The sequence below is a fragment of the Pongo abelii genome, chromosome 13, assembly GCF_028885655.2.
Source record: "Pongo abelii isolate AG06213 chromosome 13, NHGRI_mPonAbe1-v2.0_pri, whole genome shotgun sequence".
In the NCBI taxonomy this organism is placed as follows: Eukaryota; Metazoa; Chordata; class Mammalia; order Primates; family Hominidae; genus Pongo; species Pongo abelii.
In genome coordinates, this window is record NC_071998.2 from 74,730,835 (window position 1) to 74,875,013 (window position 144,179).

At 42.6% G+C, this 144,179-nt stretch overlaps 1 protein-coding gene, 1 long non-coding RNA gene and 1 pseudogene across 2 annotated transcripts; 2 read left to right on the forward strand and 1 right to left on the reverse strand.

Annotated features, from left to right (window-relative positions):
- Positions 1-19,151: 19,151 nt before the first annotated feature.
- On the reverse strand, positions 19,152-84,126 carry SLC28A3 (solute carrier family 28 member 3). The gene is made up of 18 exons (XM_002819907.5): positions 83,942-84,126; positions 56,696-56,794; positions 52,959-53,044; positions 48,594-48,685; positions 45,545-45,734; positions 42,913-43,057; positions 41,243-41,356; positions 40,559-40,636; positions 37,546-37,626; positions 36,018-36,098; positions 33,489-33,614; positions 31,366-31,496; positions 29,237-29,405; positions 28,632-28,829; positions 24,070-24,151; positions 23,243-23,341; positions 22,550-22,670; positions 19,152-21,636 (listed from the first exon to the last, which is right to left on the reverse strand). The coding sequence occupies exons 1-18, from the start codon at positions 83,999-84,001 to the stop codon at positions 21,510-21,512; spliced, it is 2,079 nt and encodes a 692-aa protein (XP_002819953.4). The 5' UTR covers positions 84,002-84,126; the 3' UTR covers positions 19,152-21,509.
- On the forward strand, positions 33,359-57,888 carry LOC134759782 (uncharacterized). Its single transcript, XR_010136540.1, has 3 exons — positions 33,359-33,580; positions 45,631-45,815; positions 57,635-57,888. It is a non-coding gene; the product is annotated as an uncharacterized LOC134759782 (long non-coding RNA).
- Positions 84,127-87,913: 3,787 nt separating the features above from the next.
- On the forward strand, positions 87,914-92,320 carry LOC129047760 (uncharacterized; annotated as a pseudogene).
- The last annotated feature ends 51,859 nt before the right edge of the window (positions 92,321-144,179 follow it).

Here is a 144,179-nt window from a genome sequence, read left to right on the forward strand (position 1 = left end):
GAAAAAAAACAAAACAAACAGAAAACCTGTCTCAAAACAAAACAAACAACACCCCCCACCCCAAAAAACTGAACATCTAAGGAAGCAACAAGGCAAATAAATCCAGAGGCTGGGTCTTTAACTAGACAACTGGCCTGCACTCTTCAATCAGTGATGAGCAGTAAGAGACGAGTGTTCTAGATTTAAAGAGATTTTAAAAACATTACAACCAGATACAGCAAGTGGTCCTGGATTGGATGTGGTTTAGCTAAACTCCTAAAATAACAGATGTTTTGGGGACAATGGAGAAAATTGGAAAGGTATTAAATAAGAAAATTGATCGACATGGAAAGATGACTGATTTTATATATGTATACATATATATACATATAAGCGTATACCTGTATATGTATATATAAAATACATATATATGTACAGAGAGAAAGTGTGGGAGGATTTGCACATAGGGGTTAACTGGGTAATCTTGGGGGAATAAGAATATGATGGTTTGATTTTCCTTTTTTTCTTATCAACACTTTCTAATTTTTTGTTTGTTTTTTGAGACAGAGTCTCGCTCTGTCACTTAGGCTGGAGTGCGGTGGTGCAATCATGTCTTACTGTAGCCTCAACTTCCTGGGCTCAAGCAATCCTGAGTAGCTGGGACTACAGATGTGTGCCACCATGTCTGGCTAATTTTTAAATTTTTTGTAGAGACGGGATCTCACTATATTGCCCAGGCTGATCTCAAACTCCTGGGCTTAAGTGATCCTCCCCACTTCACCTCCCAAAGTGCTGGGATTGTAAGCATGAGCCACTGGGCCCAGTTAACATTTTCAAATTTTCTGATATTGAAAAGAGATTGCTTTCGTGATCACAAAAGATTCATTAAAAAAATATTTTTTAAAAGATTGGTTTAAAAAAAAAAAACCCAAAAAACAAGAAATACCTTTCCAGGCAGCAATAATGAAAAGGAGCCTTGAAGCGAGGTCAGCCCAGCTGCTAAGAAAAGACGTGCAAACACCTCCTGCCAGGCCTGGGACTTACTAGGAAGACCCCAGCAGAGACCATAATTCCATAGCCTTGTAGCCCCACTTTTTTTCATTTTGAGGCGCAGGTGAACAATTTAAGATTTGTCACAATGTAATTGAATGTGCAGAGTGACTTCCCACTGATGGTGATTGCTGAAAAAGAGTGGGGGAGGGGATTGGGATGGAGGCGCAGGTTTTCTGCTCAGGCCGATGCTGAGTCCTGGGTGGGAAGCATGGAGCAGGCCTCTTCTACGCGGGGTCTTGATAGCTCTGCTGATCACCGGGTAAACCCCATGGGGCCAGATTTTATCAGTGATGTATTTTCTTCACTGAGAAGAGTATCATGTAAGAGGCAAATAAATGGCACACAGTTTTTGCAGACCCACCCAAACATAAAATGACATTTGTATGCTGAAATAATAACCAGAAATTTCTATGCTCTAACCAATGAGTCCTTTCTCCCAGGCAGATTAGAGACACTGGAGGATGAATTTGGATATTCAAATGAATGTCCACCCTGGTGTGTAGCAAGGGGGGGAGGGGCAGAACTCGCCAGGGGCTTCTCTGATCACATTTTGATGATAAATGCAGGATAATGAAGAAATGAAAAGCAAAGAGAAGAACCAGAGGGGGAAAGAAGGCTCACTGCACAGTAACTTCAACCGTGATCGGCCGGGTCACATCTGCCCTGCAGAAGGGAGGTGAAAAGGCAGAGGGTACACTCTGTTCCTTAGTGAAATCGCTTAGGCACAAATCAGATCAGCTGGCCTGTCTGGCTGAGACCCAGGACCTAGAGGGACCAAATTGGCAAACCTGCTTTCCAATATGTAGGTAATCACATTATCATCATTGCTTGGGGTAAGACGGATGGTTTTTACATAATAGCCCTGATTGTGAAAGGCTGTTTGTGGGTGTGTTTGGCAGAATATTTTATACCCTCAAGATGTGCAGTTTAAATTAGATGGTGAGAAAAACCTAAATGCATAAAAAATAGGACTATTAAGAGAGAAAACTGATGTTTGTCTCTTGTGAGGCTGTTTAGCATCACATGCTCTAGGATCTCAGTATCGATGTTCAGTATTGTCCATCTCAGCAGGGTGATGTTAGATAACACGTTTGAACTGCTTTTTACCACTCTACTAAGTTTTTTTTTTTTTTTTTTTTTTTTGAGACAGTTTCACTCTTGTTGCCCAGGTTGGAGTGCAGTGGCGTGATCTTGGCTCACTGCAACCTCCGCCTCCCAGATTCAAGCGATTCTCCTGCCTCAGCCTCCTGAGTAGCTGGGATTACAGGCGCCTACCACCATGCCTGGCTAATTTTTTGTATTTTTAGTGGAGACGGGGTTTCCCCATGGTGGCCAGGCTGGTCTCGAACTCCTGACCTTGTGATCCACCTGCCTTGGCCTCCCAAGGTGCTGGGATTACAGTCATGAGCCACCGCACCTGGCCTCTATTAAGATATTAAGCTGTTAAATGAATTACCTTGAAAGACATGATTTTTGTACATTAAATATGGTCAAATAGCAGTAATTTCATATGATTTGATCTAATAATTGACCTTTCCTTTAGAAGAGCTTAGATGTGGGTTGAGAGACAGAAGAGTAACTTATCAACAGACACAAAATGATTAAGAACTAGAATTAAGAGGCCTTGCTTTGAAGTCAGTAACACAAAGATTTGTTCATGCTACTTAAGGTTTTTCCTTGACTGACTCCATGTGGGTGAATCTTGTTCTCTAGATGAAGCACACCGTCCAATGTTTAAGCCACAAGGGAAAATGAATCCAGTTACTATTTAATACATGCAACTCAGATTTATCCCAAAATATGATGATCTACCTTGACCAACCACCTTTTTCCAAGAGTTGACACTGTAAGTTTTCTAGAAGAAACTCCACTCTCACATGACCAAGATTTGTGTGCGTGATCAATATTTAGAAGAACGTGCTAACGAAGACACTGAAGACAATTCCCAAACAAGAGTTAATATCTGAGCTGCTGCAGCATCCTTGCCACAAAAACGCAGCTCCCCAAGCGACTGCTCCGGAAGACACAGGGCTCACTTAGATGTGTAAGCTCTGGTTGTGTTTCTTTTAAAATCAGTCGCATTACTTTATAGTCACACCTTGTGAGAGAGGGCTCAGGGTCTCCAGCATCCCTGGAGAGGCATCTTCTTCCTTCTGCTTGAATTTTCCTCAATCTTCTATCCCGTTTGAATGGCTGTGACCTGTTAGGGATTTTATTTGATTTTTAGGGCTTTACTATTGTATTCATCATGATGCTCCTCAGATAGTGTTTGTCCTAATCATCGTTTCTAGTACAGAGCCAAGTTGAACTACTGGAATTATGGAGCAAAATACTGAACCGGTATTTTCTTCCTTGTTACTGGCTTGCTGTTCTACAGGCTAAAGGAAAGTCATGACTTTCCAGGCACAGTTAAATAAATGGTCATAGTTAGTCCAAACTGTCTTGAGAGATGACCAAAGTTTGGGTCTCAGTTCTGACCTAACTTGCTGTGTCATATTTGGCAAATTTATTAACCTCTGGCAACACCAGTTTCTTTCTTAAGAAAATGAAAGATTGAAATAGATAATCTCCCAGTTATTGTCTGATTCTAAAATAATACAAGTCTATATAAAACCTTGTATAAGTTAGGCTGTTATTTAAATTATTGTATCATCCTTTAAACATTCACTTTTATGGAGAGGAAAAGAGAGAAGGTAGCTCAGAAATAGGTTGGTAGGAAAATTCAGGTTTTAAAAATGGTTGGTGGCATTTGAGTTGTGTAGAAATAATTTAGATTTGAGTATTTTTTGAATATATAGTCTTTTTTTTTTTAAAGACAGGGTCTTACTGTGTCACCCAGGCTGGACAGCAGTGGTGAGATCATAGCTCACTGCAGCCTAAACCTCCTAGGCTCAAGTGATCCTCCTGCACCAGCCTCCTGAGTCACTAGAACTATAGGCACATGCCACCATGCTCAGCTATTTTTTTTTATTTTTTGTAGAGACGAGGTCTCACTATGTTGCCCAGGCTGGTCTCGAACTCCTGGGCTCAAGTGATCCTCCTGTCTTGGCCTCCCAAAGTGCTGAGATTATAGGCATGAACCACTGTGCCTGGCTGGATATATTCATCTTTGTAGGAAAACATTATAATAGGAGAGCTCCAGGAATTCTGGAGGATTGCTTCTGACACCTAAATCTTCTCATTTTTTTTAATACATTTGAAAATTGGAATTCATGCAAAAAGAGTTAGTCATTTATATTGGAATAAGTTCACGGTCACCTTGAAGTTTCTTTTTGTACGTGGAGGATGACGTGCCTGTTTTACTGTCTTGTCTAAGAGCTGAGCAATCAGGCAGAAGAATGGCATTTACGGAATTTTTGGCATTAGATTTCGGGCTGATATTGATTGGAATCTTTCAGGTTGTCATCTTGAGCTTCAGGTGTCAATCAGTGCCCTAGCCTGGGCGGGAACAAGGAGATTGCTCCAGGAAGTTTGGGCTTGAGCATACTCGCTGGTGACATCCTGCCACCTTGTGGCCAGCTCTGGACTTCAGCATTAGGCCTCGTCCCCTAAGTGGCCAGGCTGCTTTCCTCTGTGCCCAAGCTGCAAAAGCAATCTGTGACAATCATTTCCAGGCTTCTGGATTGACAGCACGATTCTATGGGTTCTATTCATTATTTATAGATTCTTCTATTGATCATAAAATATTTGTGTTGCACCCCTGTCCCAAAGGAGTTTCCATATTGCTTTTATTCTTTAAGAGCGCTCACGTAGCTGATAGGACAGCAGAAATGGAAAAAGGTTAAGTGTTGGAAATGTCAATCTTGGTTCTGCTCTGAAATCGATTCTTGCTTCAGGCAAGCCCCAGATCTGGATCCCAGGCTCTTCCTGGTTCTGCAGATTAAACTACTCATCCCTGGGAAGAGCACTGAACCCATCCTCCACTAATTTTACTAGTGTGACTGCATTTCACAGCATCTGTCTGTGGTAGACATTTTTGTCTTCATTTTGTAAGTTTACTGAGGTTCAGAGACACTGAGTAACTTGTCCAAGGCCACGCAGGTGATAAACAGTAGAACTGAGACCCAAACCTAAGTAAGCTGACACACTCTTAACCCCTTTGCCCTGTGTCTGTGAAATGAAGTAAAAACACCTTCCTACACACACAAGGCAGGTGTAAGATCAAAGGAGATAAAAATGCAAATGAAAGCATTTCATAATGAAAAATATCTATCCACATGTTGGTTGACTTTTAAAATGTCCATTATTACTATTGTAATGCATGCTGTTGAGATATTGTTAATGGCAGGCCAAAATTTTCTGTTTCATAAATGGAAGAGTGAGTCCTCAGAGGGAAATATTCCAAATTGATTAAAAGCTTATTTGCAGTTGCTATTAATGATGTTCTCTAATCCTCTTATTTTCCCATTTGCTGCCCAGTTTCTAATGAAGCTGATCCTAATTAGAGATTCCATTTGTAGGAAAAATAACTTGTGTGTGCATTCAGCATGTAAATTAAAAGGTGGCTTTTAGTAGTTAGGGAGATAATAACTAAACCTGTGTGATAAACTTCTGAGATTTTAGCCTGTGGCTGCCCAGGTGAATTGAGCAGTTAATTTAGATTAAAGGTGAGAAAAGATGCTCAGCCATTCTTACTGGGGGATAAAGAGGACTTCATTTTGTGTTCTGTTCAGGTGGGACTAGAATTATTCGGAATGACTGGCTATCCTGAAGATATCCACACACCCCTCTGCTTCACCAATGTAAGTACAGTATTTGCGTCATGAAAATAGGTAATGCTTAAGGTAAAAGAAACAAAAATTAGCATAGACGTCTTTTCTCAAAGCCAGTGTTGGGTTATAGGAAAGAATATATTAGCAAAACCTAGTCATAAGTTATAAAGGAACCATGTTGGATGCAAAGTGTGTAATTGTCTGCCATAGGTGGTGCAAATTCACCACTCACTCCCCACACAGTATGTTCATATATCATCCCTTTAACAGGTTAAGGCAAGAAAGAGACCCAGGTTTGACCAGCAAATCTTTGTGGCAGGATCCTGCTTGAAATGCCCTAGAATCGATGGAGCAAATATGAGGATGTATATCAGCAAGCATCTCACTTAAGTGCTCAAATTTGCTGAAGATGTATCCCGTGGCTTCAGGGTTGCCTGTCACTGCCTCTGGGTTGGAATCCATTCTGGTTTCCTTTATGAGACATAAATTGCTGATGCATGCCACTTTGTATTCACAGTTGAGGTGCATGAATCCTAAGTTAAATATTTATATTTTTTGTTTCCTATGCCTTATGTATCTGAGTTTTGTTCATATCTACCTATATTTTATATTTAGAAATATGCAGACAGTAGAAGTAAAATATCACACATTGAGTTTCTCCTCCTCCTACTTGCATGTGTGTGCAAAGACACATGCTTTTATTTTTATTTATTTATTTTTTTGAGGCAGAGTCTCACTTTCTTGCCTAGACTGGAGTGCAGTGGCAGGATCTCAGCTCATTCCAACCTCCACCTTCTGGGTTCAAGTGATTCTCCTGCCTCAGCCTCCTGAGTAGGTGGGATTACAGGCGCCCACCACCATGCCTAGCTAATTATTGTATTTTTAGTAGAGAAGAGGTTTCACCATGTTGGCCAGGCTGGTCTCGAACTCCCAACCTCAGGTGATTTGCTCGCCTCGGCCTCCCAAAGTGCTGGGATTACAGGCATGAGCCACTGTGCCTAGCCTACATGGCTTTTAATACGTTTAAAATAACCTAGAAAATTTAAATGTAAGTAACATTGAATGTATTAAAGGAGAAAATAGCCAAAAATGGAAAAGTTGAATGGGGTACCCTTTGTGGAAGGGAGGACATGGCTATTCTATCCTTTTCTCGTTGGTGATGCTGGTACTGGAGCTGGTGGTAGGCAACACTGATGTGGGTTGATTCTATAACAATTTGGCTTCTTAAGCCACTTTCTTATCCTCCCACCAGTTACCTCTGTAAGTCACTGCCTAGCTAGTGTTTGCAAGGGATGAAGAAAGAAAGCATTCAATTTAGTGTAGCATGTCAACAGCTACACGGGACAATTTCAAATCATCTACACTTTGATTCTCCTGACCTATACTGAAGAACATCATGAAACACGTTGTTTCTACTATAAGGAAGTAGTTTCAGTTGTTGTTAATTACATTAAATGATAGATGCCCTCTTTATAAAAATTCAGAATAAATTTGTTTGTTTTTAACATCAGGAACAGTAGTATTTCTTTTGAGAAATTTAAAAAGTAAGCATATGATCCCAAGAGCTGTGTTCTTAAAAGTTTTAAGCCACGTCAACCACTAGAAGGCTTGAATCTAAATTTGTGACTCTTTAATAGCAAATATATATGGTTTTTATGGTATATATTTTTGTGTTGTTTATTTCTTTCTCTATTATATGTTGTCATTTTCTTTTTTTGTCTCGCTTGCATTAGTAGTGAGGATTAAGCTTGGCTGTGGGGAATGGAAAACACAAAATACCAGTAGCTTAAATAAGAGAGAAGCTTCTTTTTCTCTCGGGTAAAATTCTGAGTAGATGGTCCAAGTTTAGAATGGCAGCTCCAGGATTATTAGGAACCCAGACCTGTTATGTGTTGCATTGCCATCCTCAACACCCAGCTTTCAACTCATGGTACAAGATGGGCTGCTGTGGCTCCAGCTATCATGTCCAACATCCAGCCAGTAGGAAGGAGAATGGGAGAGAAGATGGACACAATTAATCCTTCTTTTAAGGGATGCTCTCTAGAAGTTGCACATGCAACTGACATTTACATCCCATTGACCAGACCTTAGTCACCTGAGTACACCTAGCTATGAGAACAGCTGGGAAAGGTGGGCAACCATGTATTTTGGCTGAAAATGAGCAGTCTCAATACTGCAGAGGAAATGGAGATGGGCTATTAGGAGACAAGAGCAGGCTGTGCTACATCAATTTGTGATTCAGATTATTTTATGGATCTTTGCAAATCACTTTAAGTTCTGTCCACACTGGGGGAAGGGTGGTTATAAGTAAATGAACGAATAAATAAGTTTAAATTCCTTAGGAGGAGGATGGATCCTGTTACTCCTTCTGTTTAACGTGAGTCTGCAGAATCTCAGAACAGGCTCTCTGACGCAATGATTCCATTTAACAGTTTCTGTAGATCACAATTTGAGATGCCCAGATCACTTGCTCTCCAAAAAGACAGTAGCAGTGAGCTTGAGCTACTTTCTTTATCTCTGAAAGTGCCAGTGAGCTTGAGGTACTTTCTTTAGCTCTGAAACTCTAATGAGCAATATACATCCACCTGAGCTGAATCTGCAGGTGAAGATAAACTGTCCTTGGTTTGAAGTAAATTTTTGTCAATATAATATTTTAACACTGCCTCTCTCATCCAATCAGGCTGGCAGTTATGTAAGTCTTTGACTTAAAAGAGGGAAAATGATTTCTTTTTTCTTTTTTTTTTTTGAGATGGAGTTTCCCTCTTGTTGCCCAGGCTGGAGTGCAATGGCATGATCTCGGCTCACTGCAACCTTTGCCTCCCGGGTTCAAGCGATTCTCCTGCCTCAGCCTCCCGAGTAGCTGGGATTACAGTCATGCACCACCACACCCGGCTAATTTTGTATTTTTAGTAGAGATGGAGTTTCTCCACGTTGGTCAGGTTGGTCTCGAACTCCCGACCTCAGGTGATCCGCCTGCCGCAGCCTCCCAAAGTACTGGGATTACAGGCTTGAGCCACCATGCCCGGCTGATCTCTTCAATACACATATTTTGTTTGACAGACAAACACCTCTCAAAGAATGGGACTCTTAAGGTGCCTTGGGGATGGAGGGACATGACAAAAAGGATATGGGGCAGTGAAAAGTTTGGGTGCTACTGGCTAGAGTTGTTTTGTTCTGAGATTTTATAGTTAGATAGCTAGACTAGAGCAGTACTTGTCAAACATCAGTTTGCCTTGGGATGTAGTTAAAACTGCAGATGCCTGGGCTCCACACCCCAGATATTCTGATTTAATAGATGGCTTGGGAACAGTGTTTTGACAAATGTTGAACTAGCGGATGCTGATTGCCCAAAGTTGAACAACATTTCAAAATGGAGTAAATTAAACCTTCCTTTGAAAAAGAATATGAGCAAGTCATTTAAAAATACAGGGTTTGGTTTAGATACTTTATTTGTCTAGGATGCTGAAATGTCGGGCATTTCTGTTCTCCCCCCACAATGTCTTATGAAGCTGGGCTCACAGACCCATTGCACACAACTGAATGTGAACTTACAGGTTAATAATTTGATGAGGGGCTCTTAGCACTCTCTGGCAGCTCTGGTCACCTGATATGCCAGGCACCAATGGGCATGGAGAAAACATCCTTAGTTTTCTTCTCACCATGGCAACCAGTGCATCCTGATCCCTGTCTGTCAGTTTTCAGGCTAGCGACTCTACTGTCACCTGTGTCCTAGCAACAGGAGACAACTGCAGTTGACTTTCGCTTTCCAAATGTCTTGGAAACAGGGCTTTCAATTCTAAACCCCAACTTCCACTTTACGGTTTCCTGGTATGAAGCTGTTTGGACTCTGGGAGTTGGTGGCTTGAGAGAAACAGGAAGGGAGGGGAGATTCTGGGACATTAGTATATTCATGGCAGGTGTGTGTAAATTGGAGCTGTCAGTTTGACCAGCAGGAAATAAGAAGTATGAATCTTAGGGGAAGGGAGTGAATCACATTCACAAAGACAGCTTGAAAAATTGGCCAGGAGGCAAATGACAAGTTCTCCACTCTATATGAAATACCAAGATTAAAGGAAAATCAATTATCCTTTACCTTTGAGCGTTTTGGGGGTTATGGTGAAATTAGGACTAGAGGGAGTAAGCAATGGTAGCCTTTAATTTTTCCTAATATTTTACTATAACAAATTTCAAACATATGGCAAATTCGAAGGAGTTTTACAGTGTAAATTTAGATTCTATCATTAACATTTTACCTGATTTATCACTTATTGTTTATCGTTGTTGTGTATTCCTCTATCCTTCTATCAATACACCTTAGTTTTGGAAGTAGTTTTGATTTTAATATTCTGATTATTCTTTCTTTCTTTCCTGTTTTAGTGTTTATTACCCTCCTTTTGTCTTCATCCACCCAAAGCCATCATCTTTAATGATTACAACAAAGAACATGATAATGATAACAAAAATTTGTTAAAGCTACATTTGCTGAACATGTACTATATGACAAGCACAGTACTAGCTACTTTTCTTATATTATTATCTCAATATTTTTCAGAATAGGAGGAGATATAATTATCCCTCTTTTGATAATAAGGAAACAGAATCTCAGAGATGAGTGGCTAAACCAGGATTCAAACCCAGTCTTGTCTGGTAATTTGCTTTGGCAAACAAGTTTCAGGGGATTAATGGCCCTAGGAATTTCATTTCAAAGTAGGTTAGTGAAAAACTCACTAAAACCACCTCAAACATATTATGGAGATCATTGATAAAATCATTTTCTGCCTTTAGTTTATGTAAAGGAGCCTTTAGTTCAGAGTGGAATGAAAAAGCTAATCTTTGAACCATGATTATCTGTGAACAATCTGGGTTCCTGCATTTCTTTGTATGAGAGTGAAGTGGCAAAATTTTCCTTCTCTTTGTCTTCATTGCAGAAACTTATTGAACTCTTCTATGGGCCAAACATTACATATTCATTTAATTCTTTTTTTTTTTTTTGGAGACAGAGTTTTGCTTTTGTTGCCCAGGCTGGAGTGCAATGATGCGATCTTAGCTCACCGCAACCTCCACCTCCTGGGTTTGAGCAGTTCTCCTGCCTCAGCCTCCCAAGTAGCTGGGATTACAGGCATGCACCACCACGGCTGGCTACTTTTTGTATTTTTAGTAGAGACAGGGTTTCTCCATGTTGGTCAGGCTGGTCTCGAACTCCCGACCTCAGGTGATCTGTCCACCACAGCCTCCCAAAGTGCTGGGATTACAGGCATAAGCCACCATGCTTGGCCTCATTTAATTCTTAAGGCCAGTTCTCTCAGGCAGATATTATAATCTTCATTTTAAAGATAAAACAGTTAATGTTCACTGGAGCAAACAAACAGACCAATAGAACAGAGCAGAAAGTCCACATAATCCCAATACAGGGGACTTTATGATAAAAGGGATGACAGTCATCCCTTGGTATTCCTGGGGGATTGGTTCCAGGATCCCCTCAGATACCAAAACCCCAGGATGCCATAAAATGGCATAGTATTTGCATATAATGTAGGCACATCCTCCGGTAAATCATCTCTAGATTACTTACAATACCTAATGCAATGTAAATGCTATGTAAATAGTTGTTGTACTGTATCGTTTAGGGAACAATGACAAGAAAAAAAGTCTGTACATGTTCAGTACAGACATAACCATTACAGACCTAGCTACATTTTCTATTCAAGGTTGGATCCAAGGATGCAGAACCTATGGTTACTGAGGCCAGCTGTACCAGTATTCAATAAGTGATATTGGGACAACCATCTAGAAAAAAATGTAAAAAATATATATATATCTGAAGCCATATCTCACACCATTTAGGAGGACAAATCCCAAATGGATCAAAGACAAATATGAAAAGTGAAACCACAAAAGTTCTACTAGAAAAGATGAGAAAATTTCTTTATAACTTTAGAGTGGGGATGGCTTTCCTATGACACAAAATCTAGAAGCCATAATAAAAGAGATTGATATATTTAAGTATGGAAATTTTTTTTGTTTGTTTGAGACAGAGTCTTGCTGTGTCTCGCAGGCTAGAGTGCAGTGGCGGGGTCATGTCTCACTGCAACCTCCACCTCTGGGGCTCAAGCCGTCCTCCCACCTCAGCCTCCTGAGTAGCTGGCACTACAGGCGCTTGCCACCAAGCCCGGATTTTTTTTTTTTTTTTTTTTTTTTTGTAGAGATGGGGTTTCACCATGCTGGTCTCAAACTCCTGGGCTCAAGCAATCCTCCTGCCTCTGCCTCCCAAATTGCTAGGATTATAGGTGTGAGCCACTGCTCCTAGTCTAAACATATAAATTTACTTTACATGTGGAACCTTCTACATGGCAAAAAAGAACTACAAAAAAGTAAACATACAGATGGCAATATGGAGAAAATATTTGCAATTCATGCCACAGATAAAGTGTTGTGCTTCCTAACAGATAAATAGCACCTATTAATGTCTGAGGAAAAGACAACCTTACCAATACAGAAATGAATAAGGGTGGGAATAGACTGTTCAAAGAATAGGACAGGCAAATGGCTCTTAAACATGCAAAAAGATGTCCAACCTCATTAAACAAGAGAAATGTAAATTAAAACAACACTGAGGTATCATTTCCTTTGCATTTTATAAACTAAAAGTTTAGTTAAATACTGCACTGTGTATGGTTGGTGGAAATATCAATTAGTCAAATCTTCATGGAGGAAAAGTTGTCAATCTATTTCAAAATTACAAATGTACATGCACTAAGTTTCAGCAGTTCCATTTCTAGCAATTTCTCCCTTATAGGAGAAAATTTTGCCTACTTCACTCTTGTGCAATATACTCGTATAGTTACACCTGTGGGAAGCGACATAGGTAGAGGCTATTCACTGCAGCATTTTTTTTTTTTTTTTTTTTTTTTGAGACGGAGTCTCGCCCTGTCACCCAGGCTGGAGTGCAGTGGCGCGATCTCGGCTCACTGCAAGCTCCACTTCCCGGGTTCACGTCTCAGCCTCCCCTGTAGCTGGGACTACAGGCACCCGCCATCACGCCTGGCTAATTTTTTGTATTTTTTAGTAGAGACGGGATTTCACCGTGTTAGCCAGGATGGTCTCGATCTCCTGACCTCGTGATCCGCCTGCCTCGGCCTCCCAAAGTGCTGGGATTACAGGCATGAGCCACCGCGCCTGGCCACTGCAGCATTTTTTTTGTTTTGTTTTTGTTTTTTGTAAAATATGGGACACTAAATAAATAGAAGACTATGAAATAAATTATAGTAGAGGCATGTGATATATACAAAAGAATGAAGAAAGTTTTTATGTAGTGATTTGGAAAAAGCCCTAGGATATGTTAAGCAAAAAAAAAAAAAAAAAAAAAAAAAAAAAAAAAAAAAAAAAAAAAAAGAGCAAGGAACAGAACCATGTATAGAGTATTCAATTGCTGTCTGTGAACCATGAGTACAGGGAGTTTACCCTCCTCCCCACAAAGGAGAATCTATGGTTGCCCCTGTGGGTAAGCCGATGGTGTAGGACACACAGTTCTGGATTCAGCTTTTGCTGGTAAAATTGCTGGCTATCCCCTGATTGGGTAAACAAACCTAATTCCTCAGAGATCTACACAGTGCTCACCCCTCCCCAGCTGTCAGCCTTGTATCCAACTGTACTGGTACCATAATTTTTGATTCTCTGAGGGCTAGGACTCCTCTTTTCTTCCTGGACTCAGGGCAAGGATGGTCGGGCAAACTTGCTTTTGTCTTATTCATACCCAAAGCATCTGTGTTGTCAGTGTAAAAGGCCACTGAAGACATAAACCGTTTATAGTTCCAACACTGCAACTAGAAAATTCATCTTTAATCTGATGAGAATAACCTGGTATGTCATTTGCCAAAGGTTGTTATTAATACAAAGTGGGTGCCAGTGGTTAGTGTATGAAATCACACATAAGCCCAGGCTTGCTGACTTGTTTCAACTACCTTCTTTTTATTTAAGTGGACAGATATAACTGGATGTCTTTGTTGTGTACAATGTCAATGACTTTCTTCCTTGCTAGCAGAATCTGAGCTTTTGATTACTGGAAGTAGTCTGACTTTGTATTGGAAATATGTTATCTATTCCACGATTGATCATTTGGTTTTATCCAGAGGCCTGGCATAAGATAGGAAACATGCTGTTGGCAGACAAATCTCTATGTGTCTCTGCACTTTTTGTATGTCTTGCAAGAAAAAAAATCATCGCTAGTCATGAATTTGTGCAAATATTTGACTACAACATTTATTGCTCGTTTGTTAATAGTCATAAAATATAGGAAATATCCATGATGTCCAACCATAGGGGATAAGTTAAATTATGGTGCCTCATATAATGGAATGCCCTTCAGTGATTTTAAAATGATGATGTAAAAGAATATTTAATGTGGGAAAATGTTCTTGACATATTAAAGGGGAGAGGGGAAAAGCTTCCTCAAAATAAATCACAATAGTGTGGTCTCATTTAAAAAGTGTTACACATACACACGCACACACACACAGACATTGAAAGGCGATACATCATGGAGTATTAGCACTCGATATATTTTCGTAATGGGACATGGGTAAAGTTCTTATTTTCTTAAGATTATGAATTTTTCTACAACAAATATGATTACGTTTGCAATGAAGCATTTTGCAAAAGCTATTATAAAAAGAGGAAGAAATAAAATGCCTTCCTGAGTGCCTCTCCTAATCTAGTTAGCGAGACAACACAGGATATTCTGGAGCCACCTCCAGACTCCAAATCTCTGCCTTTGTCCTCTCAGGCCCATACATATCCCCAGCCAGTTGCTGGGGAGACTATCGGGATCTGTGCGTTTCCTTGCTATTCATTTCTGGTCGCTGTCTGTGCTATACACCTCAGCAGAGGCACAGGTAAAAACCTTTAACCTGGTTAAAATTCCCCTCAAGCATATTCCTGGTATTACTGGTAAGAGGAAGGAGAACGCATTTCAGAAATTAATTTCATCCTCATGTCATCAGAAAGGCCAGAAAAGAACAACCCCCACCCCCACCACCCATTTTAAATGCAATTTTGATTGGATTCTTTCTGAATACTTCAGTAGCTTTTGAGAAACAAAACAAAACAGCGTTCCTGAGCGTCCAGCTGCAGCCTCCTGCGAGCACATCATGTTCCGCACCATCTCGCTGGTTCGAGGACGCCTCGTCTGTTGCTATGGAAACAGAGTAGTCAAATCAGTCTGCGACGGAGGACTCTACTGAGTCCCCGAGAACAAATTGTTTCCTCTGTTTGGTTCCATTTGGTTTAAGTAGCGGCGGAGACCCTCGCTTTCTGGATAAACTATTTTCCCGGGCCGGACACTGATAAATGGACGGTTAAAGACAGCAAATAATCCTCAACTCGAGATGTCCTTGTCAGAACGGGCTGCGGCATTGAGCTTTGATGGGTGAATTCTAATGAGAATTAGGGTCTTTGTTTCGCACAAGTGCTTTCAAGAACCGGCCAGCCTTTCCCATAAATGAGATTACTTTTATTGTAGCCACTGAATAACAAAATTTTCAGCCGAATTTTCAGCCAACGGACGCTTCTGTAACTTGCAAGCTGCTTGAGGCAAAATCGGTTTCAGAGCGAGCAGAGCTCAACGCTCACGTATGTCAGGCTTTCTTGCACTACTTTCAAACTTTCAAGTGTTTTTCACATTTCTTGTTTCTTATGTTTTCATCCATGTTCCTGTACTATAAACATATGAAGTCAAATGCGCATGTAACCTTTACTTTTATTGGAGACTAAGAAAAGCCAAGTGATTTTTCTCAAAATGCAGCAACGGGCTGTTATGTGGCACAGGGCCCGGCTAATCAAATCCTATTCAACCACCAGTGACCTCATGGTGTTCTGGTTGCCCTGTTATTCCCTTTTGAGACTCAGTCATCACCAGTCTCCCATTTTGTGGCCTGAAGCCCACAATTTTCTAAATCCCTGTGAAGAACAACAGATAAGTAAAGAGGCTCTGAAGATTAGCAGGGAGAGAAAGGGCCGTAGGAAACAAACTACCGTGTGGGTAAATCACACCTGCACATCCCAATTCATATTTCCAGAGTGTAACATATTCTGAAACACCTAAAGAATGTGTGGAAAATAGAAGTTCTTCAAAAACAAATATTCTGTAAAAACTAAAAGCAAACTAAATGTCCATCAAGAGCAGAATGGATATAAAAATTGTGGTATACAGTGAACTACTACTCAGCAATAAAGACAGAACGACCTACTGGATAAAACATATACATTATGTTGTGTGAGGAAAACAAAGAACAAAAGAGCATGCATTGTATAATTCCATCTATATGAAATTGTCTCCAATCTATAGGGGAAAGAAAAGTAATCAGGCTTGCCTGGAGGGATAGGGGTGAGATTGGGGTACTAGGGAACTTTCTAAGAAAGTCAGTGAGCTACATTTGACTGGGGTGATTGTCATGTGAGTCATTTGTCAATGTGAGTGATGCACATTTGTCAAGATGCATCAAACTGTTTACATAGAATCTGTGCATTTACATACATAAATTATATCTCAATGAAGAAAAAGAAAGTATTTTATAGCCTTTCTCTGTGGGGTATTCTTTTAAGTGCTTTACATGCAAAGCATGTAATCCTTAATCCTCACAAAAATATGAGGGAGAAGTATGTTTATTTGCATTTTACAGATGGGGAAACTGAGACAGAGTGGTTACATACATTTCCAAGGTAATGGATCTAGTGACTGGTGGGGCCAAGATTTGAGCCCTGGCAGTCCAGCTCCAGAGCTGGCTGGGCTCCTGGCTGCTGGATCGCATTTCCATACCTGCTAGAAGTAGCAACCAGCTTGTTCTCTGTTTCCTAGAAGAGCTTTTCCAAATATGATAGCAGAACAATTGCTCATATAGAGAGAATCCAGCTACACTTATTTATGCATTTATTTATGTTGGCTTTTGGGATGCTTCTAATAATTCCATTTAGCGTCAACATAGTCAACACTACTAAACTGTAGGCTTGCATTGCACATGATCAAGAAGGCCCATCTCCTGAACTTTGTTTGCTAATCATTGTACAACACAGTTGATATTATAAGACAAGCAAAATTATTTACCTGATTTTGCTAAGAGGAAGGGGGAAATGTGAAAGTGATTCAGGCATTGGGCTAGAAAGAAGACTCATCCACTCTGATATTATAACTTATTGTATTGTTTATCATATATAGAGAAAAATTCACAGGGACATCAAAATATTAACCGACTGACTATAGGAAATGAGATTAAGTTGAGAGGAAGATTTTCAATTTCTCAATTTGCAACGTTTAAGACAAGTATGCATTTTTAATGAGATTCTGTAAGTTAGCCAGTCAACTGTTCTTGCTTGTGTGAAGGTTAGCTATTTTGCAGTCCTCATTCATTCACTCATTCATTGGTTAAACAAATATTTACTGAATGTCTACTGAATGCCAGGTACCAGGTACTGAAGATACATAAGAACTAGTATTCTAGAGGTTAGACATATGGACAAATAATCATGGAATGAGATAGGCACCCTGCAGTTGAAAGGATTTCGTTTAGACCAGAGAATACTGCTCCAACTCTGCTCTTGGCCATAGTGATCTGTGGGTTTGCCAGTTCTGCATGACCAGAAGGTGGAAGGAGAGATGAAGCATTTCTGAATGACCTAAGGTTTTCCTATCCTCTTATTTTATGAATATTATTGGAAGCATGGCCAGTACTTGGAAGAGGTAGGCTCTAATTCTTCGTGTTCATATGGCTTATAAGACTTCAGTTTTTTCCTAATCCTGGTTTCTCATGGCAAAGTGGTTGGTTGTCAGTGGCCAGAGGACTAAATTTCAAGGTTGTCACTTGAGTGCTTTTCTCTGTTCTGTGGCTATAGGCTATATCCCTAATACCAGCCACTGTCGTTCCATTTTGCAAAATGCATAATGGTTAAGAAGAGCTGACTTGATGTAGGTTCACTGCTTAATCTCCAAAGTTTCCTGGAATGAAAATGCAAAGTAGCCCACTAATAAACAGGTTGAAAGTACTCATTCTGTAACCAAGGAGCAGTCACATTGCCTTTGTGATATAAAGGAAAATATCATTGTTATCACAAGGTTGTGTAGTTTTTAGAGCCAGAAAAAGAAAAGTCTACGCTTTTCTTCCTGCTTGAGCTTAAAACAAAATTAAGTAACAGGCTGTAAAGAGCAGCCTTTCTTAGGACCATATAGTTCATTAGCACCACATGGTGTACCTGTACCAGAGACAGTTATTGAGTCCTGTGCTCCTACCTGTTTAAAATGTGAGTGATTGCCTCCCCTTGCCCCACTCCAGTACAGTCAGGGTAGCTTAATCCTTCCTGGCACACTCTGTCCTTGTTGGCTTATAATACCTTCTTTATAAGCATACTTGATTTTTGGAATTGTTCTGTAACTGGAAATCAGTCTTATTGGACAAGTGCATGTCTTAAGCTCTTCACAATGCCCTACCAGCTTAATTAAACTACAGAAATATGAAAGCAATCAAGTGGGAGCATTTGCAAAATGAATGCCTGTTAGTAATCTGCATAGTTACAGAGACTGTCACTTAGACCTAATTGCTGGGATATGTTGACTTTACCAATGGGGAAAAAAAAAATCAGACAATGCTCCGTATCCCATGACTCCAATCTATTTTTGGCTGAGACCGTAAGGCCTCTCCAGGGTCAGAGAATTTGTTTATAACCAGTTTCTGGATTGCGAAGAGAAATATCATTTCTGACCCTCTCCCCTTTTTTTGCAAACCAATAGAAAACAACACGGAGAATAAGCAGCAGTAAACTTCCATCTTCATTGAAATGAGGAAACACTTATATCTGGAACCATAATACTGTATACCAAAAGGGGCTTTCAAGTTAGGTAAAACTACCAGTGGGAAGACACACACACACACAGAGGCAGCTAGGGGCTTTGGATTTCATGGGTGGACTGGACAGAGTACGAAGTTCTCCCAAGGAGATGTTGCAGCCCTGGCTTGAGGCAAAGTCGGGGAGCACAGACCAACAGCAACAATCTGTCAGCAGTGAGCGGGCTCAAACAGCTGAAAAACATAGGCATGCCATCTTTGCCCACTATATGTACGTGGGTGAAGGAGAAACTGGGGAAAACAAGCAGCCTCCAGCTTCTATGTCTGTTAAAGAGGAATAAAAACACCACCATGCACCAAAAACCTCCATTAGGTTGTTTCACCGGGAGAAGGGCCACTTACAATGTTCACAGGATATTGGTGAGGTTTCTGGAGGTAACAAGCTGAAGAGGCTTAACCAGCTCATTTTCCTGGTCCTTGGCCTTTACTATCCTCTTATAATATAGCTCAGGAATAATACCCCCTTTCTCAGTTCAAGGATGCACAGCATTAATAAGGAATCAGCGTAGGAACTATGTGAACATGTTGCATTTATAAAGGAATGTCACACGTATACACAGAAAGGTCATATCAAAGCAGGTAAAAATTAAGACAACATATTTCTCCAAAAACCAGTCTGATATCTTATAATACCAGAAATATACACACACTTCAAACCTGGGAAATCATCCTATGAAACTGCTCTGACCAATATGGTAGCCACTAATACCTGAAATATGGAGTAACCAAGTAACAAATTTTTAAATTTAAAACTGATACTCATTTCAGTTATTGGAAAACTTTTAAGCACATTTAGACCAACATGGGTATGTAAATTTACTTTGCAAATTTAGATTTTATGAACTCTAAACATGGATTAAGTATTATCAGTAAAACTTCGGTATCTCAACTGAGATATGCAAACCAGACAGACTTAGTTTCATAAGAATGAAAAATATCTTACTGAAATAATATCTCCAATGTATTGCGTTAAATATATTAAAATTAATTTTACCTGTTTTTTAGTGTGGCTACTAGATCTTAAATTACATGTGACTTGCATATGTCTATCAGACACCATTGCTATAGAAAAAAAAGCACCAGCATGCAATGTAAATGTACATGCACTGTCCAGAGTAGGAAAAAGAGAACCCCCAAACCAAAACCTGTAAACAAAGTAAATGCATGTCCACAGAGGAATGGTATGATACATATACATAACATTCTGTGGGGTATGATGAACCAGGACACCAAACATTGAGAATGGGGGGAAAACATGCAAATATGTTTTCCTAAAATAAAGTCTGAAGACTGCAAGGGCACATTGAGCTCCAAGGAAAATTGATACAAACAATGAGAAATATTTTAGTATATCATACTTCAGGGATAAACAGTCCTCTGGACGTTTGGCCTCCTCCTTCACCACCACAAAAAACAAAACACCAAAAAACCCCAACTATTTACACATAGATTTTTCTTTTAAATTACTCTTGTACACAAACAGAAGGAAAAATAGAAACAAAATAAATTACTTAAGGTATTTCAAAACCCTTTTCACATTCAGTGTCTGTTTCTTGACTTGGTAATTGATGTTTGTGTTTTCTCACAGCATGTGGTCTTCATGCTATTAAGAGCAGTGGTGATGGGCATTTCATTAAAGAGCACACCACCATTGTCTCTGGAATCTTTTTCTTAGACACTGACACCCATTCTTCAAGTTTGATACTGATGCCATCCTGGTCAATGAAATTACCAATGCAAGGTTTTCAGAGCTCAACCAGGACTTTTTTTCCTCAACTGCTTCTTACACGGCTTTTGATTGAAGAGTAGCTGCTTTGTCACCAGGAATACATTACCAAATGTGCACATGAATAGGCCTACCGTTATGGCCTACAACAGGATGACTCCTTGAAGGGAGACATGGATATTATATACCCTTATGGTGTATCATATTACTTCTGCAAAATATTCACTATCCCTCCCTATGACAGGATAATTTAACTGTGGTGACTGACATCATGCCTGTCACAGGACTTGTTTTGGCTAATGGAATGTCATGGAAGTAAAGGGTATCATTTCCTAGCGGAAGATGAAAGAGCCATCATGTGGTTCCCACCTTTCTTTTCCCTCTTAAGACCAACATGCCCTCCTTAGAGGCTGCTCCTTTAGACTGGGTCCTGAAGCAATATGGATTACAATTAACATGGATCATTACAAACATGTGAGTGAAAAATAAATCTGTAAGCCACTGAGGTTTTTGGGTTGTTTGTTTCTGTGGCGTAATTTATGGTTAAACTGACTGATAGAACTTTTAAGCAGAATGGATTTAAACCCTGTCTTTGGTATGGTCCACGTGTTCTCCTCAAGGACTCTTGATTTCTGCAGGACTTCCTGAGGGTAGTCAATGAGTTGGTGATTGATGACTAGTTTTCCCTTATGTGAGATTCAAGTTCAGGCTATTTCAGGTAAGCCAAGGTATATGCAGACTGACCTCATCTGAGATGTGCTTAAACTGAGTCACCCTGGACTACTTGGTGGACACTAAGTGGGTGTGGGTGAGTCAGCCCAGTTGTTGGGAGCTGCCATTTATAGCTGTATTCTGGTGAAATGCCTTGCAAACATTAAAGTCAGAAAATCCCATTGAGACTGGAATCAACAACACCTCACTTTGGGACACCATAGCGGTTCTTGGTGGGGAAGGGGCTGGTGGGGAGGGAGGGGAGGAGGAAAATGTAGCTTTGAAGGTCCAGTCTTGTTTTTCTTCATTCCTTGCAAATAAAGCTGATTCCATTATGGAAGCATCAATCTGTGGACAATAGCTTTTTTTTTTTTTTTCTTTCCAAAGTAGAAAATTCAGCATCTGTACTTCAGAGTTCCACTGGAGAAGTGGCTGACTTCAAAATGTATTAGGGATCCCACTGCAGTTAAAGGTCGATGGATTCAACAATGTGCAGCAGCCCTTCAAAGAATACAGACTGTAGTTTCCTCCTGGTATGACTTCACCAGGACCCTTGGCAACAGTGCTGGTGGAAAGTGGAAAGAAACAGTTACATGAGCCATAGATGGCAGAAACAGTAGGTGAGCAGACAATGACATTAAAAATAGTTCAGGGCAGGAAGCTGATTTTCTTGCTCACATTCTGGTTAGGGTGGATTAAAGGACAGAGACACTGGGGAATTTGTTTTGGCTCCTAAATTCTGGGTGTCCTCAAGAACTTTCCCTATTTCCTCCATAACAAGCAATGATAGGATAGGATCAATCCTTATAAAACACGTGCACATTAAGGATGGCACCTTGTGTGGGAACATTGATTTTGCAAATTAAAACTGTACAGGGTGGGGGTGGCTGGCATGGGTCACTGGTAGTTTCTTGTTCACCATAGATGATCATCGTGTTGTCTGGACAGCCTGGATCCCCTTGAAGGGGAGCCAGCAGAGGGTAGCAGTTAAGGGCATAGGCTTAGCAGGCAGATCAACCTGAATTTTGTATCTCACTTGTGCTTGTGCTAATTTTGCTGGAGTAGACATAGCTTCCCTAAGCCTTAATTTTGTGGAGTGAAGAAAAAAAATAGTGCCCAACTTATACAGTGGTTGCAAGGTTTAAGTGAGCTAATTCATACAAAGTGCCTAACACAAAGCTGGGTGCATATTAAATGCTTGAGTAGCACTAGCTAGTGTTATAGTTGCTAGCCTTATCTGAGAAAAGTCAGAGTGAAAGGTGGTTAGAATCACTGCATAAGTTCTTACTTTTAAATAGAGTCATAAAGTTATAAAATTAAGTCGATGAGTGAGCGGAGATCGCGCCACTGCACTCCAGCCTGGGTGACAGAGTGAGACTCCGTCTCAAAAAAAAAAAAAAAAAAAAAATTAAGTGGATATTTAGGTGTGATTTGATTATTAATGGAGTATAAAGAAATTATAATCAAGAATACAATACCTGCTCAACAGACTTTGGCAACAAGCTATCACCTTGGTTGTGTTTCCAGGGAAAGTGGAGTTGAAGGCATTCTCTAAAACGTGATGGCAGTTGATGTCCACAGGAGTGCTGGAGAGTATGCCTAGAAGCGCAACAGAGTCCCATTTATTTATTATTTATTTTTTAGTTTTATTTATGTATTTATATATTTGTTTATTTAGCGACAGAGTCTTGCTCTTTTGCTCAGGCTAGAGTGCAGTGGCATGATCTTGGCTCACTGCAACCTCCGCCTCCCGGGTTCAAGTGATTCAAGTGCCTCAGCCTCCCAAGTAGCTGGGATTACAGGCACGCGCCCAGCTAATTTTTGTATTTTTAGTAGAGAGGCGGTTTTGCCATGTTGGTCAGGCTGGTCTCAAACTCCTGACATCAGGTGACCCGCCCGCCTTGGCCTCCCAGTGTGCTGGGATTACAGGCGTAAGCCACTGCACCTGGCCCCATTTATTTTATTAATTAAGGAAGTCACTGAACCCTCATTCTGTTCTTAGCTTCTCCACCACAGTGCACACATTTAACTTTACAATATGCTTAAGAGCAGCTCTAACTCTCAGCTTTCTGTGGCAGTGTGTGCTGCACATGCAAGCTGGAGGCACTGCCTGTCCTGAAAGCCGCCATTCATCCTGTGGGCAATGGGACACAAAGGACAGGATGCAGTACCTGCGATGCAGGCTGTCATGAAGCAGGCCATGGTCCCCGCAATCAGAGCTCTCACTGCCCCCGAGGCGATATCATGCTTTCTGGAAGGAGCCATGGATGCTGGGAAACATGGAAGGAGGGATGTGAGATCAATGTTGAAGTATTGATTAAAACTCTTAGCCTCTGAAAATTGTTCTGGGGCTGGGCTCATGTCAGCTGACTTTTTTTTTTTTGTTCTTTAACTTAGCTGGGAAATTCAAGATTCAAGAACTTAGTAATAAACTCCACATACAGAGAAATTCTCTGCTGTGGGAAGAAGGAAAGAGGCTTATTTGCCAAAAGGCTCAAAGGCTCATTCTCCACAGAAGAAACACCTCCTAAGTTTCATCCAAAGGGCTGTTTATTGAGGTCGTGGCAAGGCAAAAGAGTGGCAGGAGGCATAGACTAAGGAGATGATGTGCAACTCAACTGTCACCATCTACTTCTATGCCCATGGCAGACACCACTGAGAAATCACAGCATTCTCCCACTGGACTTCCAATGGCGCTCAGAATCCTTCTCCAGGTGCCCATCATAAACCTATCAGCATTGGCATGCAAAGTGAAGCCTACAGGTCACCCCTGGGCTGGGAGAAGCATCTGTATGTTTGAGAAAATTTTTCCTGAGGTCAGCTTGGGTGTGCAAGGGAAAACGATATTGCAGACTAGAGATTAAAAAAATAGACCCCAGAGGACTCATGACTGTTGCAAAGGCCTTTGTTTTTTCTGACATAACAGTACAGAGCAAAATGGAGATCCAAGTATGTCTATGGGACATCTGTGTTGTTGAAGAATGTTCTTTTCACTTACTGAGTCCGCCGATCACGATTCCTAGGGACCCGATATTGGCAAAACCACAGAGAGCATAAGTGGCGATTATCTCAGAACGAATCTGTAAGCAAGCATAAACACGTATGTATACACAATCTGATCTGGCTTAATAAATCTGACATCCAACTGGGCTTCATTTTGACCATAAATTCAATATTGACAAATAAATGCACAGTCCATGGTATCAAATACCCATTACTTCCTACACCTCTTTTACCATCTCCACTTGAATTTTGTGGGAAGATGGAAGGGGGCTGTGTGGACTCAGTGACTCTCTACAAAGGGCTTACAATTGGTAGCCTTGGCTTCTGCAAATGCTGCTTCCTGGTCAATAATACCTTCTAATATTCCATATGACCTGGCCATCTGCTACAGTGTGCCAGGGACAGGACTAGTTGCTGGAGATACAAAATTGGTCCCAGAAAATATTCACATTACATTTACTTGAAAAAGGACTTATTCAGACTATATAAAGAACTGTTATAACTCAATAAGATGACCAACAGCCAAGGAAAAATGGATAGAGATTTGGATACTTCACAAAAGCTATGTAAATAAGCAAAAAGTACATGAAAAGATGTTCAACATCATTGATCACCAGGGAAATGCAAAATAAAGCCACAATGAGATACTACTATACCTCCACTAAAATTAAAAAATACAAAGTGTTGACAAGGATGTGAAGTGACTAGAACTTTTATACATTGCTGGTGGGAATGTAAAATGACACAGTCTGTTTGTGAAACAGTATGGAAGTTTCTTCTTAAGTTTACTTGCTCTGCCTGAATGACCCAGCAATTTTTCTAGGAGAAACAAAAACACATGCCACAAAAAGATTGTACATAAATATTTACGGCAGCTTTATTAAATAGCCTCATGCTGGAAACAACTTGAATGTCATTCAGTAGGCAAATGGATAAACAATTGTGGATACCCATAAAATGAAATGCTGCTTTGCAATAAAAAGGAAATACATACAAAAACATGAATGCTAAGTGAGCACATGTATATGAAATTCTGGGGCTGGGTGCGGTGGCTCACGCCTGTAATCCCAGCACTTTGGGAGGCTGAGGCGGGTAGATCACTTGAGGTGAGGAGTTCAAGACCATCCTGGACAACATGGTGAAACACTGCCTCTACTAAAAATACAAAACAACAACAACAACAACAACAAAAAACATTAGCCAGGCATGATGGTGTGTGCCTGTAATCCCAGCTACTTGGGAGGCTGAGGCAGGAGAATCACTTGAACCCAGGAGGCAGAGGTTGCAGTGAGCTGAGATCGCACCGTTGCCCTACAGCCTGGGTGACAGAGTGAGACTCCATTTCAAAAATAATAATAATAAAAATAAAAGAAATTCTAGAATATGCAAACATAATTTACAGTGAAAGAATGGCTATTGGTTACCTGGGACTAGGTCTTTGGATGGGGACGGGAGTGGAGTTGTTGACTACAAATGGCCATGAGGAAAACTTTTTTTTTTTTTAAAGGTGTGATGGAGATAGTCTATATGTTGATTATAGTTGTGGTTACACAGGTGACATCAAAACTGAGCCCTTAAGTTGGTATATAATTATAATTCAGTGAAAAGGATATAATTTAAAAATAATCATGTTAGTAAAAATGAAATTCTCAGCTATCACAGGAGCTTCCTTATCGTCCGGCCATGGTATGTGTACCACAACTCTGACCACTCCGTGGGAATGTTAGGATGCCCAGTTGGAAGTAGGAGAAGGAACATCCCTTTTATGGGGCAGTCAGAGGATGGAAGATGAATTCGTGAAAGCATGGGTGTGGCCCTGTGACTCAACAGATGCTGCTTAGGCCAGACAATTTTTCCTCAGTTTGAGGACTGACTATAGGAGGCTCGGAAGATTCCGTGTACTCGATTGTTCACCAGAGGCACACCCAGTCTGACAAAGGTACCCAAGTGACTGAAGCAATACCTTTCCAATATTCTCAAAACCCTATGATTTTGTTCAAAGAACAAACCGAGCAATGCTACACTCATTCAAGACTCAAGTGGCCATGGTAAGATTTTTGTTGATTCCAAGGCCCCTCTTCTCTCTCATGGTTTCTGAGAACTCTCCTTTGTTGATATTTTCCATCAGCGTGCATATAGCTGGCAGGAAAAAAATATTTCAAGTAGGTATGCAGTCTACCCTTCCTGGAAAAGCTGTCCTTATTCCCCACTTTTATTCTAGTGCTTTTCATTTAGTTCAGCTGGCTTCAAAACCAGGCATGCTTATTAAGAGATTGTGGGGAGAAAGATGACATAAAGATCTTGAAACTCCTCTTTCCCCTTTCCAGGAATAAGTGAGAAGGGGATACACAGATGTGGACACGATGGGTTTTAGAAGAGAAAAAAGAGGCTGGGATAATTCCAGGTTGACTTTGCCCACAAATGTGCAAGATGATGTGATGAAAAGAGATGCAGTGTACTAGGAAAATATTAATAACGCACCTCACAGCTCTCCTTGTGTCTGCACAGGCAAAGATGCCATACGTACAGGATGGTCATTTTAACACTATCTCTGATAGTGAAAAAACAGATAACTGCTTATCAGCATGGGACTGGTTAAGATGAATTACGGTGTGCTATACAATAGAATTCTGTGTCATAGGCACTGATATGGAAAGGTACCTGAGACACATTATTAAGTGCAAAGGACAAGGTTAAAAACAGTGAGTATATGTTCCAGGGAGAAGAGCTCCAGAGAAATAAGAAGGATGCCTTACTTTTTCCTTTATCTTTTTTTGGACCTTTTGAATTCTATACTGTGGTATGTGTTACATGTAAACAAATGAATAAAAACAGGCAAAGTATTATCTTTAGGAAAGAGAAAGTGATGGAATAAAGGGCTCATCCTAGGGGCATGGGGGCTGCATAGTATTCTCCCTCTTATCTCAGATGGAGGTCGGCATGGGCATAATTCAGTGGATATCACTGGGGTTTTGCCTCACGGACCCACATGGCACGTTCTGTTCTGTGGCACCTTTTCCAAGAGACTGTTGGGACGCCCTTCTCCACTTCTAGGTTGTGAGCAAAAATTGCTGGGACTCATCTGCATTTTGTTGATTGCAAATCAGAAATTTGGAGAAACAAAATGCCTTTCCCATCATGATTCAACAATAGCAGAGGCCACTGAGCTCCTGTTTCCGAATGTTCTCTCTGTGCCTGCCTTTGGTTGGGCTCACCCCTAAACTCAATCAGCTTTACTGTTCTGTCTCTACCCTCGTAATAACCTTTCCACAAAATTGCTTCGTGCTGCCAGAACGCAGAGCCCGGTTTGCTCATTAACAAAACGATTCTCTCCTGGCAACTGGCAATTGGGGATAGAAAACATTTCACTTAATTTAGCCTATTGTTTACTTTTGGCAGGGAAACAAACTGGTTTTGGTGGCATCTAAACAATGAGGATAATTGGCCAAGCTTTACTGGGAGGTTAGTTGAAGAATGAACATGCGAGAACAGGGAAATCTACAGAGCCCCTGCTCATGTCAGATGTGTGGGTCAAAATGCCCCAGCTGTAAAATATAAATCAGTGCTCCCCCAGGAGTGGGCTGTTACATTGATGTGCTATGTGGAAGTAAATCTGCAGGCTTGTTCTTTGGGGAGCTGGGAAGGATGGTAGTATTGTTTGTAGGTGAGCAAACTCAGAACCTTAGGCAGGCTGCTTTTCCTCCCCTTTCATTTTTAAACCAAATACATGCCTGGAACATTAATTCCAAATGGATTGTTTCAATGAGTGCTAGGGGTGCTCAGGAATGTTCATCATTTCCTTAAGAGTTTCCAGTGTGACAATTCTGTTCTCCAGGGGAGAAAGTTGCAAACTCAACTACAAACATGACCTCACCTGAGTTCCTCATCCCACCAAAGACCAAGCAGATGTGAATGCCTCCTTGCAAGCTATTGACCTGAAGTCGTGACATAATTATGGGTGCTTGTCTCAAGGCTTTCAGGTCACAGACTCTGAGCCTTTTCTCTCCCTCATCCACGTGGAGAGCAGTGATGATGCTACACTAACTCTCGAGGATGTCCAGGCATGATGTTACTTTTAGACAGTTTCTCAGAGCTCACAGAATCCATTAAGTTCAAAGTGAGAGTGCTTTATGATCACTAAACTGTCAGGCACTAGACTATGAGGGCAGGGGCCCCATGACTTGCTATGGCCTCAGTACTCAGCACATTGCATATAAAAGGCATTCAACAAATTTTGGTTGATTGATTGCAGTCCCAGCTCATGTGACTCTGGGTCTGTGTCCACAGTCCTCAAAAGTAAATGATTACAATGGCAATGATTAGCTGTGTCTACACACACACACACACACACACACACACACACTCTAATTCAACATAACTGAAAGTTAGGAAGTGCTATGTATATTATGAGCTCCATGAGCATTGGATTTGAGGTTGTTTTGCTCTCTAATCTATCCCAGGTGCCTGGCATAGTGCTTGACACACAGAGGCATAAGTAATAGACGAATGCAGGTATGTGACGAAGAAATGTACTGAGAAATTAAAATATTTACTCACTGATATATATTGTTGCACACCATTTACAAATTTGGGTCCACCTTCTTTCCTCAAGTGGATCCATTTTGAGAGGTGCTCATAAGCCACAAATTCATTGAAGAAGGTCTTATAACCTATGAGCCTGGCAACCATAAAGCTGTCCTGCCATTCCACTCCCATCATGAAGGAAAAGGGCATGAAGATGTAGGAGCAGATTAGCTACAGAAACCAAAAGTAGAAACTTGATTAGAATAGTGATTTGCTTTCGGTTTTGCCTCCTCGGTGACAACACTGTTCCTGACCCCTCTGTTTCCTTTAGGCACAGAAATTCCTTCTTCGCTTGCCCATCTTTACCCATCAGGAATCAGGGCTAGAAATCGGTCATTTGAAGGAAGCTGGATTCTTGTGGAAGGGGCCAGGAGAGACGACTGTCGTTGTGGGGAAGGAGGGGGATAGGAGACAGAGAAAAGGTGGGTGGGAAGTTGGGGGATGCATGAGAAGTTTCTACGGTGTGGAAGAGTCTACTGAGGTTGTTAGGGTGGGCTGTTTACAAACCTATTTTATTTTCTGCCTATTTTAAAGATAGGCAGAAACAAAACAGAGGGCAGGGGCGTGATGGATTATACCTCAAAACTCAGCTGTGGGTAGTCAAACATGTTTCCAAACCAGGACAGGGCTGAATTCATAAAAGACAGCAGGGCCAGAAAGGCAATCAGATTCACAGCGATGTTGGCCACCAGGGAGATGGAGGAGGATGCTCCCTGTGTTGCAGCTTCTAGAAGATTCCCTGAATCACTTTATCAAGAAAAAGCAATTCCAGAATTACCAAGGAGTTGTCAGGGGATAGACACCATTGGTACAGAAGTAGCATAATCAGAGCTTAGATGAGAGACAAACTCTAAGGCCCCTGCCTTGCTCAAAATACTCACCTGAATCCCATGACATCATGAAGTGGGCATATGAGTATTTAACCATGTTTGTTCTTGTTTTTAAAGAGATAGGATCTCGTTCTGTGTCTCAGGCTGGAGTAAAGTGGTGTGATCTTAGCTCATTAGAGCCTCCAGCTCCTGGGCTCAAGTGATCCTCCTTCCTCAGCCTCCTGAATAGCTGGGACTACAGGTGTGTGCCACCATGCTTGGCTATTTTTTATTTATTTATTTATTTTTAAGAGACGGGGTTATGCTACATGGCACAAGCTGGTCTTGAACTTCTGGGCTTAAGCAATCTTCTTACCTTAGCCTCCAGAGTCTCTGGGTAACTTACATTACTTTTTAAATTTGGGGACATTTATAATAAAAAATTGGAAAATGATAATAATTATCAGTTTAAAAATGATTTTTATTACAAGTAGCTGCCAGAGAATAGTTATAAATTACAAATGGTATAAAAACTAATGATTCAAAACCAACAACAAACCAATGATCCAAGGAAGCCTGTAAATCCATCACCTCATTTAAAAATGGAGTGCCACCATCACTTTGAATCCCCCGTGTACTCTTCTTTGATCTCATCCTCCCCTCTAATCTCAGAGGTATCTGTCTTCCTAAAATTCACTCATCATCCCCTTTCTATACAGTTTTCCTACATGTCTGTATTCCCTAAAAAATACATTGTGTATCCGGGTGCAGTGGCTCACACCCTATAATCCCAGCACTTTGGGAAGCCGAGGCAGGTAGATTGCTTGAGCCCAGGAGTTTGAGACCAGTCTGGACAACATGGCGAAATACTGTCTCTACAAAAAGTACAAAAATTAGCTGGGTGTGGTGGTGCGTGCCTGTAGTCCTAGCTACTCAAGGGGCTGAGGTGGGAGGATCACTTGAGCTCAGCCTGGGTGACAGAGTGAGACCCTGTCAAAACAAACAAACAAAAAAACAAAAAAAAACATTGTGCAAGTCTGCACACTGAGTAACTTTATAAGTGGAATTACGCTGTATTCTTTGGCAACTTGCTTTTTCACTCATGGTTGACTTTATCTACATACAAGTATGGGTGAATTTCAGACACATGTTGGTTGCTGATGAATTCTGTTATTTAATGAAATACTCTTGAACATCCTAAATCCCTTAGTCTTTTCCACTCTGTTTTTCTTTCTTTTTCACAGAGCAAAAGAAAAGGAACCAGCTTTCTTATAAGAGGAACCTCCAGAAATGGTCATCCTATGGCTTTCTGTCTAAACCAAGGCTCCATAAACACTCTGCTATATTTGTAAAGAAATATCTTTACAACAAACAGATATGGAAATGTATTGACATTTGGTATTTAGAGAGGTTTATGTCAAGTATTAAACAAGATTTTGGCCAGGTCCCAGCACTTTGGGAGGCTGAGGCAGAATGATCCCTTGAGCCCAGGAGCTGGAGATCAGCCTGGGCAACATAGTGAGACCCTGTTTCTAAAAAACTTAAAAAATTAGCTGAGAGTGGTGGTGCATGCCTGTAGTATCAGCTACTTAAGAGGCTGAGGTGGGAGGATAACTTGAGCCTGGGAGGTTGAGGCTGCAGTGAGCTGTGTTCATACCACTGCACTCCAGCTTGAGCGATGAGCGACAGAGCAACTTTAAAAAAGTCTTTTTTGAGCAAGTCTCAAAAAAAGGAAATAAAATAAGACCTTTTTTTGTGAAGTCTAAATAGTCTTTGGACTAACTTTAATATCGTAATTCACTGTGCTTTCCAGTTATCGAATTTTTGCTGTACATTGAATCTGGAGTCCCCCGCCCCAGCTTGGGTAGTCATTAATTAGGTGAATGTGTCATACTTACCCACTTTCCATTTTCATGGCATTCTTGAGGGTTATTTTAGGTTTTTCTGTCTCAGGCCAAAAGAGTTTAGCAGCAGCCAATGACGCAGGTGCTGACATAACTGACGCTGTTAACAAGTGGGAGGATGGAACCTGCAATTTCAGAAGAAAGAAGGCAAACCTGGGATTAGCTTTCTTCTTGTGTTCAGAGGAAGGGTCCAAGAGCTCCACAAGGGAAGAAACAGGGCAGGGGTTGCTTCTACGCCAGAAGACAATGTTTCTTTGGAGGTCTGGAAGAGCCACTCTAGCTCAGTGAGCCAAGTCGCGGGCATCACCTTGAGAGGCTGAGGGATAAGGGAGACATTTGTGCTAATTGACCACATCCCTGGGGAGAAGCATAAAACCAAAATCTGATCGTTTCAGAAGAGAATTAATCCTGTGTTGTGGAAACTTTCAAGGAAGATTCCTCAACCTCTCTGTTGCCCTTTTGAATGTTCAGAGAGCCCCTAAAGCATGTATGTCATTACAACTTTATTTTTTTTTTTTGAGATGGAGTCTTGCTCCATCACCCAGGAGTGCAGTGGTGCGATCTTGGCTCCCTGCAACTTCCGCCTCCCTGGTCAAACAATTCTCCCGCTTCAGCTTCTTGAGTAGCTGGGATTACAGGAGCCCACCACCACACCCAGCTAATTTTTGTATCTTTTAGTAGAGATGGGGTTTCAACCATGTTGGCCAGGCTGGTCTTGAACTCCCAACCTCAGGTGATCTGCTGCCTTGGTCCCTCAAGGTGCTGGGATTACAGGCATGAACCACCACACCCAGCCTCATTACATCATTTTAGATAGGGGATGGGGAGGGGATGGGGAGTGAAGAAGGGACTCATGATTCACGTGCAGATGTATATATTCTCCTCTCTCCATCTTCCTTTTGCTCTCCTGAGGTCCTCGGTGTCTTTACACAATCTTCATTGATCTGGTGGCCCTTTAATCTGTACACGACTTCTGTTTTCTTTATTGCAGGTCCACTCGTTCCCCTTCCCACCTGCCCTCACATGGTTTCTGGATTCTCTTCCACATATTTTCAGAATTCCAGGATCAGCACCTCCCTCCCTGTTCCTGTTCCCCCTAGAACATTTTTAAGGCAGCATTTCTACAGTGGGGATGGCATTCCCCAGATGATCCACTCAAGCTGCTCATTCCACAGGTGTCCTTTGCTCCTTTCTTCTTGCCTCTTCCTACTAATTGGCACTCCAAGGCCTGGATGAAGACCTACAATGAAGCCCACTTATTTTGTAAGAAATCCTAGTCTCCTGAGTCACACAGTGACTGGGCTGTGTTACTCAGTTTCAATATTGGGGATTGTGTCTATGTGTGGCTTGTAAGCTCTATGGGTCAGGGTGCACGCACCAGTTATAACGTTCTCTAGCCTTATACTACAGACTGCCAGCTCTCAAACTTGGCTGTACATTAGAATCTGAGGAGTTTTAAAAAATATTGATGCCTGGGTCTCATCCCCAGGAACTGTAGTTTAATTACTCTGAGATATGGACCTGAGCATTAGAGAATTTAAAAGCTCCCAGGTGATTCTAACGTGCAGAAAGGTTTGAGAATCACTGCTCTAGACCAGGGGTCAGAAAAGTTTTTCTGTAAAGGGCCAGAGAATAAATATTGTTGGCTTTGTGGATCACAACAACTCAACTCTGTAGCATGAAAGCTGCCATAGACAAATGAATAGAAGTAGTTGCTTTCCAATAATTCATTTCCAAAAACAGGAGCAATTGGGATTTGGCCCATAGGCCATAGTTTACCGACTCCCAGTCCAGATCACCTTGACTGATGTAATAGTTTTTTTTTTTTTTTTTTTAACAGATTTAAATTTTCAACCAAAACAACTTTATCATATGATTGCATTTTTCTGTTTTTATTCTGCAGATAGAACTCACATTTAGGCAGCAGGTATATGAAGCCCTGAAACTCCTTGGGGTCCCTATGTTCAAATGCCAAAGCAACTGTGACCAACTTTTGCCATATGGCAAAAAAAGACACTCTCTTGGCCTTCTTTTTCCACCAGCAATGGAAAAGAAAAGAAATAACAATAGCAAAGAAAGAAGAGGTTGATGTTTTCATAATTCCAAAACATTCTTACCCCAAAAGAAATGTATGCACCTAGGACGCTTCCAGCAATGGTAGAGAACCCAGCAGTCATGATGGCGTGGAGTTCAGACTTGGTGATGTAAGGTAAATATGGTCGGACCAGCAGTGGAGACTCCGTCTGGAGACAAAGAAGGGTGACCAGATTCCTTTTTAAATCTGTGTGGGGGCGGGGGAAGGCATGCCAATCTACTCATAATTTTATTCTTTAAAGCAGAGAGTTTCTGAGAGTGAACCTCAGACCAGCTCCATCAGCGTCACCTGGAAACTCGTTAGAAATGCAAATTATTTCGATTTACTAAATTAGAAACTCCAAGGGTGGGGGCTAGCAATCTGTATTTTCACAAGCTTTCCGGGTGATTCCAATGCATGCTCAAATTTGAGAACCCACACCATCGATGTCTGGGTTATTTGAACTCTAGATCAGTTTCCATATGTGGTCATGTATAAATTTTGTAAAATTTGTGAGGCTAGACATAGAAGGCCTCCAACCAGCCTAGGACTGGACTCCATGATGACTTAGTGCACTTTTCTAGGGCCAACTGACTCTATCCAGTGGCCTGACCTTCTGGATGGGTGATTTCTAAGCCACTGTGGCTTCCTATCTTCCAACTTTACCTTGACAGACCCTAAACCTGTTTCCTGACCTCAGGGAAATAGAGACACAAGCATTAAAAACAAACAAACAAACAAACAACCTCAGCAATAACAAGAACAGGTGCCCGCAGGCTTTTCTGTAATTGAGAATCAGACACCCCTCTCTGATGGGTGGAAAGGAAGAAGCAGACAGAGTGTAGTTGTAAAGGCTTGAATCCCATTAAGGAGGACAGGCAGCCTGCGGCATGGGGCTCTCCATAGATAATAGCTGTACTTTTAGCATATTAAGTATCAAGTTGAATATCACAGAAGCTTGTGTGCAATTTTACAATTTTCTCCTTATTATCTCTAATTGTTCTATAAGATTGAATTTGTGGAGCCTCGATTTACCGACTAAATAGGAACCCTGTGCATGAGCCCTCTTACCCTGCAGGTAGGAGCAATCAACTCAAGATGGTGCCCTAATTAGTCCTGAGAGATTTTATGACTGTAATTATAATAATTTCAACTCCTAGGGAAGGAAGCATGGGATGGGCCCCCACTCTAAAGACTATGCTCCAGGCTAGTAAGCATAGGTTTTGTTTTTTTTTGTTTTTTTTTTGAGACAGTGTTTTGCTCTTGTTGCCCAGGCTGGAGTGCAATGGCATGATCTCGGTTCACTGCAACCTCCACTTCCTGGGTTCAAGCAATTCTCCTGCCTCACCCTCCTGAGTAGCTGGGATTCCAGGCATATGCCACCATGCCCAGCTAATTTTGTGTTTTTAGTAGAGACGGGGTTTCTCCGTGTTGGTCAGGCTGGTCTCAAACTCCCGACCTCAGGTGATCTGCCCTCCTTGGCCTCCCAAAGTGCTGGGATTACAGGCGTGAGCCACTGCACCCGGCCATAAGCATAGTCTTTAGAGTAGAGGCCTGTGCTTCTTGTTGGCTTACCAACAAGAAGTTTCAGCCTGCCCGGAGCAGTTGTAAGCCTGGGATTTGGGGCTATGTGTTTTTCTGAGTGACTTGATTTTTGCTTCAAATTCAGTTTCCTTGGGCAGTGGTGCTGGTAAGCATTCATACCTGATTTTCGTGGTGTGTGACTCCATTCTGCCTGAAGCTGCATATCTGGAGTGATGAGGGGCTTATTACAATTTCTTACTGATCCACCCCTTAGCCATGCTGCTGTTTTGAGGGACACTCCTTGGCATCATAGTTATTTGCTTAAATGAGCTTCAGGCAAAAGAGCATTTCTCCATGTGATGGAGCAGGGAGGTGAAAATTGAAGCCTAAAAGCTTATTTTTGATGAGAAGAGAAAAACCTAAAAGCATTTTTCTTCAGGCTCAGCAAAGACAGAATATTGGCCAGTTCAGACAAGTTGAGAATAAGCTCAAGTGTTTACACAGTTGCATGGTTGTTGGTGGAAAGGCTTTCTTGGTCTCCTCCATTGCCACAGGCATTATAGTTTAGAATGGGAGGCTGACTGTTCCATGTTTGTAGCTTGGAGATTTCGAGATAGTGAAATCCATTCAAGTGGAAGAGCTACCAGCCACTGAAGAGTTGACCAGAAACCTCACAATCACTAAATTCAGATTTATTGAGAATCTTTATGAGAAGCTCTATGTCTGTGCTTTAATAAAATGACAACCTTCCATCCTCTTCATAAACATTCTCAAGAACTCAATTCTACAATACTATACCCAGACTGTTAAAAGGAATTTCTCTCTGTCTCTCTCTGTCTCTGTCTCTGTCTCTGTCTCTCTCTCTCTCTCTCTCTCTCTCTCTCTCCCTTCTCCCTCTGGAATCTGGACATTGCCAATACCGGGGGTTTCTTACTTTGACACCATTTTCTCTACACTAAAAGAACATTGTGTTATTTTCTTATTTGGCTTTTTGGAAAGAGATGATCCATTTCAACAGATATTTTGTTTTGTTGAGATTACAACTTACTTGTCCAACAAATATATTGCCAGAAGCAACTACAGATTCAATAGGAGATGATCCCGTAGTAACTAGCATGATCCATCCAACCTAAAAGGAAGAAAGGGACAAAGTCAGCGAAGAACTTTTTGTATACCCAAAACTTCAAAGTAGGGATTAAAGTCCTTAAACTGGAGTAAAATATTGAGGGCTTCAACATTTGTCAGCAAGCTAATGATGGAGCTAAAGGTAAGTTTAACTTATTGAGCCCCTAGAGCAGGCCAAGCAAATCCTCTTATTAGAGTAGTAAGTCTGAGTCATTGCATATACTTTGAACATTATACAAATCAATTTCTATAGGTCTATTGTATACAAGTAATAAACGACAATTGCTAACATGCTCATGGAAGGCTTTACTGCATTCCAGGCACTGTGTTAAGCCCTTGACAGTCCAGAAAATGCAATTAATTCTTACAATAACTCTTTGAGAGAGGTCCTATATAATTATACTCATTTTATTAAAGAGGAAACCAAAGCACAGAACAGTTTAGTTGTTTTGTCAAAGTCACCCATACGTAGCAGGATGTATTTGAGGTTTGGTCTTTTTTACTTAATTGAAATGAACGTGGTTTTTGGTTCCACTTTTGTACTGGCCTTTCAACTAGAGATGGTGGATGAGGACTTCCTGTTGCATTCTCTCTCCTTGCTTTTTGGTTTAGACAAGAGCATAACAATTCTGAATGTTTTGGAGTTTAAACAGAAAATTATAGGCCCTGGAGTTCTTGCTGTCATTCTGAACTCTGCTGCTACCTGTATTCTTGTTCCCTCTCTCTCTTCTCTTTCTTTTTGTACATTTTGATTTATTTATCGGGATCAAGGAGGGCTGTGGCTGTGCCCCAAGCACTGCCTGCACTGCTTTGTGCTAATGTGTGGTGCATCCAAATTAGCTGACAGATCTCCTTGTCCTCTGATCTAACACATGAACATAGGACTCATTGAGGCTAGGGTAGCAGGAAGGACATGAACTCTTCAGCTGTGTGTGTGTGTGTGTGTGTGTGTATGTATGCACGCTCATGCTTATGAAACTCCCTCAGGAGTGAAAAGCTGTTTCTCCTTTTTGCTTCAATTTCTCTAGCACCTCCAAAACCAGAAGTGTCTACTTTTGTAACCTCCTTAAGCAAGGTAGCATACAATTAAGGAGTAGCTTAAAAAAGAAAAAAAGATAAGCACAGGGTGGATGACCAAGATGAAGGAATAACATCATTTCCCCCAGCAGTATCCGACCTCAATTCCTCAGCTAAAGAAGTAACTGTTATAGTTTCATGAACATATCCAGTGCTTTGCAAATCAAAACCCTATTAGAAGCTCCTGAGATAAAATTCCCTCCATGGACACATTTAGGATTGGGGATTTTGAATCTAATCACTTAGGTGGTGATGGTGGATAATGGTAGGAAGAGAAAGACACTTCGTAAATACCTGCATAAAAGGCCTTGAGGACTTCGTGCCTGAGATAATCAGCCCTACACCTATAACCCAGTCCCTCCCAGCCCCAGTACCTTTCTAATAATCCACTGCATCAGTCCCAGGTAATACAGCATGGACATCACAGTGCTGAAGAAAACCACGATCGGCAGGACCTGTGGGGACAGAAACAAACATGGATTAACGATGGGTCCAGTTGCACCAGCAGGTTTTATATCAGGCCTCCTCTCTGTCTCCTTTTCTCCCTCTGAAACATCATAAAAATATGGGAAACTCCTCTTGAACTTTAATCAGGCAGCTTCCCTATCTACAGTCTTTTATTCTAATTTGTCACAGGACTTTGACTTTTTTCCCCTCTCTTCTATGGTGAGCTTTTTTTGCTCAAAGAAGGAATGAAGTTTGGGGGATTTGTAATACCTAGATCAATACACTGAAGGCTGTCAGAAAATATTCTTGTCCTGATGCTAAAAAGACATGGGCTTCACCACTAGTTAGCAGAGTAACCTAAGTTGAGATAAATTGTGAGCAACCTCAGAGCCTTATTCTGAGTAGCTGCAGAGATCAGGTAAGGCATGGTGGGTGCTGACACATAGTGCCTCCTACTGGATGGCAGACACACCTGACAGCAATAACTTCAGCATGTCCTGAGAATGACCCTATGGTCTAAGCGTGTGTGTTTGGAGTTCCAAACTAAGGAACCCGGGAGCGGCCAATCCAAAGATTCATTCCTTATCTATAAGGAACATCTGAACCCTTGGCCCATTCCATGGAAAGCAGGCCATACAGGGGATCCAGGCCCTTTGTTTTGGGTTAAATGAAGGTTGGGAGGTGGAGGTTGCTGGGGGAGGTTACTAAGTGAGAATGCTATATAAACTGCCTGCCTTTTACAAGCAGTAGTGGTTCTCCTGTCTAGCCTGCTGCCACTGGACTGCCCTGCATGTAAGTCCCCTCAATAAACCCTATGTCTCATTTGCTGGCTCCAGGTCTTTTCTTTGGCCACTCAAACATGGTGCCCCCTTACTGAAGTCATAGGGACCTGTCATGACCTCTATGCAGTAAACATTCATTCTTCTAGCTTTTAAAATAATAGTGATTTTACCTATAGATTTTCAAATTACCAAAAAGTGACTGCATTTTGGAAGCTACTTTAGTTCAGTGTTAAAGGCCATTGTATTTTCCGGCCGGGCTTGGTGGCTCACACCTGTAATCCCAGCACTTTGGGAGGCCGAGGCAGGCGGATCACCTGAGGTCAGGAGTTTGAGACCAGCCTGGCCAACATGGCAAAACCCTGTCTCTACTAAAAATACAAAAATTAGCCAGGCGTGGTGGCGCACGCATGTAATCCCAACTACTGGGGAAGCTGAGGCAAGAGGATTGCTTGAACCTGGGAGGCGGAAGTTGCAGAGCCGAGATTGTGCCATTGCACTCCAGCCTGGGTGACAGAGCAAGAGTCCATCTCACAAAAAACAAACAAACAAAACAAACAAACAAAAAACCATTGCATTTTCCTAGATCCTATTTTCCTGATGCTCTTTGGGTGCCTTCAGTGCAGCCAGTGTTTCCACAGAGAGCAGTTTCTACCCTGCACAGACCACAAAGAGCTGTGGGCTGGGTCCCTCCTCAGCCTCATCCTACTGTACCCCCTCCCTACTGTTCCCCGGCTAACTGGCCGGAGAAAGCTGCTACCAGAGGCACAGAATGACTGAGGACAATTTGTACAGGATCTAACTTAGAAAAAAATCTATTAATAATATATATTAAAAGACATTTTGTGCCAGTATTCAGAGCTCACTCACGATGAGGCTTTTATTGGATTTAATGGGTAGGCAGTGCCTTCCTGAAAGCTTGAGGGAGTTAAAGAGGCTCATCTCTGGAATGTTAGCAGAGGATTCTGCATTGGCGGGAAAGAATAGGGGCCACTGCCCTGGAAGAGGGGCGGGGGAAGGCCTGAAAACACCTGTATAGTCTGGGTAGCAAGTTATTCCTTCTTTATGACTTTATTTTTTCCGATTCTGAATTCATTTCATGATATGAGCATATTTCTATCTCACTCTATAAACATTTGGCCTCTCAGAGATGGCTGAGTTATCTCAGCCCTAAAACATCAAACCAGCTAAACTGCCAGGTAGAGGTTGCTGGGGGAGGGTGCTAAGTGAAATGCTGTATAAACTGCAGGCTTCTTACAAACAGTAGAGGTTCTCTCCAGCCTGCCACTAAACTGCTGGTTTAATGTTTTAGGCTGAATCTTTTTGCCGCCTAAAAGTTGGCCTAACTGAAGCTGGGGTAATTTGGAGGTAAATTTGGAGTCTCTAAGTGAGAAAACAATTTAGAAGTGTATGAATAACGACACACCACAAAAAAAGAAAGCTGAAGGAAAACCCGCATGCATGTTTCTGACTCATTGACGAGTGTTTGTAGGGACTTCCCAGAGGAGGATGGGCTTCCTGGGGCATGTGGGAGCCTCAAGAAGGAACTGACTATGGCCAGCCGTGGGGCCAAGCTGCATTTCCCCTGTAAAATAATGTTCCTTCTTTAGTTAGGAGAAGGCCTGTCCTCTAGTCCTGCCTAGGCAAAGGCTGTGCTGAAGGAGAGATGAGAAAGGTTTAGCGCGGGGATGGCTCTAAAACAGAGGTTGATATGGTTGACCGGCTGCCCCAAGGACTAGGACTGAGGGGTTTTCGAATACAGAGATGTCACTGATCCTGGATCCATCAGCCATTCACTGCCACATGCCTACTTGTTGCTGGGAACATAATATTCTTTTCCCTGAAGGCCCAAGGTGCTATTACCCTTTTGATTTTTCCTAAGTATCTCAGATAAGGCTACAAGCCCCATTCCCTAGTATTTGAATAGTTCTGACTTCCTCTAGATGTTTCCCTTAACTCCATAGTAACAAGGTAAAATGCATGCAGTCCACTAACTTCAGATAACATTGTCAATGGAAAAGAGCAGTGATGTATTGCACACCTCTGACTGGCCTAATAGGTATATACCTGGTTTTTGGTCAGTTAAGTTCTATCTGAACATCTACAAAGAGAGAAGCTGCTGAAATAGTGGTGACTACATAGAAAAAAGGTTTGACTTTACCTTAAATGCAAAGAAGTGGTCTTTGTATTTCTCACCAAAGACAAATGAAGCACCAGCATCTGTGTACTCCAGAAAAGTCTGAGTTAAAGAAAGAAAAAGAGATCTCATTCCAACCACATGAGTGGAAATTAGACAGTGCACAGGAATGCTAGGCTCTCAGATGATGGACCCAGCAAATGTGTTGGATAGACTTGGAAAGTTAATGTTCTCAGCTTTGCCCCCTCCAATGAATGGTGTAGAAGCATATTTTTGAAATATGCCTGGATACAAATTTCCTGACATTTCTGACATTCAGTCTGACTCCAGAATGCTGCAGAATGAGTTGACTGTGGCAATGTGTTGGGAGCCATACATGGCTTGTAGGTGGCATTAGTTAGCACTGGATGAAAAGGAAGCCTGTTTCTCTGTCTGCAGAAACATCTAAGAAGTATGATAGTTCCTGGGGAGGAGGATGTGGGCAATGGATTAGGGAATGATGACATAGGTATGGAACAGCAGTAGTGTTAACAAACCAGACAGACTAACATATTCAACATAAGCAAAACTATTTGTCTAACCCATGATGCAGAATTAAAATTTGAGACAACTCATGCAGACAGATAAACCATTTCTGACACGTCTTGAGGATTACCTCCAATGTTAAAAACACCATAAAAGCAAGGTGTTCTTTTGAACCAAACTTACCTGAACTTGTCTGCCCAACCAATCAAAAGCTATAAATCCAGGGTCAGTCCTTAGAATCAAGAGCCCAAGAAGAAACTGTAGCCCGATTCCCCATAAGACAGGTCTCCAGTAAACCTATACAGAAAGATCAAGTGATATATCTTAGTAGGAAAATTAATGCAGGCCGTGGCATGAATGTCTAATGGATCACTATTTCCTTGAACACACTGTCAGATGTGGCCTGTCACCCACCTTTTTTGGGAGGCTAAAGCTGTCATAAGCAGAGAACCCTTTGATAGAACCATAACTTAAAAAACTCAGGCCAGGCGCAGTGGCTCATGCCTGTAATCCTTTGGGAGGCCAAGATGGGCAGATCACCAGAGCTCAGAAGTTTGAGACCAGCCTGGCCACCATGGCAAAACCCCATCTCTACTAAAAATACAAAAAGAAGCCAGGCGTGGTGGTGCGTGCCTGTAATCCCAGCTACTCGGGAGGCTGAGGCAGGAGAGTCGCTTGAACCCAGGAGGCAAGGATTGCAGTGAGCTGAGATTGCGCCACTTCACTCCAGCCTGGGCGACAGAGCGAGACTCCATCTCAAGAAAAAAACAAAAACAAACTCAGGATTGCATTCCTTCTCCCTAAAACTGAGTTTCAAGTCTTCAGTCCAGGAAAGTATTTAAGTAACCATTATGTCCTGATAAATTACTTGGAAAGAAACAGTAGTCTAAGAAGGGCCATTAAAGGAGGCAGGATCTGGCCATCCTAGTCGAGCTGTAAGTACTGGATACATATAATTATTTCCCCTGTCTGGAAAATGTAAAGGCAGAACATGATTTCTCTGTGTGTCCAAGGTTTGTTGATCTGACAACCTGTAAGTGAATTAAGTAAAATATTGCCCTGTCAAGAGGCTCTCATTTCATTGTAAAAGAGACCAATAAACTCTAGTGCAGACCCAGGATGTGCAGCAGGAATGGATGATCATTTGCTTTCATCTGTGGTGCAGGGCTGAGTGGCTTCGAAAGAACTATGGCATCAGAGGCATAGACAATGGGGATGTTCCCCTCAGCAGGGCAAAGAACTTGGATCATATTAGCTGAACTTGGTCTCTGATTTGTGTTTTTTTCCTTGGGTCAAGCTTTTAATGGTAAAGTCTTCCAGAGTTTGCCATCTTGAGTTACATATGAGAGATTTGATGTCTTAGAATTCTTGCCCATTTCACGGGTTACCAGTGGACAGAACTAGGATAAGAGTTGAGTTCAATATTAAAAAGAAAATTGTATAAGGACAAATTTTTGGAGTATAAATGCCCATACTGCATGGGACTTCGATGAACTGCAGGATCCAATGGAGGAATACTGGATTTTTTACTGGTCTGGGGAAATCTGGATCAAAATGGATGAGTTTTCTCTGTGTGTTTGATGGAGGGTATGCGAGAAGAAATTAGACTTGACAGGGAGAGAAAGTCTCACTGGTCGTGTAACTGGAAAATTACTGAGAATGGAGCATGAAATAGTAACAAACAGTACCACGAAAGTTCAGGAAGATAGGGCACCCTGGCCACATTAAATAATCCCATCAAGGTAAGAAAAGTACTGAACAATAGTTAAATTCTCTCACAATCAGTATTTTGAGCAATTTACACATGGGGAGAAAAAGAAAAAAAGAACCTAAAAGATCAACTGGATACTTACCCTGGTTGGGTACTTGGAAAATAGAAATAACAGGACAATGTACGTTATGAGCCCACCGAAGGACACCAGCTGCTGTTGACCCAATTTGGCAGTGTCAAAGGCCAACCAGAAAATAACTGCTAGGACCAGGGAGCTCCAGATCACCCTAAGAGAAGGGGAAGGAAGGCATTGGTATCGTCTGTTGTGCTAACTTGAGAATCATAATCAGGCTTAAATTTTTTTTTTTTTTTTGAGAGATGGAGTCTTGCTCTGTTGCCCAGGCTGGAGTAGAATGGAGCGATCTTGGCTCACTGCAACCTCCACTTCCCGGGTTCAAGCAATTCTCCTGCCTCAGCCTCCCCAGTAGCTGGGATTATAGGCATCTGCCACCACCCCCGGCTAATTTTTGTATTTTTAGTAGAGAGGGGTTTCACTATGTTGGTCAGGCTGGTCTTGAACTCCTGAGCTCAGGTGATCTGCCCGCCTCGGCCTCCCGAAGTGCTGGGATTACAGGTGTGAGCCACCACTCCCAGCCATCAGGCTTAAATTAACAAAGAAACATAGAAACAAGATGAATACACTCTGGCACCAGTAGGTTGTGCTTTTAGAAACTGCAACAGAATCTTTTTGGTTGTGGCTATCAAGGCAAATAGCTAAAAAATTAAGTACTGGGTCTCCTTACTCTACAACTCTTGGGCCCTTCACCTGTTCAAGGATGCATAAAGGGGCTAGAGAGGAGAAAGCATGTTTGGAGAGGAATGTCTGGTGATCTCTTTAAGAGAGCTACTGGGATTCCTCACCTTTGTTTTGGGGGGTGGGTGAGGTGTTACCTGCTTCCATTTAAGGAAGAACTTGGAATATGTTATCTGCCCTTGGGGGACCTCACCAGCTGCCGAGAGGGAGATCAGACGTTAGGGCAAGTTCTGGCTCCTCTGGGGAGCCCAGCAAGCATGACAAGTCTGACTCAGGACTCACAGCTTGCACAGCAGAGCCAGAAAGCCTGCTGTGTTGGGATTGCACAAGCCCAGTTTAATAGGCCAAGGATGTGTGAAGTTTCCTGGTAGATCCCACGTTAGTCTTGAGGGAGAGAACTGGTCTTGGGTCCTGCTCAGGGGGCCACCTGAAGGGAGAGGAGATCCCTCAGAGAGAGGCTGAGGGAAAAGCTCTGAGCAGTTGCTGCAGGACACAGGGTCCTATGGGAAAGGGTCGCTCTAACACTTCACAGGCCCTTCCTCCCAAGAAGGACAGCTTCATATCCATAGCAGGTAGCCAGGCTGATCCTGGCTTTGAGGCTGGCAGGGGAGCAAGTAACAAGGAGAAAGGGGACACTCAGGCCCAGGCTAGGGAGGAAAACTAGGGCACTGGGTCATGTTCACAGTTCTCATTACTGTAGGGAACAGCATATTCTGATGTTAAAAAATGTCCATGATGCCTGTATCAAAATATCTCATATACCCCATAAATATATATACACCTACGACGTACCCACAACAATTAAAAATTTAAAAAATAGGCTGGGAACAGTGGCTGACACCTATAATACCAGCACTTTGGGAGGCTGAGGCAGGAGGATCACTGGAGGCCAGGAGTTCAAGACCAGCCTGAGCAATATGGTGAAACACCCGTCTCTACTAAAAACACAAAAAAATTAGCTGGGTATGGCGGCACATGGGAGGCTGAGCTATTTGGGAGGCTGAGGCATGAGAATCATTTGAACCCAGGAGGCGGAGGTTGCAGTGAGCCAAGATGGTGCCACTGCACTCCAGTCTGGGTGACAGAGCAAGACTCTGTATCAAAAAAAAAAAAAAAAAGAAAGAAAAGAAAAAGAAAGAAAAGGCTGTGAACATTGGATGATTACTAAGAGTGTTCAGAAGGGTCATGGGCTTTTGGCAGTTTTATAAAATATAAGGTCGATATCTCCCATTGAATAAAATTGAAAGAATGATGAATGAAAAAAATTAAGTTTTATTTTGACCATAGCCCCATGGGTCATGAAAAAAGTGCTCAGCCTCCCATGTTCTATGATCCTCATTTTGTAAATAAATTGTAAAGAGAATGAGTATAACTTGTATAAGAAAAAAGTTGGTAAAAATAAAAGCTCTTTACAGACACATCATCAGCAATCTCCATCAGTTTGTACTTATAACCCAATTCTTTATTTACAGGTACTGAGATTAGATGGCATTTGTGTTGTTCCCTATCTTGTGCCAGGACAGACATTACTGATTGATCATGGTGCCCTCCCACTGACAGGTCAGAGGGAGAGTGAAAGCCATGCTGCTATGACAAAACTTTCACTCTATCCTATATTTCTAACTACTTCCTAATACGTAGGCATGGAGGTGTCTCTTCCTAATATAGCACATGGAACATAATATGCTCAACATCTTTTGGACAACATCTTATCATTTAATACACTTGACATTAAGGCAGTTTGTGAGGACATTTGGATACATTTCAAATGAGTCATTGCCTCATCTAGGCTTTGATTTCCTGTTTGTAAAATGAAGAGGTTGTAACAGATTACTTCCTAGGGTGTTTCTAGCTTCCATATCCCATAAATGAGGAAGCAATTTCAGAACAAATTTTTGAAACGGTGTTGGAAAGGACTACTATCTCTCTTAACTGAAATAAGAGAACCAATTGCATTTACCACTTCAGCCAGAACCAATGGCTGTTTAGAAGCCTTCTGCCAGGAGACAGCATCTCATAAATTCGATGTTCGTATTTGGCCATCAGGTGATCCCAGACAACAAAGAAGATGGCAGCCACGGTGATCACAAAAAGAGGAAGGGCTCTGTGAAAGTTCAGCACACAGGCCGAAATCACCATAACCAGATAACCTGTCCAGGAAGCAAAAACAGACATTGAACATCACTAACCATTGGGACATGCCTCCAGTCTCCAGCCTTGATCCGGCTCAGGTGAGGGGAGGTTTAATATCATTAAATATCATTGAATGCAGGCGTGCTCTTGATATGGCTACTGGCTTCTTTGATGGGGGCTTTTGATATTTTTCAAAGCAAGTCTCAAAAATTACTACCATGAATGCTAGGAGGGCAGGGTGCTAGGTATTTTTATTCTTACAGGACCTTCTGAGTTCTTGAATCTTGATGCTCAATCACTGGGCCTCTAAGTACTGGCCCTTTACACTGCTGGCATTCAGTCTCGGCAGGTGAGCTACTATCAGAGAAAGGCCGAGTGTTGAAGTGACCACTGGCAAAGAGGTACTGATTCTTGGGATTTGCAGTTCAGATTTGGCCTAAATTTGAGTGAAGGAATATACCTACCAACAACAGACGACTTCTGTAAGTACCACAGAGTCTCTAAGGAAAAGAGGTAGGGGCAATTGCCAAGGTGGCTGCTTTTGAAGAGCAGATTCTAGGATAAGAATAAGGTTTCCTATTCTTAAAGGTCTGCAAAGATGTTCTGCAGGTTAAATCTGGCCTGCCACTTGTTTTTGCAGGTGGCAAGAACATTTATATTTGTGTGTTTTGAGAAATAAAAATAAAGTCCTAAGTCACCCAACCAACTGAACCGAGCCTGTCTTGGCCAAGGGGATCCCAGAAAAACCTTAAAAACTGAGTTCCCAACTATGACAGGATGGGAAGTCAGATGTGCCTCAGTATGCCCCTTCCTTTTTAACCTTTAACCAGAATTCCTTCCTAAGGAGTCAGCAGAAACTAGCTCTGGAAAACAAGAAATGGAAGACTCATTTCTCTATCGCCTTTAGCCAGTCATCTGAGGTGGTGACCAGACTCCCTCTCCCTCTTTAGAGTTCTTGTTTGTTTGATATGGAGTTTTGCTCTTGTTGCCCAGGATAGAGTGCAACGGCACGATCTCGGCTCACTGCAACCTCCACCTCCCAGGTTCAAGTGATTCTCCTGCCTCAGCCTCCTGAGTACCTGGGATTACAGGCATGTGCCACCACGCCCGGTTAATTTTGTATTTTTACTAGAGACGGGGTTTCACCATGTTGCTTAGGCTGGTCTTGAACTCCTGACCTCAGGTGATCCACCCACCTCGGCCTCCAAAAGTGCTGGGATTATAGGCGTTAGCCACCATGCCCGGCCTCTTTAGAATTTTAAGGTGACAGCTCACCAGTTTTACAAGGCATTTCTTCCTGATATGAGACTGCTGCCCATGGAGTGGTTCTGGCCCGTCTTGGAGGATGCACAGTGAGGGTTTTTGTGTTCTTTGCTTTACCTTTTGACTTCACAGGGCTGAAAACTCCACCCTCAGGTCATGGTAACACTGCTATTTTCTAATACACATGCTCCATAAAGAGGCACAAATCTCAATTGTGCCTGTGCATGTCTCCTTTCATAAATATTCATGACTCCCCCTATAGCTTATTGAATATTTATGCTTAGCCAATCCTTTCAGCATAAATTCCTGTCTTATTCTTCCCTCCCTCAAAGTACTTGTTTCTGGCTTCTGTTGGAGACTACGCTTCCCAGCTTGTCAGAATGGCCACCTTGCAGGCTGCAACCCTTTATGACTTTCCTTTCCAAATGTTTGAACCTCGTGATTGATTCTTCAGTTGACAGTTTGTATGTGTGTTCTAGAAACAAAGTTGTATTTCGGAATACATGTCTGTCTACTTATGTATTGTTTATGGTTGCTTTGTTACTACAGTGGCAGAATGGCATGGTTTTGACCTTATGTCTGAAATACTGAAAAGCCTAAAATACTATCTGGCCCAGTACTCAGAAAGCTCACCAACTCTACTGTTCCCTATTCCAACTGTCTGAGCACCAGCAAAACTGCTGACCTTGGCTGTGCAGCAGCCTGGGATTAATGTCTGTGGGTTTGGATCAGGGTGCTTATGTTTTATAGACAGGAGTGTTCTTTAAAATGGGCCAAGTTCAGTGTGCTCAGCTTCAAGAAAAACAAAAAATAACAGTACAACAAAACAAAAACAAAAACAAACCAAAAAAAAAAAAAAAAACAAATAAAGTGAGCCAAGGAGCTCTTTGTTTTGGAGGGAGTAAAAGCAGGAGACATTCTTGTCCTGCCTTCAGGCAAGCAAGTGGGCTAGATGGCCCTAGGCTACTCATGTTGTATTCATATAAAGCATTAATCACTTGTGTTTTCTGGATTTGTGTAAACAAACGCACCTCCTCAAATCCACCTGACAATAACAAAGGCTATAAGAATGAGGAGAGTAAGTGAGTCCAAAAATTAGCTGCTGGGCCTGGCACAGTGGCTCACGCTTGTAATCTCAGTACTTTGGGAGGCCAAGGCGGGCAGATCACCTGAGGTCAGGAGTTCGAGACCAGCCTGGCCAACACAGTGAAACCCTGTCACTACTAAAAATACAAAAATTAGCCAGGTGTGGTGGCATGTGCCTGTAATCCCAGCTACTCAGGAGGCTGAGGCAGGAGAATCACTTGAACCCAGGAGGTGGAGGTTGCAGTGAGCTGAGATGGCGCCATTGCACTCCGGTCTGGACGACAAAGCTAGACTCCATTTCAAAGAAAAAAAAATCAGCTTCTGGCCTCATAAACAGGGTAGGGAAACAATTTGCATAGGCTTCCCCTATAAAGGGCTTCTTGATTTACTTCTCTACCACCCCCGATGATTCGGTGAGGTCCCGGGGAAAATAAAGGTTTAATCCTTTTCCACATAAAGTTAATATTTGGGGGAATCCCTGAAAAAAAAAAAAGACAGTGGTATCCCTAACCATCTTTGTTATTTACCTGCTAATAAAATGCCCCAGATGATGTGCCAAAGAATGGTTTTGTGTTTCCTACAGAAACCACATACCGTGTCATATCTCCTTTCCAAACACCTGCAACATAAAAGCAAAAAGGCAGGGAGAAGTAAACACCGAAAACATGAAATAAACTGCATGCTGAAGCTAGATTAAGCTTTGTAAACTAAGAAGGCAAACAAACACATGTGTAAGGCGTATGTCTTACAAAATAGAAATGGGAAACTCATTTCATTTTAGACTAGAGTCAGCCATGATCATGACCATTCAGTGATCACCATCAAAGTATGCCAAGCCCTGAGGGATTAGAGAGGTGCACACAACATGCTCCTGGGAACAGAGCAGGGGAGATGGATATCTAACCAAAGCTGAAATAGTCACAGGAAGAGAGTGTTTCTGGCACACTATGAGATCCTCTGTTAGCTTTTAACCAATGGTTATTACATGTTTATTGTTAGAAAATAAAAAGCCGAGGAACTCTGTCATACCTCTTGGTCTGGCAAAGTTTGAGGAAGTTGGTGGCACTCTGTCCCCCATCACCATCCCCGTTAGTCCAAAACGGATGGACTTCATGGGGTGTGCTTAAAATGCAAAGTAGGATTTCCTGGATGTTAGGGCTATTAACCAATGGGTTGTCACAGCTTTCTCAGAAAGCTCTGGAGTTGTTGGAATGTCTTTATTTCCATCCAGGGCTTTGTTATGGGCTGGGTGGGTAGTGTGTGAGTAATGTGTAGGTTGGGTCATGTCTTCGGAGGAGGATCGTGTCCAGCAGTTCCCCAGGAGTGAGCTGGGAGGCCAGGGTCATAGCCACATGTCTCTCCTCTCCATCTTTGGGGATCTTCTTGTTCCCGTGTGATGCCTCTTTCTTTGGAGGCCTCCCCTTCTCCCACTTGAGTCTGGGTAGAAGGAACTTCTTGCACATTTCCCCATTGTCCCCTCCAGGCCACGGGATAGCACTTCTAAAAATGACCATTTCTCCTGCCGTATAGATGATTCCCAAACTCCAGGACCTCAAAGGACGTGGCCCCAAGCTGGGAGGCCTGCACTCCCCTTGGCCAGTGCCTCCGCTACCCCGCCTTCCAACAGTCTCGCCTGCACCTCCAAGTCAGCCTCCTCTCAAGCTTTGGGGCACAGCTCAAGCTTTTGGCTTCTAAAAAGTCTTCTTCCATCTCCTCAGACAGATACATGCCTCTGAACTTTATTCTTACTGTCTTCTTTCATTGTGTTTTGTTATGAACCCATTACTGACCCATTCCAGTAGCAGGAAATATTGGTTATTTGGTTAATAACCAGTCTTTTGGTTATCTAGGCTGAATAATTCCCAACCCATTAACCTTAGTGAAACCTGAGTGCCTCTGACCACACAAGAGAATTTCTCAGTCCCCCAGGGCCAGAGACCCTGGAGAACAGATGTCTATGAGCCATACAGCACTATGAGTAGAACCTTGGATATTAAGGATGTTCAACAGACATGTATTGATTGATAGGTGAATGAAATGGGAGTAAATATTGCTTATCTGAAACAGTATTTTACAGCTCTGAGTTGGGGATCCATTAGCGGGTTATGAAGTCCACATAGTAACCACTATTAAAATAGAAGGAGGCCAGGTGTGGTGGCTCATGCCTGTAATCCTAGCACTTTGAGAGGCCAAAGTAGAAGGATTATTTGAGCCCAGGAGTTTCAGACCAGCCTGGGAAACACAGTGAGACCTTGTCTCTACAAAAAAAAAAAAAAAAAAAAAAAAAATTAGTTTGGTGTGATGGCACAAACCTGTGGTCCCAGCTACGTTGGAAAATCACTTGAGCCCGAGAGGTCAAGGCCACAATGAGCTGTGACTGTGTCACTGTACCCCGTCTCAACCAAAAAAAAAAAAAAAAAAAGGCCAGGTGCGGTGGCTCAAGCCTGTAATCTCAGCACTTTGGGAGGCCAAGGCGGGTGGATCAACTGAGGTCAGGAATTTGAGACCAGCCTGGCCAACATGGTGAAACCCTGCCTCTACTAAAAATACAAAAATTAGCTGGGTGCGGTGGCACACGCCTGTAATCCCAGCTACTCGGTAGCTGGGAGGCAGGAGAATTGCTTGAATCTGGGAGGCGGAGGTTGCAGTGAGCCAAAATTGCGCCATTGGATTCCAGCCTGGGAGGCAGAGCAAGACTCCATCTCAAAAAACAAAAAAAAAGAAAGAATAAAAGTATCAAAAGTATCACAGTGTATCATTCATACTTAAGAACGATAGGTATCACTTCATGAAAGGTTCATCATTATGTATGTGTGTGAATATATATACTGAGAGTTAGAAACAGTGCTCTAGAAAATATTGGGTGAATAGAAGTTCAGTGAAGACATTTTTTCATGGTCTGATTTAGGAAAGGCTAATGATGTATTATTCTCAGTTGAAGGTATATTAAAAAGCAGCAGCAGCAGAGGGTGACATTTAACAGGGTACATTCACATACTGTAGGTTGACTCTATTAGTTTCTTTAATTGCAGAGAATGTGTGTAGTCCATTATGGCAATCTGACTTCTGCATAAAGCAGAGTAGCTGAAAGTAGACACTTTGGTCATTTGGTTATCTAGGCTGAATAATTCCCAACCTCCTGACGGCTGTTTCAGTCTCATTAACATTAGTGAAACCTGAGTACCTCTGACCACCCAAGAGAATTTCTCAGTACTCTGGGTCAGAGACTCATAAAGTAAAATGAAGGATAAAACTTTGCTGTTTCTGATATGGTAAATATTTGGGATGATGTATATGTGACAAGAGCTGCTAACCCTAATTCTCGCCAACTCCAGAGATATCTTCTGATACATATAACAAAGTTCCTCCTGTAGTCCCAGCTACTTTCGAGGCTGAGGTGGGAGGATCACCTGAGCCCAGGAGGTCGAGGCTGCACTGAGCTTGACAGATCTCACGACAGAGTCTTGCTCTGTTGCCCAGGCTGGACAGAATAGATTTAAATCAAAAGATATTTCTGGCCAGGCGTGGTGGCTCACACCTGTAATCCCAGCACTTTGGGAGGCTGAGGCAAGCAGACCACCTGAGGTCAGGAGTTCAAGACCAGCCTGGCCAACATGGTGAAACCCTGTCTCTACTAAAAATGCAAAATTTAGCCGGGCATGATGGTGCATGCCTGTAATCCCAGCTACTTCGGAGGCTGAGGCAGGATAATTGCTTGAACCTGGGAGGTGGAGGTTTCAGTGAGCTGAGATTGTGCCAGTGCACTCCAGCCTGGGCAACAGAGCAAGACTCCGTCTCAAAAAAAAAAAATTAAAATCTATTTCTAGATTTAAAATTAGCACCACTGAACTCCAGCCTATGCAACAGAGTAAGCCCCTGCCTCTAAAAAAAAAAAAAAAAAGAAAAATTTCCTCAGAGACATAGGAATGCAAATCAAATTTAAGTAGGAATATAGAAGATGGACAAATACTGTAGTGTTATGATAGGTGGCAGACAATCCTGGACTAGGAATCAGAAGCTGAAATTGTGACCTAGCTCTCTTCCTCTTCTGGTTGACTTGGGGAAGTCACTTCTCTGAGGTTCATTTTTCTGGTCCAAAAAATAAAGATACTAATCTTGCGTCTCCTACCTTACGGAGTTGTAAGAACTTGGAATACTTTGAGGCTATTACAAAGTAAGAGAAACCATTTGTTGGGATTTAAAGTGGATTGGATTTTGAGCAATCAATTGCTATTGATTGACATTGAGAAGATGAATTAACTGCATTCGTATGGACTGGAGCAATTAGTTGGTAATTTACACTTTTAATTAGAAGACTGTCCTGGGTGAATTTAAATCTGCATATTGGGTTCCCAGAACATCAGCAGTTTGAATTGGCCACATTGATCATCTTAAAGCTTCATTAATTTTTCTGGAAAGGGTGTTGGGTAGGGAGGGTAGATGGATGGGTGGTGACAATCTCTAATAAATTATAATAAGTGTTAAAAATCAAATGGGAGGCCCGGCGCCGTGGCTTATGCTTGTAATCCCAACACTTTGGGAGGTCGAGGTGGGTGGATTATTTGAGGTCAGGAGTTCGAGACCAGCCTGGCCAACATGGTGAAACCAAGCCTCTACTAAAAATACAAAAATTAGCCAGGCGTGGTGGCATGCACCTGTAGTCCCAGCTACTCGGGAGGCTGAAACAGGAGAATCTCTTGAACTAGGGAGGAGGAGGTTGCAATGAGCTGAGATCGCGTCACTGCAGTCCAGCCTGGGTGACAAAGTGAGACTCCATCTCAAAAAAAAAAAAGAAAAAAAAAAGAAAAAAAAAATCACATGGGGAGATAAAACAAAGTAATAAAACCAAATGGGAGGTAGGCTTGATTATTTCCCTGTTTTAAAGACTGTACCCTTTTTGTTGCATCTCCTCCTCATCATCCTCCGTGCCTTCTTTGTTTCTTGGAGAATCCTGGTCAACTGTGACCTGTTCTTCATCCTGGAAATCAAACATTGGAGCAGAGATGGAATAATGAGCATCCTGGGCATAATGGAGCCTGGTTTCGTTGCTCAGAACTCGGGCAAAGAACTTTCAATAGATCCTTTTAAATTATTATGCAAGAAGATGGCTCCTATTATCTACTGCACAGACATTTTTTTCCTGGCTTATAAATCTCACATAAAAAATGCCAGGTTCATATTGAACTCTTCCTTTCCTTCCAAAGGAGCTGTTGGTATTTTCTCCTTTTCTTAAGGGAACAGGCTCATATTTGTGCTTTTTGCTCCTGTCTCTCTTGCAATCATTCAACCCCAGCTCTGTTTTCAGCCAAGTACTAAATGAAGTTAATACCAGGAGCTGCATAAATCTCCCCTAGTACTCTGCCAGCCCCGGTTTCCAAACGACTGAGACCAAAGCTGGATTTATTTCCCCGGCAGCTCAACACTTGGTCTGCGAATATGAACACTAGCTTGGCGCCTTCAAGAGTCAATAAACCTCCCCTTGGGAACTAGGATCCTTTTATCAGTTGGGGTAAAAGGGACTATTTCCCTTACTTAGCTAGCCCTTGCTCTAATTAATTGAGTGTAGGATATCTCTGGCCCATTTTTTCATGGACAATCTTTCTAGGTACAGTTTGAGCTCTCAAATATCCATGACCCATCCTATTTCCAGGATGGCAGAGGATTTCCTACCTGTCTCAAATAATAAGCCTGGCTCTTGTAACCAATGGTACAGAAGCTGGTGGGGAAGGAAATAGATGGAGGTGGAGCAGTTTGAGTGTGCTCTAAGAAGTATAATGTCAAATCTCAGCACTTGTCTTCTGTCATATCCAATGTGGCCTTTGATTCTCTTTAACAGAAATCATAGAAATAAATCATATTAGTGTGTGTCTGAGATGAAAGAATTCTCAAAAATCCTATAATTCCACGAGGCCAAACTCCATTGTTCTTCTGATTCAGGTTACCTTCATTTTCTGGGCTGGACCCTAGGAACAAGGAAGGTGTGAGGATAATCGTAAGAGAGACCAGCTGAGTCCAAGCTGCAGCTTCTGAGGAGGGGCTGGAGTTGAGTCTTATTCATTTATTTCTATCTAATTCCCAGCTTAGCCAATAGTCAATGTTTGGTAAATATTTGATTTAAATGATCATCATTATTATTTTCTCACAGTGAAAGTACCCCAAGTTACCTGCTATCTATGGTATATCTAACATTACTATTGTTGTCTCTTATTTTTCCATCTTTTTTCACGTTTTAAAAACAACAACTACAAATCTCCCTTGACTCCCACAATCATGGGACATCTGCCCCCCTCTTTCCTTTCACAGCCAGGCTGCTGGAGAGAGTTGTGTTTACTCTTTGGAGGTTACTTCCTCACACCCTGCCCAGTTCTCTACCCACTGTGATTGTGCTTCTGCTGAATGCATCCTGCCAATGTCATCCAAGGCCCATTGCTATCAAATCCAGTAGCTACTCCTCAGCCTTCATATCCCCATTTATAATTGAAAAACATCTAAATTTTTGTTTTTATGAAAAAAAATTTTAAAAATATTTTTAAAAGAGCAGTTTTAAGTTCACAGCAAAATGGAGCTGAAAGTATAGAGATTTTTCGTGTATTGTCTACCCACCCTCACCTTCCCCACTATCAAATGAACCCAGAGAAGTACATTTGTTACAACTGAGGAGCCTATATGGACACATCACCATCACCCAAAGTCTGCAGTGAGACTCTCTTGGTCTTGTACATTCTATGGGTTTGGACGCATGTATGATGACATGTATCCACCATTGTAGTATCAGGCATACTAGTTTCATGGCCCTAAAAATCTTCTTATAGCCAGGCGTGGTCACTCATGCCTGTAATCCCAGCACTTTGGGAGGCCAAGGCGGGCGGATCACAAGGTCAGGAGATCAAAACCATCCTGGCCAACATGGTGAAACCCTGTCTTTACTAAAAATACAAAAAAAAAAAAATTATAGCTGGGCACGGTGGCGGGCGCCCGTAATCCCAGCTACACGGGAGGCTGAGGCAGGAGAATCACCTGAACCCGGGAGGTGGAGACTGCAGTGAGCTGAGATTGTGCCACTGCACTCCAGCCTGCTGACAGAGCGAGAGTCTGTCTCAAAAAAACCAAAAAACTCACATTTCTTATTTGTCCCTACCACACCCTGATGCCTTGAAAGCACTATTTACTGTCTCCATAGTTTTGCATTTTCCAGAATGTCGTATAGTTGGGATCGCACAATATGTAGCCATTTTAGGTTGGCTTCTTTTACCAGTAATGTACATTTAAGGCTCCTTCACGTCTTTTCATGGATTGATAGTTCATTTCTTTTTAGTGGTGAAAGATACTGCATGTCTGGATGTACCACAGTTTATTTATTCATTCACCTACTGAAGGACATTTTGGTTGCTTCCAAGTGTTGGCAATTACAAATAAAGCTGCTCTAAACATCCATGTGTAGGTTTTTATGTGGGCATAAGTATTGTTTTCTTTTTTGTTTGTTGAAGAATACTTAGTGGAGTGAACATTTTTTACAATCAATTAAGCAAAATAGACAGTTACCAAACACTGTACTATGCATGGTATGATTCCAATACAGATGACATATGCATGTGGGTGTATGTTTGCATTAAAAAAGGCTGTGTTCCAAAATGTTAGGCACTGACTTTTTTTCTTGAATTATAAGCCTTTTTTGGTTTTCCAAATTTTGCTACAATAAGTTTTCCAAATTGTCTACTTTAAAAAAAGCGATTATTTTACCACGAGAAAACTCCTCACAAAATGACACACTAGTGGGCACCCCAAATTCATTTTTTTTTTTTTTTTTTTTTTTGTTTAGAGTCTCGCTCTGTCGCCCAGGCTGGAGTACAGTGGTGCGATCTCGGCTCACTGCAACCTCTACCTCCTGGGTTCAAGCGATTCTCCTGCCTCAGCCTCCCGAGTAGCTGGGATTACAGGCACACGCCACCACGCCCAGCTAATTTTTGTATTTTTAGTAGAGACGGGGTTTCACCATGTTGGCCAGGCTGGTCTTGAACTCCTGACCTCAAGTGATCGGCCCGCCTCAGCCTCCCAAAATGCTGGGATTACAGGCATGAGCCCCTGTGCCCGGCCCGGAATTACCTTTTAAGGGGTGACCTACATGGGTAATTTGTTCACCTTTTTTGCAACAGGAAGCCATCTTTAAATAAACTCCTGTCCAGAATTCAACATGTAAGTGAAATTAAGCAAGAGTCCCTCGGACTGGTATAAAGCTACTAAGGAATGCGAGGGCATGATGGACACAGATTTAGAACCATAGTAGAGGGTTCCTCTTGTTTCTGTCATTTACCTTAAAGCTCAGATGCTTTTGTTTAAGCCAATGCCTTTTTCCTTGAGATGGAGCTTGGAACTCCTAATAGTGAAGTGTCAGCGAAAACCTGGGTATGCTTCCCATCAGGGAACTCTGAGGACAGGTGGATAAAAACAAAATCTCTTTGTTTGGGCATGTGTGTTTTCTTTACGACTGTGCCCCCACACACTAATTACCACTTAATCTGTTCCTCTGCGTGCCAGTGGGGTGCCATGCTTTCTGTGCCCACTGTTCTCAGGTGCCTGTTGCGCAGCAGTTGCCATGGCACTAGAGTCATGCACCACAGTCTTGCTGTACCTGTTTGGTGTTTGCGTGCTCCCTGCTTTGCACAGCTCTGCTCGTTATTGAGTTGTTGTTTCCTGATGTGTTCTCGTTCTCAAGAAAGTTTTCTTCATTCTAAGAAAAAAGTGCAGATTGAAAAAATAAAAAGTTACAGCCAAAAGACAGATGTTCTTTCATTAAAAATACCTAGAGGAATTTGGAGGATGAGACAAACAAAGATTAGGTGTTCAGGTGAAGCATCTGATTCAACAAACACCTGATAAATCCTGGGCTTGTAAAGAAACAGATGATCGGCTGGTCACAGTGGTTCGTGCATGTAATCCCAGCACGATGGGAGACCGAAGTGGGAGGGGAGACCAGCCTGGGCAAAATCCCGTGTCTACTAAAAATATAAAAATTAGCTGGGCGTGGTGTTGTGCACCTATAATCCCAGCTACTTGGGAGGCTGAGGTGGGAGAATTGCTTGAGCCCCAGAGGCAGAGGTTGCAGTGAGCTGAGATCATGCCACTACACTCCAGCCTGGGCGACAGAGCAAGACTCTACCTGAAAAAAAAAAAAAAAAGAAAGAAAGTAAAGAAAAGAAACATATGACTTTTGCTTTGTTTTGTTCTGATACAAAAGCGGTCCAGGGGAAGAGAGGAATGAGGACAATTGCCCTCATCTAGGCCTGATAACTTTCCAATAGGCAGAGCTGGGACCAGGGGCAGGTTTCCACTCTCCTTTCTATCACATCACACTGATTTTCAACTTATAAAATGAACTAAAACGTGGTAAACCATAGGCTGAATAACCTTATTCTTAGATGTTAGATTTATGAAATGTTGAAATGGGTTTTTTTTGGTTTAAAGCAATCTCTGGTAGTAATGATCATAAGAAAAATGCCCTTTTTTTGTGTGTGTGAGGCTGTCTTGATTTTACTTTAAGGAACTGAATGAGATTTGCTCTTTCTTATAGGGCTGTCCGGACCCCTCAGCTGCTGTTTCCAGAAGTGACAAACACCGGACCTGTCTCCTGTCTCTTCTATCTTTTTTGAGGTATCTAATATTTCTCCCATCTCATTTCAACTTGCCCTTTTCTAGAGTGAGGTAATGCATAAATGGTGTCAGGAAATGCCTTCTGTTAGCCCAAGGACTATGACTGCGTCTTCAAAGACCAAGTGCGTGACTCTAATTTTAACTTAGATCTCTGACTGGCCCCAGGAATCCAGCAAATATTGTAATTCCAAGTTGTATTGCATTTTCTACTTACTGAAACACAAGAATGAATAAACATGAAAAAAAAGTTACAGTACAAGATTCATGCATCAAAGTATTGTGCCATACTTCCTTTTTTGTTACAGTTGCTTATATCCTACAGTTCTTTGCATATAGCAGACACTAACAATGTTTTGAATTAATGACCCATAGTAATTTTAATGTTGCATTAGCACAGCAGTGTAGTACCCTTGGGTTCTTGGTATAAAAATATAGCATGGGCTGGGTGTGGTGGCTCACGCCTGTAATCCCAGCACTTTGGGAGGCCAAGGCGGGCGGATCACGAGGTCAGGAGATTGAGACCATCCTGGCTAACATGGTGAAACCCCGTCTCTACTAAAAATACAAACATTAGCTGGGCGTGGTGGCAGGTGCTTGTAATCCCAACTACTTGGGAGGCTGAGGCAGGAGAATCGCTTGAACCTGGGAGGCAGAGGTTGCAGTGAGCTGAGATCACACCACTCTGTACTCCAGCCTGGGCGATAGAGCGAGACTCAGTCTCAAAAAACAAACCAACAGCATGAAAGGAAAAAATATACATAGTATGGGAAGATGACAGAATGTTGCTAATTGCTGAAGTTGGCTGACAGTACCTGGAGAATCATTTTATTATTCTCCTTCTTTGGTGGATGCTAAAATGTTCCTTAATACTAAGTTAAAAATAAAACCAAGCATGAGTTGGTGGAGTAACAGGACACAGGTCACTGAGGGGCTAGTCCTTAGGGTCCCTACTGAGCAGGCCACATTCTCTCAAGCCTTAACTCCCTCATTCATACAACACAGTTTGGATTTGGAGTTCTTGCGGATCCTTCCGGAATCCTGACATTTTCTAATTCTACTAGGAGATTCAGCTTCTTGATGTTGATTCCTCCTGCCACCTGGTGGCAGGATCTGAAAACTACTGGTGGAACACAGGGGTGGATCCTACGTTTTTAAAGTAATGAAAGTGGAAGGTGTGTGTGTTGAGGGATAGAGTGGGCACTCCTTTAAGTGGCAACAAGAGCACGTGTGGTTTTGTTCTCCACTGTGTAATAGTCTTATTTTGCCCCCAGCAGAGTATACGCCTTGGCCTTTTAGTATTTTCTGGAAGAACAATATCTCCCACTTGAGGATTTCCAACAGAATTAGTGGGGTTATTGTGGATATTGACTGGTACCTGGAAAATGACCATTAAGACAACTGTCTTTCTTCTTCTTTTTAAATTAGAGTCATGGGGCTGTGATATGGGGCCCCAGATAATGTCTTAGCTCAATGTTTCTTTCCATTTATTTAGCAACTCATATTACTAAATACCTTTGCACACTTAACACCCTACAACCACGACTGCGTTCTCATGGTAAAATCTATCCCTCTGTTGAATGTGTAAGAAAGGTGAGGGAATTGCGTTGTGAGTATGTCTAGGCCGTTTACAGCTTACACATTTAATTTCTCTAGTTAGTTTTAGTTATTAGGTGTGCTAAAAGATGAGGGTCCTGATTGAGCCCCCTTTGAAGGGACAGCCTAGTAACCAGGAGTACATTGTGCCTGGGGTTTGTTTCCCACCGTCTCTTTGATCTTGCACTTTCTATGTGGCTGTTACAGGGAGGCAGAGATGGACAGAGGCATTTTTATTTTCTTCCTTTCATTCACTTTCTAAACCATATGATAACTTCTAAAACACTGGAAATTTCTAAAATGACTCCCCTCTCTATTTGTGGTATCCTTTTTCAAAGAATGTTAGCTGACACATGGTCACCTAGGAAAAAGATTACATATCCAAGCTTCCCTTGCAACTAGGTTCTGGCAACAAAATGAAAGTAGAAAGGGTGCCCTGCTGGGGGCAGCTCGGGGAATGTTCCGCCAGGGATGGCTGGCAGGTGCACTTGGTCCTTTTTGTCATTTCCTCTGTCTTGCTGCCCAGTGTGAGGATGGTTCCAACTGGACCATGGATACAAGGCCCACATCCTCGTGATGTCAGGGTGCTGAGTTGGGAGGAACTTGGGTCCCTGGAAGCCTTGAGCAGGAGGCTCACCCCAGCTCTGTACCACCCACCTCAACTTTATTGGGATGAAACTAACTTTTCCCTTGTTACTTTTGGTTTTGCTTTTATTTGCACCAAATGATACAGTATTTAGTAGACAGGAGACACTGTGTAAAACTCTTGTCTGGGCGTGGTGGCTTACGCCTGTAATCCCAGCATATTGGGAGGCCAAGGCGGGCAGATGGTGAGGTCAGGTGTTCGAGACCAGCCTGGCCAATATGGTGACACCTCGTCTCTACTAAAAATACAAAGTTAGCTGGGCATGGTGGCGGGCACCTGTAGTCCCAGCTACTTGGGAGGCTGAGGCAGAAGAATCGCTTGAAACAGGGAGGCGGAGGTTGCAGTGAGCCAAGATCATACCACTGCACTCCAGCCTGGGCGACAGAGCAAGACTCTGTCTCAAAACAACAACAACAACAACAACAACTCCAAGAGGCCTATGAGGTGGGTACCATGATCCACATTTTCACAGATGAGGAAACTGAGGCAAAGATAAGTAAATCACTTGACTTGGGTTGTGTAGCCAGAAATGGCTGGGGTAGAATCTCAGCCCAGACTGTCCCTCCCCAGACCATCTTGTGCCTATAGAGGAGTGATTCTTTGGGCCTGGTGAAGATCAAAAGATCAAAAGACACAGTAGTCTGCCTAGGAATTAAATTCCTTTTGGAAATTAGAATTTAGAAAGCCTGATTTGAACTCCAGATATTAAAAGACAAAGGTATAAATTATAGAAGTGTTGAAAGTTCCAGAGAAGCTTGTGGCTACTTTTAGCTACACCTAGGCTCTGTGGTCATTTCTCAAGCCACAATAGTGGCCTTCCTGCCCTGTACGCTGGTTTTAAGTGGAATATATCCTTTGAGTAACATGGGTGGGGACTCCTGCCTCTGTGGACATGTCTTGTCATCATGGCTGGTTTGACATTCTTCAGCCTCTCCCTGGCACTGTGCTGTAATCACACAGCCTGGCTTCCATTTCTCAGTTCTTGTGGTGGGGGTTTTTCTGCTGCAGAGGCACCACCACTGTGCTAGGAGAGCCTTTCTTCACTACAGAATTTGCTCTGGCCTGGTTGCCAGAGCAACTGCATGAGTGGTCTTGCGCTCATTCAGTGGTCTTGCTTCTTGTGGGAATGGAGGCAGTACCTACCTAACAAAGTTGGATGGCTCCATCCAGTGGCACACATAGTAAGTGCTCATTGACTATTAAGTTAATTTCATGGTTTAGTTTGCTTCTCGCTTGTTCTGGGGCATTTACAGTCGTGTTGTCCTCTGTATTTGAAATTAGACTTTATCAAAGTCAACATCTGTTTGGTGAATCTGATCTCTCAAAATTGTTTGGGATCATCCCCCACCTCAACTCTTTTTTTTACTCTTACCATCTACCAATGTCAAATGTTTTAAGGCCCTTTCTCTAAATGTTATTCTTTGACTGCATGGATTTTGCCTAGGAATGATTGCATTTTAAAAGACTGTATTTTAGAAGTCTTTGATCTTTATCTATTGGCCTTGACTCACTTGGTTCATGTAACTTCCTGGCTCAAGTCTCGGGTGTGCATAATCCTTAGTGTGAGTTAATGGGCACTAGCTAGACCATTCCCCAGAGATGTTCTTGTTTTACCTGCCTGCCTGTGTGGGTTTAGAAGCCAGGTAAGGAGCAGCAGTACCTGTGGCAAGAGACCCAGTGGGCAGCCTGGGGCTCACTGTTATGAGGGATCTTTGGATTGGGTGCAAGAAGTCAAGTCTGTATGCTGCTGTGAGTGGCTGTAACACTAGCAATGTCTATGGCTTCAGAACACTGTTAACATTCTTCCCTTGGGAACTTTGTGAGCCAGAAGGCAGTGGAAACCCATATGTATGGGAATGTCAGGGAAAGGGGAAAGAGAGAGAGTGCTGTACCTGAAGGAGAAAACTTAAAGGAAGGTTTATAATAAGAGTTTTAAGAAAGTTTAAACATGCGAGTCCTCATAGAATATGGTTTCCAGGCCGGGTGTGGTGACTCACCCCTGTAATCTCAGCACTTTGGAAGGCTGAGGAGGGTGGATCGCCTGAGGTCAGGAGTTTGAGATCAGCCTGACCAATATGATGAAACCCCGTCTCTACTAAAAATACAAAAATTAGCCGGTCGTGGTGGCATGTGCCTGTAATCCCAGCTACTCGGGAGGCTGAGACAGGAGAATCTCTTGAACCCGGGAGGTGGAGGTTGCAGTGAGCTGAGATTGTGCCATTGCACTCCAGCCTGGGCAACAAAAGTGAAACCCTGTCTCAGAAAAAAAAAAAAAAGAAAAAAGAATATGATTTCCATGAACTTTCTTGAAGAAACTACTAAAGGAAGAAGCCATACAAATGATAAATGGAGAAATTATGGCAAAAAGAGAGTTAGTACATTTTGAATCTATTTGATAATAAAATCTAAGATGATTCCAGGGATTATGATTCTAGAACAAATTACAAACATTATATCCTCTGCCAATGTAGAAAAAATCATTAGAAGGCTACTTGAAGGGGAAGGAAAAGAAAACGTAGGAGGTAGGGTAAGTAGGCCAATTTCCTACTTCAGGTCACGCTGGGCCCTCTTCCCTACTGCAATAGTTTATTACTCACTGAAATCCATCTTCATCACTTTAACGAGTGTTCAGCTTTATTTATCTATGACATTAACCATATCAAGAATAAGACCAAAAGGCCTGAGTTAAATTGTTCCAAATGCATTGATGTATATTTTTTATTTCTTCCTTAAATACAGGGTTTCCAGAGCTGGGGGCTAGTTAAAGGTCATCATGGACTGGGTGCAGTGGCTCACACCTGTAATCCCAGCACTTTAGGGGGCTGAGGCAGGCGGGTCACTTGGACTCAGGAGTTTGAGACCAGGTTGGGCAACATGGTGAACCCTTGTCTCTCTATTTTTTTAAATAAAAACATAAAAATTTGTAAAAAGTCACAAATGCAGAATTGTCCACTCCAAGACACCATTACACTTGCGGCTGTTGGGTTATCTTTCACTCTTATTGTTGCTTTTGATACTTGTGTTGATCATTTGTGTTTATTAATGTGTGACTATTTCAAACTGGCTCTAGTTTCCCGTTTCTGTTCCTTGCCTTTTTCTGACTTAGGCTGATTTGTCTGAGTAGAGAAAGACATTGCCATAAGAACTTCGTATGCATTTGGGAAGGAGACCAGAGAAGTCTAAAGTCACCCACAGAGAAGCTGGTCCTGAGAGCAATGTGACCATGCCTTCACCCATGTCTCTGCCAGTGCTGTGCTTTCCCATACATGATATTACTTAATACACGATATTACTTAACCCCTGACCCCCTTGAACGTTAATATTTGCACCTTTATTAATTTTTTATTGCCCTGAAGCCAAAAATTCATAGATAAGTATCCTTTCTCCATTTTCTAGCTGTACTTTTTACTTATGTTTACTCTTGAACTCATTCCAGCCTGGCTTGCACTTTTTTTTTTTTTTTTTTTTGAGACAGATTCTTGCTCTGATGCCTAGGCTGGAGTGCAATGGCATGATCTTGGCTCACTGCAACCTCAACCTCCCGGGTTCAAGTGATTCTCGTGCCTCAGTCTCCTGAGTAGCTGGGACTACAGGCACATGCCACCACGCCCTGCTCATTTTTTTTTTTTTTTTTGTATTTTTAGTAGAGACAGGATTTTGCCATGTTGGCCACGCTGGTCTCGAACCCCTGGCCTCAAATAATCCACCTGCCTTGGCTTCCCAAAGTGCTGGGATTACAGGCATGAGCTGGCCTGGCCTGCACATTTACTACTCCAGGGAAATCACCCTTGCCAAAGACAATGATTTCCATGTCCCTAAATTCAGTTTTCATCATGTACCATAGACTACTCCCTCTTTAAAATGATCTGTCCCTGACTTTTGTGATATCACACTTTATTAGTTTCCTCCTTCCACTTAAACTGTTCCTCCTCTCTTTTCTGTGCTGTATCAGCCTTTTATGCTTAACTCTGAATGTTACATGTGCTTCCCTGGGGCTCTGTCCAATAAATATTTATTGCACACCTACTATGGGACAGACACTGCTTTGGGTGTGGGGGATTGCATATGTGGTCCCTATTCTCAGGGAGTTTCGAAGAAAAGCTGTTGGCTGGGCGCGGTGGCTCACACCTGTAATCCTAGCACTTTTGGAGGCCGAGGAGGGTGGAACACTTGAGGTCAGGAGTTTGAGACCAGCCTGGCCAACATGGCGAAACCCTGTCTCTACTCGAAATACAAAAATTAGCTGAGGGTGGTGGTGGGAGGCTGAGGCAGGAGAATCGCTTGAACTCAGGAGGCAGAGGTTGCAGTGAGCTGAGATCCTGCCACTGAACTCCAGCCTGGGCGACAAGAACAAGACTCCATCTCAAAAGAAAAAAAAAAAAAAAAGAAAGAAATCTTTCAACCATGAATTATACAATTGATTACTTAATTATAGTTGTGATAAAGACTACTAAAAAGTTCAAGATGCTTCTTCTAGGAGTTAATTGGAACAAAGTCCACTGTGTTTGAAGTTCTAAAGATGTGACCTGTTTAGCCACAGTGAACTGGAAATCCTCTCACCAGCACAACACCTTCCAGTAGATGAGAAAGAAGATAAACAAGGATATAATCTCATTGAATCTATCAGTGGAAACCAAGATTATTCTTACTCTCATTTGCTTCTTTGATTTGTTTTTAATAGGCAAACTCCTAGTCTGTCTGAAGGCATCAACTTTCAGACTGCAGGGTGATTATAGATTTTTTTTTTATAAAAATGCTTTCACAATGGGCACACTAGACCAACAATGGGAAGTCTTTTTCCTTTAGGGTTCCTGATCCTCAAAATTTGTGAGATTAAGAAACATTATAGGCCGGGCGCAGTGGCTCACGCCTGTAATCCCAGCACTTTGGGAGGCCGAGGCGTGCGGATCACAAGGTCAGGAGATTGAGACCGTCCTGGCTAACATGGTGAAACCCCATCTCTACTAAAAATACAAAAAATTTAGCTGGTCGTGGTGGCGGGTGCCTGTAGTCCCAGCTACTCGGGAGGCTGAGGCAGGAGAATCACTTGGACCCGGGAGGTGGAGCTTGCAGTGAGCTGAGATCGCGCCACTGCACTCTAGCCTGGGTGACAGAGTGAGACTCCGTCTCAAAAAAAAAAAAAAAAAGAAACATTATACACTGCTGGGCGTGGTGGCTCATGCCTATAATCCCAGCACTTTGGGAGGCTGAGGTGGGTGGATCATGAAGTCAGGAGTTCGAGACCAGCCTGGCCAACATGGTGAAACCCGGTCTCTACTAAAAACACAAAAATTAATCAGGTGTGGTGGTGAGTGCCTGTAATCACAGCTACTCAGGAGGCTGAGGCAGGAGAACTGCTTGAACCCAGGAGGTGGAGGTTGCAGTGAGTTGAGATCATGCCACTGCACTCCAGCCTGGAAGACAGAGCGAGACTCTGTCTTAACAACAACAACAACAATAACAAGAAACATTATACACTACATATTATTTACAGCACAGAAAAAGATATTAAGAGGCCAACAACACCTGTCTGTGAAGCAATTTGGTCAGAGTGGTCATGAAATGATTGACTTCTAAATTCAAGAACAGGAAATATGGCTTCAGCTCTTTATTAAATTCTATTGTTGGAATAAGACAGAATAAGAAGAAAAAGAGAGGGAGAGATAAAGGTAGTGTAAAGAGAAATTGGACATCTTTAATGACACCTTCATCTTGGAACATCTTGAATAGCCCCTAAGCTAATTCAAAGTTATGTTTTGCTTCTGCTATCATTGGTTTATGCAGCAGGTATCACAACGTGGGATCTTCCTTCATGTTCTATGAAATCAAACTCAGGTCTACATTTGGAAAAAAGTTCCTTTTTGGTGATTCCTAAAATCACCTTGACCATCAAGCTCTTCTTTCCAAAGAGTGCTAAGTAAATAAATGTAAATTATTCAAATTAGAAACACAGAGAATGAGGCCTAGTGTGGTGGCTGATGCCCGTAATCCCAGCACTTTGGGAGGCTGAGGTGGGAGGATCATTTGAGGTCAGGAGTTCCAGACCAGCCTGGCCAACATGGAGAAACCCTGTTTTTATTAAAAATACAAAAATTAGCCCAGCATGGTGTTGCTTGCCTGTAATCCCAGCTACTTGGGAGACATGAGAATGGCTTGAGCCCAGGAGGCAGAGGTTGCAGTGAGCCAAGATTGTCCACTGCACTCCAGCCTGGGCAACAGAGTAGAAAAGAAAAAAAAGAAAAAATGAATTTACAGTATATAAAACATTTAAGAAATGCATTTGACTAAATAGGAAATAGATCAGAATGACTCAAGATGTTAGAAAAATAACTTTGGAAAGTCCTTTGATGAGACAAGACAAGGACAGCCAAGCTCTCCTGGGCTGGCAGGGACCTAAGGGATTTGAGGTTTTATTTATTTATTTTTTTATATTTTGCTGACATGATGACTACTCAGAGTGGCATGCTGGCAACTTCCATAGGCCTCACTTAAATGGATTGCAGTATTTGCTATAGGAAGAGGCAGATTTTACATCTAGGTTTCAAGATTTGGTTTGGCCTGTACCAGCATCCCCAACTAAATGGTTGATTAGTAGCTGATATTTGAGCATTTGCTAGGCACCAGTACATTACCTGAATTTCCCAGCAATTATATGATGTGGAGTATTAGTATACCTATTTTTAGATGAGCAAACAGGTATAGAGAAATAGATGAGTTGCCTAAATGGTGGGCCTGGAAAATCCAGGCAGACTGACTGAAGCCTCAACTCTTCACCTGAAGAACCTATGTTTTGTCATTTTTATGATTCAGTACATGATTTTTTTTTTTTTTTTTTTTTTTTTGAGACAGAGTCTTGCTCTGTCACCCAGGTTGAAGTGCAGTGGCATGATCTCGGCTCACTGCAACTTCCACCTCCTGGGTTCAAGCAATTCTCCTGCCTCAGCCTCCCGCGTAGCTGAGACTACAGGCGTGTGCCACTGTGCCCGGCTAATTTTTGTATTTTTAGTAAAGACGGGGTTTCATCATGTTGGCCAGGCTGGTCTTGAATTCCTAACCTCGTGATCCGCCCCCCTCAGCCTCCCAAAGTGCTGGGATTACAGGCATGAGAGAGAAGATAAACAACGATATAATCGGGCCACTGTGCGCCGCCCCAGTACTTGATTTTTAACACCCTTCATCTATCACCTTCCCTTGACCTTCCCCAATGACATCCCCCTCCCCTCCAAATCTGACTTTTTTCAGAAGCTCATCACTTTCCTCTCTCTCCCATGTCCTCCTTAATGAGAGGCCACTGATCTCTCGCCAAGGTCTAGGCCTTGTACAGTACAGTCACTACTGGAAGCATTACAAGCTACCTCTCCTACCCACTCCTGTGCTTTCTAAATCCTTCCTCTCCTACTTCTTTCTTCCTCTTCTTTGACCTAAAGACCTCATGCTTTGTAGGGGAACAAGGAAGTGATTATGTGGGCCAACAGGAAGCCTAACATTTGCTGGCTCCTAAACATGTCACTGTGGGCACCTTTGTCTCTCTGTCCTCTCCTTGCTGGACCCAGCACACCATGTAAATAGACCTGTGCTCCCAACTTGTTTTATCTGTATGGGTCAGATCCTTGATTAAGCAATTTTTCTTTCAAACCTCCCTGGCTGCACAAATTAGGCCAGTACTCTCTAACCAACTTCCTCCTTGCAAATGTTTCTGAACAATGGAGTCTGGTAGATGCGAAAATCAGGGCTCAGTAAATTAAATTAGAAAAATAAAAAAGTTTTTTGCTGGGTGCCGTGACTCATACCTGTAATCCCAGCACTTTGGGAGGCTAAGGTAGGTGGATTGCTTGAGCTTAGGAGTTCAAGACCAGCCTGGGTAACGTGGTGAGACCCTGTCTCTACTAAAAATACAAAAATTAGCCAGGCATGGTGGCATGCACCCGTAGTCCCAGCTACTCTTGAGGCTGAGGTGGGAGGATTGCTTGAGCTTCAGAGGCGGAGGTTGCAGTGAGCTGAGATCACACCACTGCACTCCACATCCAGCCTAGGTGACACAGTGAGACCCTGTCTTAAAAAAAAAAAAAGTCTTAAAAGCTGGTGAAATTGTAAAGTAATGTGATTGAAAGGCAGGGAAACTGACAGGGGAATAGGACCCGTCAGTGAATGACTGTACATCTTTATAGGTTGTACTGTTTGGAACCTTTGGTATTCTGTCAAAGTTGAGCAGGTCAGGAGAGTAAGGCAACTGGATCATTAAATAAGCAGATTTGCCTGTCTTGGCCCCTTTTGGACTACAGCTGACCCTCTCCCATGGTGTAAAGGAACCTTGCCTCACATTATTGGCTTACTTTAGGGCCACATTTTATGGAGGAATATTTACCATTACTTTAATTACAACCCCTTATGAGGTTGCTGGCTAGTTTATTCTGGAATGTTCCTGAGTCCACAGAATTTACAGATGTAGTTTTAAGCTTAACTTATCATTGGTTTTGGATTTGAGGGACCAAGATTTTGCAATCAATGAGGATCCCTGAGGTAAATCAAGAGAACTGGTGTCTATTCCTGTTTGCCTTTCTTTACTACTCTTTTTATCTCCCAGATCATGCCTCTCCTACCTTTTATATTTTTTTTAATGGAGCCCTATCTTGGAATCCTACCTTCCCATTCTGGGCCTTGATTTTTCCACACAATGTAACATGAAAAAAAAAATAGTGCTTGACATGCTAGCTTGGGGATTTATATCTTTTGTGCCCTACCTAGTATTTTCCTTCCATCTAGCACAGAGCAGTTGCTCAATATACTTTGTTGAATAAATGAATGAAATGATAAAAGTATATAAAATTTTAAATGTTCATTTGGAATGTTCGGAAAATGGAGTGACTCCCTGACCCTGAAAGTAGGTGAGGTCACGTTTTGCCATGAATGAGACTTTTCACAGACTGTGCTGTGTTGGTTTGCCATTGTTTAATTAATTTTAACCCAACTAGCTTTCTGTTTCCAGCTCCTAGCATAATGCCTGGCACAATGTCAATAAATTTTTGTTGAATCAATAATTGCCATACTTTATGTCAAAGAGTTTTGGCCCTCAGAGAAAATGAAAACAAAAACAAAGTTTTGAACCAGGATATTAGAAGGAAGATTCAGAAGTCTTCAGGTGCATTTCCTGGCTTCCTGACTCACCCATTCCCGGTAATCATCCCCTTCCTTACTGAACACTGACCGGTGACTCCTTAGCCAGGTGACTCACAGCATTTTCCTAAGAAATCTCTATCTCCATTTTACTTTCAAACAACACAAAACATGCATACCATTTTATTTTATTTTTTAAATGTCCTTTTAAAGGAAAAAGAAGAGAACTAATCATGCCAAGGCTGTAAGTGGCTTCTTATAAAGACTAGGTTAAATACCTAGTCCTTGTGTGGGGTAGAAGTAGCAGCTATCAAAGATCCAGAATCGTGGCTTTGAGTGGAAATTGTGTTGTGCTTTTGTCTGCCTGTATCTGCAATCATAAGAGAGTTCCAAACTTCCGTGGAATAATACAGATTTGGAATTCATGCTTAATCATTTCTATTCTATATAAAATTCCAGATACACTCACCTTTGAATTTTTTTTTTTTTTTAAATTTGACTAATAAGAGCTCAGGAAGCATCCATGGCCCAGCTTCTCCATTCAACATCAACAGTGTCTGAACAAGATGGTTCAGCAGGGACCACCACTATCATTTTAAAGTAATTAACTGGAGTGGAGATTTTATCATCAGTAATAAAAAATAAAACTGGAGCCTACTGGTACCAAGGTTATCAAAAGAAAAAAACAAAACAAAAAACAAAACCTAGAGTTTGAGAACCAGTCTTGATTCTATCCTAACTGAAGTAAGAGCATTTTTCTGAAACCTCCCTGCAGCCTACTCTCTGAAGGTTGGGGATATGCTTGCAGGACACATTGCCTTGTGAGCCAATTAAAGCCTGTGGCTTCATGGCTGAATCGGGGATTTTCCAATCATTCCTGACATGACATCCTTGTGGCAATCTGTCTAGGCCTACAGGTGGATTAAAAACAACAACAACAACCACAACAACAACCAAAAAAAAAAAACAGGTCTTACTCTCTGTTCAATCAAAACATAACACCTCAGGCCAAGTGTAGTGGCTCATGCCTGTAATCCCAGCTCTTTGGGAGGCCAATGTGGGCAGATGACTTGAGGTCAGGAGTTTGAGACCAGCCTGGCCAACATGGTGAAATCCCATCTCAACTAAAAATACCAAAAAATTTAGCCAGACATTGTGGCACCTGTAATCCCAGCTACTCGGGAGGTTGAGGCAGAAGAATAGCTAGAACCCAGGAGCAGAGTTTGCAGTGAGCCAAGATAGATCATGCCACTGCACTCCAGCCTGGGTGACAGAGCAAGACTCTGTCTCAAAAAACAAAAATAAAAAACCCAAAAAACATAGCACCTCAAAAGAACTCTCTTAAAATTAAGAGGGGAAAAATAAAATAAGATAAAATAAAATTAGGAGGGCATCTCTCTTGGGACCCTTATGGTAGAAATAACAGAATTCAATCTCTTTCTCCTTTCCTTTTTCTGTGACCATTAGGGGCCTCAATTTTTTTCCCCAGTTTTGGTAAAAAGCAGTAGTGATGGCTGTAATCTTGAAAACCTCAGCTCTTGTCCTACTCCTGACTGATCATCCAAAGCATTCTAGTCTAGAAATGTGGCTGGTACCATTCACCACACTGACAAAACTGTCAGAATTATTTTTTCAGAACACCGAAAAAAAAAAAAAAAAAAGACTTGCAGCAATCCAGAGAAAGCTTTTCAAATAAAATGACTCAGAATCTCAGAACATCATGCTTTGTGGTGTCTTAAATTATCCTAGTTCTGTTTCCCTCTACACAGACTCGTGATAGCCTCAACAACCCTGCAATCATGAAAACTAGGAGTCTAGCCGTTTTGAAGGGGGTAAAATGAGATTGGAGTTACTCCAAAGTCCAGCTCTCAGATAACTGCCATTATTTGATCTATTTTGCAGTTCCTTAGAAAATCCTCCCTGTCTTGGCTGGGTGCGGTGGCTCATGCCTATAATCCCAGCACTTTGGGAGGCCGAGGCAGGTGGATCACCTGAGGTCAGAAGTTTGAGACCAGCCTGGTGAAACCCCATCTCTACAAAAAATACGAAAATTAGCCAGGCGTGGTGGCTTGCACCTGTAATCCCAGCTACTAGGGAGGCTGAGTCAGGAAGTCAGGAGAATTGCTTGAACCCAGGAGGCAGAGGTTGCAGTCAGCCAATATCGTGCCACCGCACTCCAGCCTGGGCAACAGAGCAAGACTCCATCTCAAAAAAAAAAGAAAGAAAAATAAAATAAAATCCCCCATCTTTAGTTGATCAGACTCAGAGTTCACCCAGTACTGTTTCTCTGGTGGCAATTGTTTAACATAGGTAGCTGCCTGAGGTGGTGGTAATTGTTGGGAAAAACAACAAGCCAATCTAAGAATTAAACTAGTACACAAGAAAATATCTATTTAACACAAAAGAAGGAAGTAATAGAGGGGGAAAAGACTACACACACACACACACACACACACACACACACACACACACACACACACACATATATTCACACAAAATAAAAATGTAAATCCTATCTTATCAGTAATTACATTAACTGTAAATGGATTATACCCTTTAATTAAAAGGCAGAGATTTGCAGAATGGATTTTAAAAACCCATGATCTGAAAATAAAATTAAAAAGGAAAAACAAAAACAAAAACATGATCTGGCCAGGTGTGGTAGCTCATGCCTGTAATCCCAGCACTTTGGGAGACCACAGTGGGCAAATTGCTTGATCCCAGCCTGGGCAACATGGCAAAACCCTATCTCTATAAGAATACAAAATTAGGCAGGGCGTGGTGGCTCACACCTGTAATCCCAGCACTTTGGGAGGCTGAGGTGGGTGGATCACCTGAGGTCAGGAGTTTGAGACCAGCCTGACCAATATGGTGAAACCCCATCTCTACTAAAAATACAAAAATTAGCTGGGCATGGTGGTGGGCACCTGTAACCCCAGCTTCTCGCAAGGCTGAGACAGGAGAATTGCTTAAACCTGGGAGGCAGAGGTTGCAGTGAACCAAAATCACACCACTGCACTTCAGCCTGGGTGACAGAGTGAGACTCTAACAACAAAAAACAAAAAACAAAAATTAGCCAGGCACAGTGACAGGTGCCTGTAGTCCCAGCTACTCAGGAGGCTGAGGTGAGAGGATTGCTTGAGCTCCAGAGGTTGAGGGTTCAGTGAGCCATGACTACCCTACTACACTCCAGCCTGGGTGACAGAACGAGACCCTATCTCCAACAAACAAACAAACCAAAATAAAACAAAAAAAAATCCCATGATCCAAATATATGCTGTCTACAAGAGACATACTTTACATTCAAAGACCTAAATAGGTTGAAAGAAAAGGATGGGAAAGATATAGCATGCAAATAGTAACCAAAGAGAGCTTGAGTGGCAATAATATCAGATGAAATAGGTTTTAAGACAACAATTGTTACTAGAGACAAAAGACATTTTAAATGGCAAAAGGGTCAATTTATCAAAGAGCTATTGTTAACATATATGTATATAATAAAAGACCTCTAAAACACATGAAGCAAAAACTGACAGAATTCATGGGAGAAGTAGACAGTTCATCAATAGCTGGATATTTCATTACCCCATCTTCAGTAATGACTAGAACTAGAGAGATGGTCAGCAAGAAAATACAAGAATTGAACAGTGGTATATAAACCAACTAGACCTTATAGACATATGCAGAACACTCCACCAACAAAAGTAGAATACACATTCTTCTCAAGTGCACGTAGAACATTCTCCAGGCTAGATCACACGTTAGACCCAAACAAATCTCAATAAATTTAAAAATATTGAAAGATAATGTGTCTTCCCCAACCACAATTTGGGGGAAACTTATAAATTATGAGGAAATTAAGCACACTCCTAAATAACCAATGGATTAAAGAAGAAATCATTCGGGAAGTTAGAAAATAGTTTGATAATAATTAAAATGCAGGCTGGGTGACAGAGTGAGACTCTGTCTTATAAAAAAAAGAGAATTAATAAAAATAAAGCTCAGAGTGAGACTTTGTCTCATAAAAAAAAGAAGAAGAAAGAAAAATAAAGCTGAGCACAGTGATGCATGCCTGTAGTCCCAGCTACTTGGAAGGCTGGGGTGGGTGGATTGCTTGTACCCAGGAGTTTGAGGCCAGCCTAGGCAACATAGCATGACCCTCATCACAAATAAATAAATAAATAACAAAAATGAAAATATATGAAAATTTATGAATATGGCTAAAGCAGTGCTTACAGGGAATTTTATAATTGTAATTGCTTATATTATCAAGAAGTAAGATCTCAAATCAATAATCCAATCTTTTACTGTAACAAACTAGAAAAAACAACAAACTAAATCCAAAGTTAGCAGAAGGAAAGAAATAATGAAGATTATAGTGGAGACAAATGAAATAAAGACTAGAAAAACAAAAGAGAGAATCAATGAAACCAAAAGTTGGTTCTTAACTTACCTAAGGAAAAAAAAACTCAAAAAGCTAATAACAAGTGAAGAGATTGAATTACTAACCATAAACCTCCCAACAAGGAAATGTCAAGGAAAAAAGAAACCAAGGAAAAAAAAAAAGAGAGAGAAGACAAATAACTAAATTCATGAATGAAAGAGGAGATATTACTACTGATATTACAGAAATAAATGTAAAGTTGTTACTTTAATTTTTTGGCATAAATCTGGTGGTCAGGTCCTTAAAGAGGAAGGATAACCAGATTTGTGTGTGTGTGTGAACTCTAAAACCAAAAACACATGTTTATGTGGATGATCCAATAGAATAACCATCAGTGGCAAGTGGTTACTGAGTACTTGAAATGTGACTAATATGACTAAGGACCTGAATTTAATTTTAACTAATTTAAATTTAAATTTAAAACTGAACATTAGATCCATGTATTGAAAAACAGGCATGTTTGGAACAACTTGGTTATGAATCTACTTTTTACAACTATACATTTTATGAAATCTGAAAACAGATCAAGTATTTCTGATAAAAATGTAGCATTAGAGTTGACATGTACTGTATGTTTAAAATATGCACCGGATGTTCAAAGACTTGGTATGAAACAAATTTAAATTATTTCATTAATTTCAATATATGAGGTTCCATAAAATGTAGTTAAAATAGGGTGAAGAGTTATACCTACTTTATTTTGCATTTTTAATGGGCTTGCAGAAAAGTTTTAAATTACATATCTGGCTAGTGTTATATATTAGAAAGTTCTGCTTTAGCCCTCAGCAAAAATGTATCTTTATCTACATTATTAATTATTTCCTATTTTCTTTCCAATGCCTCAACACTGATGAGTAAGTGGCTTCTCAATTTCAAGGGGAATCACTCCAGGAGTGTTTGAATGAGGAAAAACTAAATCCTTATACCCTCTCTCTCTGAGATGCCATGGAAGTGACTTGGTTTACAATCCCCTATGCTGTTTTCCCCTAAAAAGAAGTCTAGGTGTGATCATGCAAACTTGAGGAAAGAGTAGAGAATATACTTTTTTTTAACCTCCTTCCCAAAAGCGAATTATTGTCATGTGTTTTTTTGTGTGTGCATTTTAATTGAATATAGGAAGCGCCAGCCGAGCGCCTCTTGAACAATGTGAAAGAGTACTCAATGTGATTCATGTTGACTTCCCAGGCTAGTGGGTTAAGGAGAAACAATATTCTTCCTCCCTACATAACATAGTTACTTCCTACCTTAGAACTTTTGTATTCAAAGTACCTGCTTGACAAGAAGTCTACACCCATACTCCAGCAGGTTTGGATCCCTAATGGGACTTACACTTACATGATCTCCCAAATTGTGACCTCTATTTAACAAACTCTCCAAACCTGCTTGACTGGCTTACTCATGGAGTAACTCAGCCTCTCCTGTGCGTTTGTGCAGAGTGAGGCCCATTTCCCCAGCCTAGTCCTCTCCCAAGACTTTTGTAAGTGGGTTCCACCCAACTAACTTCAGAGCAAGCCTGTGTTCTGTGCCTCTGAGAGCACCTGTGGCAAGATTGATTGCTTATTCACAGGGAGGAGGAAACTTGAGTTGGGATTCCAAGAGATGCCCTTTAATAAATGTGTTAAAAAACATTCCTGCATTTTCCTCTTAGAAATTCTGAACTGTTTTCACCTCTGTTGCTGTTAACTTCCATCTCTTTGGATTCTTCCCCATCTCCTCTGAGTTTGGAAAAATCTTTCAGTTGCCCTGTTCCAAAAAGCCTCTCCCAAATATGGACACGTGGCAAAATATCTGTGGAGTGGGGAAAAGATTTTTTTTTAAGCAATGTTGATCACTGAGTGGTGTTGAAAGTAAATTTAAAAAATAATAATGCCAAAATAAGTGGATGTTCACGTGGAAAGCAAACTTGACTCCTACCTTACACTATACATTAAACTCAATTTCAGGGGGAATAGAGATCCTCAATGTGAATGAAAGAATAAGCTTTTAGAAAATATCTTCATGATTTTAGAGCATAATGCCCTGTTGTTCTCAACAATGAGCAGTATGGACATTGTCATAATGATGTGGTGACTGCTTAGCCTCTAAATCTGGTAACTACTTTGGGACAATATGGGAGGAAAAGTGAAGACAGTGATAGTGTAAGAGCTAAATCCTCATCTGTCATATCAAGAAATCACTATATAATGTATAAAACAATCAAGAAATGACTAAGTAGTTATGTGAGAAAAAAATAGAGGACATTGCTAAAAGAGTTAAAAGTCATTGCTCTGGAGAATTAGGAGGGATGGGGCAGGGGACTGTTAGGATGCATTATAAACTGAAGAGGCTTTTAAAAATTTCATGTATTAATATAAGCATTCACTTGAAAAACTAAAAAAACAATAATTGGAAAAACCCATGAAGGTAACTACCAGAAGGAAAAACTGAGAGAATGAGAAGTGCTTGCCTCTGGAAAGAACAACTGGCAGGACTGTTGCTTTCATTGTAAGGCTTTTGGAGCCATTTGATTGTACTTAATCATTTTTATCTATTTCTTTAATATAAACAATTTTATCTTAATAAAGAGTTACACTTGTTCGAAAAAAAAATCTTCATGATTTTGCAGGTTGGAAAAGATATTTTAGACAAGATACAGGAAAGAGAAGCAATATTTCCTAAATGGGACCATATATAATTAACTTTTGTCCCAATGTTTCCTAAATGGGACAAATATAATTAACTTTTGTTCCTCAAAATATTCCATTAGAGTAAAAGATGGCTTCACAGTGGTAGAAGGTATTTACGAATCATAACTGACAAAGGGCTTGCCAATCGAGGAAAATGATGAGACAAGTCTCAATCATTTTAGCAGATTTATTTGCCAAAGTTAAGGAACTGCCTGGGAGACAGGTCTATCCCTTTCTCCAGAGATGAGTTTGAGGGCTCCAAATTTAAAGGAGAAAGGGCAGGATAGTGAGAAGCACACAGTTTTCATGTAAACAAAGGGGGCAAAGGAAAAAAGTGGAGAATCTGCATTTTACATAAGATAATACAGATGAAATGGGGTGGGGGAACAATCAGATATGCATTTGTATCTGGGGTGACTGCACCTGTAAAGATAAGTTATCAATTACATTGCCATGGTGAAGTTTTTATAGCTCACCGGGAATTTCCTTGTGGGCAAAACCTGGGGGAAGCGTGTAGCTTTTCATCTTGTAGCCATCTTATTTAGGAACCAAAAGGGGGAGACAGGTGTGCATGACCCAGTTCCCAGCTTGACTTTTCCCTTTGGTTAAATGAGTTTGGGGTCCCAAAATTTAATTTCCTTTCATAGGCTTGTAACCAGAACATCTAAGGAACTCTTTCAAATAAAAATGGAAAAAAATCCAGTAGAGAAAACGGGCAAGAAAGTTGAGAAAATATTTAAAAAGTTGGCATCTAACAACCAATAACAGGAAAATTTTAATTAAACTCAATGACATACTGCTACACACCCACCAGAATGGTTGACATAAAAAGGTCAGCTGAATAATGATGAGAAATGGGAATACTCACTCTGCTGATAGGCATGTAAATTGGCAAAATCACTTAGGAAACCAATCTGACACTATCAGCAAAGTTGAAAGTATATGTTTATTCCAGTGGCCTAGCAATTCTACTCCTAAGTACAACCCCAGAGTAAATTTATTACAGATACTCCCCCTGGCATGGATAACAGTGTCCCTAGCTGCAATGTTTGTAGAAGCTCCAAAAACCCCAAACTTAATAACGCAAATGTCCGCTAGCAGCAAAATGTATCAGTTGTGGAATATTCACATGACAGAATCCTGTGCATTATGAAATGGGATGAGCTGCAGTTACACGCAACACCATGTGAATCTTAGAGAGCTGATGGCCGGGCATGGTGGCTCACACCTGTAATCCCAACACTTTGGGAGGCCAAGGCGGGTGGATCACGTGAGGTCAGGAGTTTGAGACCAGCCTGGCCAACAGGGTGAAACCCCATCTCTACTAAAAATACAAGCCGGGCCTGGTGGCTCATGCCTGTATTCCCAGCTACTCAGGAGGCTGAAGCAGGAGAATCGCTTGAACTGGGGAGGCAGAGGTTGCAGTGAGCCAAGATCACGCCACTGCACTCCAGCCGGGGCAACAGAGTGAGACTCTGTCTCAAAAAGACAAAAAAAAAGTTTCAATATAAGCAAAGAATACATTTTGTGTGTTTCTATTATATAAAGTTCAAAACCAGGCAAATGTACTGCTTGGGGATTCATAATTAGAAGTTAAGGTATAAAGAAAAGCAAGGAAGTAACTGCCCCACATTTGGGTCAGTAGTCACCCCTGGTTGGGTTTACCCCAGGGAAGGGAGGCAGCAGTGATGAAATGTGTAGGGCTGGACCCTGAGGGATGGCAATGTCCTGTTTCTTGACCTGAGTGACAGTTCGCCTTATAAGTTGTATATTTGTTTTCATGTATTTTTCTGTATGTTGTATTTCACAATGAATTTTTTTTTAACCTAAAAACACCTCCCCGCAACTGCCTTTGCCTGTCCTAGGTCTTCCCCTTCCCCGCCCTTCCCTAGCACCACCACTGCACCAGAAAAGCGTTCATTCTGCTACCATTTTTCCTAGCCTAAATCCCACTCATAACACAAACTTCTCCTCCTTCCCCAACCCTAGCGTCACCAGTAACCTCCTAGCTGGCAAGTCAAGTGAACCCGTGGCCTCATTCTGTAGACTCCTCTGTCCTTTCGGAGTCTTTTCTGTTGACTCGTGGTTCTACTTTCCCTGGACTTCTCCAGATCGCCCCTCTCCTGGTTCTGCTGCTCTTTCTCTCCCCGTGGCCCTCTGCTTCATTCTCTGACATCTCTAACTTCCCCACTCCTTAAGCGCTACTGTTTCCCAGGCTTCCCTCACAGTGGTCTTATCCACACTCATTTCTATGCTAACAGCTCCCAAATGTGTGTCCTCTTCTGAGCTCCAGGTGAACGTCTGCTACAAGCTTCCTACTTCATCTCCCCCTTCATGAAGATGCCTGGAGTCAACTTAATTTCAACCAACAGGACTCAAAGAGAACTCACTCTCTTTTTTGCTCTAACTTTATTCCTAGATTTTCTACCTAAATAAAGCCTTGCCGAGGCTGGGTGAGCTGGCTCACACCTGTAACCTCAGCACTTCAGGAAACCCAGGAAGAGATGGGAGGATCACTAGAGGCCAGCCTGGGCAACATAGCAAGACCCTGTCTCTACAAATATAAAAAATAAAAAAACTTGGCCAGTTGTGGTAGCATGTGCCTGTAGTCCCAGCTACTCAGGAGGCTGAGGTCAAAGGATTGCCTGGGCTCAGGAGTTCGAGGCTGCAATAAGCTATGATTGTGCCACTGCACTTCAGCGTGGGTGACAGAGTGAAGCCCTGTCTCTATTTAAAACAACAGCAATAAATAAACAAAGGGAATCACTTCCAAGTTGACATCCCAAGCTGGAAACATTGACTCCACACTCTCCTTAAGCTGCTCAGCATCAAAAGCTACTATTGTTATGTTCATACTATGTGCCAGGCATTGTTTTCACAAGTATGTATATACATATGTGTGTGTATATATATATATAAAAGTCCATTATACATATATAATATTAGCTTATTTAATTATTTCAACAATCCCAAGATAGGTACCATTATTATGCTATTTTACAGAGGAGAAAACAGAAATCTTCAGAGCCAGAGCAGCATTTAGGCCCTCATCTTTACTCCTGAATTTCATTGTGGAGGGGCCACCTCATCAGTATTAGTACCTCCGTCCCAGTGTCTGCATCCACTGCCTTTAGCCTGGTTTGGATTATGACAGTAACTTCCCAACGGATGTCCCAGCCACACACAAATCTCCCTCCTTTTCCAAGCACTTTCAATGGGGCCACCAAAGTAATATTAAAAAAAAAAAAATCAGCCTGGCACGGTGGCTCACACCTGTAATCCCAGCACTTTGGAAGGCTGAAGCAGGCAGATCACTTGAGCTCAGGAGTTTGAGATCAGCCTGGGCAACGTGGTGAAACCCCATTTCTACAAAAAAATACAAAAATTAGGTCAGGCACGGTGGCTCACGCCTGTAATCCCAGCACTTTGGGAGGCTGAGGCGGGCGGATCATTTGAGGTCAGGAGTTTGAGACCAGCCTGACCAACGTTGTGAAACCCTGTCTCTACTAAAAATACAACAAATTAGCCAGGTGTGGTGGCATATGCCTGTAAACTCAGCTACTCAGGAGGCTGAGACAGGAGAATTGCTTGAACCCAGGAGGTGGAGGTTGCAGTGAGCCAAGATCATGCCACTGCACTCCAGTCTGGGCAACAGGGTGAGACTTCATCTCTAAAACACAAAACAAAACAAAACAAAACAAAGACTAGCCAAGTGTGGTGGCGCATGTCTGTAGTCCTAGCTACTCAGGAGGCTGAGGTGGGAGGATTGCTTGAGCCTGGGAGGTTGAGCCTGCAGTGAGCTGAGATCATACCGCAGCACTCCAGCATGCGTGACAGAGTGAGAGACCCTGTCTCAAAAAAAAAAAATCACAATTTGACTGCGTAAATTCTCAGCGATTCCTGCTAAAATGCCTTAGCACACGCAGAGGCCACCTGACCTGATGCCAGCCTGCCCCCTTTCCCTATACCGTGTTCCCTTCCTCCATCCCAGGCTCATGTGCTCTTCTCCTTTAGGATTCTGAGTCTGTGTACAGATAGTTCTCTCTGCTTGCAGTGCTCTGCCCACCCCAGCTCCTACTGTGACCTGACCATCCTTAAAGCCCTGATCAAATTCTCCCTCCTTTGGTGATGCTGTCACAGACTCCTCAGTCAGCTCAGCTCCAACTATATATTATTTACAATGCACTTGGTGCTGGCTGGGTGTTGTGGCTCATGACTGTAATCCCAGCACTTTGGAAGGCCAAGGCAGGAGGACTGATTGAGGCCAGGATTTCAGACGAGCTCTGGTAAGATAGCAAGACAAAATATAAAAAATAATAAATATAAGAATACAATGCACTTGGTGTAAACCTCCGCCATTTTCCTTAATATCAATTGTATTGTAATTGCATGTTTATTTCTGCCTGTCCTTCTCCTTGAGGGCAAGAAGAGCATATTATTCTTTCTTGAGTTGGTATCCCTTCTTACAGGCGGCCATATCTAGGGGGCAGTTGATAATTCTACTGAATAAATACATGCCTCCAGAAATTCTTGTTGAAAAGCAAGCATTGGAAGAAATAACCCAGTCACTGTTTTTAGGTGTGGGTGTTGTTGGTATGATACTCTGCTGGGTTTGAGATGCCCTGCTTAGAACCTTGAGGCCTGGGGATGCTAGCCAGTGGGTGTGTGTGTGTGTGTATGTGTATGTGGGTGTGGGTGTTTGCACACGTGTGTGTGTGTATTTTGTCCTTTCAGGCAGTTATTTTTCCTGAACTGATGGGAACGTCTTGCACAAAATCAAGAGCCAGTTTGTTGACTGTTTTAAGGTTTAAAAAATATTTTAAAATAAAATAAGAAATCCTTAGATATTCCACATACACACAATACTTTAAATGCCAATCCGAACTTCCTTCTAAATAGCAAACATCTTATTTGCAACTACTGTTGAATGAAGTCATTTCCATCCTCAGCCATATGAGAAATAAGTTGCTTATTCATAGAAAACATTTAGAGGTACAATAAAATGAGATTTGAAAAAAAAAAACAAACCCAAACATTCATTTCTATCATTGGTTACAAAATCCACTCTCATGTATGAAATGTGCTCTAGCTGTGAAATCCTTTCTTGGAGGTGAGATCATTTCTCTCTTATAACCCATATCACTGACTTTGTGCTCCTGTTTAACCTTTCCCACTGGAGTACTAGCTCCATGAAAACAGCAATTGGTGCTCACTTCTTTGAGGAACAGTCCAGATGAAAGCCTGTCCAGGTAATCCATAGACATGCGTAACCATTGCACCTGCACCAGGTCTTACAGGCACAGGCCTTTTGGGAACCCATATCAGCATTTCAAGTGAAAGTAGTTCTACTTAGTAAAATTAGAACTTTGGTCTACCAAGGGCACTCTTAATATTTGGAGAAGAAAAATGAATTTCTAGCACAATTCACAGACTAGGACAAGGCGAATAAGTAAGTATCCTAACTTCTTTGGAAGTCCTGGTGGCATGTTAATGCATATTTAATAATGCGAGTGAAGTAACACATATTTTACAATCAATTAATTTTCCTTAAAGAAGATAATGTAGCAGGAGAGCTGAATGTCAAACAAGGTTAGATTCATACTTATTAACTTGGTAGGAGTTATGAGGCCTCTGATTCTCTTGAAAGACAAATTGTCTTCACTATTTTGATTTTGAAATGTAGAAATTCAAATTTCAATCAATCTAATGAGTAAGGATGACAGGAAATTTTACAGAACTAGGAGGAATCTTCCTTTCATTTTTCCTTCTTTTTACTGGGGCAGGTGTAGGGGGATGTTTCCCCCACAAAACAGCAGTTTTGCTAGAAGACAGTGAGGGATCACCACCGTTGTGTGCCCTCCTCCCTGGGAGCAGCCAGTTGCTGTGACATGGACCTTCTCTATTGCAGATATATTTTATTGCTGCCATACTTCCTCTGACTCTATCCCATTCCATCCCTTCCATTCTCTGGAATCAGAATGGGCCCATGCTTTATGCTTTTCCCCCTCACTTAGCCCTTAGAGAAGAGATCAGGATGTGCCACCCTCCAAATGCCCACATTTTGGCACAAGAATATTTTGAACTGAAGGCTATGAAAAGGAAAGCAGACACAGAAAGAGCTCTCTGCCCTCCCCCATCCCCCATCTTCCTAAAAGCAGCACATTTATTGATATTTCCCTTGCACAGGTGTCCCGCTTGCTCATACAAGGAAGAGAGCAACCTTTATCACCAAAGACAGAGATGCCGCTGAGATAAATCTGCGTGAACAAACCTCGATAAATTAACCCTTATCTTCCATTATTTCCACCTCCCACCCCCAGTTTATTGTCCCTAAAAGCATAACCCTCTTTTCCTTTGTCTAGTCATTTCACTATTTGCCGCGCTTTGTTTTAATGGTATGTAAGCTCCTGCGTCTATTAGGTTTTTCCGTTTCTTTTCTGTGAGGCTCTCATACATGTGAGATTTTATTTTATTATTATTATTATTTTTTTGAGACTGAGTCTCCCTCTGTCAACCAGGCTGGAGTACAGTGGCACGATCTTGGCTCACTGCAGCCTCCGCCTCCCAGGTTCAAATGATTCTCCTGCCTCAGCCTCCCAAGTAGCTGGGACTAAAGGCATGCACCACCACGCCCGGCTAATTTTTGTATTTTTAGTAGAGATGGGGTTTCACTATATTGGCCAGGCTGGTCTCAAATTCCTGACCTCAAATGATCAGCCCCCCTCAGCCTCCCAAAGTGCTAGGATTACAGGCATGAGGCACCACTGCCAGCCACATGTGAGATTTTAAATACGAATAAAATTTGCGTGCCTTTTCTCCTGCTAATCTGTTTTATGTCAGTTTAATTCTCAGGCCTCAGGCTCTCCTATGCTTGTGACCTGTAAGTGGTAACCCGATGCCTACTCATGGAGATGGGCATCACTGTGACCATGGGACAGATGATCAAACTGGGGCTCTGGGAAGTTACAGCAATTTGTGGGTGCTGGAGTCTGGACTCCTGTCAAAGCCCTTTTACCTCCCTCTTTTCTTTCTTGGCTAGCACCTCAAAGTTTCGTTTTGCCCATCTAGCAGACCATAAAGCCCAAGGGATTGTTGACACTTGCTGGTGCAGGCTTCCCATCTTCTCCAGAGCGCCCATGCTGAATGTCAGCTAAGGAAAGGAAGCACACCTAAAAACAGCCCTGGAAATCCCCATCCCAGACTCAGTCAAAATAGCCTGGTGTTTCTGACAGGTCTCCTTCTATGTCTCTGCGGGCACCCAGCCTTGGGCTGAACAGCATTAATCACTCAGTGAGTTTTGGTTGATGAAGTGAGACTGATTTGAGTAATCCAGCTGCTTTGGGGCAGGTACCGGGGCCATTTGACAGGGGTTCCAGGACTTGGCTTGAGTAAAAGGAACCCTGAGACACTACCCCAGCCAGGATCTAAATTCCCCCATTCTTCCCTTCTCACCAGTTCTTTGGAAAGGTGCCTTAAGATAAATAATGTACCCCTGCTGTGAGCCAGAAGGGAAAAAAGGCAAGAGAAGAAGGCTGTCTTGTTTCTAAGTGACCATAGGTATCACAACACATTGATTAAAAGAGACTTTTCAGGTTTGTCAACTCAGAAGAGCCCAAGGAGAAAAAATAATGGGCTTAAAGTGTGCTGTTAAAAATCTTATTGTCCTGATAATCTCCCTGCTTAGGTAAGGAACTTGCCAAGGGGCTAAGGAAAGGGAAGCTTTTCCACTGACAGCCTTTAACATAAGAGGAAAGCTCTGCTCACCTGGAAGCCTGTGTTGCTGTAGCCCTCAGCTCTGGGGGCTGCTGTACTCCTCAGCTCCATGCTCTTTTTGCTGCTGGCTGGCTCTGGTCTGGAGGTCCTTTGTACCTGGGAAAAAGCACCAGTCTCTGCTGATGTCAGAAAGCCATCTGCTGTTATAGGGACCTGGGCACTGCTTGCTTCAGTTTGGAAACTTCTGCAATAATCTCCTGAATGACTAGGGCGGACACCTGGTTGGGGTGGGGCAGAGAGGCGGGCGGGTTGTCGGGGTGGAGGCATCTAGTGCTGGCCCGCCCACCTTATTAATCTTTTCCTTTATCTCCATTTTTGGCATCCTATTTGCACTCCTGGGGAGAAAACTCTTGTGGTGCACAAAACAGAAAAGGACACTTTCTTTTTCTTTCTTTCTTTTTTTTTTGAGATGGAGTCTCGCTTTGTCGCCCAGGCTCCAGTGCAGTGACGCAATCTCGGTTCACTGCAACCTCTGCCTCCCAGGTTCAAGCAATTCTCCTGCCTCTGCCTCCCAAGTAGCTGGGATTACAGGTGCATACTACCACACCTGGCTGACTTTATTTTTAGTAGAGACGGGGTTTCACCGCGTTGGCCAGGCTGGTCTCGAACTCCTGATCTCAAGTGATCCACCTGCCTTGGCCTCCTAAATTGCTGGGATTACAGGCATGAGCCACTGTGCCCAGCCAGAAAAGGACACATTCTCTATAGTGCTTAGTGAAATCCTCTGTTTTCCTGTGGGTGGTGTTAAAGACTAGGAGTGGTGGTGGGGTGGAGGGTGGGCAAACACAGGACATAAGTGTCAGGCCTCTGAGCCCAGGCCAGGCCATCGCATCCCCTGTGACTTGCACGTATACATCCAGATGGCCTAAAGTAACTGAAGATCCACAAAAGAAGTAAAAACAGCCTTAACTGACGACATTCCACCATTGTGATTTGTTCCTGCCCCACCCTAACTGATCAATGCACTTTGTAATCTCCCCCACCTTTGAGAAGGTACTTTGTAGTCTCCCCCACCCTTAAGAAGGTTCTTTGTAATTCTCCCCACCCTTGAGAATGTACTTTGTGAGATCCACCCCTGCCCACCAGAGAACAACCCCCTTTGACTGTAATTTTCCATTACCTTCCCAAATCCTATAAAACGGCCCCATCCCTATCTCCCTTCCCTGACTCTCTTTTTGGACTCAGCCCACCTGCACCCAGGTGAAATAAACAGCTTTTTTTTTTTTCTTTTTTTTTTTTCTTTTATTGTAATTATTATTATTATTATTATTATTATACTTTAGGTTTTATGGTGCATGTGCCCAATGTGCAGTAAGTTACATATGTATACATGTGCCATGCTGGTGCACTGCACCCACCAACTCGTCATCTAGCATTAGGTATATCTCCCAATGTTATCCCTCCCCCCTCCCCCCAACCCACAACAGTCCCTGAAGTGTGATGTTCCCCTTCCTGTGTCCATGTGTTCTCATTGTTCAATTCCCACCTATGAGTGAGAATATGCGGTGTTTGGTTTTTTGTTCTTGCGATAGTTTACTGAGAATGATGATTTCCAATTTCATCCATGTCCCTACAAAGGACATGAACTCATCATTTCTTATGGCTGCATAGTATTCCATGGTGTAGATGTGCCACATTTTCTTAATCCAGTCTATCATTGTTGGACATTTGGGTTGGTTCCAAGTCTTTGCTATTGTGAATAATGCTGCAATAAACATACGTGTGCATGTGTCTTTATAGCAGCATGATTTATAGTCCTTTGGGTATATACCCAGTAATGGGATGGCTGGGTCGAATGGAATTTCTAGTTCTAGATCCCTGAGGAATCGCCACACTGACTTCCACAAGGGTTGAACTAGTTTACAGTCCCACCAACAGTGTAAAAGTGTTCCTATTTCTCCACATCCTCTCCAGCACCTGTTGTTTCCTGACTTTTTAATGATTGCCATTCTAACTGGTGTGAGATGGTATCTCATTGTGGTTTTGATTTGCATTTCTCTGATGGCCAGTGATGGTGAGCATTTTTTCATGTGTCTTTTGGCTGCATAAATGTCTTCTTTTGAGAAGTGTCAATAAACAGCTTTATTGCTCACACAAAGCCTGTTTGGTGGTCTCTTCACATGGATGCGCATGAAATTTGGTGCCGTGACTCGGATCGGGGGACCTCCCTTGGGAGATCAATCCCCCCTCCTCCTGGTCTTTGCTCCATGAGAAAGATCCACCTACGACCTCAGGTCCTCAGACCCACCAGCCCAAGAAACATCTCACCAATTTCAAATCTGGTAAGCGGCCTCTTTTTACTCTCTTCTCCAACCTTCCTCACTATCCCTCAACCTCTTTCTCCTTTCAATCTTGGCGCCACACTTCAATCTCTCCCTTCTCTTAATTTTAATTCCTTTCATTTTCTGGTATAGACAAAGGAGACAAGTTTTATCCGTGGACCCAAAACTCTGGCGCTGGTCACGGACTGGGGAGGCAGCCTTCCCTTGGTGTTTAATCATTGCAGGGATGCCTCTCTGATTATTCACCCACGTTTCAAGGATGTCAGACCATGCAGGGATGCCTGCCTTGGTCCTTCACCCTTAGCAGCAAGTCCTGCTTTTCTGGGGAAAGGGCAAGTACCCCAACCCCTTCTCTCCTTGTCTGTACCCCTTCTCTGCTTTTCTGGGGAAAGGGCAAGTACCCCAACCCCTTCTATCCTTGTCTCTACCCCTTCTCTGCTTTTCTGGGGAAAGGGCAAGTACCCCAACCCCTTCTATCCTTGTCTCTACCCCTTCTCTGCTTTTCTGGGGAAAGGGCAAGTACCCAACCCCTTCTCTCCTTGTCTCTACCCCTTCTCTGCTGTTCTGGGGGAGGGGCAAGTACCCCTCAACCCCTTCTCCTTCACCTTTAGCGGCAAGTCCCACTTTTCTAGGGGGCAAGAACCCCTAATCCCTTATTTCCACACCCCAACCTCTTATCTCCGTGCCCCAATCCCTTATTTCCACACCCCAACCTCTTATCTCTGTGCCCCAATCCCTTATTTCCGTGCCCCAACCCCCTTCCCACTTTTCTGGAGGGTAAGAACCCCCAAACCCCTTCCCTCCGTGTCTCTACGCTCTCTTTTCTCTGGGTTTGCCTCCTTCACTATGGGCAAACTTCCACCCTCCATTCCTCCTTCTTCTCCCTTAGCCTGTGTCCTCAAGAACTTAAAACCTCTTCAACTCACACCTGACCTAAAACCTAAACGCCTTATTTTCTTCTGCAACACTGCTTGGCCCCAATACAAATTTGACAATGGCTCTAAATGGCCAGAAAACGGCACTTTCGATTTCTCCATCCTACAAGACCTAAATAATTTTTGTTGAAAAATGGGCAAATGGTCTGAGGTGCCTTACGTCCAGGCATTTTTCACACTTTGTTCCCTCCCTAGCCTCTGTTTCGAATGCGATTCCTCCCAGATCCTCCTCCTTTCCCTCCCGCCTGTCCCCTCAGTCTCAACCCCAAGCGTCGCTGAGTCTTCCCAGTCTTCCTTTTCTACAGACCCATCTGACCTTTCCCCTCCTCCCCAGGCTGCTCGTCGCCAGGCCAAGCTAAGTCCCAATACTTCCTCAGCCTCCATTCCTCCACCCTATAATCCTACTATCACCTCCCCTCCTCACACCCGGTCCGGCTTACAGTTTAGTTCCGGGACTAGCTCTTCCCCACCTGCCCAACAATTTCCTCTTAGTGAGGTGGCTGGGGCTGAAGGCATAGTCAGGGTACATGTACCTTTTTCTCTACCAGACCTCTCTCAGATCAGTCAACATTTAGGCTCTTTCTCATCAGACCCCACTAAATATATATAGGAATTCCAATATCTAACTCTGTCCTACAACCTAACCTGGAGCGACTTAAATGTCATCCTGACTTCTACCCTCTCCCCAGATGAACGGGAAAGAGTTTTTTCTCTAGCCCAATCTCACACTGATAACCACCGGCTTCATGAGCCAGAACTCCAGGAAGGCATTAGAGCAGTTCCCCGAGAGGATCCCCAATGGAACTACCAGGCAAATTCCCCAGGTATAGCTAGGCGAGATTACATGGTTTCCTGCCTAGTTGAAGGGCTTAAAAAAGCAGCTTACAAAGCTGTTAATTATGACAAACTTAAAGAAACTACCCAAAGTAAAGATGAAAACCCAGCCCAGTTCATGGACCACTTAGCAGCAACCCTTAGACGCTATACCGCCCTAGACCCAGAGGGGCCAGAAGGCCGCCTTATTCTTAATATGCATTTTATCACCCAATCCACTCCTGACATTAGGAAAAAGCTTCAAAAATTAGAATCTGGCCCTCAAACCCCACAACAGGAATTAATCAACCTCGCCTTCAAGGTGTGCAATAATAGAGAGGAAGCAGCCAGACGGCAATGCATTTCTGAGTTACAATTACTTGCCTCTGCTGTGAGACAAAACCCAGCCACACCTCCTGCATACGAGAACTTCAAAATGCCTAAGCCGCAGCAGTCAAGCATTCCTTCAAGACTTCCTCCATCAGGATCTTGCTTCAAGTGCCAGAAATCTGGCCACTGGGCCAAGGAATGCCTGCAGCCCAGGATTCCTCCCAAGCCATGTCCCATTTGTGCAGGGACCCACTGGAAATCAGACTGCCCAGCTTGCCGGGCAGCCACTCCTAGAGCCCCTAAAGCTCTAGCCCAAGGCTGTCTGACTGACTCCTTCCCAGATCTGTTCAGCTTAGTGACTGAAGATTGACGCTGCCCGATCGCCTCAGAAGCCCCCTGGACCATCGCGGATGCTGAGCTTCGGGTAACTCTCACAGTGGAGGGTAAGTCCATCCCCTGTTTAATTGATACGGGGGCTACCCACTCCACGTTGCCTTCTTTTCAAGGGCCTGTTTCCCTTGCCCCCATAACTGTTGTGGGTATTGACGGCCAAGCTTCAAAACCCCTGAAAACTCCCCCACTCTGGTGCCAACTTGGACAACACTCTTTTATGCACTCTTTTTTAGTTATCCCCACCTGCCCAGTTCCCTTATTAGGCCTAGATATTTTAACCAAATTATCTGTTTCCCTGACTATTCCTGGACTACAGCCGCATCTCATTGCCGCCCTTCTCCCCAACCCAAAGCCTCCTTTGCATCTTCCTCTCATATCCCCCCACCTTAACCCACAAGTATAGGACATCTCTACTCCTTCCCTGGCAACTGATCACATGATCATTACCATCCCGTTAAAACCTAATCACCCTTCCCCCGCTCAACGCCAATATCCCATCCCACAGCATGCTTTAAAAGGATTAAAGCCTGTTATCACTCACCTGCTACAGCATGGGCTTCTAAAACCTATAAACTCTCCATACAATTCCCCCATTTTACCTGTCCCAAAACCAGACAAGTATTACAGATTAGTTCAGGATCTGCACCTTATCAACCACAAATTGTTTTGCCTATCCACCCTGTGGTGCCCAACCCGTACACTCTTTTGTCCTCAATACCTTCCTCCACAACTCACTATTCCGTGCTTGATCTTAAAGATGCTTTTTTCACTATTCCCCTGCACCCCTCGTCCCAGCCTCTCTTTGCTTTCACCTGGCTGACCCTGACACCCATCAGTCCCAGCAGCTGACCTGGGCTGTGCTGCTGCAAGGTTTCAGGGACAGCCCTCATTACTTCAGCCAAGCTCTTTCTCATGATCTACTTTCTTTCCACCCCTCTGCTTCTCACCTTATTCAATATATTGATGACCTTCTTCTTTGTAGCCCCTCCTTTGAATATTCTCAACAAGACACACTTCTGCTCCTTCAGCATTTATTCTCCAAAGGATATCGGGTATCCCCCTCCAAAGCTCAAATTTCTTCTCCATCCATTATCTACCTCGGCATAATTCTTCATAAAAACACACGTGCTCTCCCTGTCGATCGTGTCCAACTAATCTCTCAAACCCCAACCCCTTCTACAAAACAACAACTCCTTTCCTTCCTGGGCATGGTTGGATACTTTCGCCTTTGGATACCTGGTTTTGCCATCCTAACAAAACCATTATATAAACTCACAAAAGGAAACCTAGCCGACCCCATAGATCCTAAATCCTTTCCCCACTCCTCTTTCTGTTCCTTGAAGACAGCTTTAGAAACTGCCCCCACTCTAGCTCTCCCTGACTCATCCCAACCATTTTCATTACACACAGCCGAAGTGCAGGGCTGTGCAGTCGGAATTCTTATACAAGGACGAGGATCGCGCCCTATAGCCTTTTTGTCCAAACAACTTGACCTTATTGTTTTAGGCTGATCATCATGTCTCTGTGCAGCTGCTGCTGCTGCCCTAATACTTTTAGAGGCCCTCAAAATCACAAACTATGCTCAACTCACTCTCTACAGCTCTCATAATTTCCAAAATCTATTTTCTTCCTCACACCTGACACATATACTTTCTGCTCCCCGGCTCCTTCAGCTATACTCACTCTTTGTTGAGTCTCCCACAATTACCATTGTTCCTGGCCCGGACTTCTATCCAGCCTCCCACATTATTCCGGATACCACACCTGACCCTCATGACTGCATCTCTCTGATCCACCTGATGTTCACCCCATTTCCCCACATTTACTTCTTCCCTGTTTCTCACCCTGATCACACTTGGTTTATTGATGGCAGTTCCACCAGGCCTAATCGCCACTCACCAGCAAAGGCAGGCTATGCTATAGTATCTTCCACATCTATCATTGAGGCTACTGCTCTGCCTCCCTCCACTACCTCTCAGCAAGCCGAACTAGTTGCCTTAATTCAAGCCCTCACTCTTGCAAAAGGACTATGCGTCAATATCTATACTGATTCTAAATATGCCTTTCATATTCTGCACCACCATGCAGTCATATGGGCTGAAAGAGTTTTCCTAACTACACAAAGGTCCTCCATCATTAATGCCTCTTTAATAAAAACTCTGCTCAAGGCCGATTTACTTCCAAAAGAAGCTGGGGTCATTCACTGCAAGGGGCATCAAAAGGCATCAGATCCCATTGCTCTAGGCAATGTTTATGCTGATGGGGTGGCTAGACAAGCAGCTAGCTCTCTGATTTCTGTCCCTCATGGCCAGTTTTTCTCCTTCACTTCAGTCACTCCCACCTACTCCCCCACTGAAACTTCCACCTATCAATCTCTTCCCACACAAGGCAAATGGTTCTTAGACCAAGGAAAATATCTCCTTCCAGCCTCACAGGCCCATTCTATTCTGTCATCATTTCATAACCTCTTCCACGTAGGTTACAAGCCGCTAGCCTGTCTCTTAGAACCTCTCATTTCCTTTCCATCATGGAAATCTGTTCTCAAGGAGATCAATTCTCAGTGTTCCATCTGCTATTCTACTACCCCTCAGGGATTGTTCAGGCCCCCTCCCTTTCCTACACATCAAGCTTGGGGATTTGCCCCTGCCCAGGACTGGCAAATTGATTTTACTCACATGCCTCGAGTCAGAAAACTAAAATAGCTCTTAGTCTGGGTAGACACTTTCACTGGATGGTAGAGGCCTTCCCCACAGGGTCTGAGAAGGCCACTGCGGTCATTTCTTCCCTTCTGTCAGACATGATTCCTCAGTTTGGCCTTCCCACCTCTATACAGTCTGATAACGGACCAGCCTTTACTAGTCAAATCACCCAAGCAGTTTCTCAGGCTCTTGGTATTCAGTGGAACCTTCATATCCCTTACCAACCTCAATCTTCAGGAAAGGTAGAATGGACTAATGGTCTTTTAAAGGCACACCTCACCAATCTCAGCCTCCCACTTAAAAAGGATTGGACAGTACTTTTACCTGTTGCTCTTCTCAGAATCAGAGCCTGTCCTTGAGATGCTACAGGGTACAGTCCATTTGAACTTTTATATGGACGCACTTTCTTGCTTGGCCCCAACCTCATCCCAGACACCAGCCCTCTAGGTGACTATCTTCCAGTCCTCCAGCAGGCTAGACAGGAAATTCACCAGGCTGCTAATCTTCTCTTGCCTACTCCAGATCCCCAGCCATATGAAGACACCCTAGCTGGATGATCAGTTCTTGTTAAGAATCTGACCCCTCAAACTCTACAACCTCAATGGACCGGACCCTACTTAGTCATCTATAGTACCCCAACTGCCGTCCGCCTGCAGGATCCTCCCCACTGGGTTCACCATTCCAGAATAAAGCTGTGTCCATCAGACAGCCAGCCTAATCCCTCCTCTTCCTCCTGGAAGTCTCAAGTACTCTCCCCTACTTCCCTTAAACTCACTCATATATCTGAAGAACAGTAACAACCCTTATGAGCCTAATACATCCCTTCATTCTATTAGGTCTTTTTGTCCTTACCCTACTTTTTGCAACAGGGCTTTACGAAGTCACCCCCACCACTTAGGCCGAGCCCCAAAAAACTAGTCATCCCTACTATCTTCTGTCCGGTCATACTCCTATTCTCCATTCTCAACTACTTATACATGCCCTACTCTTGTTTACACCGCTAGTTTACACTGTTTCTTCAAGCCATCACAGCTGATATCTCTTGGTGCTATCCCCAAACCACCACTCTTAACTCCCTCTTAGAGTGGATAGATGATCTTTGCTGGCAAGGCACCCTCCAATACTTCCACCCTGATGAAGTTCTATTCTTTACTTTTATACTCACTCTTATCTCATTCCCATTCTTATGCCACCCTCTACCTCTCCCCAGCTATCTCCACCACACTGTCAACCTTACCCATTCTCTCCTAGCCGCTTCTAATCCCTCCTTAGTGAACAACTGCTGGCTTTGCATTTCCCTTTCTTCCAGTGCCTACACAGCTGTCCCGGCCTTACAGACAGACTGGGCAACATCTCCCATCTCCCTACGCCTCCAGACTTCCTTTAACAGCCCTCACCTTTACCCTCCTGAAGAACTCATTTACTTTCTAGACAGGTCCAGCAAGACTTCCCCAGACATTTCACATCAGCAAGCTGCCGCCCTCCTTCGCACTTATTTAAAAAACCTTTCTCCTTATATTAACTCTACTCCCCCCATATTTGGACCTCTCACAACACAAACTACTATTCCTGTGGCCGCTCCTTTATGTATCTCTCAGCAAAGACCCACTGGAATTCCCCTAGGTAATCTTTCACCTTCTCGATGTTCCTTTACTCTTCATCTCCAAAGTCCAACTACACACATCACTGAAACAATTGGAGACCTCCAACTCCATATTACAGACAAGCCCTCTATCAATACTGACAGACTTAAAAACATTAGCAGTAATTATTGCTTAGGAAGACACTTGCCCTGTATTTCACTCCATCCTTGGCTACCTTCCCCTTGCTCATCAGACTCTCCTCCCAGGCCCTCTTCTTGTTTACTTATACCCAGCCCCGAAAATAACAGTGAAAGGTTGCTCGTAGATACTCAACGTTTTCTCACACAACATGAAAATCGAACCTCACCCTCTACGCAGTTACCCCATCAGTCCCCATTACAACCTCTGTCAGCTGCCACCCTAGTTGGATCCCTAGGAGTCTGGGTACACAAGACACCCCTTTCAGCACTCCTTCTCATCTTTTTACTTTACATCTTCAGTTTTGCCTCGCACAAGGTCTCTTCTTCCTCTGTGGATCCTCTACCTACATGTGTCTACCTGCTAATTGGACAGGCACATGCACACTAGTCTTCCTTACCCCCAAAATTCAATTTGCAAATGGGACCGAAGAGCTCCCTGTTCCCCTCATGACACCGACACGACAAAAAAGAGTCATTCCACTAATTCCCCTGATGGTCGGTTTAGGACTTTCTGCCTCCACTATTGCTCTCGGTACTGGAATAGCAGGCATTTCAACCTCTGTCACGACCTTCTGTAGCCTGTCTAATGACTTCTCTGCTAGCATCACAGACATATCACAAACTTTATCAGTCCTCCAGGCCCAAGTTGACTCTTTAGCTGCAGTTGTCCTCCAAAACCGCCGAGGCCTTGACTTACTCACTGCTGAAAAAGGAGGACTCTGCATATTCTTAAATGAGGGGTGTTGTTTTTACCTAAATCAATCTGGCCTGGTGTATGACAACATAAAAAAAACTCAAGGATAGAGCCCAAAAACTTGCCAACCAAGCAAGTAATTACGCTGAACCCCCTTGGGCACTCTCTAATTGGATGTCCTGGGTCCTCCCAATTCATAGTCCTTTAATACCCATTTTTCTCCTCCTTTTATTCGGACCTTGTATCTTCCGTTTCGTTTCTCAATTCATCCAAAACGATATCCAGGCCATCACCCATCATTCTGTATGACAAATGTTTCTTCTAACATCCCCACAATATCACCCCTTACCACAAGACCTCCCTTCAGCTTAATCTCTCCCACCCTAGGTTCCCATGCCGCCCCTAATCCCACTTGAAGCAGCCCTGAGAAACATCGCCCATTCTCTCTCCATACCACCTCCCAAAAATTTTCGCCGCCCCAACACTTCAACACTATTTTGTTTTATTTGTCTTATTAATATATAAGAAGGCAGGAATGTCAGGCCTCTGAGCCCAGGCCAGGCCATCGCATCCCCTGTGACTTGCACGTATACATCCAAAGTAACTGAAGATCCACAAAAGAAGTAAAAACAGCCTTAACTGATGACATTCCACTATTGTGACTTGTTCCTGCCCCACCCTAACTGATCAATGCACTTTGTAATCTCCCCCACCTTTAAGAAGGTACTTTGTAGTCTCCCCCACCCTTAAGAAGGTTCTTTGTAATTCTCCCCACCCTTGAGAATGTACTTTGTGAGATCCACCCCCTGCCTAACAATTTGTTTAGTGTCATTTAGCTAATAAAGGGATAATGAGAATTCAAATTCAAGTTTGGTTCATTCCAAAACATTTTATTACATCCCTGCTTCAGACTGGGCTGCTTTCAAAAATCCAGCTTACAGAAATGCAGATATGTGACAAATAAATGAAAGGTGACCAACTATTCACTTATCAAAAGTGAATAGAAGTGTTTTGTTTTCATAAAGCAATTTGCTTTATGAAAATATTAGCTGTAGAATTCTTTTAAAATAGGGATTTTTCCCCCAGTACAATTTAAAATACTGCAAAACTGTGGACAAAAGAATGGAAAAGACCTGGCATGGTGGCTCACCCCTGTAATCCCAGCACTTTGGGAGCCCGAGGCAGGTGGATCACTTTAGGCCAGGAGTTCGAGACCAGCCTGGCCAACATAGCAAAAATCCATCTCTACTAAAAATACAAAAATTAGCCAGGCACAGTGGCACACGCCTGTAGTCCCAGCTACTTGGGAGGCTGAGGCAGGAGAATTGCTTGAACCCAAGAGACACAGATTGCAGTGAGCCGAAAACACACCCCTGCCTCCCATCTAGGTGACAGAGTGAGACCCTGTCTCAAAAAAACAAACAAACAAAAAAACAAAAAAAAAAAGAAAGAAAAAAAGAAAAAGAAAAAGTAAGAAAATACCAAGTATTATGAGTGTTTATTTCTCGGTTGTTAATTTTATGGGCAGTTGGTATTTTTTTTTCTCCTTCAAATGCTGCTGAGTTTTCTATAAGGAGAATGATTTACTTTTATTATTGTTAACCTAAAGGAAAGAACTGAGACAAACTTAATGTAAGTATAGAGTTTATTTGGTCTAAGTTTGAGATTGCAACTCAGGAGCACACATTCAAGTTGCTCTAAATATACATTTAGTAGCAGTTACAAGTAGATTCTTGTGTGTGTGTGTTCTGTTGCCCAGGCTGGAGTGCAGTGGTGTGATCATGGCTTGCTGCAGCCTTGACCTCCTGGGCTGAAGCTATCCTCCTATCTCAGCCTCCCAAGTAGCTGGGACTACAGACATGCGCCATCACCCATGGCTAAATTTTTTTTTTTTTTTTGGTAGAGATGGGGGTCTCACTATGTTTCCCAGACTTGTCTTGAACTCCTGGGCTCAAGCAATCTTCCCACCTGCCTTGGTTTCCAAAAGTGCTGGGATTACGGGCACTGTGCCTGGCCACAAGTGAATTTTAAAGGAAAAGGAGTTTCTGAGTTGTTTACCAATTATTTACATTAAAATAACATAAGCTATTGATTGGCTATACATTGCTATTTGTATCACACATTCTAGGAACAGAAAAGCAGCCAGTCAGGAACAAAATGCCTTTAAAACAATTGCCCCTGGCCAGGCACGGTGGCTCACGCCTATAATCCCAGCACTTTGGGAGGCCGAGGCAGGTGGATTATGAAGTCAGGAATTCGAGACCAGCCCGGCCAACATAGTGAAACCCCGTCTCTTCTAAAAATTACAAAAATTAGCCAGGCGTGGTGGCACATGCCTGTAGTCCCAGCTACTTGGGAGGCGGAGGCAGGAGAATTGCTTGAACCCAGGAGGCGGAGGTTGTGGTGAGTCAAGATCACGCCACCGCACTCCAGCCTGGGTGACAGAGCGAGACTCCATCTCAAAAAAAAACAAAAAACAAAAACAAAAAATATTGCCCCCGGGCACAGGGTTGATTGGTGACTGAAGTCCAACCCTCCGTTTCTCTGGGCCTGATAGATTTTGCATTGCTCACATAGCTCAGACTGTGTGAGTTATTTTTGTTTTCTCTTTATCAGTGACTGAGGCCCAGTCTCTCTGGGCCTGACAGATTTTGCATATCTCACATAGCTCAGACTGTGGGAGTTATTGTTCTTTTCTTGTTATCATGATACAGACTGTACAGTGTATACATAATGATCAAAGGCTTGCAGGAACCTGTGGTCTGGGTTCAAATCCTGGACTCTACCTCATAACTACAGCCAACCACAGCTTGAGGGTCACACCTAGCCTTCTGCTGCTTTTATATGGCCCAAGAGCTAAGAATGGGTTTTAGATTTTTAAATGGTTGAAAAAAATTAAAAGGAAGAATATTTCATGCCACCTTAAAGTTAAATGAAATTCAAACTTCAGTGTCTATAAATAAAGTTTTGTCAAAACAGAAACATGGCCATTGATTTATGTATTGTCTAAGGCTGCTATCATCCCATAAGGCCAGAATCGAGTAGCTGTGATTAATACCACACGGCTCAAAGACAAAATATCCACTACCTGGCTGATGCCTGTAATCCCAACACTTTGGGAAGCCAAGATGGGAGAATCGCTTGAGCCCAGGAGTTTGAGATCAGTCTGGGCAATGTAGGAAGACCCCGTCTCTACAAAAAATACAACAATTAGCCAGTTGTGGTGGTACGTGCCTATAGTCCCAGCTACTTGGGAGTCTGAGGTGGGAAGACTTACTGGCCATGGGAATTTGGGCAAGTAGCTGAGTTCTCTGTATCTCAGATTCTTCCTCCATAAAATGGAGATAACAGTACCTGAGGACTAAGCTCTGATTTTTTTTTTTTTATCTTGCCCAAATTACAATCTAAAGGGTCTGGGGAGTCATGACCTACAAATCATAAATTCTTATCATATGGGTTTTTTTTTTTTTTTTTTTTTTGGTCAGACGGAGTCTTGCTCTGTTGCCCAGGCTGGAGTGCAGTTGCAGATCTCAGCTTACTGCAACCTCCGACTTCCGGGTTCAAGTGATTCTCCTGCCTCAGCCTCCTAAGTAGCTGAGACTACAGGCGTGTGCCACCATGCCTGGCTAATTTTTACATTTTTAGTAGAAACGGAGTTTCACCATGTTGGCCAGGCTGGTCTTGAACTCCTGATTTCAAGTGATCCACCTGCCTTGCCCTCCCAAAGTGCTGGGATTACAGGTGTGAGCCACTGCACCCGGCCAAGATGGGTTTTATTTAACCCTATATATCATGACTTACTTTCCAACCTGACTCTGGCATAACATTATGAGACAAGGAAGAAAATAAAAATATGTTACCCCAAATCATGTTTCTTTGCCATATTTTGAAAAGGAAACACTGTCATCCTTTGTCTCTAAGGGCAGCCACTATAAAACTTCAAAAGAACTTTAGTTTCCATAATCTTTATCTTAGCTTGAATATTCCCTTTCTATTAATCCCAGGTCTTTAGACAAACTCAACCAGTTGTCAACCAGAAAATGTTTAAATTCACCTATAGCCTGGAAGCCCAATCCCCTCCTTCCTTTGCTTTGAGTTATCCTGCCTTTCTGGACCAAACCAATGTATTTCTTAAATGTATTTGATTGATGTCTCATGCCTTTTTAAAATGCATAAAACCAAGCTGTGCCCTGACCACCCTGCGCACATGTTCTCAGGGCCTCCCAAGGGTTGTGTCATGGGCCCTGGTCACTCATATTTGGCTCAGTATAAATATCTTCAAATATTTAACAGAGTTCAACTCTTTTCATCGACATACCCATTTAGAAACACTGCTGAGATGATAAAATGAGTTAATATAGGCAGGGAAAAGTGCCTGACACATAATTCAGCATTGCCCAAGTTTTATGATTTAGTTCTTTAGTGCTTCTTATGGATGAGACTTGGGGATTTTCATTAGTTCTTTCCCATCATTGCAATGTGCCATAACTAGTAGTAATTGTGTTACCAAAGGCAAAAAAAAAAAAAAAAAAAAAAAAAATCCAAGTGGAAGTGAGCAAGAGAAATACAGATAAATAGACAGCAAATATTTGGGAAACTTTCCTTGAGAAATCGTTAGTAGGAAGAAACCAGTTGGTGCAACCTGATATTAAAACCTTCAACAACTGAAGACTCAATCTAGTTGAAGGTTATGGACAATCCTTACTTTCTGGAGCAAAACACAGACATCTTCATCCTATCATTTAAAGCCTCTAATTGCAGAAACGTGACTCCAATGCCTGACATTCTTGCAGATACTGCTTAATGAACTTTTAGAAATGCAACGATGTGTTTTCTTCTCCTTGGCTGCAGACAAAATTTGAAAAGAATGCAACAACATTTGGGGGAGCATATCATTGTGCAAGCCACAACACTAGACAGTGTTGATTAAAAGATACAGTGACCTCCCTCATCCATTCTCCAACTGTACCTGCCAGCAGGAAAAATTGACACCTAATTAGAGTAAATTGTATATACAACCATGATACTAAAATGCCAAAACAATGGTCATATCCAGAGAACTTGTAACTTAAAATTTTATGTTTCTGAAGCCTATCTTTAAGGAGCTTTCAGAACCAGTAAAAATTCTGACTCCCTGCAGCACCAGAATTAGTTTGATTTACGGGGCTATCATTTTAAAGTGGTAATGCCATGGTAGAAGCTATGGCTCATTTTGTCCAATTAGGAAATAGAAATGGTGATCAGAAAATGAGGTGAAAGGCCTCTACAGTTTTACAAGACTACAATTTTTAAACAATTCTCCAGTCATGCAGAGTCATTATTTGTGAGAAATAGCTTGGGCCAAGAACAGAAAAACTGTCTTTTAACTCCTCAGAATTATTTTCATTGCATTGTCACTCAAACTCAATTTTAGACTTTGAAACCATTGTGTAGCAACCAAATCACTAGATTTTTTGGTCAAATAATTCCTATACCCCATTCTGTTCTCTAAAACTCAGCTTATAAAAATTTGCAAACTCATGGACTATCTATGCACAAGCTCATTAAAGAAAACCAAAACACAAAAGTCCTCCATTTTTATTAAAATATGAAAGGAAAAATAAGTAATTACATGGCAATAGATTGGTTTTCTTGCCTTATGCATGCAGTTCTATAGTGAAGTCACTCTTGGTGATGGTATTTCCAAAAGGAGTAAAGAGAAAATTTGTAAAAATTGTGTATAATGCTTGTCCTATGTTGAGCATGATGTGTTATATGTTCCAGACTCCTGTCTTCCTCCCTGAAGAACATTTCATGTAGTGCAGATTAACCTTTGTCTATATGACTTGAAGTAGTTAAATAAATAAATCAAATAATATTAATGTTAATAATAAAAATGTAATCCTGGGAAGTTTATAAGGCTTAATCTAATTAACTGTCAATTGTTCAGATCATCCAAGAGGGGAAAAAGGAAAGCAATGAAAATCTGTATTTGACATAGGAAATGCTTCAAGATTTGTTTTTCAACAAAATTCTCCTTGCAGTTAGGTTTTTTCCCTGACATTTACACTATATACCAGGAAAGGCCAGCCAGAGCACTTAACACAGCCAAAGACTGGCCATAGAATCTGCCACATAGGTAATACCTGTCTGCAATTAAAGGATGATTTGGCTGTCTGTATCACTTTAGTGAGAATCTTGGGAAGGGCAGGGCACAGTGGTTCATGCCTGTAATCTTAGCATTTTGGGAGGTCAAGGTGGGTGGATTACTTGAGGTAAGGAGGTCAAGACCAGCCTGGCCAACATGGTAAAACGCTGTCTCTACTAAAAATACAAAAAACTAGCCGGATGGGGTAGTGGGCACCTGTAATCCCATTTACTCAGGAGGCTGAGGCAGGAGAATAGCTTGAACCCAGGAGCACAGTTGCAGAATATCTTGAGCCCAGGAGGTGGAGTTTGCAATGAGCTGAGATCACACCACTGCACTCCAGCCTGGGCAACAGAGCAAGACTCTGTCTTAAAAAAAAAAAAAAAAAAAAAAAAAAAAAGAAGGGAAGAAGGGAAGAGAACTAGTGACTGTTGAGTGCTGCAACATACCTTTAAGATACTTATATTGTTTCCATTTTATCCTCATAACAAGTCTTCACATGAGGTATTAATAACCCCATTTCACAGATGAAACACATGAAGCTCAGGGAGATAAAGTGGTTTTTCTAGCAACACAACTCATAGGTGGCAAAGCCATAATTTAAGCCCATGCCTGTGAAACCTAGTCTTGTCAAAAGCCCAGTTCTGGAAAAAATGAAACCCAGGGGAAGCACAACTGAATTAATACCTAAATATGCTCACTCTATTAGTGAGGAAAACAAACCACAAGCAAAGTACATGCAAAAAAGGCTAATAAAATGGTAAAAGGCTAATAATATGGGGTTGTCAGGAAAACAGAGTTTAATCCATCTGTGCACTTTGAAATCCTCAAAAAGTGTGCCAGTGCTTAGGTGAGGGGATTCCTGAGAAGGCACAGGTGTCGGGCTGCCATATTGATTCCACTGGAAATGAATGCATAGAACTGAAAGCTATAGAAGGGCAGGAATTTTACCCATCTTAGTCTCTGCTCTTTCCCGGTGCTTAGCGTAGTGCTTGGAACAGCGTCAGCTCAAGGCTGAATAGATTGTTCATTGACCAGAGATACACAAAGGAAGAAAATTGAAATCCCTACATTCCCATGTGTCCCAGGGAATATGTGTGAGTTCAAAAATGAGTTTCTAGGGAGCACAAGTTTACACTGGTCAGCTCTCCCCAAGAGCCAACACTAGGACCAGGGGAAGGTAAGTAAAGAGCCCAGGGTGCAAAATTTAAGGGGGCACTCTCTGGACCAAGTGCAGGGTTGGCACCTGAAAATAATTCCTCCTTAAAGTTTGCATTGTAAGCACCTTGCCTAGCTCACCCTACTCCTGGCCTGGCCAAGAATAATCTATGGGCTTGTTTTAGGTGAGTATAACATAAATGTTAAGAATGCAGGTTCAGGCCGGATGTGGTGGCTCACACCTGTAGTCGCAGCTACTTGGGAAGCTGAAGCAGGAAAATCTCTTGAACCCGGGAGGTGGGGGCTGCAGTGAGCCAAGATCACAGCACTGCACTCCAGCCTAAGTGACAGAGCAAGACTCCATCTCAAAAAAAAAAATGCAGGCTCTGAACTTAGATTAGCTTCCAATTCAGGCTTTACTTCTACACTCACTAGCTGCAAGCTTGGGCTAGTTACCAGTAACCCCTGTAATCATCTACTGCTGCCTGCAAAATGAGATTTATGTTTACAGCTATCTCATGGGTCTGTCATGAGGATAAACTGAGGTGCCACAAGGAGAGTGTCTAGCATCATGTAGTAAGCATCTGCTGTGGATTGAATATGTCCCCCAAAGTCCATATGTTAGAATCTTTATCACTGACGTGACAGTATAAAGAGGTAGGATCTTTAAGAGGTGATTAGGTCATGACAGCTCTGCCCTCATAAATGGATTAATGTGGTTATCTGAGGAGTGGGTTAGTTATCCCAAGAGTGGGTTACTGACAAAAAGGATGAGTTTCTCCTGAATTTCTGTCTCTCTCCTGTGCTCACTTGCCTTTCCACCATGTTATGATGCAGCACAAAGGCCCTCTCCAGCAGCTAGTGCCATGCTCTTGGACTTCCCAGTCTCCAGACCTGTGAGCTAAATAAACTTGTATTTTTTTTTTTTTTTGAGATGGAGTTCCACTCTTGTTGCCCAGGCTGGAGTAGAGTGGGGCAATCTCAGCTCACTGCAACCTCTGCCTCTCGGGTGTCTCACATGTCAGTGTGAAAAGACCACCAAACAGGCTTTGTGTGAGCAACAAGGCTGTTTATTTCACCTAGGTGCAGGCGGGCTGAGTCTGAAAAAAGCGTCAGCAAAGGGTGGTAGGATTATCATTGGTTCTTATAGGTTTTGGGATAGGCCGTGGAGTTAAGAGCAATGTTTTGGGGGCAGAAATAAATCACAATGGTGGAATGTCATCAGTTAGGGCTATTTTCACTTCTGTGGATCTTCAGTTGCTTCAGGCCATCTGGATGTATACATGCAAGTCCCTGGGGATATGATGGCTTAGCTTGGGCTCAGAGGCCTGACATTCCTGTCTTCTTATATTAATAAAAAAAAAACCAAAATAGTGGTAAAGCATTGGGGTGGCAAAAATTTTTGGGGGTGATATGGAGAGATAATGGGCGATGTTCCTCAGGGCTGCTTCAAGCGGGATTAGGAGTGACATGGGAACCTAGAGTGGGGGAGATTAAGCTGAAGGAAGATTTTGTAGTAAGGGGTGATATTGTGGGGTTGTTAGAAGGCACATTTGTCGTATAGAATTATTGGTGATGGCCTGGATGTGGTTTTGTATGAATCGAGAAACTAAACGAAAGGCACAAGGTCTGAACAAAACGAGAAAAATAGGTATTAAAGGACTAAGAACTGGGAGTACCCAGGACGTCCAATTAGAGAGTGTCCAAGGGGGTTCAACATTACTGTTTGCTTGGTTGGAGAGTTTTTAGGCTCTATCTTTGAGTTTTTTTTTTTTTATGTTGTCATATACCAGGCCAGATTGATTTAGGGAAAAACAGCACTCTTCATTTAAAAATATACAGAGTCCCCCCCCCCCCCCTTTTTTTTTTAGCAGTGAGTAAGTCAAGGCCTCAGTGATTTTGGAGGAAAGAGAAATGCAAAGCCAGCAATTGTTTGCTAAAGAAGGATTAGAAATGGCTGGGAGAGAGTGACTGAGATTGATAGTGTGGTGGAGAAGTAGTAGAATAGCAGATGGAACACTGAGAAGTGATTTCCTTAAGGACAGATTTCCACGATGGAAAGGAAATGAGAGGTTCTAAGAGGTGGGCTAGTGGCTTGTAACCTACATGGAAGAGGTTATGAAATGACAACAGAATAGAATGGGCCTGTGAGACTGGAAGGAGATATTTTCTTTGGTCCAAGAACCATTTGCCTTGTGTGGGAAGAGATAGGTAGAAGTTTCAGTGAGGGAGTAGGTGGGAGTGGCCAGATGAGAAAGAGAAAAACTGCAGTGAGGGATAGAAGTTGGAATGCTAGCTGCTTTTTTAGCTATCTTATCAGCATAAGCATTATTCTGAGCGATGGGATCTGAAACCTTTTGATGGCCTTTGCAGTGTATGACTCCAGCTTCCTTTGGAAGTAAAGCGGCCTGGAGAAGAGTTTTTATTAAAGAGGCATTAATGACAGAGGATCCTTGCATAGTGAGGAAACCTTTCAGCCCATAAAACAGCATGGTGGTGCAGGATAAGGGGTCAGTATAAATATTGACGCGTAGTCCCTTTGCAAGAGTGAGGGCCCAAGTTAAGGCAATGAGTTTGGCTTGCTGAGAGGTAGTGGAGGGGGGGCAGAGCAGTAGCCTCAATGATAGATGTGGAAGATACTAAGCATAGCCTGCCTTTGCTGGTGAGTGGCGATTAGGCCTGGTGGAACTGCCATCAATAAACCAAGTGTGATCAGGGTGAGGAACAGGAAAGAAGGAAACATGGGGAAATGGAGTGAATGTCAGGTGGATCAGAGAGATACAGTCATGGGGGTTGGGTGTGGTATCAGAAATAATGTGGGAGGCCGGATTGAAGTCTGGGCCAGAAACAATGGTAATTGTGGGAGACTCAACAAAGAGTGAGTATAGCTGAAGGAGTCGGGGAGCAGAAAGTATATGCGTCAAGTGTGAGGAGGAAAATAGATTTTGGAAGTTATGAGAACTATAGAGAGTGAGTTGAGCATAATTTGTGATTTTAAGGGCCTCTAAAAGTATTAGGGCAGTGGCAGCCGCTGCACACAGACATGAGGGCCAGCCTAAAACAGTAAGGTCAAGTTGTTCAGATAAAAAGGCTACAGGGCACAGTCCCGGCTCTTGTGTAAGAATTCCGATCACACAGCCCTGCACTTTGGCTGTGTGTAATGAAAAGGGTTGGGATGAGTTAGGGAGAGCTAGTGTGGGGACGGCCGCTAGGGCTGTTTTTTAAGAAACAGAAAGAGGAGTGGCGAAAGGATTTAGGATCTATGGGGTCAGCTAGGTTTGGTTTTGCGAGTTTATATAATGGTTTTGTTAGGATGGCAAAACCAGGTATCTAAAGGTGAAAGTATCCTACCATACCCAGGAAGGAAAGGAGTTGTTGTTTTGTAGAAGCGGTTGGGATTTGGGAGATTAGCCAGACATGATCAGCAGGGAGAGCATGTGTGTTTTCATGAAGAATTATGTCGAGATAGGTAACAGATGGGGAAGAAATTTGGGCTTGACTGAAGTAACGGGGGCTATCCGTGAAGCCTTGCGGCAGTACAGCCCCGGCAAGTTGCTGAGACTGATGGGTGTCAGGGTCAGTCCAAGTGAAAGCAAAGAGAGGCTGGGATGAAGGGTGCAAGGAATAGTAAAGAAAGCATGTTTGAGATCCAGAATAGAATAATAGCTTCTGGAGGGAGGTATTGAGGATAGGAGAGTACATGGCTTTGGCACCATGGGGTGGATGGGCAAAACAATTTGGTTGATAAGGCACAGATCCTGAACTGACCTGTAAGGCTTGTCTGGTTTTTGGACAGGTAAAATGGGGGAATTGTAAGGGGAGTTTATAGGCTTTAAAAGGCCATGCTGTAGCAGGCAAGTGATAACAGGCTGTAATCCTTTTAAAGCATGCTGCAGGATGGGATATTGGCATTGAGTGGGGTAAGGATGATTTGATTACATTTTAATGAGATGGTAAGGGGTGCATGATTGGTCGCCAAGAAGGGAGTAGAGGTATCCTGTACTTGTGGGTTAAGGTGGGGAGATGCAAGGGGAGGATGTGAAGGAGGCTTTGAACTGGGGGAAAAGGTGGCAATGAGTTATGGCTGTAGCCCAGGAATAGTCAGGGAAGCAGATAATTTAGCTAAAATGTCTCGACCTAATAAGGGAGATGGGCAGGTGGGGATAACTAAAAAAGAGTGCATAAAAGAATGTCCAAGTTGGCACCAGAGTTGGGAGTTTTAAGAGGTTTAGAAGCCTGGCCGTCGATACCCACAACAGTTATGGAGGCAAGGGAAACAGGCCCTTGAAAACAAGGTAATGTGGAGTGAGTAGCCTCCATATTGATTAAGAAGGGGACGGACTTACCCTCCACTGTAAGAGTTACCCGAAGCTCAACGTCCGTGATGGTCCAGGGGGCTTCCAAGGCGATCAGGCAGTGTCAGTCTTCAGCCGCTAAGCCAAGAAGATCTGGGAAGGAGTCGATCAGAGCCTTGGGCCAGTTGGACAGTCCAGTTTCCAGTGGGGTCCCGCACAGATGGGACATGGCTTAGTAGGAATCCCAGGCTGTGGGCATTCCTTGGCCCAGTGGCCAGATTTCCAGCACTTGTAGCAAGCTCTTGTGGGAGGAGGTTCTGGAGAAACCCCTGGCAGCTGCATTTCAGGCGTTTGGAGGTCTTGTGTGCTGGAGATGTGGCTGGGGTTTGTCTCACAGTGGAGGCAAGGAACTGCAACTCAGAAATACATTGCTACTTGGCTACCTCTACTCTATTACTGTACACCTTGAAGGTGAGGTTAAGTCCTGTTGTGGGGTTTGTGGGCCGGAATCTAATTTTTGGGGCTTTTTCTAATATCAGGAGCAGATTGGGTAATAAAATGCATATTGAGAATAAGATGGCTCTCTGACCTTTCAGGTTCTAGGGCTGTAAAGCATCTCAGGGTTGCTGCCAAATGAGCCATGAACTGGGCTGGGTTTTTATATTTGATGAAAAAGAGCCTCAACACTAACTGATTTGGGAGAGGTTGGATAAAGAAAAAGGAGCATTAACATTGACTATGCCTTTAGCTCCAGTCACCTTTTTAAGAGGAAATTGCTGGGCAGGTGGGGGAGGGCTAGTTGCGGAATGAAACTGAGCCAGACCGGGTGTGAGGAGGGGAGGTGATAGAAGGATTACAGGGTGGGGGAGCAGAGGCTGAGGAAGAATTGGGACCTGGCTTGGCCTGGCAAGGAGCAGCCTGGGGAGAAGGGGAGAGGTCAGATGAATCCTTAGAAAGAAGGATTCAAAGGACTCAGAGCTTGGGGTGGAGACTGAAGGAACAGACAAGAGAGAGAAAGAAGAAAGATTTGGGACGACTCTCATTGGGAGCAGAGACTAGGGAGGGACCAATGTGTAAAGAATGCCTGGATGTTAGGCACCTCAGACCATTTGTCCATTTTTCAACAAAAATTATCTAGAACTTGTAGGATAGACAAATTGAAAGTGACATTCTCTGGCCACTTGAAACTACTGTCAAGTTTGTATTGGGGCCAAGCGGTATTGCAGAATAAAATAAGATGCTTAGATTTTAGGTCAGGAGAGAGTTGAAGAGGTTTTAAGTTCTTGAGAACATAGGCTAAGGGAGAAGGAGGAATGGAGGGTGGAAGGTTGCCCATAGTGAAGGAGGCAAGTTTAAGGAGAAGGGTAGAGACACAGAAAAGGGGGGTGGGGAGCAGCCCTGGGCTGCAACGTGGGTGAGCAGCCAAAGCAGGCATCCCCGCTATTGACTTGCCACCAAGGGAATGTGGGTGAATGACCAAGGCAGGCGCTCCCACGGTGATCAGACACCAATGGAATGTGGGTGAATAATCAGAGAGGCGTCCCTGCAATGATTAAACACCAAGGGAAGGCTGCCTTCCGGAGTCCGTGGACCGGCACTGGAGTTTTGGGTCCACAGATAAAATGTGTCTCCTTTGTCTCTTCCAGAAAATGAAAGAAATTGAAATGAAGAGAAGGGAGAGATTGAAGGGTGGAGCCAAGATTGAAAGGAGAAAGAGGTTGAGGGATAGTGAGAGAAGTTGGAGAAGAGAAGAGAGTAAAAAGAGGCCGCTTACCCAATTTAAAATCTTTGAGATGTTCCTTGGGCTGGTTGGTCTGAGGACCGGAGGTCATAGGTGGATCTCTTCACGCAGTGAGGGTGAGGACGGGGACTGGTCTCCCGAAGGAGCCGCGCTGACCCGGGGCTTCAGCACCAAATGTGTCACGCATCAGTGTGAAGAGACCACCAAACAGGCTTTGTGTGAGCAACAAGGCTGTTTATTTCACCTGGGTGCAGGTGGGCTGAGCCCGAAAAAGGAGTCAGCAAAGGGTGGTGGGATTATCATTGGTTCTTATAGGTTTTGAGATAGGCAGTGGAGTTAGGAGCATTGTTTTGGGGGCAGAAACAAATCACAATGGTGGAATGTCAACAGTTAAGGCTATTTTCACTTCTGTGGATCTTCAGTTGCTTCAGGCCATCTGGATGTGTACACGCAGGTGACTGGGGATATGATGGCTTAGCTTGGGCTCAGAGGCCTGACACCAGGTTCAAGGGATCCTTCTGCTTCAGCCTCCTGAGTAGCTGGGATTACAGGCACCTGCTACTGTGCCTGACTAATTTTTGTATTTTTGGTAGAGACAGGGTTTCACCATGTTGGCCAAGCTGGTCTTGAACTCCTGACCTCAAGTGATCTGTCCGCCTTGGCCTCCCAAAATGTTGGGATTACAGGCATCAGCCACCACATCTGGCTTACTTGTTTTTTATAAATTACCCATTACGTAGAATTCTGTTATGACAGCAGAAAACAGACTAAGACAGCATCCATACACTCACAGGTCCGTGGGAAACCTGTCAGTAGCCAGTCTTCTGAAAACCTTGAGTTGAGCCTCTAGGGCTCTGTCAGTGTTCAGTAGGGTAAGTATGTTACCATTACATGTGGTTGAATGAGGTTCACGAAGGGAGCAAAGAACAAACATTGATATGGGTTATAGGAATGGCAACATGCAACTTATGGATAAACAAGAATCTTCCAGGAAGTGCATTCTTGAGTTGGGAAGATTTCCAGAGATGACAATCTTTTTTAATAACACGGCCATGTGTTACTTAACAATGGGGATCCATTCTGAGAAATGTGTCCTTAGGCAATTTTTTCATCATGCAAACATCACAGAGTGTTTTTACACAAATCCAGATGGTATAGCCTACAACACACCTAGGCTATATGGTATAGCCTATTGTTCCTAGACTACAAACCTGTACAGCATGTTACTGTACTGAATACTGTAGGCAATTATAACAAAATGATAAGTATTTGTGTATTTAAATATATCTAAACATAGAAAAGGTATTAAAAAATATGGTAGGCCCTGCACGGTGGCTCACGCCTGTAATCCCAGCAACTTTGGGAGGCCGAGGTGGGTGGATCACCTGAGGTCTGGAGTTCAAGACCAGCCTGACTAACGTGGTGAAAGCCCGTCTCTACTAAAAATACAAAAATTAGCTGGGTGTGGTGGTGCATGCCTGTAATCCCAGCTACTCAGGAGGCTGAGGCAGGAGAATCGCTTGAACCAGGAGGCAGAGGTTGCAGTGAGTCAAGATCACGTCATTGTACTCCAGCCTGGGCAATAAGAGTGAAACTAGGTCTCAAAAATAAATAAATAAATAAATAAATAGGTATAAAAATAAAAAGTAAAAAATAATAAATAAATAAATAATGGTACACCTCTATAGGGCACTTACTATGGATGGAACTTACAGTACTAGGCTCTAGGTGAGTCAGTGAGTTAGTGGTGAGTTAATGTTAAGGCCTAGGGCATTACTGTTCAATAATGTAGACTTATATAAACATTATACGCTTAGGTTGCACCAAATTTATTTAAAAATTTTCTTTATTCAATAAGAAATTAATCTTAGCTCACCACAACTTTTTTCTGAGACAGAGTCTAGCTCTGTCACCCAGGCTGGAGTGCAGTGGCGCGATCTTGGCTCACTGCAACCTCTACCTCCCTGAGTTCAAGCAATTCTCATGCCTCAGCCTCCCAGGTAGCTGTGACTACAGACACGCACCACCACGTCTGGCTGATTTTTGTATTTTTAGTAGAGGTGGTTTCACCCTCTTGGCCAGGCTGGTATATCCTGACCTCAAGTGATCCTCCCACCTCAGCATCCCAAAGTGCTGGGATTACAGGCATGAGCAACAGTGCCCAGTCAACTTTTTTACCTTATAAATGTTCTCATTTTTAAAATTTCTTGACTCTTGTAATAAAACCTAGCTTAAAATGCAAATGTAAATACATTGTATGGCTATACAAAAATATTTTCTTTGTAGTCTTATTCTATTAGCATATATATAACTTTTTAAACTTCTTTGCTAAAAGCTACAGCATAAACACCCACATATTAGTCTAGGCCTACACAGGGTCAGGATCATCAAGATGTCACTACGTGATAAAATTTTTTCAGCTCCATTATAATCTTATGAGACTACCATTGTATATGAGGTCTCTTGTTGACTAAAATGATGTTTCAAGGTACATGACTATATTAGTATCTGCCTGCAATGTTCAGAGAAAATGACAACAGAGGCTGGGTGCAGTGGCTCATGCCTGTAATCCCAGCACTTTGTGAGGCAGAGATGGGCTGATTGCTTGAGACCAGCCTGGGCAACATGGTAAAACCCCAAATCTTAAAAAATGCAAAAAATTAGTTGGGCATGGTGGTGTGCGCCTGTAGTACCAGCTACTCAGGAGGCTGAGGTGAGAGGATCACCTGAGCCCCGGGAGGTCAAGGCTGCAGTGAGTTGTGATTGCACCACTGCACTCCAGCCTGGATGACAGAGTGAGACTCCATCTCAAAAAAAAAAAAAAAAAAAAAAAAAAGACAATGTAGGGACAATTGGCGAAAGTTGAATTTGGTAAAAGTAATGTATCAATGTTAAATTTCCTGATCTTGATAATTGTATTGTGGTTATGTAAGAGAATGTCCTTAGGAAATACACATTGGAGTATTTAGGAATAAAAGGATATAATGTCTGTGATTTTACTCCCAAAGGGTTCAGGAAAAAAACAAACAAACATGTAAATGTATATGAGTATGAGAGAGAATAAATAAAGCAAATGAGGCACAACACTAATGGTGAAACTGTAATGAGAGTTTTTTGCATCATTCTTGGATCTTTTCTATAAATTTAACATTATATGAAAACAAAAAGTTACAAAAAGAGATGCTTTTTGAGTTATTCATATATGTAAATATATACATTTAGCTTTTTTAAATAAGTTATGTATGTGGATAGTGAAATAGTCTCAAACTATATATTATTCTGCAAATTTCCCTCTATGTGGTTAAGTACAGATTCCAAAAAATTTTGCTTTTGTTTTTGAGACAGAGTCTCGCACTGTTGCCTGGGCTGGAGTGCAATGATGCAATCTTGGCTCACTGTAACCTCTGCCTCCTGGGTTCAAGCGATTCTCCTGCCTCAGCCTCCCGAGAAGTTGGGATTACAGGCACCCGCCATCATGCCTGGCTAATTTTTTGTATTTTTAGTAGAGACGGGGTTTCACTATGTTGGCCAGGCTTGTCTTGAACTCCTGATCTCATGATCCACCTTCCTCTGCCTCCCAAAGTGTTGGGATTACAGGCGTGAGCCACTGCACCCAGCCAAAATGTTGCTATTTCAGTTCAGAGTTGAGATGGATTTATATAACACACACACACATAATTCTGCTATTGATAAGGATTAAAAATTTTGGTATATTAAGATTATTAAATTTATTAAGATTATGGCCAGGTGTGGTGGCTGACACCTGTAATCCCAGCACTTTGGGAGGCCAAGGAGGGCAGATCACTTGTGGCCAGGAGTTTGAGACCAGTCTGGCCAACATGGTAAAACCCTGTCTCTACTAAAATCAAAAAAAAAGAAAAAATTAGCGGGGTATGGTGGCAGTCTCCTGTAATCCCAGCTACCCCGGTGGCTTAGGTACAAGGATTGCTTGAACCTGGGAAGTGGAGGTTGCAGTGAGCCAAGATCGCATGACTGCACTGCAGCCTGGGTGACAGAGTGAGATTCTGTCTCAAAAAAAAAAAAAAAAAGCTTATTAAGATGATTAGCTTATTAAGATTTTTAGTATGAAGATTAAGATTTAGCTATTGATGAGGATTAAGATTATTAGGATCAAGATTTTTTAGTATTTAGGGGTTTCTTCTTACTTATTGACACAACAATGAGATTTGTCATTATCAGGTCAAGCCATTGGGTCAGAATTATAAAAATGCTGAGTAATTATTAGTGACATTAAATTTAAAGATTATCAATGTCTGACATTATAAAAAAAAAGAACTTAGGTATGTACCCCAAATATGTATCTCAAATGTAAGTTGTCCTTAACATTTGCTGTAAATCCAAAAGTAAAGATTTCAAATCACATCTTGAGTTTATATATTTTAAGCCTCACTCACATCTACTCAGTTATTTCATATACTGGTGGAAGCTTGAGGTGTCTTGGCTCTTAAACAACATGGTAAAACATCTGTAAGTTGAAGTATAACTTGGGAACACAGGGAAATAATGATATTGAATTCTATTCCATCTACTGCACTAAAAACAATTTACAGGCTGGGCACAGTGGCTCACTTCTATAATCCCAGCACTTTAGGAGGCTGAGGTGGGCTGATCACTTGACGTCAGGAGTTCGAGGCCAGCCTGGTCAACATGGTGAAACCCCCATCTCTACTAAAAATACAAAAATTAGCCAGGCGTGTTGATGCGTGCCTATAATCCCAACTACTTGGGAGGCTGAGGCAGGAGAATCGCTTAAACTCGAGAGGTGGAGCTTGCAGTGAGCCGAGATTGAGCCACTGTACTCCAGCCTGGGTGACAGAGCAAGACTCTGTCTCCAAAAACAAAAATTATAAACAGAAAAGGACTATGTCCTACATATGTAATGTAACAATCACAATCACAAATACACCAAACTATGTAAACCTATGTAGGTTTATATGCTTTCAGTTTATATGCTTTCCTGTTAATTTTAGTTTTCCTTATTTGCCTTGTTAGCATTCATTAGCATGATTCAAAACTTATCAAAACCAATCATTCCAGGTAAATCCCATTCATTCACTCAAAATATAAATTGTAATTATTGAAAGAAAAAAATCCTACTTGTCGGCTTCCTCTTATGATAGCTGTACATACTGAGATATTGGTGTCACTGTTCTTTGTTAGTATAGGAATGTGGCTCAATGCCTGGCTCTCACCTCATCTTGTTCTCTTCTTTGCTCATGAATCTTCCAAGTCCTCCAGACCTGTTCTGGCCACAGGGCATTTTCACTTGAATTTGGACTGGCCCCTGGACTGGCTCTTTCTCTTTGCTCAGATCTTAGCTCCTCAGTGAGGCTGTCCCAGGCCACACTGTCCTGTTGCCAGGCCAACTCTCATAGAGGACACTGTTTTGTGAACCATGGGCTGTCCTGCATGGGGCATAGGGCTGGGCATGGAGGCAATGCAGAGGGTGGGTATCTAAGAGCTCTGAAAGCATGGCTGGTAAATACCATCCCCTCTAAAAGGAACCCCACAGGTTACACCTAGGACTTCTTGTGCTAGAAACAAGGAAGTTTTTAAACCTACCTAAGTTTATAGCCAAAGGATATAGGAGTGGCCAGGGAAAGAAAAATGTTTATAATCTATTGAAACACATAAAACCTTCAAAAATTCATAAGTCTATAATGATACTTAAAAAAGGAAACTCTAGGCCGGGCACAGTGGCTCACGCCAGTAATCCCAGCACTTTAGGAGGCTGCGGCAGGCAGATGGCTTGAGCCCAGCAGTTCGAAACCAGCCTGGGCAACATGGCGAAACCCCGTCTCTACTAAAAATACAAAAATTAGCTGGGTATGGTGGCGTGTGCCTGTAATCCCAGCTACTCAAAAGGCTGAGGTGGGAGGATCGGTTGAACCCAGGAGGCAGAGGTTGCAGTGAATCTAGATCGTGCCACTGCATACCAGCCTCGGCAATAGAGTGAAACCCTGTCTCAAAAAGAGAAAAAAAGAAAAAAAAAGAAAGAAAGAAAAAAGGAAACTGAAAAAAACCTAAAAAGGGAGAAAATAAGCATTTATATTGTTCATAAGGAATTGCATTCAGGGTAACTAAATAGCCCCAGTTGTTAAGAAGAAGCTATACCTTATATATCAATGCAGCAACAAATATAAAAATTATAGAATTTGAAAAGCATGATTTTGTGATCCTTTGAGCAGGGATAATCAATGGGAATTAAATCACTGGTTGGGTAGCTTATGGGGTGCTGGACATCGTATGGAGCCAAATTCACAGTGTGCAGATGACATATTGCCACAGGGGAAACAGTAAAACAGCATAATAAAGACGTCAGGGCTGAGGTAGGAAGATCTCCTGAGGCCAGGAGTTGGAGATCAGCCTGGGCAACATAGTGATACCCCTGCCTCTGAAAAAAGAAATAGCCAGGCATAGTGGTGCATGCCTGTAGTCCCAGCTAACTGGGAGGCTGGGGTGGGAGGTCTACTTGAGCCCAGGAGTTCAAGATTACAATGAGCTATGATCGTGCTACTATAGTACAGCCTGGGTGATGGGGTGAGATCATGTCTGGGTGGAAAAAAAACACGTCAAGCCAATACTAATCCAAATCAACAATTTACTATACGTGGGTCCACCAGATATCATGAACTTCTGATGTGGGGTGATAAAAAGTACATATTGTCATTTCCGGTTTGGTCTATATATATTTTGATTTCTTTTTTTTGTAAGAGCTCTGAAGTCAGACTGCCTGGTTCTAATCTTAATTCCCCTATTTCTAGATTGGGATCTTGAGCAGTTTATGCAAACTCTCAGAGCCTCTTAGGGTTTTGTGAGGATCTAACGAGAATACTTGTGCAATTGTTGGAATGGGGCTGGGTACTTAAAACACTCAATACTCAATACATTAGCTATTATCATTGTAAGTGCCCTATTCTTCCTTTTCTTATTTTATTTTATTTTAGAAAGGTTCTTGCTCTGTCACCCAGGCTGGATTGCAGTGGTACAATCATGGCTCACTGCAGCCTTGACCTCCCTGGTCTCAGGTGATCCTTCCACCTCAGCCTCCCAAGTAGCTGGGACTACAGGTGCACCCCACCACACCCAGCTAATTTTTTAAAAAAAATTTGCAGAGATGGGGATTTCACCATATTGTCCAGGCTGGTCTCAAACTCTTGGGCTCAAGCAATCCACCTGCCTCAGCCTCCCAAAGTGCTAGGATTATAGGCGTGAGCCACTGCACCCAGCACCTATTATTTCTTGAATAAATGTATACTATTGTCATAATAGCCATAGATAGCTATATAGCTCACCTCCCCCTTCCACCCAGTTCAGCCCATGGGATTCTAGACTTTCAGCATGGGATAATCTGAGACCCATCAAGGCATCAGGACCAAAGTTTCAGGCCCTCCTCCCATCACTAACCCATCCTCAAGGCCTGAGGAAGTCAGTTAAGGGCTCTGAACTTGGGCTTCCTCATGAACCTGGAAGAAAAGTGGGCAGGGCCTCAAATCTGTGGCCTATGGGGAGAAAGGTGACACACACCTGGGCGGGAAGGTATTGTTCAGTGTGACTATCTGCTAAATCCCTGGGGCTCCATCCAGCTAAGATAAAATGTGATGGTTCTCACTCTCAGTAGACAATACACCAATCCTATTTTTCTTAAATTTACCGAAATGAGGCCAGGTGAGGTGGCTCACGCTCATAATCCCAGCACTTTGGGAGGCCAAGGCAGGCGGATCACAAGGTCAGGAGTTCGAGACCAGCCAGGCCAATATGGTGAAACCCCGTCTCTACTAAAAATACAAAAAATTAGCTGGGCCTAGTGGCGTGTGCCTGTAATCCCAGCTACTCGGGAGGCTGAGGCAGGAGAATCATTTGAACCTGGGAAGCAGAGGTTGCAGTGAGCCGAGATCACGCCACTGCACTCCAGCCTGGGCAACAAAGTGAGACTCTGTCTCAAAAAAATAAAAAAATAAATAAAATAAAATAAAGGTATCAAAATGAAACTGAGACCCGCCCTGATTCTATTTCCCAGAATTAGTGAACAAATGTTTGTTTACTGAATCCTATAAAGGATAAATATAATTTTTTCATTTTTTATTATCGTAATTCTTCCAGAATAGATTCCATAGCACACATCCCCTTGTAAAACACTATAGTGCATTCATTTATGGCATTGGTTGCCTGTCTTCCCTGCTAGACTGTCAGCTTCATGAAGGCTGGGAACTTTGTTTTATTCATTGACACAGCTCAAGCATGTACAGCAGTCCTGGTGCATGGGTAGGGGTTTAATAGATATCAGTTTAATTGTTCAAAAATCAAGCTTGGGTTTTGATTTGTCCACTGAATGCAAATTTGCTCTAAGCTTGATTTCACAATCTTGATTCACAAGAAGTAAAAATAGGGGTTTAGGTGCACAGCCTGTGAAATGAATACTATTTTTCTCCTTCCAAGACTGTTTTGAGTCAGGGAAGCGTAACGGCTGTCAAAAGCTTGGGAGAGAGGACTGGTGTAATAATGTGTGATGTGTCACTTGACACAGCAAGGTCAGGGTTTTTCCCATAACTCTTCTGCTTGTGTTAATTACAGGAAGTAAGGAGGAATCTGGATTCCCAGGCCTGCCTCTCTTGTTGGTCTAAATGGGCATGGCTGATCACAAAGGAGCCGACCAAGTCTGAGAGCCTCAATCCTTGGGAGTGGACTGGGAAAGTGGGCAGGAAGTGGAGACTATGCTTAGGACAGTCTCGGCAAGAGATGGGGTGAGCCCCAGGCAGCACTGCCTCCTCAAAAGGGTTGTCCCTCTCAGTGGGAGTCACATTCAGTGAACAGTGATGTGACACCTACTCTGTAAGGGCCTAAAATAGCCCATGAGGCTCAGAAGTTGAACACCGAGCTGTGGGTCACACAGCTAGAAACTATGGCAGTGAGATAACCCAATCCAGGGCTTTCTGCCTTGAAGATGTGGACTTTTCCCACTGCCCTGTCTGCCTTTGGCATCTCCAGCTCCCAAACAAATATGTACTGAGAGCACCATTCTAGGCACCTGGAAGTCATAAGTGAATAAAGCAAAGATTTCTGACCTGATGGATGGGATGCGGAATGCGAGAGAAAGAGCTGAAGGTCATGCCAAGAGTTTTGCCCTGACTCCAGGATGGAACTGCCATCATGTGAGATGGGGAATCTACGGATGGGGCAGCTTTTGGAGCAGAGGGGAAGTCCTGCTCTTTAAATATTTGTAGAAGCATCCTTTGCCTTTTCTGCCCACCTTATTTTCTTCCACACAGTCCTGCCTCAACATTAACACCTGTTCTCCAGACAGATTCCTATCAGTCCTTGCACCTTTATCTCAATCCCTGGTTCAAGGAGTGGGATTTCAAATGAGTAAGACATACTATTCTTTTTTCAAGGCTAGTAATAGATATTTCCAAAGATGTTTTACCAACATTAATTCTCATCACCAGTATGTGACCTTACTGAACTTGTTTTAATTTAATTTGATTTTATTTTTTGAGACTGGCTGATCTTGAACTCCTGGCCTCGAATTATCCACCCACCTTGCCTGTAGCTGGGATTACAGGCACGTGCAATTTTTGTATTTTTAGTAGAGACGGGGTTTCACCGTGTTGGCCAGGATGGTCTCAATCTCCTGACCTCGTGATCCGCCTGCCTTGGCCTCCTAAAGTGCTGGGATAACAGGTGTGAGCCACCATGCCTGGCCTGACACACTATTTGATAGTACAACTGGGTGACTAGAGTCAATAATAACTTAATTGTACAATTTAAAATAACTAAAAGAATGTAATTGGATTGTTTGTAACTCAAAGGATAAATGCTTGAAGGGGTGGATACCCCATTTTCCATGATGTGATTATTATGCATTGCATGCCTGTATCAAAACATCATATGGCTGGGCACAGTGGCTCACGCCTGTAATCCCAGCACTTTGGGAGGCCAAGGTGTGCGGATCCCTTGAGCTCAGGAGTTCGAGACCAGCTTGGCCAACATGCTGGAACCCTGTCTCTACTGAAAATACAAAAATCAGCCGGTGTGGTGGTGGGTGCCTATAATCCCAGCTACTGGGGAGGCTGAGGCAGGAGAATCGCTTGAATCTGGGAGGCGGAGGTTGCAGCGAGCTGAGATCGCGCCACTGCACTCCAGCCTGAGTGACAGAGTGAGATACTGTTTCCAAAAAAAAAAAAAAAGAAAAAATCATGTACTCCATAAATATATACACCTTATATGTACCTACAAAAATTAAAAATTATTATTATTTTTTGAGATGGAATTTCACTCTGTTGAAGGAAGGCTGGGGCAGTGGCCAAAGGGTACTTGATAGAGTTGTTTATCTGTGTGCACTGTTTTGCTTCCCCTCTTTTTTTTTTTTCTTTTTTGAGACAGAGTATCGCTCTGTTGCCCAGGCTGGAGTGCAGTGGCACAATCTCAGCTCACTGCAACCTCCGACTCCCTGGTTCAAGGGATTCTCCTGCCTCAGCCTCCCGAGTAGCTGGGATTACAGACACGTGCAATTTTTGTATTTTTAGTAGAGATGGGGTTTCACCATGTTGGCCAGGATGGTCTCGATCTCCTGACCTCATGATCCGCCTGCCTTGGCCTCCCCAAGTGCTGGGATTACAGGCGTGAGCCACCTCGCCCAGCCTACTGTAGACCTGTAATCCCAGCACTTTGGGAGACCGAAGTGGGCGGATCACAAGGTCAGGAAATTGAGACCATCCTGGCCAACATGGTGAAACCCCATCTCCACTAAAAATACAAAAAAAAAATTAGCCGGGCATGGTGGCGGGCGCCTGTAGTCCCAGCTACTAGGGAAGCCGAGGCAGGAGAATGGCGTGAACCCGGGAGGTGGAGCTTGCAGTGAGCCGAGATCGTGCCACTGCACTCCAGCCTGGGCGATAGAGCGAGACTGTCTCAAAAAAAAAAAAAAAAAAAAAAAAGAATTAGTTACAAATTCATCAACAAAAAGGTTCAGAGGATTTTGATAACTGCATGGAAATCTGTCAGTCTTGATCAAGTATGATCAAGTAAGTTCTGCTAAGGCCCCAAGACTCCCTCAACGTGCACATGGCTGTGGACTCCTAAAATACTTGCTTGAGTTCACTTACCAGGACACCCCAGAACAAAAGGCACTTTCTTGTGGTTCCAGGAAGAATTAATCATTTATATACAGGAAGCACAAATTCCAAGAAGCAAGACACAAGGCCATTTTTATACCCTTTCATACAATAGAAACTTTTTTTTTTTTTGAGATGGAGTCTAGCTCTGTCAACCCAGGCTGGAGTGCAATGGCGTGATCTCGGCTCACTGCAACCTCCACCTCCCACATTCAAGCGATTCTTGTGCCTCAGTCTCCTGAGCAGCTGGGATTACAGGCTTGTGCCACCACATTCGGCTAATTTTTGTATTTTTAGTAGAGACAGGTTTTTGCCATGTTGGCCAGGCTGGTCTTGAAATCCTGAGCTCAGGTGATTCTCCCACCTTGGCCTCCCAAAGTGCTGGGATTACAGGCGTGAGTCATCATACCTGGCCCCAAACTTTTGTTTTTTAAAAAAGGTTTATTTGCTGCCCTTATCATCTACCTACATGTGCCATGGATTAGCCGTATTGTGAATGTGGATTATTTAAATGTATGCATGTCTTTAAAGTTGAGCAATAGTTACTTTCTCCTTTAATTAGTTTATAAAGCACATGCTTTGTGCTATCTTTGCTGAGAGAAAATACTTTATTTGTATATGGCCTCTAAGTAAGATGACTTTTTCCCTCCCCAAGATGATTAATTTCTGATTTCGCTTGCACAGGAAAGCAAATAGCTCAGATTCTAGTCGTTGAAGGAAAACATTTCAAGAGTAATTCTCTTTGTAATTCACATCTCTATCTATACCTTTGGTTTTTCTTCTCCACTCCCTCCCGGATTTGCTCAACCCCTTATCCAAAGTACAAGACAGTCTTTGACACACCATGGTTCCATTTAACAATTTTTCAGCTTTACGAAGGTGTGAAGCCATACACGTTCAGTAGAAACCATACTTTGAGTATCCATACAACCACTGTGTTTTTCATTTTTAGTACAGTATTCAATAAATTACATGAAATATTCAACTCTTTGTTAAAAAGTAGGCTTTGTGTTAGATGATTTTGCCCAACTATTGGCTAGGCATGGTGCACATCTGTAGTCTTAGCTACTCAGGAGGCTGAAGCAAGAGGATAACTTGAGCCCAGGAGTTCAAGGCTGCAGTGAGTTATGATTGTGTCACTGCACTCCAGCCTGGGAGACAGAGAGAGATCCTGTCTCTATGGAAAAAAAAATATATATATACATATTATTTTGCCCAACCGTAGGATAATATAAGTGTTCTGACCATGTTTCAGGTAGGCTAGACTAAGCTATGATGTTTGGTAGGTTAGGTGTCTTAAGTAAATTTTCTTTCTTAATTTTTTTTTTTTTTTTTTTTTTTTGGTAGAGATGGGATCTCACTGTATTGCTCAGGCTGGTCTAAAACACCTGGCCCCAAGTAATCCTCCTGCCATAGCCTCCCAAAATGCTAGGATTACAGGTGGCCTCCTTGCCTGGCTGTGCATTTTCAACATGCAGTGTTTTCAAATAACAATGCGTTTATCATTATATATTTACGTTCTGGTCTTAAACCTGATTTTCACTTTTAAAGGGACTTTAACTGTCTAAAATTAGTGACTGGTTGTTTGTAATGGGCAGAAGCAGTTACAGTGCAGGGTGCTGTGAATAATGACTGCAGATCTAGCTATTAGGCTGGTGCAAAAGTAATTGCCATTACTTTCAATGGCAAAAACCTCAATTACTTTTGCACCAACCTATAATCGGATACTTGCTGAATCCACATCGTCAGGATTCACTTGCAGAACCACCTGCTGGACCCTGATGACTCCATGGAACCACCACCCATTAAAGTCACTGGCGACTTCTTGCCAATCCATGAGCCCTCGGCAGTCCTTAGTCTGATCCCGAGTCTTGGCCCTGCCTTAGTTGCAGTGACCCCACACTTACCCACCCTTTCCTGGCGCTCCTCCTCTCTCTGGCCACTCCCTCTGAGTTGCCCTCATGGTTCCCTTTCCTCTGCCCACCTGTGAAGTATTAGTGTCCCTGAGGGTGTCCTCTTACTCTAACAGGGGTTTGTGACTTAGAGTTTCTCACATAAGGTCCGTGAATGGAATCCCCTGAAATGATGCAAACATTCCATATTCCTGTCCATGTTTTCTGGAGACGGGGTCTTGAGTTTTCATGATCATTAAGAATCCATGACCCCGTAAGAACCAGTGCAGGGAGGGTAGGAGATGAGGAAAGGATGCAGATGCTCCGCAGCAGTATTTGGAAACTGCCTATTGGACATCTCCAGCTGGATATCATACAGGCACCTCTGATTCAATGTGGCTACAATGAAAACAAACTCCTCAAGCAGTTTCCCATCCCTGTGTTTCTTCTGTATGTGGTGTTGTCATTCACCCTGCTTCCCAAGTCAGAACCTTAGGGTGAGTCTCACTTGTTAATTAACCCTCATCTCTTAGACCCAACCGATCACCAGTTTGTACCTCTTCATCCCTGGCTTCCTCTCCATCCCTTTAGTGCCTGCCCAATTCAGGCACTCACCTTCTCTCACCTTAACCATTGCCATAGTTTCCTTGCCAACTTCTTGCCTATTGTTCTTACACTTCCAGTTCATCTTCCCATGACTGCTCAAAAGGTATTTCACTCATGATGGACATTTGATCATGTCACTTCCCTGCTCAACATTGCTTAATGGCTCCCTATTGCTCACAGAAAAATTAAAATGCACCTCATTACTTCATTCTTCAACATGATTTGATCAGTATACAGAACTCCTTGTGGCCTCCAGATAATGCTAGGGTTTACACATGCTGTTTCTCTGCATGGAACATTGCCTCCACAACTCCTTCCTCCTCCTTCATTCTCCACATGCAGCCCACCAGGCAAATCCCCTCATCCCTCTAAGGCTGCCTCCTCTTCGAGGTCTTCCTGGCTGCCCCAGGTAACAGAGGCCAGGCTGTTGGAATCTGCCTACTTACTGGGAGCACGCACCCAGAGACACACCTCCAACCTTCACACCCCCATTTATGCTGTGTTTTCTTTTTCTTTTCTATTTTTTTTTTTCTGAGATGGAGTCTTGCTCTGTCACCCAGGCTGGAGTGCAGTGGCACAATCTCGACTTACTGCAACCTTGGCCTCCCTAGTTCAAGCGATTCTCCTGCCTCAGCCTCCCGAGTAGCTGGGATTACAGGCACGTGCCACCACGCCTGGCTAATTTTTGTATTCTTAGTAGAGACGGGGTTTCACTATGTTGGCCAGGCTGGTCTTGAACTCTTGACCTTGTGATCCACCCGCCTTGCTCCTCCCAAAGTGCCAGGATTACAGGCATGAGCCACCTTGCCCAGCCCTATGCTGCATTTTCATTTTATGCTGGAGTGAGGCTCGAAACCCTAAATGGCTTATGCAAGGCAGCATTCTTGATGTATAGAGAACCAAAACTAGATTAACAGAAGGAACAAAAGGCAGGTCTAGATGCAGAAGTCTGAGTATCCAAATCTTTCCAAGCTAAAGAGGAATGAGGCAGATGTACAGAGAATCCTAAAACTCACATGAGGGCTCACTCCATTTCATCCCCTCATCGATTCCCCTATTATGTGCTGAGATATAGTTGTGGCTTTGAAGATTAAACCAGATAGCAAGATGGAATTGTTCCTAGATCTAAATGCACTTCACAGCAATTATCTACTTTCTGTTGTGCTGAACCCCAATTAGCTTCAATAGGGAAGGCACCAGGTTCAGAGACCAGGGGAGAGTCAGAACCAGCAAACGAGGCATGGGGTTCTATTAGGGGCTTCCATACAGGGGAGAGAGTCCAGTGGCTGTGGGCTGCATGGCCTTACATACTGTCCAGTGGAAGTAGCTGGACAAGACAGCCACAACCGCTTGCAAACAGCATGCAGTTTATACAGCATTTTCCCTTAACACCCTCCCCCAACAACCCCCACCTGGCAGCCTTCATGTAACCCGAAACTCAGGACCTCAATCCCCTGTATGACCTGTGTTCCATGGTGCGGGCTGAAGGCTCAGTTGTTCCTCATAGATAAGGAATGAATCTTCAGGTTGGCCACTCTGAGATTCCCTAGGTCAGAACACACTCAGGTGCATCTGCCATACAGGGTCCTTCTAAGGGTATGTCTAAGCTATTGCTATCACGTGCATTTACCATAGACTTAATTTCCTCTGATGGTCTATGAAATTCTTGAAAGCAAATACTTTTCAAATTTTTCTCCTCAGGGCCTAGCACTATGCAGAAAACCATACAAGTTCACCCTCACTGTGAGGGAGAACAACCTTTTGTTGTTAAGAATAAGTTTTTTGAGTGATTCAGCAAAATACTGAACTGGAAAGAAGACATTTTCTAAGAATTATTTTTGTTTTTGTTAATTTTGAGACAGGGTCTCACTCTGTCACCCAGGTTGGAGTGCAGTGGTGCAATCTCAGCACACTGCAACCTCTGCCGCCCAGGCTCAAGTGATCCTCCCACCTCAGCCTCCCAAGTAGCTGGGACCACAAGCGAGCACCACCATGCCTGGCTAATTTTTTGTATTTTTGGTAGAGATGGAGTTTTGCAATGTTGGCCAGATTGGTCTCGAACTCCTGACTTCAAGTTATCCGCCTGTCTCAGCCTCCTAAAGTGCTGGAATGACAGCATGTTCTGTTTCCAAGTTAGCATCTCTAGCCCCGTCCTCTCCTTCTTGCTCTGTTTTGATCTCAGGTTGCCACCTAGGCATTGTTGCTCCAAGCTTTCCTCTTCTGTTGTGGAGCACATTGGGCCATGAGCCCTCTAATACCTCTCCCAAATCTAGGATTTGGTTTAGGGCAACTGCACCTGACAAACCAATGATCTTATAAAAATGCATGACTTGTATGATCTAAGATTTCACTTCTAGAAATCTGTCTTATAGAAATACACAAATCCTAAACACACAGCTACAAAGATGTTCACTGTAGTGTTAATAAAAGAAAAACATTAGAATAGCTTATAGAGAAAGTGTTGAATTATGGTATATTCATACCACGAAGGAGTAAGGAACAGAATAAAGCACATCTGTAAGAATTGACACAAAAGTATTTTGGAAAATATTGAGGCAATAAAAGGTACAGAACAGTATTTATACTATTATCCCATTTGTGGACATATTAGGGAGAAGGCATGCATAAATATAAATCAAAGTTTAAAAAAGAATTACCAAATTTAAACATCTTTGGGACTAAACTGAAAGCTACAAGACAGGTGGAAGCCTAAGAAAAGATAAAGTATTAAATATCAAGAAAGTTTTAAGACTAGATTGGGTGGTGGCTCACGGCTGTAATCCCAGCACTTTGGGAGGCTGAGGCTGGCAGGTTGCTCTGAGCCCAGTAGTTCGAGACCAGCCTGGGCAATGTGGTGAAACCATGTTTCTACAAAAAATACAAAAATTAGCTGGGCATGGTGACACGTGCCTATATTCCCAGCTACTTGGGAGGCTGAAGCCAGAGAATTGCTTGAGCCAGGAGAGCTCAAGGTTTGCAATGAGCCAAGATAGCACCACTGCACTCCAGCCTGGGCAACAAGAGCAGAACTCTGTCTCAAAAAAAAAAAAAAAAAGTCTTAAGACTAATGTTAAATCTCTGTGGGTGTGGAGGAGACTGTGACGTGAGAAGGAACCTGGAACCTGTAAGGCTTTGTGGCCAGACCAGCAGAAAATAAAGTGCCAGGGGTGACCCTTAAGGCATTTGTGTTCTAGGAACCATGGGAAGCCCTGGGAGGTTTTGAATAGGGGAGAACGGATATGGTCAAGGGCCCAGATTGGAAGTTGGAATGCCAGTTAGAAGGATTTTGCAGGAGTCCAGACCAGTGATTTTAATAACTAGGCCAGGGGTTGTGGCAACATGGAAAGGAAGACAGGGACAGATGGAGAGACACAGCCACTGAAGATAACCTGGCTGTCACTTACTGAGATAACCAACCACGCAGATTGGCTGTTGGGTGTCCACGGGGAGCCCTGGAAATGTTTGAGGTTCTCATGGGGTCATTCAAGCATTGAGAAGATAATTGGAATTAGAAGCCAAGCAGGAGATAAAAATGTGAGTTGGCAGGAAGTTAGATATGTAGAGTGAACAAGAGAAAAACGTCCAGGATTAATAAGAGCTCCAACATTTCATTACAAGGATTTAATGAGATAAGACATTTAAAATACCGACACAGGCTGGGTGCGGTGGCTTACAATTGTAATCCCAGCACTTTGGGAGGCTGAGGCAGGAGGATTGCTTGAACTCAGGAGTTTGAGACCAGTCTGGGCAACATAGTGAGACCTTGTGTCTATCAAAAATAAAAAATTAGCCAGGCACGGTGGTGTGCACCTGTAGTCTTGCTAATCAGGAGGCTGAGGTGGAAGGATCGCTTGAGCCTAGGAGGTCAGGGCTGCAGTGAGCTGTGATGGTGAGCTTTGGTGACAGAGCAAGACCTTGTCTCAAAATAAATAAATAATAATAATAATAAACCAACACAGTGCCTGGAATATAGTAGGTACTTCATAAACGCTAGTTTTCTTCCCCTCAAGAAACACTTGCTAAATGAGCTGATTGTCAACAATTAATCCCAAACCAGAACGATTTTTAGGGTTAAACATGCAGGCTGGGTGCTGTGGCTCAGGCCTGTAATCCCAGCACTTTGGGAGGCAGAGGTGGGCAGATCACAAGGTCAGGAGATAGAGACCATCCTGGCCAACAAGGTGAAACCCCGTCTCTACTAAAATACAAAAAAATTAGCTGGGTGTGGTGGTGGGTGCTTGTAATCCCAGTTACTCTCAGGAGGCTGAGGCAGGACAATTGCTTGAACCCGGGAGGCGGAGGTTGCAGTGAGCTGAGATTGCGCCATTGCACTCCGGCCTGGTGACAGAGCGAGACTCCATCCCAAAAAAAGGTTAAACATGCAAATAGGGTTACAGGCTATTTTAGAATATAAGCCATCACATGCTTATTGAGTTACACAAAGAAGACAGGAAACAGAATTGCCAACTTAAAATGTCTTTCCTGTTTTCAGAAAAAGAAATGCTGTTCTCTGTACCTACCGTTGAAGCCATAGACGATCTCTGTGCTCCCTCGTGCCTCCTCTCTGATTTGTCAGGTGAAAAGCTCTCGGGATGACAGATTCAGGCCCAGTTCTCCAGCAAGAGTGTTTTGTCCCCTGTGAGGATGTGTACTGCCTGGGCGTGATAAACCTATCTTAGAGGATCTGCCTATCCCACCCCAATCTGTACCCCCCACCCCAGGGTAGATTCCCCCCAAAAGAGGCAATATGAACTTCTGAGTTTTCAGCTATGGAAAAAAAAGTAATAATAAGCTGGGCACAATGGCTGACATCTGTAGTCCCAGCTACTCAGAAAGCTGAGGCGGGAGGTTCGTTTGAGCCAGGAATTTGAGGTTATAGTGAGCAATTGCATCATTGCACTGTAGCCTGGGAGACAGAGCAAGAGTCTGTCTCTAACAATAAATAAATAAATAAATAAATAAATAAATACTAATTTTTAGTAACAACTAAGGGAAAGGGTTTAGAGGTTTGCTGAGGAGATGCATCTTAGCGATTCCAGTACTTTGTGTCCCTTATTTTAATTAAAAGAACCAAATTGACTTTTCCCAGGGCAACCTGACTTATTAGTGTTTTTTTGTGTTACTAAAGCTTGTTGACTAGAGAATTTCAGATGCTGTTCTGAAGGTGAGTGAAAGTGGAGTGCAGTAACTTGAATCTAGAGTTCAAGCTTTAACAATTGGGAGGCTGATAATGAGGCAGAGACTGGGAAAGGGGCAAGTCTTGGGGAGAGCCCCAGGGCTGCATCTGTTAATATTGAGATGCTACTGGACACCCAAGGGGAGATGCCAAGGAGGCTGGAGCTAGAATAAAGTCAGAGCTAAAGATAGAAATTTAGGACTTGGCCGGGCATGGTGGCTCACACCTGTAATCCCAGCACTTTGGGAAGCTGAGGCGGGCAGATTGACTGAGGTAAGGGGTTCAAGACCCACCTGGCCAACATGATGAAACCCTGTCTCTACTAAAAATACAAAAATTAGCCAGGTGTGGTGGTGCATGCCTGTAGTCCCAGCTACTTGGGAGGCTGAGGCAGGAGAATCGCTTGAACCCGGGAGGCGGAGATTGCAGTGAGCTGAGATTGGGCCACTGCCCTTATAGCCTGGGTGACAGAGCGAGATTCTGTTTCAAAAAAAAAAAAAAAAAAATTAAAATAAGTAAATAAATAAATAAATAAATTTAGGACTGATTGTCATTTAAATCAAAGGTGATGAACTTTTTAAATGCCATGGACCGCTTTGGCAGTCTGGTGAAGCCTACAGCCCCCTTCTCAGAATGATGCTTTTAAATGCATAAAATAAAATACATAAGATTGCAAAGGAAAACTGTATTAAAATATAAGTAGGTATTAAAACATGTGATAAAGTAATATAAGAACTCTTGTATTAATACATTAAATAACAGATTTATATATCTAATAGCTAGCATAATTGCAAGTAGTAAAAAAGATAAAAATATTTTTAGATGTCTGGAATAACTGTAATGTAATATGAACATGTTTGTGATTGGTGACAGAGCCCCAGATATGACAGTACCACTGCTTTATTTATGAATGAAAGAAATATTAACTTTCAGATAGAGATTAGTGAAGATAGAATATTTTTTCCCATTCAAGTTCATAAATCCCTTAAATGATATTTAAAGCTATGGAACACGATGAAATCTACTAGTATGTAGATAAAGAAGAACAAGGGTTCCTAGGACTAATCTGGGATGTTCTTATATGAGGAGATTGAACGAAGGTAGAGGAGCTTAAAAGAGACTGAGAAGGCACAGGCGGTGAGGTAGGAGAGGAACCAAGAGAGGAGAAATCAATAAGTCAAGGCAAGAAAATGTCTATGGGAAGGAATCAATGATCTGTATTCTTCACAACCTTCAAGGATTTGTTATGTACACTGATGATTAAGATTCCTCTTTACTGGACTATTCCCATTGTTCATTCAGCTACTATTTTTCAACAATATAGCAAGCAAGGTGTTCTAGGTATATTTCAAAACAATATAGCAAGCAAGGTGTTCTAGGGCTGGGAATACAGAAATAATGATCACTTCCTCTGTGCCAGGCACTCAATATTCACGAATTGAATCCTGTCACATCCATATTATTATTACTTTCACTAGTAGATGGGATTAGGGCATTTATCAGAATCATCTATGCGTTTTGCTAACAGGAAAAGATAAAAGATGGCTGTGCCCCACCCCACACATTCTGAGTCAGAATGGGAAGTTGGGATACCCATGTCCCACTGTGTTTCCAATAAATTGCACAGGTGATTAACATTTGTTTATTTTTGTAGAGATGGGGTCTCACTATGTTGCCCAGGCTGGTCTTGAACACTTGGGCTCAAATAATCCTCCTGCTTTGGCTTCTCAAAGTGATGGGATTACAGGCGTAAGCCACCAAGACTGGCCTGATTTCCATACTGACCAAAGTTTGTCTTTGATTTTTAAAATTATCTTTTTTCATAGATTTAAAAAAATTTATCTTTAATTTTTGTGGGTACATAGTAGGCGTATATATTTATGGGGTACATGAGATGTTTTGATACAGGCGTGCAATATGTAATAATCACATCATGGAGAATAGGCTATTCATCCCCTCAAGCATTTATCCTTTGTGTTACAAAAAATCCAATTACACTCTTTGTTTTTTTTTTGAGATGGAGTCTCGCTCTGTTACCAAGGCTGGAGTGCAATGGCACGATCTCGGCTCACTTCAACCTCTGCTTGCCAGGTTCAAGCAATTCTCCTGCCTCAGCCTCCCGAGTGGCTGGGATTATAGGCATGCACCCATGATGCCCGGCTAATTTTTGTGTTTTTTCAGTAGAGATGGGGTTTCGACGTGTTGGCAGGTGATCCACTCACCTCGGCCTCCCAAAGTGCTGGGATTACAGGCGTGAGCCACCATGCCTGACCTTTGTTTTGTAGAGACAAGGTCTTGCTATGTTGCCCAGCCTGGTCTTGAACTCTTGGCCTCAAGTGATCCTCCTGCCTTCACCTCCCAAAGTGTTGGGATTACAGGTGTGAGGCACTATGCCTGGCCAGTTACACTTTTTAAAGTTATTTTGAAAGGTACAGTTAAGTAATTATTGACTATAGTCAATCTGTTGTGTGATCAAATAGCAGGTCTTATTAATTCTTTCTGTTTTTTTTGTACCCATTAATCATCCCTACCTCCCTTGCAGACCCCCACTACCCTCCCCAGCCTCTGGTCACCATGCTCTACTCTCCATGCCCATGAATTCAATTGTTTCAATTTTTAGATTCCACAAATAAGTGATAACATGTGATGTTTGTCTTTCTGTGCCTAGCTTATTTCACTTAACGTAATGATCTCCAGTTCCATCTATGCTGTTGCAAATGACTGAACCTCATTGTTTCTTAAGGCTGAATAGTATTCCATTGTGTATATGTACCACATTTTCTTTATCCATTCATCTGTTGATGGACACTTAGGTTGCTTCCAAATCTTAGCTATTGTGAACAGTGCTGCAACAAACATGGGAGTGCCGATATCTCTTCAATATACTGACTTCCTTTCTTTTGGGTATATACCCAGCAGTGGGATTGCTGGATCATATAGTAGCTCTATTTTTAGATTTTTGAGGAACCTCCAAACTGTTCTCCAGAGTGGCTGTGCTAATTTACATTCCTACCAACAGTGTACAAGGGTTCCCTTTTCTCTTCATTCTCACCAGCATTTGTTATTGCCTGTCTTTGGATATATCCCATTATAACTGGGGTGAGATGCTATCTCACTGTAGTTTTGGTTTGCATTTCTCTGATGATCAATGATGTTGAGCACCCTTTCATATGCCTGTTTGCCATTTAAATATCTTCTTTTGAGAAATGTCTATTCAAATATTTTTGCCTACTTTTAAATTGGATTAATAGATTTTTTTCCTATAGAGTTGTTTGAGCTCCTTATATATGCTGATTATAACCCTTTGTCAAATGAATAGTTTGCAAAACTTCACTTTGTTGATATTTTTCCTTTGCTGTGCAGAAGTTTTTTTAACTTGATATAACCCCGTTTGTTCACTTTTGCTTTGGTTGCCTGTGCTTGTGGAGTATTGCTCAAGAAATTTTCACCCATACCAATGTCCTGGAGATTTTTCCCGAAGTTTTCTTGTAGTGGTTTCATAGCTTTAAGTCTAATCCATTTTGATTTATTTTTGTATACGGGGAGAGCTAGGGTTCTAGTTTCATTCTTCTGCATATGGATATCCAGTTTTTTATTCTTTTACTGTCTCTGCATATTTTCAGACAAGATTGGGTGTACTCAAAGGCTGGGCGTGGTGGCTCACACCTGTAATCCCAGCACTATGGGAGGCTGAGGTGGGAGGATCACCCGAGGTCGGGAGTTCGAGACCAGCCTGACCAACATGGGGAAACCCTGTCTCTACTAAAGATACAAAATTAGCTGGGCGTGGTGGCACATGCCTGTAATCCCAGCTACTTGGGAGACTGAGGTGAGAGAATCGCTTGAACCCAGGAGGCAGAGGTTGTGGTGAGCCGAGATCGTGCCATTGCACTCCAGCCTGGGCAACACAAGTGAAACTCCATCTCAAAACAAAAAAACAAAAAAAAGATTGGGTGCATTCAGGGTGGTATGGCTGTAGACTGACTGTATTTTCAAACAGCCTGGCTTCAAGCTTACTCATTCTTTCTTCTGCTTGATCAATTCTGCTATTAAGATTCTGATGCATTCTTCAATATGCCAGTTGCATTTTTCAGCTCCAGAATTTCTGCTTATTTTAAACTATTTCAATCTCTGTGTTAAATTTGTCTGATAGCGTTCTGACCCTTCTGTGTTATCTTGAATCTCTTTTAGTTTCCTCAACACGGCTATTTTGATTTTTCTGTCTGAAAGGCCACATATCTCTATTTCTCCAGGATTGGTCCATGTTTGTTTATTTAGTTCATTTGGTGAAGTCTTGTATTCCTGGATGGTGTTGATGCTGGTAGATGTTCTTTGGTGTCTGAGCATTGAAGAGTTAAGTGTTTATTGTAGTCTTCACTATCTGGGCTTGTTTGTACCTGTCCTTCTTGGGAAGGGTTTCCAGATATTTGAAAGGTCTCGAGTGTTATAATCTAAGCTATATCTGCTTTGGGGGACACCCCAAGCTCAGCAACATTGTGGTTCTTGCAGACTTGTAGAGGTACTTCCTTGATGGTCTTGGACAAGATCTACGAGAATTCTTTGAATTACCAAGCACAGACTCTTGTTCTCTTGCCTTACTTTCTCCCAAACAAACAGAATCTCTCTCTCTGTTCTGAGCCACCTAAAGCTGGGGGTGGAGCGACACAAGCACCTCTGTGGCCACCACCACTGTGACTGTGCTGGGTCAGCCCTGAAGCCAGCACAGCCCTGGGTCTCACCCAAGACCTGCTGTAACCACTTCCTGGCTACTGCCTATGTTCTGTCAAGGCCCTGGGGCTCTACAATCAACAGGTGACAAGGCTAGTCAGGCCTGTGTCCTTCCCTTCAGGTCAGCAAGCTCCCCCAGGCCTTTGGTTGGTCCAGAGGTGCTGTCTGGGCCTCAGGGAATAGAATGAAAACCTTAGAAGTCTACCTGGTTGTTCTGTTGCACTGTGGCTGAGCTGGCACTCAAACCATAAGACACAGTGCTTCCCATTCTTCCCTCCCCTTTCCAAAGGCAGAGGAGCCTCACTTCATAGCCACCACCACCACAGGCCACAGGAAGTACTCCACAGGAAGTACTGCCATACTACCGCCAATATTCTCTTAAGGCCCAAAGTCTCTTAAGTCAGCTGGTGGTGAATGCTGCCTGGCCTGGGACTCACCCTTCAGGGCAATGGGCTCCCCTCTGGCCCAGGGCAGGTCCAGAGATATCATCCACAAGCCAGGTCCTGAAATATGTGACCCCAAGAGCCTGCCTGGTGCTTTGCCCATTTGTGGCTGTGCTGGTATTTGAAGCTAGCAAGTTTCGGAGGCTCACCCTAGGCCCTCGATTGAAGGGGGACTGCCCCTCCACACCTGTGGGTGTTTCTCGTCAGGTGGAGAGGAGAGACTGAGAAAAGAAATAAGACACAGAGACAAAGTATAGAGAAAGAACAGTGGGCCCAGGGGACCAGCACACTCAGCATTCGAGGACCTGCACCGGTTCTGGTCTCTGAGTTCCCTCAGTATTTATTGATTACTATTTTTTACTATCTCGGCAAGAGGAGTGTGGCAGGAGAACAGAGTGATGATGGGGAGAAGGCCAGCAGGAAAACATATGAGCAAGTAATCTGCGTCATCAATAAGTTCAAGGGAATGTACTGTGCCCAGATGTGCACGTAGGCTAGATTTATGTTTCTCTTTACCCAAACATCTCAGTGTAGCAAAGAGTAACAGAGCAGTATCACTGCCAGCATATTTGCCTCCAGCCATAGGGCGGTTTTCTCCATCTCAGAACAGAATGAATGGTTGGCTTTACACGGAGACATTCCATTCTCAGGGACATGTGGGAAACAGAGGCCTTCCTCTTATCTCAACCGCAAAGAGGCCTTCCTCTTTTACTAATCCTCCTCAGCACAGACCCTTTACGGGTGTCGGGCTGGGGGATGGTAAGGTCTTTCCCTTCCCATGAGGCCATATCTCAGGCTGTCTCAGTGGGGGGAAACCTTGGACAATACCCAGGCTTTCTTGGGCAGAAGTCCCTGTGGCTTTCAGCAGTGCATCGTGTCCCTGGTTAATAGAGAATGGAGAATGGCGGTGACTTTTACCAAGCATACTGCCTGCAAACATATTGTTAACAAAGCGCATCCTGCACAGCCCTAAATCCCTTAAACCTTGATTCAATGTAGCACATGTTTCTATGAGCACAGGGTTGGGGCTAAAGTTACAAGTTAACAGCATCTCAAAGCAGAACAATTTTTCTTAATACAGATCAAAATAGAGTTTCTTATGTCTTTCTTTTACTACATAGACACAGTAACAGTCTGATCTCTCCTCTTTTTCCCCACACTGATACAGTACCTGGGTATCACTGCTGGTTGTTCAGATCCCAAGGGCTCTTCATTTAGCACATGATGAATGCTGGCCAGACTGGGTCCTTTCCTTCAAGGTGGCAGGTTCACTTCTGACTCAGGGTGTGTCTAGAAATGTCATCTGGGAGCTGGGGCCTGGAATGGGGGCCTCACAACTCTGCCCAGTGCCTTATCCTGCTGCGGCTGAGCTGGCATCCAAGATGCAAGACAAAGTCCTCCCCGCTCTTCCTTCTCCTCTCCTCAAGAGGAAGGAAGGAGTGTCTTATGCAGCTGAGGGCTGTGCAGCCTGGAGTTAGGGGAGGGGCGCCCCAGCTGGTGTCTCAGTATGTCACATGCCCCCGACTCCCCACCAAGTCCACTGTCTCTGGGCCCAGCTCAGCCCTAGGACATGAAGTTGTGTCAGAAGAATTGCAGGCTGGTCAGGGTGGAGGAGCTGAGGAGAGAGGGTAGAAGATGAAGTCATGCCAGGCGTAGTGGCTCACACGTGTTATCCTAGCATTTTGCGAGGCCAAGGCAGGTGGATAACTTGAGGTCAGGAGTTTGAGACCAGCCTGGCCAACATGATGAAACCCTGTCTCTACTAAAAATACAAAAATTAGCCTGGTGTGGAGGCTGGCGCCTATAATACCAGCTACTTGGGAGGCTGAGGAAGAATTGCTTGAACCCGGTGAGGGGGGGCGGAGGTTGCAGTGAGCAAAGATCATGCCACTGCACTCCAGCCTGGGCGACAGAGCAAAACTCCGTCTCAAAAAAAAAAAAAAAAAAAGAAGATGAAGTCAGATGAAGATGGACTCTGTAGGGCATGGCATGATCACATTTACTTTTTTTTTTTTTTTTTTGCCTAAGAGTTGCAGCCCTTATGGCCTAGACTATCTTTCAAGGTTTTTTAGAGTCCCAGAGCACTGTAGCCCTCAGTGGTGAGGTTTGTGGGAACACAAGTTCAGACAGCTGGAATAGGCGATTCCCCTCTGGCTAGGGCTGGTTTAAATGCTCCCCCAGTAGGTGGGTGTTAGCTGAGTTTGGTTTAGTTTTCCTTTCTGTTCTAACAGAACAGCACTGAGTTCAATGCCTTACAACTGCTGTTTACTCTCTCCCTCAGCGCCCAGAGACGCACTCCGCACCATGCTACTGCTGGGGTCAAGCGTGGAATGGAGGGGTGGGGGTACTATGAGGGCTCATGTGATTTTTTGGTTCTTTTTTTTTTTAACTTTTAAGTTCAGGGGTACATGTGCAGGTTTGTTATATAGGTAAACTTGTGTCACAGCAGTTTGTTGTACTGATTATTTCATCACCCAAGTATTAAACCTATTATTCATTTGTTATTTTTCCTGATCCTCTCCTTCCTCCAGCCCTCCACCCTCCAGTAAGCCCCAGTGTCTGTTGTTCCCCTCTTTGTGTCCATGTGTTCTCATCATTTAGTCCCCACTTATAAGTGAGAACATGTAGTATTTGGTTTTCTGTTCCTGCATTAGTTTGCTAAGGATAATGGCCTCCAGCTCCATCCATGTTCCTGCAAAGTATATGATGTCATTTTTTATGGATGCATAGTATGCTATGGTGTATAGATATTGTATTTTTTTAATCCAATCTACTATTCATGGGCATTTAGGTTGAGTCCATGTCTTTGCTGTTGTTAACAGTGCTGCAATAACATATGTGTGCATGTGTCTTTATGATAGAAGGATTATATTTCTTTGGGTATATACCCAGAAATGGGATTGCTGCATCAAATGGTAGTTCTGTTTTTAGATCTTTGAGGAATTGCCAAGCTGTTTTCCACAATGGCTGAACTAATTTACACACCCACCAACAGTGTATAAGCATTCCTTTTTCTCTACAACTTCACCAACACCTGTTACTTTTTGAATTTTTAGTAATAGCCACTCTGATTGGTGTGAGATGGTATCTCATTGTGGTTTTGATTTGCATTTCTCTAATGGTCAGTGATATTGAGCTTTTTTTCACATGCTTGTTGGCCACGTGTATGTTTCTTTTGAAAAGTGTCTGTTCATGTCCTTTGCCCACTCTTTAATGGGGTTGTTTGTTTTCTTGTAAAATGTAAGTGCCTTATAGATGCTGGATAATAGACCTTTGTCAGATGCAGAGTTTGCAAAATGTTTCTCCCATTCTGTAGGTTGTCTGTTTATTCTGTTGATAGTTTGTTTTGCTGTGGAGAAGCTCTTTAGTTTAATTAGATCTTGTTTATCAATTTTTGCTTTTGTTGCAATTGCTTTGGGCATTTTCATCATGAAATTTTTGCCTGTTCCTATGTCCAGAATGGTATTGTCTAGGTTGTCTCCAGGGTTTTTATAGTTCTTAGTTTTACATTTAAGCCTTTAATTCATCTTGAGTTAATTTTTGTATGTGGTGTAAGGAAGAGATCCAGTTTCAATAGTCTGCACATGGCTAGCCAGTTATTCTAGCACCATTTATTGAATAGGGAGTCATTTCCCCAGTGCTTGTTTTTGTTGACTTTGTTGAAAATTAGATGGTTGTAGATGTGTTGCCTTATTTCTGGGCTCTATATTCTGTTCCATTGGTCTATCTGTCTGTTTTTGTACAAGTACCGTGCTATTTGGTTACTGTAGCCCTGATGTATAGTTTGTAGTTGTATAGTTTGTAGTAGTAGTTTGAAGTCAGGTAGCGTGATGCCTCCAGCTTTATTCTTTTTGCTTAGAATTGCCTTGGTTATTCAAGCTCTTTTTTTGGTTCTCTTTGATTTTTTTTTTTTTTTTTTCCAAAATGGAGTTTTACTCTTGTCACCCAGGCTGGAGTGCAATGGCATGATCTTGGCTCACTGCAACCTCTGTCTCCTGGGTTCAAGCGATTCTCCTGCCTCAGCCTCCCGAGTAGCTGGGATTACAGGAGTGGGCCACCACTCCCAGCTAATTTTTGTATTTTTAGCAGAGATGGGGTTTCACTATGTTGGCCAGGCTGGTCTTGAACTCCTGACCTCAGATGATTGCCTGCCTTGGCCTCCCAAAGCGCTGGGATTACAGGTGTGACCCACAGTGCCCAGCCCATATGAATTTTAAAATAGGTTTTTCTAGTTCTGTAAAGAATGTCATTGGTCGTTTAATAGGAATAGCACTAAATCTATAAATTCAATGAGCAGTATGGCCATTTTAGCGATATTGATTCTTCCTATGAATAAGCATGGAATGTTTTCCCATTTAAGGAGGTTTTTTTTTTTTTTTTCTGCATAGATAGTTGTTAAATTGGTGTCCTTGCAGTGGGTGGGGGATGATTGGTGGAGCCTTTTATTCTGCCATCTTGCTCTGCTTCCCTCATAGATTTTTAAAAAATTAAAATTTAAAAAAGAAACTAAAAAAATACTTTTAAGAGAGAAAATAAACAACAAATATAACAAATCGTTCACTGTACTATGCTAAAAGTGTTAAGTGCTATGAAAAAAAGGAAAAAGTTGGGTAGAGGAAGGGATTTTGAAATGCCAGGGGGCAGGAGGGCTCATATTTCTCAGTATTCATAGGGTGAACTCACTGAGGTTGTGCAAGAAGATATCTGTGGTCAAAGTACTGGCAAGAGCTATTAAAAACGCCCTAACGTGGGAGCATGAAGTTGTGTCAGAAGTACTGCAGCCTGGTCAGGGTGGAGGAGCTGGGGAGAGGGAGTAGAAGATGAAGTCAGATGAAGATGGACTCTGTAGGGCATGGCATGATCAAATTTACCTTTTTTTTTTTTTTTGAGACAGAATCCCACTCTGTTACTGGGACTGGAGTGCAGTGGCTGTGATCTCGGCTCACTGCAACCTCCGCCTCCTGGGTTCAGGAAATTCTCCTGCCTCAGCCTTCCAAGTAGCTGGGATTACAGTCACGCTCTATCACGCCTTGCTAATTTTTGTAGTTTTGGTAGAGACGGAGTTTTGCCATATTGGCCAGGCCGTTCTCAAATCCTTGACCTCAAGTGATCCACCCGCCTTGGCCTCCCAAAGTGCTGGGATTACAGGTATGAGCCACTGCTCCCGGCCTCCAAATTTACATTTTAAAATCAGCACTCAGCTGCTGTAATGAGAGTAAACTAACTGAACCCATGTCTTCTTGGCCTATGTGCTTCTAGGGCCACCTTCTGCTTTGGATTAGCTTAAGCAAAACTAATGAGTTCTAAATACAAGCCCTGTCTGGCTTGATTATAGGTGATGTCAGATCTTTAGTTTCCCCTAGTAGCCCTAATTTATCTTTATTTTTGCCCATGACACTCTCAGCTTTCAACTTAGCATTGCTGGTGGGTTATAGTTAGGGTTTGTCGTTTTCAGAAAACTCTTCGTTCTATTTAGTTACGGTACATCTGTTTCTTATGAAAGATTAATTTTATGCATCTTTAAATCTTTGAAAACATAGCCTTGCCTCATGCTGGTTCTCTTCCACCCCTGTAGGCCTGATAAATGTTGGAGAAAAACTGCACTTTGACAGCATAATTAAGGCATAATTTTATTCTATTTTTTTAACCTCTGTCACTCAAAAAAAAAAAAAAGTGCAAAATAGAATTTATGTGGCTGGAAGAACAAGGTGGCAGTGATTTATTTATGCCAGACTGGAGGAGGATATTGATATTTATTGAAATATAATACTAAGATGGTAAATGGTCTACTAATCAGAACCTGGTTAACATCATGTGCCTGAGCAGGTGGGGTAGAGACAGGCAGAGCCCTGGAGATTGCTCTTATTTCAAATACAAGGGATACAGTGTCAGAGGGAAAGGATTACGTTAGAAAAAGAGAATGCTCACATTTACTCAGAGCAGACTGTTTGCTGAGCTCTCTGGCTGGACCCAGGAGCTAATGCCTTGTCTATGGAATCGTGGCTGAATTCCTACCCACAGCCCTCTTGGTCCTCTCTGGTCTTCTACTGCCTTTACAGATTGATCATGGGGTGCAGTGGACCCTTTAGCACTTTGGAATTCTCTTAACCCACCCTGTACTGTCTCCAGATGGTTGCCTTAACTCAAGTCTACAGTGTTGTAAAATCTTTTGTCCTCAAAGGCACAAGACATTCTGAATTGGCCCCTTCAGTGTATTTCCAGGGAACTTTGTAATGACAGGAATGGTTCATCATTGAGTGGTAAGGTCCTGTAGCATATTCCTTATATGTATGTTTCATTCATTCCTCTCATTAATGATACGAGACAAGTCCCTTCCCTTTCCTTCCCTACACTTCCCTTCCCTAATCTTCCCTTCCCTTCCCTTCCCTTCCCTTCCTTTCTTTTCCTGTCTCCTCTCTCCTCTCTCCTCTCTCTCTCTCTCTTTCTCTCTATTTTTTTGTTGAGATGGAGTTTCACCATGTTGCCCAGGCTAGTCTCAAACTTGGGCTGGCGTGGCCCACCTGCCTAGGTCTTCCAAAGTGCTGGGATTACAGGCCTGAGCCACGGCACTTGGCCTATTCCATTTTCTAGATAACAAAAGTGAAGCCCAGGCTGGGTGTGGTGGCTCACGCCTGTAATCCCAGCACTTTGGGAGGCTGAGGCAGGTGGATCACTTGAGGTCAGAAGTTTGAGACCAGCCTGGCCAACTTGGTGAAACCCCATCTGTACTAAAAATACAAAAATTAGCCAGGTGTGGTGGTGGGTGTCTGTAATCCCAGCTACTTGGGAGGGTGAGGCAAGAGAATTGCTTGAACCTGGGAGGCAGAGGTTGCAGTAAACTGAGATTGTACCACTGCACTCCAGTCTGGGCAACAGAGAGAGACTCCAGCTCAAAAAAAAAAAAAAAAAAAGGGAAGCCTGGAAACATTAGGTCACGTGCCCAAGTTTACACAGAATGACTATGAGCCAAGTTCCTAGCCCCTGTGTGAATGGTTACATTATGCCTTGTACTATTGCAATTTATTAATATTTACATGTCTGTTCCTTCTATTGGGTTAAAAACTCTTTGAAAAATTGGACAATGTCATGTTTGTCTTTGTGTTCTCCATAGTTCCCCACACAGCTCCTTACACATCATAAAGGGGCAATAACACTGTGATGAGTGAATGAATTGCACTCAGATGCCTAACACTAGCACTTTGAATTTTCAAGCTTATTCACATCTCCCATCTCCCAACAAAGAAGGATATTTTAATAAGAGTTGTGGGAGAAATTAACAGAAAGCAAACATTGCCAAGAAAAAACCCTTTTTGAGATTGGTTCTGACAGTCACACAGCAAGGGAAGAAGAAAATGGTTCTGAAGGGGAGGAACCTCAGGAAGGGGTTCTCTAACATCTGATTCAAAGCAGAGTTGTTTGTTTGTGAAGTCTTGTTCTCATGCGGTTGAGATCTAAATCTCTATTTATAGATTAAAATGCTGCTAATGCTGGCAAGTTGCAGCAAATTGGTTGCCTGGAGATGATAATACTTTGTTAATCCAGTATCAAGCTGTGCTGGGCATTATTGAAACCCAATCTAGGAAGGACTTTCTGATCATTGAGAATTAGGAAAAGGCTGGTGCAATTCCAAGTGGCATTTGCATCATGCATTTAGGAACAGTTGTAAGTAACCAACTTAAGGTGCTTGGGGTACCATTCCTTAAGGTGACCTCCTAAACTTGTCAGAAAGTTATCTCTGCTTTCCTTTATAGATTTGATGCCCATATATGTACCCTTAGAAAATATATTTTTTGTTTTTCTTATTTTTGAACTTTATAAAAAATAGTATCATACTATGTGTATTCTGAAACTTGTTAATTCACTTTTTTCCTCAACATTATTTCCTAAGATTCAGTTCATCCATGTTGAAGCTTGTAGCTATGGTTCACTTATTTTTATTTTTTTATTTTTTTCTGAGATGGAGCTTCGCACTTCAAGCTGGAGTGCAGTGGTGCGATCTCGGCTCACTGCAACCTCCGTCTCCCAGGTTCAAGCAATTCTTCTGCCTCAGGCTCCAGAATAGCTGGGATTACAGATGTGTGTCACCATGCCCAGCTAATTTTTGTATTTTTAGTAGAGATAGGGTCTCACCATGTTGGCCAGGCTGGTTTCGAATTCCTGACCTCAGACGATCCTCCCACCTCAGCCTCCCAAAGTGCTGGGATTACAGGTGTGAGCCACTGTGCTCTGCCGGTTTATTTATTTTTATCGCTGTATAGTATTCCATTGTATCAATGCTACCATTTACTTATCCAGACTTCCATTGATGAACATTTGAATTGTTCCAGTTCTTTTTATCATGAACAATGCTAAGAACATTCTTGAATATGTTTTTTGTGCACATGTGCAATAATTCTTGGGGTATACAATTAAGCCTGATATTGACATGAGTGTTCAATTTCTTAAGATAACGGACAACTATTTTGCACTGATGTTGAACCACGGTTGCTGGCAATTATGGGGGGAGCACTATATTTGCGACATGGGGAAGGGATGAGGCCAGGGAGGGGCTTGGTAGATGTGAGGGCAGGGAAAGAATTCTCGGAATAGAAAAGTGGTAGTTCCAGGCATTCTCGGGTGGGCCTGAGCTTAGCTGGTGAAAAACAGAAAGGCTGGAGCACAGAAGTGGGGGAACATTGGCAATGAGGTGAGAGAGGAAATCAGAGCCAAGTCCTGAAAGCCAGGTTAAAGAATTTGATTTTATTAAATGTGAGGATTTTAAGATGGGGAGTGGATGTGATTTTATTTACATTTCTAAATAACATTCTGGCTGCTCTGTAGAGAATGGATTAGGGTTGAAAGCAAGAAGAACATTAGATGCTAATCATAACAGTCTGAGAGCCTGGGGCTGAGCAGTGCAGAACTGGTTGTGTTGTGGTAGGGGAGATAAGACCTGCTATCAGCGCAGATGTGGGTTGTGAAGGAGAGACAAGAATCAAGGCTGACTCTGAGCCCCCAAACTTGTCCTATCTACCTCTTAAGTTTTTCTCAAATGTATGTGTCCCTTCTTTTTCAATTCCACTACCTCAGGTCTTACTATCTCTCATTTGACTACTGCAAGAAGCTGTCAACGAACTCTTCCCAGGGCCTCAAGCCGGCCCTCTCATCCTCCCTCCGTCGATCTCCATATAGCTGATGAAATTACTTTTCTAATCAATGATTTTTCTAGATAAAGCAAGTCACATCATTTTCTTCATTAAAAATCTTAGGTGAGTCCCTAAATGCCCTTAGACCAAAACCCTATTCCTTAGGGATAGGAAAAGGAATTACAATGTTGAGTACTTTACCTACCTTGAATCCTCATTTAATCCCTCCTAGAATTCCATGAAGAAGCGAATACCCTTGTTTTGTGGGTAATACAACTGAGGCCAGAGTGAAGGAATTTTCCTAACATCATAGGGTCACAGAGATAGTAAATGACAGGGGTCTGTTCACATAAGCCAGTGGTTCCCAAACATGGGTGCAAGAGGGTCCTTGTTGGGGGCGAGAAGGCCCCCCAGGGCAATGATATCTCAATATCCTGGGGAGGCACCTGAGTTAATTTTCTCTCTCCCTCCCTCCCTCCCTTCTTTCTTTTTTTTTAATTTCTTGACTTTACTTACTTATTTTTTGAGTCAGAATCTCACTCTGTCACCCAGGCTGGAGTACAGTAGTGCCATCTCAACTCACTGCAACCTCCAACTCCTGGGCTTAAGCAATCCTCCCACCTCAGCCTCCAGAGTAGCTGGAACTACAGGAGTGCGACACCATGCCCGGCTAATTTTTGTATTTTTTGGAGAGACGAAGTTTCACCATGCTGCCCAGGCTGGTTTCAAACTCCTGAGCTCAAGTGATACACCCACCTTGGCCTCCCAAAATGTTGAGATTATAGGCATGACCCACCGTACCCAGCCTAACTTTATTTTTTAAGGCAGTTTTAGGTTCTCAGCAAAACTGAGTGGAGAGTAGAGATTACCCATATACTTTCTGCCCCAACACATGCTCAGCCTCCCTCATTATCAACATCCCCCACCAGGGTGGTACATTTGTTACAATCTATGGACTGTAATATCTCCACAGTGTTGCCTTGTCCAGAATGTCATATAATTGGAATCAAATAGCATGTAGGCTTTTCAGATTGGTTTCTTTCACTTAGTAATGTGCATTTAGAAGCCAAAATGCACATTAAGAAGGTTAATGTCTTTTCATGGCTTGATAGCTCATTTCTTCTTAGTGCTAAATAATATTTCACTGTCTGAATGTACCATATTTTATCCATCACCTACTGAAAGACATCTTGGTTGCTTCTAAGTTTGGGCAATTATTAATAGAGCTGCTATAAACATCTGTGTGCAGGTTTTGGCGTAGATATACATTTTTAGCTCTGCTGGGTAAATACGAAGGAGCTCAATTGCTGGGATGAAGTGATCCTCCTGTCTCAGCCTCCCAAAGAGCTAGGATTATAGGAATGAACCACTGTACCTGGCTGAACATGAGATTTGGAAGGGAAAAAACATCCAAACTGTATCACTGGTATACAGAAAAGTGATTAACTTTTGTATGTTAACCTTGTATCCTATAACTTTGCTATGATTGCTTATTAGTTCTAGGATTTTTTTGGTTGATCCTTTCAGATTTTCTACATAGACAATCATCTATGAACAAAGAATGATGGATTTCTTCCTTACCAAATCTGCATACCTTTTATTTCCTTTTCTTGTCTTATTGCATTAGGTAGGACTTACAATACAATGCTGAAACACAGTGGTGAGAGGGGAAATCCTTGCCTTGTTTTTAATTTTAGTGGGAAAGCTTCAAGTTTGTCACCACTAAGTGGGTTTTTTATAGATATTCTTCATCAAGTTGAGGAAGTTCCCTTCTATTATTAGTTTACTGATAGTTTTTATTATGAATAGATATTGGATTTTATCAAATGATTTTCTGCATCTATTGATATGATCATATGATTTTTCTCTTTTATCTTGTTGATGTGATTAATTACATTAATTTATTTTTGCATGTTGAACCAGCTTTGCATACCTGGGATAAATCCCATGTGGTTGTGTTATATTTTGTTGAAGATTTTTGCATCTATATTCATGACATATATCGTTCTGTAGTTTTCTTTGTCATGTCTTTGGTTTTGATATTAGGGTAAATCTGGCTTCATAGAATGAGGTAGAAAGCATTCCCTCTGCTTCTAATTCTGAAAGAGATTATAGAGAATCGGTAAACTTTCTTCCTCAAATGTTTGGTAGAATTCACCAGTGAACCCATTAGGGCCTGGTACTTTCTGTTTTGGAAGGTTTTTAATTATTGAGTAAATTTCTTTGATAGATATAGGCCTATTCAGATAGTCTATTTCTTCTTGTGTGAGTGTTGGCAGATTGTGTCTTTCAAGAAATTGGTTCATTTCATCTAGGTTACCAAATATGTGGGTGCTATGGTTTGAATGTATTACCCAAATTTTATGTATTGGAAACTTAATCTACATTGTAATAAGATTAAGAGGTGGGGCTTTTTAGAGGTAATTAGCTAATGAGTAAATTAATGCCATTATTGTGAAAGTAGGTTAGTTATCTTGGGAATGGGGCTCTTGAAAGAAAGATGAGTATGGCCCAATTTTTTCTCTCTGTCTTTTGTGCTCATTTGCCCTTCTGCATATGGCCTTTGTAGTCTTTTAATGAGTCTGTGTCTCTGGACTGTGAACTTCATGTGTGTTTCTCAGTGCCCTCTAGTCCCCCACCCTCTTAGGTGGGACAGGGTGGCTAGGCTGGGTATTTCCCTTCCCTTAGGTAGATTAGGCTCTGATAAAACCGCAGCAGGTTAGGCACTGGTAAAATAGTTTAGCAAGGTATTCTTGTTAAGAAAAGAATGCTCTGATGTATTTCAAAATGTTTTCTTTTTTCTTAGCTTTGTTGGAAGCATGAGGGAATTTTTCTTCTATATTCACTAAGACAGCCTGGTAGAGCTCCAGGAGGTGAAACTCACAAAAGTTCCCCACTTCCCCAGACTGGGTCTTCCTGGAGTTTTTATCTCTCAGACTTGTCCATGTTGATCTTCCAGCAATTCATTAGTCTCAGTTTAGGTATCCTGACCCAGGACCTGGAGATTTCTTTTCTGCTCTAGTAAGTTGTGATCCTCTGTGTTCACCTGTCTCTTTAATTTTGGGGGTAGCCATTTGCCTTGTGACCTCATTTCTCTTAAGGGTCTAAGAAGAGTTGTTAATTTTTCAGTTTGTTCAGCTTTTTACTAGCTGGAGTGGAGTGGCAACTTACAAGCATCTTTCTCTTCTCTTTTCTCCTTTCTCTCATTCTTTCTTTTCTTTCCCTCTCTCTCTCTATTTTTCATTCTCTCTCTTTTTCTCCATCTCTCTTTCTTTTCTTTTTCTCTCTCTTTTTTTGTCTCTCTCTTTTTTTCTCTCTCTTTTCCTCCTTCTCTCTCTTTCCTTCCTTCTTTTTTCTTTCGTGTATGTTTGACATGTACTTCAGGTAATTCTGAGGACTTGTTCATGTGGAAAACTGATAAGAACTATGGATCAGGAGCTTCCCTCTGACCATTCCTGAATTCCTGAGCCCATTCCAACTCTTGCTGCCTTTGTCACCAAAAGAACATTTGGAAGCCAGTACTGAGGGCTTGGGAGAGCTGCTTGTTGTAGCTTCCAGATTCTTTCAAACAGATTGCTAAATTTTTAGGAATCTCATGAATTGATTGTTAAGCTGCCATTTGCCAAATCAGAGTCATATTACAACCACAGGTTGCCTATGGAGAGGAGTTTGGCAAAAATAAATGAAAGCCTTCTGTGGGAATCAATTGACTACATAACAATTGCAGTAAAGAGTATGTATATTTTAATGCCTGGGCGCGGTGGCTCATGCCTGTAATTCCAGCATTTTGGGATGCCAAGGCTGGTGGATCACCTGAAGTCAGGAGTTTGAGACCAGCCTGGGCAACACAGTGAAAGCCTGTCTCTACTGAAAA

Coding starts and splice junctions, on each gene's coding strand:
- SLC28A3 (XM_002819907.5), bottom strand. CDS start 84,001: ATGGAGCTGAGGAGTACAGCAGCCCCCAGAGCTGAGGGCTACAGCAAC. Junction 53,045..56,695: donor AGCACGCAAACACCAAACAG/GTACAGCAAGAC, acceptor TTTGATTTCCAG/GATGAAGAACAGGTCACAGT. Junction 31,497..33,488: donor GTGCATACATTTCTTTTGGG/GTAAGAATGTTT, acceptor CTGAAATTGCAG/GTTCCATCCTCCCACTTGTT.